This window comes from Sceloporus occidentalis, unplaced genomic scaffold (genome assembly GCF_023333645.1).
Source record: "Sceloporus occidentalis isolate IW3139 unplaced genomic scaffold, rSceOcc1.0.p SCAF_33, whole genome shotgun sequence".
NCBI lineage: Eukaryota > Metazoa > Chordata > Lepidosauria > Squamata > Phrynosomatidae > Sceloporus > Sceloporus occidentalis.
In genome coordinates this window covers 2214087-2358265 of record NW_028317013.1, presented here as the reverse complement: position 1 = coordinate 2358265, position 144179 = coordinate 2214087, and the positions used below count along the sequence as shown (strand labels likewise).

Here is a 144179-nt window from a genome sequence, read left to right as displayed (position 1 = left end):
TTCACTATTCATCTCCATATGAATATCAATACAACACGGAGGTTATATTGCGGCTTTCAGTATCTCTTGCAGTTGTTCACACTTTGACCTTCTTTATATATCTCTTTGGCTTCTGTTGACAGCAACGAACACTGAAAATGCCTGCTGCTTGTGTCTGAGTTTACCACAGATAATTGGATTTTCTGATCTTTGGCAAATAATCTTTATGCTAACATTAGCTCGCTGTAGTTTTCCTGTTGGAAAGGAAATTAAATCTTTTTTGCTCTTTATCTTTTAACTTTCTATCTGACAGACTAGTCGTCTCACATTTTTTCTTCCTTTATCCTTGTAACATTAATGTCTCTTGGATTAGATGACCCTTTTGGTAAAGGTAAAATAATGTGTAAAAAAAACCTAAAGAAATAAATTCAATCACTATTGTTATTTTTTTAAAATTAAAACATTGCAGAATGTTTTAAAAAAAACAAATAACAACATGTTTTGAGTTCAACAAGTGATCACGCACTAATTATGCCAAAAGCCTTTGTGGTATTATTTTTTGTGTAATTAAGTTACTACCCGGCTTTGACAAAAGCTGGTGGTAGAATAAGTGCATGGAAAGAGTTAAAAACCACCATTTGAAATACCCTGGGGTGTCTGTTTTTCAAAAAATATATGGTTTTATGTGGTAAATTAAAATGGCTAACTTCAAAGATGTCCCAAATAGGACATGGGTGTAGGATGACAGATGTCTAAATTCCAAATTAAAAAAGAAGCACTTCCCAAATGTGGCTTTTTTGCCCCCAAACAATCCAACAAACCTATGCATAGGTGGTATCACTGTACTATATTGTTGGACAGATATTAGGGTGTTATTTGGCAGTGACATATACCAGAAGCTGTAAACTCATACCTGAAACACAATGTGTGTGAAAAAAACACAAACAAATTATGGTGACATTTTTATACTAGACTGACCTTGCCTTTTGCTCCCACTAGCCTTAAATGCTTTGCCATGCCATGTTGGTGAATAGCTATCTCTGAGAGTTATGGGTGTTTAGGACATGCTACATTACAAATTTCAGCAATTGCTATTCGTATTCCTTCCTATGTACTAACTACCGTCTGTATACCTTCTTGAAAATAAATAAAAATGTAAAAAAAAATAAAAAAATCACCTATGTTTGTGGATAAAATAATGCATCTTAATGGCGATATAAAAGTCCCAGAAAAAAATATCAATATATCTTAAGCCAAAGGAAAAAACTGAAATTTGTGTTTAGAATAATCATACTGATGGTTCATGATGATTGTGTATGTTTTGGGGGCATGGGACCAACAACTTTATATATATATATATATATATATATTTGTACTTAAATATAACAAAATATTTACATTTTCTGCTATTGACTGCTATTTATTGACTTTAGGGATGTTAATTTGTTATATACTGTAGACAAATTGCTAGGTCTCTTATTCCAGGTCTCTTATCTTCTCTATATAAGCTCAAACACAACCCCAGAAAGCAAAATAAAAGATAGGATTTAAATTGATTTTAATATTGAATGGACCCTCCGTTAAATTGGAGACAAGGTGCCTTTTGGTAGCATGCATTTTATCATCGTGGACTATAGTAAATTATTCTTAATATGCTGTTTCTTTGACAATGCATAAGAGCTTTTTTTCTTATCATTCCCATGAGTATTGCTTTTCTAGATATTGTTCATGAATAAGAACAAAAGCATGTAACCATGTTCTTCACAATATATGCTGAAGTTTGAATTTTTTTTAAAACTACAATTTAAGATTTTTGTGCTTCTCTTCTGTATATTGTACAGTTATTCCTTAAAATGGCCATACAGTATTCACCTGAATTTGAGTTTACTAAATGCGGGCATGTCATGCAAAAAGCCTATGTTTAAGGGTTAACAAGGCATCTTGAACAAGAGAAAAATATAGTTTTTCATCAGGCCACATCCTGTCATAAAGATTATCTGAAATCCTGGCCAGACGCCACCATAAAATCAGTGGGGCAAGAAGAGCATCCAAGTTGGGCATCTTCAAAGGACGCCAGATGTCCTGTCATGGGTGCTGTAAAATTATACAGGGGACCAGGCACTGGGGTCACTGAGGGGATGCAGCACCTACCATTCTCAGAGTTGTGATTTGAGAAATATGGTTACGTTTCCATAACAGAATCGTAACATCAAGATGTTCTGTGTGCCTCTAGAATGCTATGTTACATGGCAGGAGAGGGTTAAACAGGGCCTGAGATGTAAAAGTAGGTCACCTAGCTATCAGGTAGATGGGGAGTGTTTGGTACCTATACTCCTGTAATGACATGGGGGACGTGATCACCCCAGCGGTATTAACGTACAAGGTACCATAACGTCAGAATGTGATGTATAGAAATATCAGGAAGGAGTTTGCTGCCAGGTTTTTATGACGCAGCTCATTAGGAGCTGTCTCTGGGAGACCTCCCAAATGGGAGGTCTCCCAGAGACAAATAAAGACTATTCCTATAAGAATGGGAATTTGAATTTTCTTTATTGACCATCTCTGACAAGGGGTTCTAGATTATGTTACTTTTGTTTTATGTAGATTTTCTACGTTTTTATCCTTGTTTGTTTTTATACTGTTTCATATTATGATTTTTGTATGTCTTCTTACCATTATTTTTATATCAAGCAGTGTCACAATTTTTGTGAGATTAAATATAAATGAATAAGTTTTGCCTTTGTGCTCTAATTTTGAGCTTTCAGACATAGCCGACACTATCATGTTACCGATTTTCTAATTTGGGAAGTTTGACTTTTTTCACTCAAATGTTTTTTTATATAGAGTTTCCTTAGGTAGTTTTACAGAACTTGGTGGCGGCAGCGAACAAAGTTTGGGGGCTGTGGGGTGAACAGGTTTGGGGAGAGTGGTGAGTGAGCCTATGGGCTTTTTTTTACCATTAACTCTTTTATGTCCACGAAACACCCCCCTCCAATGTCACAGTGAGAGCCAGCAATGCACTGGGTAGTGGTTTTGCTCCTGTTGCTGTTGTGTTTAAGGGGCTTCAGTGACCGGGCTATATAATCGGAAAGGGCTAGTCCCTGGGAGAGGGAGAGCTCTGGACTGCCAATGTTGGGAAATTCCTTGTAATTACTATACACTATATACGTAGTGTAAATATGTACAGTATATGTTCTTGCCCAGCCTGTATTTTTGTCTGTGTGCATATTTATTAATGTAATGAATAAAGCTTTTACATTTTCTTTAACCTTTCATCTGTCAATATATAGACAACACTGCATAATTTTTCTGCAGTATAGAATGTGCTTATTTAATTCATAGCTCTGCTTGTACTGTTTTGCAGGGCTTATTTCCAGGTGTCACGTTAAGTCCCAAGGAGAAAAACTCAATTTTACATTCTGCTCTAGTTACCGCAAAGGAAGAAAACGTTGCTTGAATGTGTAAAAAGCTAAACTCATTGATTTTGTTTTCCTGCAGAAGTGAAACAAGCAAAAACTAGGATTATGTATTAAAATACATAAAAGTACCCATTAACTGAGCAATGCAAACCCAGGCTCCTGGCTGCAGGCCAACCGCTGACTTAAAAATGTATTGCATGGCCATGACCCTGTTAAAATATGCATATTTTTATAAAGTAACATGTACATTATAACAGTTTGACTGCATCGTGAGGGGGCCATGTGAGGTCTGTGCTGCAACATCAGAGATCAAATGACTTTCCTATCCGACCCATGATCCCCACTGCTTGCAAATCAGGACTGTCCTGCTAAAAATGGGACACTTGGGAGGTATGTTCTTAGGTTTCACCTATTTCTCAGCTAGCTCCATTGCTCACCTAACTCCAACTCTCTGGATTTTCATAGGCTTACTGAGGATCATAAGAGTGGTAGCAAATTTGAATAGCTATGCATTCATGCATATACAAGATAATCTAAACTACTGTATCTGAAAAATCTAATATCAGGATAGGGCTGGCACCCCTGTGGCCACCTGCTCGTCTTGCTATCACCACCCAAACAAGACCACATCTGACCTCTATTTAGTTTACCCGGTACACTAATACATAACCTACATGTATTATAATCACATGTTTTATAAATGTAGTATTCATAAGAGTTGCATTAATGCAATCCTTTTGTATTTACTTGTGTTGTACTTGTATTTAGGTTGATTGAAAGGTAAAATTAAAGTGCTGTAAAGTGAGAAAGAGCTTCAAACCAATACTCAGGGCAATCTCACTTAAATCACCCAAGATATAGAACACCAAAAAAATAAATAAGAGTAGGTGAGCTGTAAATCCTTATTAAAAAAAATGTGTTTAAAAAGACACAGTGGTCAAATAATGAAATAATATACTTATATATGTATATATATATATATATATATATCTCCACGGTTGTTCATCCAAGTAGATTGATGATCGTTTACATGGAAAACAAACAAAATGATCCATACATAGCACAACTTGTAGCCAGGTAATATAGACAAAAACATAAATAAATCAAATAAATGCCGAAGGGACTAATATACTGAAAAGATACCAATACAAATTTAATAAATAGTTAAAGAGCAATAAAACAATAGGTTGTCCGAATCTTCAATATGGGTAATCACGGAGAAAATATATATGCTTACGAGAGCAGACGCAAATATGTGTGTTGGATGTGCACAATCAACGTTTTCCCTAAGTGAAACAACACTAGTGACTCTTTATGACCATTAGGATATCTGATCAGTTTATGGCAGAGTTCCTTCCTAGCTTCAGCTATACAAGACATAGTATTTCTGTGTGAATTTTAATGAAACCACTGTTAGCTGTGTATGTTAGCTTTGTTTACTTAGTGAGTAGTTACCATTACTTCTTTTTTTCTTATTTTGTAAAGTTATTCTCTAATGTGAAGAAAAAGAAGCTGTTAATGTCCAGGAAATAAATATTTTATCAGACTTTGTGATTAATATACAGCACCAGTATTCAAATATTTATTAGCTAAGGAGGAAGAATATGCAGAATGTAAAGCAAGGGCTCTTTACAAACTAACCCCAGTTTCCCCTGGGTGTAAAAGTGTGCAGTGTGGTCTTAATTGTGACAGGGAAGGCGCTAGAAGAGATATTGCTTGTTTAGTATACACTAGAGTGAGCTCCAAGTCTTTGATAAATAGTTGTACATTGGCAATAAATTCCTGCAGATCCTTTCAAAGTGGTAATTCACTACTTGAGTTGTACATGAACGAAGCCTGGATTGCTTTTTGTCACATTTAAATTACCCCTTGTGTGTCAGAGGTTGTGCAATGCACTTACTGAAGCAGAGAATGGTAAAGTGTTTCCACTGAATTCCACAGAACCTGGCATGGCGTGGATGTTAATCCTGAGTTTTTTCCCAATGTATTCCACAACTTGACAATTCTTATTTGTGGCTCTTTTTCGGGCATCTTGACCTTTTGTGAATCATTGTTGCTGTAGCAAATTTGAATGATAGTATGTGGATAGTGAGATAGCAAGAAAGAGCAGAATACACCATTAGCCCAAACATACTGGTCCATTACTCTTTCAAAGGAGCAGGCAATATGGGGTTATGGTATACGAGGGGTAACAATTATTCAGTGCAAATATATTAATACCGCCATTTGCGTCAATGTGTAAAAACACGGTTGATACAATCATATACCTTACTTTATTTGGTACCGTGGACAGGGGATCTCTGCACAGTTGTGTTTACAGCCAGGTAAAGCTCTTCTTATCGACAACTTAAGACTTACATCAGGGGTTCTCAAACTGCGGCCCTCCAGCTGCTGCAGGACTACATCTCCCATAATGCTCCTTCAGCTAAGGGGCTGGCTAAGGAGTATGGGAGATGTAGTCCTGCAGCAGCTGGAGGGCCGCAGTTTGAGAACCCCTGACTTACATGCTATGTTAAAGTATTTGTTAATCAGCATTTAAATGAAAAACCATAGCATAATACAAGAAATTTTACGTTCCAAGCTTTTAGTCCCGCGAAAACTTTTTCCATGTACTATAGCTACATATTTTAAGGATGAGTTCAAAAGATGATATATGCTGGGATCCACACAACATCACCCCGGCAGGTTCAGTATGAACTGGCACAACAGGGACCCAAAGTGGAATCACTGGGAGAGGTTGAGTGATACTTTGTCTGTAGTGAATATAATGAGCAGACTTTGCAGAATTGGCCAGTGAGTTACTGAGTTGGCCTTACAGCAAAAACCCTCCAGAGTCAATAAGGTATAGTTGCTTTACACATTTGTTTCCTCTGCAATAAATATTCTAATAGTGGCATCACACCAAAATAAAAGGAATGAAAAGAAAATCTCTTTCTTCCTACTCCCTCTGTTTTGTTCACAAGTACAGCAAGTATTGCTGTGTAGCAAATGAATCAAAATATAAAGTGCTTAAGAAGCTCTTAATGAGATGAATTGAAACATATGTTTCCACTTAATAGAATAATAAGCAGTGCATGTCCTAAAGGTTTTGCATTAAAGTAACTAAAATTATGATATTAAAACTAAAAAACATTGACAAACCAGGAAAAATGGATGATCCACATAATAATTGTAACATAACATAAAAATTGTAAAAGGGTACAAGCCGAAAACTTATATTCACAATTGTTCAAGAATTTATGTACTATTAAGTAGGATCTGATTCAACATCTTGTGTCCTCCTTCTGTTTATGAGGGTAGCTATCCCCAGCCACCCACTGATACCTACCGTGCCATAGTGTACCTCCTTCACCAATATGAGCCTTCTTCCTGAGATCACTGGGTTATAATGTCACATCCCAATGTTCATACAGAAACAACGCTACAAAGGTCTGCCGGGACCTCCATGGTACAACATGACTAGTTTCAAGCGAGGTCTGCTAGCTATTGAGATGGAAAATACTAAAAATGTAATTTTAGGGATTTTGGGAGTATGTTTAGGAAAAGGACCTCCAAGTTAGTATTGTCGAAGATGCTACCTGTGCCATGCGCTACACTGGAAAGACAGCTGGAGAATAGGGAGCTTAATGCATGGCTGAAGTCTTGGTATAAGAAGGATGGTTTGGGTTTTTAGAACACAGGGCTGATTTTGCTTTGGGGTATGATCTCTATAGTCATGATGGATTGCACCAGAATGCAAGAGGGTTTAATGTGCTTGGGGAGAGGATGGCTAGGTGGTTGGAGGAGATGGGGGGAATAATAAATACTAGGCTACACAGTGTAAAAAGGGAAGGTGTTTTAGTTAGTAACCAGATGGGTGGATCTGGGGCCATTAAAAGTTTTAAAAGTTATTTCATGAAATATTACTTTACTGAAAGGGTAGTAGATGCATAAAATAGCCTTCTAACAGATGTGGTAGAGACTGAAGTTGTTTAAGCATGGGATAGGCATAGGGCTAAGATAGATATAAATAACACCAGGGACTAAGAAACGTATTCAGAGGTTGGGCAGACTAAATTTCCCGAATGGTTCTTATCTGCTATCACTTTCAATATTTGTATGTTATTTTTTCTCAATGATCTTCAGTAACAATTAACTTAACTACACCTTTATTTGTATTCAAGAGTTTTCTGTACAGCTCTGGATGAACTTACTCTTTTCTCATTAAGGACTTTAGAATGATTGTGGTAGTATTGAGTAAGTCTTATAGCAAAGCTTATTAATAATGCATCATAGGGTTATCAGCCATAGCAGGTCTGGGGAGTTAAGATAATAGCATCAGTGTGTTGTGTAGAAAATGGAAAGTCAGATGTATCTTTTATGGTTAGATGGATAACCCCTATTTGTACATTGATCCAGAAATGACATATGCATTCATACAATCCATTATCTTGTTAGGTTATAGAGGTCCCAAGCAGACTAACTCAAGTGTATTGCATAACATGGTCGAAAACAGACATTGCAAAGATGATTTGTGATACTTAGTGATACGTTTTAATATTTGTTTAATAACATGTCTGCAGATGGCCAATTAGGGACAAAATCATTGGTAAAAACACATACCGTTTTATCAACATACAGAAAAGTACTCTGAATACATCTTAGTACAGACATGACACAGAAAGTCTCTTTATAATGAGAGCTTTCTTGGGTAATGATGTATCCAGCTTACAATCTAATTATTTATATAATCTTTACAGTGTAAGGACCTACAATAGGAAGGAGCAGCCCATTAGCTTTTTTCATAGACACATATTATTTTGGCAAAGTTGTCATTACCATCTAGAAGTTGAAGGCTCCCCCTTTACCAGGGCCAGCCCGACAATGGAGCCGAGTGGGGCAACCGTTCCAGGTGGCACTTTTGAAGGGGCGGCACTTTGCCGCCCCAAGCCCTTTTTTTTTTTAAAGCGAAAGAGAGAGAAAGGGGCACCGAGTGGTTTTCGCTTACCAAGCTGTCAGTACCCGCTCGGCGCCCCTCTCTCTCTCCTCTGGGGCGAGTCTCCCTGTTCGGTCTCGGTGCCGGCTTCTAATGCTGAGCATTACAAGCCGGCACCGAGACCGAACAGGGAGACTCGCCGCAGGACTGCTGAAAGGTAAGTACAAGAGGGGGGCGGCAGGGGGGGGGGAAGAAAGTGTAGATATGGGGGGGCGGCATTTTAAAATTCGCCCCAGGTGGCATTTTGCCTTGGGCCGGCCCTGCCCTTTACATATGCATAGTGGTTTATAGGTTGAAATGATAATAGATATCTTCCTCCAGTCACTGTGGGCCACTATGTGCTCAGATATGTACCCCCATTGAGATAGATGTAAGGAGACCTAGAAGATTATCATGCATGGTGTACCTTGCTCCGTTTGGTCCACTAGCAGCTATGACTGTTCTTGCAGTTTTAGGTCATTGATGTAGCAGCAATGGACTTGGTAGTAAGTATGAATATGTTTAAATGTGTTTTTTTTAAACAAATGTAAATGTACAAAATATAGATATTCCTTGAATATTCTGTCTTTAAATATATATGCCAAGGCGAGTAAAATTATGTAAAGTATGTAAATGTAAAAAGTTAAAGGTAGAGTATGTTGGTCCTTTATCGGAAACTTGCTTAGTGAGGACAGAGAGAAAGCCGACATCTTAAATACTTTTTTTCTTCTGTTTATACCAAGGAAGAACCAATGATGGAGCCCCTGCTGGCTAATTTTAAGGAACCATTACAGCAAACATGGGATTGGCTGACACAAGAAAAAGTGCTCAAGTAATTAAATACTGTTAAGGTAGACAAGGGCCCTGGACCGGATGGCATACACCCACTGATTCTGGCCCAACCATTAATACTGATCTTTAGGGTTTCTTTCAGCTCGGGCATAGTTCCATTAGATTGGCCCAGGGCAGATATTGTGATCAAAAAAAATATTTTTTTCAGATCAAAATCTCAACCGGGCAATTACAGGCCAGTAACCTTAACATCGGTAGTGGGGAAATTATTTGAAGGGTTGCTAAAGGTATACATTCAAGAACATATCTTGATCCAGAATCCAATTAGTAGAAGTCAACGTGGATTTGTGAGTCAAACCAACCTACTTGCATTCTACGAAGAAGTCAGTAAAAATATAGACCTGGGTGTGGCTGTAGATGTGATTTATCTGGACTTTCCTAAGGCGTTTGATACGGTTGCACATAAAAGGTTACTGGATTGAAAACTGTCTAAAAGGCAGAATGCATACGCGGGTGGAGTGCCTCAAGGGTCTGTCCTCGGTCCTCTTCTTTTTAATTTATTTATAAATGATCTCCCAAGCTGCATTGAGAGCCATGCCACAGTTTTTGCTGATGACACAACATTAGGCAGGGTAATTCAGACTAATCTTGATGTTTCTTCTTTTCAGGAAGATTTAGACAGAGTTAGGGACTGGGCATGCAAGTGGCAGATGAGGTTTAACATAGATAAATGCCAAGTTATGCATTATGATAAAAATAATAAAATGCAACCTATTCTTTAAATGGAATATCCTTGGGGAAAACTACCAATGAGAAGGATTTAGGAATAATGGTAGACAACAGACTTGACAACAGTGCACAATGCCAGTAAGCAGCTGCAAGGGCCAATAAGGTATTGGGATGCATAAAATGAGGTATTGATTCACGGGAGGAGGATGTCATCTTGCCTTTTTACAGGTCAATGGTAAGACCTTACCTTGAATATGCAGTACAATTCTGGGCACCGGTCCTTAAAAAGGACATTATGGAACTAGAAAAAATGCAAAGGACGGCTACAAATTTTATAAGGGGATTGGAAGATACTAGTTATGAAGAGAGACTAAAAAAGTTAAAATTATATACACTGGAAAATCTAAGCAGGGATATGATAACATTATGTAAATATATGCAGGGCCAATATAAAGAGCTCTTCAGTGACCTGTTCATTAACAGAAATGTACAAAGAACAAGAGGTCACCCACTGAGACTGGAAAAGCAGAGATTTCATAGAGAACAAAAGAAGGGATTCTTTACAGTAAGGACAATAAATGTATGGAATTCACTGCCAAGGGAGGTGGTGTTATCCAATAAATTAGATGCCTTCAAAAGGAGTCTGGGTATTTTTTTAGAAAGGCGTGACATACAGGGCTATACATAAAATTAATATTTTAGAGCTTCTTGATCCAAGGAAAATTCCGATTGCCTTTTGGAGTCAAGAAGGAAATTTTCCCCCTGATGGCAGAATTCAAAGTAGCTTAATTAGGTTTTTTTGCCTTCTTTTGGATCAAGAGTAGGAAGATTTGATGGACTTTTCAACCTTATGTACTATGTAACTATGTATATACCCGTGTATGTGTATATATATATATATATATATATATATATATATATACATACACTCCATTCAAACTTATAAACGCCATTACATGGGCTTGTTTATTCACTGAGTTGTAAAGTATAGCATTTTGAAAAAATTAACTTATGGCGACTCGCACAGTTTTAAATCATTTTTCTATTTGAGTTTCCAATTTTTATAATATTGTTGCTATCACGTAAACTTTGATTTCTTTCTTGTTATCGTAAAGAAAATGCATTGCTTGTACAGTATTTCTGTGCTGATATCCATTTTTAGACACAAGTAAAGGGTATTTTATTTGCCTGCGTTGGCTTTCTGCTTATATAATGTACTATTTTTGGTCTTTTTTAATGTACCATACAGGAGTCCATAATTGTGATTCTTCCATTGAAGTAATCCATTATACTGGAATCTGCCAGCAGCAGTTGATGCGGACACTGCAACCTCTCAATTCAGATTCTCTTTAGAGCACACTTCTTACTAACCTTCAATAGGTTATTTTTAGCCCTTTAGTCGCTTTTACGTATCCCTCTGTTGGAAACTGCTTTAAGGTAATATAACATCCAGCAGCTATCCGAATGCTAAATTCTACTCTATAATTCATGAGTGTGACATCATACTCATGAATAATGAATTAGAATTATTCATGGGCGACATCATGGACAGCAGGATTGTAAATTCTGTTTCTTCTGAAATCCGTGTTCTTGAGACAGTTGAGGACATAACAAAGAATGACTTAATTATTCTTACCTAAATCTCCTTACTATTTAAAAAGGTCTTTTGAAAGCTCCTGAGAAAGTTTGCTTTTCCGTCAAGAGAATAGCTGTAGTGTTTTAATACAGTTATCTTCCTTCTGCTTAATCTCTTTTCCAGTTTCAATATCATTTAGTTAAAAAAAAAATCTACAAAAGAAACATTGAGTGTTTATATGGCAAACAATACATATTGCGGATTTATCATTTTACAGTTGGAAGGGAAATAGATGTTTTTTGCACAAAAAAACTAAGAAAATTATAAGAAAAAGATAAAGGTAAAATTGGGCTTTCCCGTGAATACTGCATAATGAGCTGTTTTTACCTTAACCCCTTCGTGACAAAGGCTGATTTTATTTTTTTGTACCCTTTGTGACAATGGCTGTTTTAACATTTCTGCGCTGCTTGTGTTTAGCTGTAATTTTTCTTACCCGTTTACTGAACCCACACAAGTTATATATTGTTTTTTTCAGGACAAGAAGGGCTTTCTTTAGATGACTTTGTTTTGATTGTATCATATTATTTACTATTAAAAAAGTACAAAATATGGTGAAAAATTTAAAAACTTATACTTGAAAAATCTTACTCATCTATAAAAGCTAATGAAAAAACCTGCTAAATAGATTCTACTATGCGTCCTGAGTTTAGAAATACCCAATGTTTTTATGTTTTTTTTGCTTTTTTCTGCTTGTTATGGGGCCATATGTACTGTTTGTTTTCCTATTTCAAAACCATTTTTTCCAAATCTGGTAATTCTTCCCCCCATGTGCCATTTCGGGTATCTTTGAAGCCGAGCAATGCAGTTTACCCCATCAAACCATCTATTTTTGAAAACTAGACTAGGGCTGAAACAACGAATCGATAAAATCGATAATAATCGATAACGGAAATCGTCGACGATTTCCGTTATCGATTAATCGAGTGATCGATTCGTTGTTTACTTACCTCCGCGAGCGTTCCCCGCTTCTGCAGTCTCCGCCTTCTTTGTTACTTACCTCCGGAACGCGTCACGTATTCTTCATGTCTGTGCGAATCGCTCTGTGCGAGTGGCTCCATTCGCACAGAGCGGTTCGCTTCGGGGGTGGGGAGGGGGTTTCAGGGGATGCAGGGCAGGGTGTGAGTGTGGGTGCAGGGCAGAGTGGGGGTGGGGATGCAGGGCAGGGTGTGAGTGTGGGGGCAGGGCAGGAGACTGGGTGCAGGGCAGAGTGGGGGTGGGGATGCAGGGTGTGAGTGTGGGGGCAGGGTGTGAGTGTGGGTGCAGGGCAGGGTGTGAGTGTGGGTGCAGGGTGTGAGTGTGGGGGCAGGGTGTGAGTGTGGGGGCAGGGTGTGAGTGTGGGGGCAGGGCTGGGTGCAGGGCAGAGTTGGAGACTGGGTGCAGGGGTACAGTGCAAAGTGCTGGGTGCAAAGTGCCAGGGCTGGGTGCAAAGTGCTGGGTGCAAAGTGCCAGGGCTGGGTGCAAAGTGCTGGGTGCAAAGTGCCAGGGCTGGGGCAAAGTACTGAGTGCTGGGTGCAAAGTGCCAGGGGTGGGTGCAAAGTGCTGGGCGCAAAGTGCCAGGGCTGGGTGCAAAGTGCTGGGTGCAAAGTGCTGGGCGCAAAGTGCCAGGGCTGGGTGCAAAGTGCTGGGTGCAAAGTGCTGGGTGCAAAGTGCCAGGGCTGGGGCAAAGTGCTGGGTGCAAAGTGCCAGGGCTGGGTGCAAAGTGCCGGGTGCAAAGTGCCAGGGCTGGGGCACAGTTTCTTGAACAGTAATAGTCCACCTCTTTTCAGAATGTTTGGGGTTATTTTGTTTCATAAATATTGTGTTTGGGTTCTTGTACTTTGAAAATATTGTTTTTTATTACATCATAACAAAATAAGAATGTTAATGTAAATTTTAAGTTGTTTTTTAACATCCAGTTCATTAAATTATTTTAAATAAACGAAAAATGTGCATATTGGTTTTTTTTATCCGATTAATCGATTAATCGAAAAAATAATCTGCCAACTAATCGATTATTAAAATAATCGTTAGTTGCAGCCCTAAACTAGACACCCCAGAGTATTTCAAATGCTAGTATTTTAACTCTTTCCATGCATGGTAGTCATATCTTGCATTTATTTTTTTACACACATTTTACTTCAGATATAAATTACCAGGTGTTGGTAGATGTCCCTGTCATGAAACACCCCAATATGTGTTCAGCTCCTGAGTACAGTGATAACCCACATGCATTGGTTTGTTGGGTTTCTGGGAACTAAATGGCCACATTTGGGACGTGTGCATTTTTCTAATTGGAAAATAGACGTGTGGTCATCCTTCCCCCTGTGTTAATTGGGACACTGTATATCAAATCATATATTTTTTAAAAGTAGACACCCCATGGGCATGCGAGAATTGTTTTAAGCTAAAGCGCTAATTTTAGGACTTGCTCGCAATTTTAGGACTTGCTCGCAATTTTAGGACTTGCTCGCAATTTTAGGACTTGCTTTTGGGACTTGGTGACAACATTTTACTGTTTTTTGTAACTTTTTTTTCTTCTTTTTTTTTAATTTATTTTACTAATCACACTGTGATTAGAAAGCTGGGCTCCATTGACTTGCATGGTTGAATGCAGTACCTGTATTCAACCTGCAAGTGGAGTCAGATTCTCAGGAGGGTCTGGAGAGACACTCCTGAGAACTCTTTTCAACTCTATTGGTTTTTTTTAAAGGACGCTGCCATCTTTCTAGTGGCAAAATCACTTGGAGTGGTGGGAGTTCAGTGTCGCTGAATGCCTCGTGATCGAGGCATTTCAGCGACACCTTTGAACTTTAGTGTATGTTGCACCCTGGGGAGGGGCCAGACATAGCCACTGATGCCGATCGCAGTGTTGCTGAATGCCTCGACGTCTAGGCATTACAGCAACACCGTTTGGGTACAGAAAGCGGGGTCATGACGGTCCGGGCACGTCAATTGTCGTTAACCCTTTGTTTTCGGGGGTTAAAATTGAAACACTGTTTTTCTGTATTTTGCAATATTAAAGCATGAAAGCCATATCATTATACATATATTTTCGAGGAGTGTAATTGAGGTAACCATCGTGAATATTGTATAATTTTGATACACTGCATGAGTGTACCAGTATTAGGGTACGTTAAAGTTATAAAAATCATCAACATCATTAAATCTGACCACAAATGAATGCAAATGGCTGTGGCTTTTTAGAACTAAGCTAACATTTCTATTTTGTGATTTTTTTTTTAATTATGTTAACCTTCTGAAAGCAACACATATGTATTGATATATCATACTAGACACGCAATGAGCTGTTTTTACCTTAAAACTGGAATTTTTTTCTGTATTTTAAAATATTAATGCATGAAAGCCGTATCATTATACCTAGAATTTAGTTGGTGTAATTGATTTGAGGTGAATATAATTCCATGTGATCTTTTTGCTAAATTGTTCCGACTTGCTATAAAACCGATAATCTTTAATCCTCTATTTATCCTACATGCTTAGCAGTTGCTCCTGTAGTGCAGATCTCCAACATGAAATCTGCAAGGATAAAATCGAAATGACCTGTCCAGGTCTGCGGCATGCAAGTTTACCGGTCTCAATTCTGTTCTCTAAATCTGAATGAGAGAAATTGAGCTAAATAAATTGTTATGATATTTTATTATTACTATAAAGTAGCTCCAGAAATAATTCTGTGTTTTTTTGTAATTTTTGATGATGTACAATTTGTTGCTTGTGACACAAGTTTTATATGTTTTCATGGTTAAGTTACAGAGCGTTTTAATCTATAATACATACAAATATTTGCTAAATTTACTAAACGGGTAGTCTGGCCTTAGATATATGTGTATATATATATATATATATATATGTGTGTGTGTGTGTGTGCAGTGGATTAAAGTTTGGTTTAGAGAGGATATTAAAAGAAGAATGCCAGTATAATAGTGTTTAAGTGTATAAAATGATGAAAGGATGAAGGGTGATCTGGGATAACTAACATGGTGGTAAGAAATAATAAGGAGCAAAAGTTATATTACGAGAGATGTTCTTAAAAAATATTTACATGAGGCAAGTTCATAAAAAATATTTTTTCGTTCTAACATGTAGACCATAACTCCAAACCAGAAGGGAGCACACTTCTGAATTTGTGTACACAGTACCTTAAACTGTAACATGAGGGTTATTTTTAGAGATATGGGTTTTTAGAGGGTTTTTATGCCCCAGGTGCATTATCTTGCACTTATCCACATTAAACCTTAGATTGCTGAGGTTTAACTTAGCCTTTCCCAATAGTGTACCGCAAGTATTTTATTTCCTCTTAAGGGGAACCTTCCAATTATCCTTTAGTAAGGTCTAATGTTGTCTAACGTTTCCACTAATTCATCTACTCTTAACATGGGATAGGTATCAAATTTTGATATGCTATTAAGTTTCTGGTCATTACAAAATCGGATGGAACCAACAGAATTGGACTAATCCAGTTACTGTGTGACTCTTCAAGTTTCAACATATTTTTAACTTCAGAATTAATAGCTTCCCTTCTGGCCTCAGGGATAAGGTTTCAGGCGAATACATTTCCCTGGGTTAGTATAGATGTCATGCTTCACTACATCTATTCTCCCTGGTACTGTAGAAAAATAATTCACCTAACCAATTACCTCCATTAGTGCATAGGGGTTGTGCCATTTTGCAAGATATTTACTTTCTACCATAGGGATAACAACCAATACTCAATCCCCAGGCTTAAAAGTGTGAATTATAGCATTCCTGTTGTAGTTATGGCTCTCACTTGGACCAAGGGGTCAATCTTGATTTATCTGTGATCCGTTTAAAACCTTAATATTTTTCTCTTACTTCTACCAATCCAGGATCTTCCCAGTGTGCATCCCCAAACCTTCCACTGTTCAAATCTAGATCTTGAAACTGTATCTCTGATCCAGGTTCTTCTCCTACCATTGCCCTTGGTTTCAAATGTGTTCATTACTTCTAAAACAGAGTCAGAAAATAAAAATATGTCATGCAATTCTTCACATAAAGCGTGTGCATCATTATATGTGGAGGGAAACCTCTAACTAGGACAATATTGTGTGTAAGTTTTGGTACTACACCCACCTGATACAAAAAGAACTCCAAACCTAATTTCAGTAGTAGCATACTGATGTTCATCTCCATGAATACATAATATCTCAATTACATTAGAATTATTTAGTTTACCAAAGTAGCCATACTCCCATAGTCAGGCAAGGCCTTAATCTTTCTACCCTCTACTATCAGTCAACATAAACGTGATTTTTGAAGCAACTGTTGACATGGGAGACATTCCTGCCTTAGAATACACTGTATATACATGATCTTTTTCTCCTATATTGCATTGGATAGTTTCAGTAGAGAATGGGCAGTCCTGACCATATTCCTGGCATTTGAAACATTTATCCTGTGATTTTAATGGTCGTTGTGACCATTTGACATGCTGCGGACCTCTCAGGACGACTTCCCTCTATTTGGATAGTCATTAAGGTCAGAGTTTTTTCCAATCGCGGATGACTTCACCACAACTTTAAAAGCAGGAACAGTCTTAACACTTTTGTTGCTCTTTTGTTTTTTCATTCTGCCTCTGCTCTGGGGCATTTTATTTCCAACAGATAAAAAGCCACCAGATATCTTTCATCAAGAGCGGTTAACTCAAGATCAGTGCAGGGGTTTCCTTGTATGATCCATTTGGAAGGGATAAAGGAAAGCTCCTTATAAAGTAGTCCATAACCAGATGTTGCACTATGTGTGCTGCAGAATAAACCTCTGGTTGCAACCATTTGTGTGCTAGATGATTCAGACAATACATCTGTGATTGTGGTCCTTTCTCCTGATGGAATGTCCAAGAATTAAACCTCTGAGCACAAACTGCTGCTGTGAAACCTAAACGGGTCAATATTTCCACCTTCAGTTTGGCATAATCATTAGCTTTGTGTGGCTCCAGATCAAAATATGCTTTCTGGAGCTCCCACTCAATTATGGTGCCAATAGACCAGCCCATTTTTCAGGGAGGCAGTATTCTCTCTCTCTGCAGTGCTCTCAAATGTCATGAGACATCATCAGATTCTGTCAATTTCTGGAGAAAATTACTTGCTCTGATTCCACTATTGCCTTGGGAACCCTCAAATTGAGCATGTTTTGGGATTTGACCTTTCAGTTAGAACTTACATCTCCTGTTGGAGTATCTGAGTTATGTGCTGGTCTCCTGTTTTACTTCAGTGGCTTGCTGTTGTGCAGAGGTTGCCTGCAGCAAAGCCTTTAGTATGTCTTGTTATTTCCAAAACCCACAGACACTTTAGTGCTATACCAACATTCTCCACCAATTGTGATAAATTCTCACAGCTAAAGGATTCCTAGCACGGTTTTCTAGGGTTCTAAACAACAAAATCTTGAAGCAATTCAAAATAAAAATAACAGAAAAATAAATCCTAGCTGTTACTAGAGCACTAACTTTAACAGAGTTAAATGCCTGACTATCACTGGGTGGCAAAATGCTCTTACCAGCAAAATACAAAATAGAATGGCGTATTATTCAAATACACAACTTTTCAGTTCCAATAGATTCCTTTTAGTGCAGCTATTTTCACTCTGTGACCTCAGACGAATGAAGGTCCTGAACCTCTTTTTGCTCTGACTCTTTCAACCCATTTAACAATTAAAGTTAGTGGTCCTTTATTATCTCTCACCTGCAGTGCGCCCTGCTGGGAAATGTAGTTTCTTTCTGGATCCTGAAGTGGGTATAGACTGTGTAGGATTCTGCAGCATTTAATGAAATAAATAATATACTCAAGAATGTAAACTAAGTTTTCCCCATGTCAAGTCTAATCAAGTCGAGTTGATGTCAGGCACATGTAAGTGGAATTGTGAGGTGGACCTATGGGTTTATGTTGTGCAAGTACAAATTTGACTTGATTGCTGGACGTCATGCATTTTACTATTAGTGTCATCCTTTTTATTGCACAATTCTGGTAACTTATTCACTGTGTTACTGTGGGAAGGTCTGAGATTGGTCATTCATAATTGATAGTTGTGCAGATTTCATAGTCTACACTTAGCTTTAGTTAGTTAATAATCCCCATTTATCTTTGTCTGGTAACTCGTGCACATTTCCACAACAATAAAACATTATGGGATTATGTAAAAAAATATTCTGAATAGTCTGAAATTTCATTTTATCACCATAGCAAAATAGAAAACCAACTAGAATACCCAACCCCCCAAATTAAGACATGGACACCAAAATTGCAGTGGAAATTAATTAAGTCCACAGCTTTAAACATCATTTACAAAAGTAATTGTCATACAAAATACAATAATAATAGCCCGACACCACCCACACCATGAAAATGACCCCAAACAATAATTTAACAATAACCAAAAACATAACAATAAAATGCCAATAATTTACTTTGCCAACTCCTTAATAGGGGTATACCCAGTTACCCCTACACCCCCAGGTTCTGAGCCACAGACCAGCTCGAAACCTACCAAACATAACAACCAACAACCTTTCGTTAACTTTTACCATGAAAACCCCCATTCAGACTCTCCAAACTTGCCTCTCCACCCCGCCACTGTGACAAAACGGGAACCCCCCCAAAACCACAAATAGGGAGGGAGGGACAACAACAGGTCTGCAAAACTGATTAGAAATGTGATAGCTAAAATGACTACACCTATTTATATAACCCAGCCTCTAACCTAACCAACGAATCAGATTAAAACAAAACCCACCTAGGCCCACCTCCAAGCACTGTCAGGGCCCCCTCCACTAAGCTTGCTCCAGTGGCTTCATTAGACCACACTTCTATTTCTTATAGCAATGTGAAAACCTTTCTAACTTTTCACACATGTTGACTAAGAATCTCAGACAAATTTTATAACAAATGTGTGCCCTAAATGTTGCCACTACCATCTATATAATTAATTGTCTTTACTTTTCTGAAAAAAAAATAAGAATTTGGCTTTGTCTCCTTTTTAATGCATGAAAGTTATGGTCATTATGTTGCAAAGCAATGCAAATAATCCAGATAAACTCAGCAGTACAGTCCCAGTGACAATTATAGCAACATAAAGATTAGAGTTCAAGAACATCATAGTATATATGGCTGGAGTCTCTTCCTTAACAAGACATCAAGATTATAGCCTTGGAACTTTACACTGTAAACTTGGAACAGCTGTATCATTTTAAGGGTAATTGTTTTCTTTGTTATAAATCTTTCCCAGTAACTATTCCCCTGACAGGCTGGTTTTCAGCTCTGGTCTCTAATTAAAGTTGTTGCGCTTCTTTTATTCTCTGATGACTAGAAATGGTTTGATAGGATTGGCTGTAGGAGCTTGTAGTTTACCACAATGGCAGAACAATTCCATCCTTTTATTTGTAAGACACGTATGTCTTAGGTTTTATTAAACTAGGATTGCACTGTTTTTGTTGGTGCACAGGGGAATTCCAGATGTTGTCTACACTGCCTTTTAGAGTTCTGTTGGGTTTATCATTGATCTATATCATTGCAGTCTTCTCAACTGTTACCCCCTTGAACTAGTAATAGCAATTAGAAAATTGAAACAATATTATAAACATTTTAATGTTCTCCTACCTTTGTACTTTTGGATGAGCTGCAATCTAAAGTATGGGGTCTGGAATAAACTTCTGGTCCCACTATCCATCAGTTTTTATTTTTCAACTACCTTTTTGGGTCCCCTTTTAATTTCTCTCTTCCTTCTTTTTCACTTCACTTTTATATCCATTCTCTCGTCTTTTGTTTTTTTTCTGTCTCAACTCATCCCTCATTATCTCTTTTATATATATTTTTTTCTTCCATACTGTCTTTGTATATTTTCCTTTCCCCCATTGTCTCTAGGTATTGCAGTCTAGAGAGTGTGCTTTAGACTGCAGTGACGTTAAAGTTAAAAATTAAAAGGGGCACAAATACATTTCACATGTAAAGTATTGTCCTGCAATATACAGTACGTGTTGTATAACCATACATCCAGATAGGACCTCACACAAGGGATGATTAAATTCTAACCTGGTGTCAGCCAATCTGAATCTTTAAATCTTTTGATGAACACAGGAAAAGAGACTATGGCGGCAGATTAGAGCCATTAGGACCATCTAGTCTGCCCATTTTTCTGTTGTAATCAGTCATTGGTCTTGTCTAAGATTCAGCCATTTGCCTTTATCATACATCCTTAACATTAAAAGAGTATTCTGTTGTAATTTTGGTATTCCTCCCAAATATTAATCACACCCAAGATTTATTTATATGATCTTCAGCTGTTTCTTATATCAAAAGCCTGGAGTGTAAGAAATAAAGGTAAAACTCAGGCTAGTTAAATGCTACTTCTCTCTTTCGAATGACAGTAATTGGTTTTATAATTTCAATTGTGCTGGAAATACAAGGGTTTCATCTAAGGCCTTTAAAGTACAGGATTGCCTTAAATTACTACTCAAGGTTGAGTTTTTACTACTCAAAGCACTAAGGGCACAATGCATCATTTTCAAACTTCTTGTTTGACAAGTTATGACAAGACTTCTCTCGACACTATATGGGTATAAAAGTGTCATGCTGTTTTCTGCCAATGCTGATCTTATGGTACTGCTCCACATGACAACATTATAACTGATAAAAATAATCTTCCGCCAAAATGGAGATGCTTATGGTCATCCTCAAATTGGGGGAGAGGCTGTCACCGAAAGTGATGTCATTTTGCCATAACTTGAACTGAAGGCAATATGGGGTTGCGTCCAGTGATTGGAGGATTGATGAGAGATTGTCACTGGGCAAGCCACCATATTGCCCGCAGTTCAAGTTAGAGCAAAATTATGGCACTTTCGGTGACATCCTCTCTCCCCATTGGAAGATCTGGGATATCACTGCAAGCAATACCATTTTGAAGGAAGTTTTCCACATGGTTATGTCCACGGAGATGTGGGCAAATACAAATCGCCAAATTTATCAAAATTCTGTAAATTTGCACAAATCTGAATGCACAAGTCTAATACATATATAAATAGATGCCTTCCACAATGCATGAGAGGTCATTGGGAAGCCTTTTGTTTATGCCCTTTAAGAAATGAAAAAAAGCCATCAATTCCTACTAAGAATATACAGTACAATATGTTCTAGTTACCTACTATACTTGTGTAATAGTTGTAATTGTACAATTGTATTGTCAATTTAATTTAATAGGGAAAGTGTAAAACTGCATCAGAAAAGTTGGCAGTAGTAAGATGTGTTGAATATGGATAGAAGCACAATGGAATACTGTACAATTCATTTCAGTAAGAATGTAATATGTGGTATTTTTGTTAATAATGGTAATTATCTAAAGAATGTGAAAATAATACCTATTAAAATTATGAAAATATTATGGTGATTATAGAACATGATATTGTTGGAAACGTTGCATTATATTCCATACCCTATAACACATTATATGACCAAATATTAAGGTAGTTATATAACTATATTATGCTTGTTCAGTGGCTAAGCAGCTGTGCATGCTTTCAGAATACTATTATTACTGTGTATCCTAGTAGAGGACTGCACTGGGAGGCGGGTCCCGCGGGACCCGCCAAAAAACTTGCGGGCGTGGGCGGTCTTGCTGGGGCTGCGGGCGGGAGCGGGCGGTCAGGCACTGTACCTGCGGGTCCCGGTAATCCCGCGCAGTCCCGCGCGGCTGCCTTCTTGCTGCTCCCTTACAGTGTCTCCTAGCTTGCTCCGCCCAGGAACAAAACCGAGTCACGTGATGTGAAGTCACTTCCTGTGACTCCGCCTTGTTCCTGGGCGGAGCAAGAGAAGAGACGCCGTGAGGGAACAACTCGAGGGCAGCCGCGCGGGACTGCGCGGGAAATCAGGTAAGGAGGCGGGCATGATTGGCCACAAATGTGGCGGGAGCGGGCGGGATTGGCCACAAATGTGGCGGGAGCGGCACACCCACATTGCGGGAGCGGGATTAAAAACCGCGGGAGCGGGCGGGCGGGAGCGGGATTAAAAAAGTAGTCCCACGCAGGGCTCTATATCCTAGTATCATATAGACTATGTGGGAGCTGGTATTTGGTGTTATTAGTGCCAAAGTAAAGGATCATTTGTTGCAGTGTTTTTGAATGCTTAATGAGCTATATAAAAAATACGTTAAATTGTTGTGTAAAATCAAGAACCATTTATTTGAATCACAAATAAACAGCTTCTGCTGCTCTGTTGTGTGCTTATATGGAGAAAAAGGGTTACTAAGTTTTTGTATAGAGAGGGAGAGAGAACATTACTTTTAGTTTAGAGGGGCCAATCCTTTCTGTGAGATATCGTCATTTTAGCCCAGATATTTTTTTTCCCCTTAAGTGCCTATTCTGTGCATCCTTTGTATATTTGAAATGACAATAAACATGTTATGATGGCACTTTCACTGGGACTGCATGCCATGGGGATGCAGAATCCCCAGCCTCCAGTAGCTCGGACACCACTCATTGGTGGGTATTCTGGGTGTAGAGGAGAAGGAGCAGAATTGTCAGACTTTCTCTGAGGGAGGTGGGGCCCTGTCGCTAGTGGGAGCAGCCCTATATAAACCCTGCACTCGCTTAATTCTAACCTTGAATGTTGCCAAGCTGTGGTGTCTGTCTTTGCGCAGTCACCATACCCCTTGTTTTCCTTTCTACAGTTTGCTAACCTTACATGACCTCCTGTCTTTTGACCTCTTGCTTTCTCCCTTGATTATTCTGCTTCTCTTCTTTCCTATGGCTTAGTAGCCCATTATGAACTTGTGCTGCCTGGTTTGATCCTCTGGACTGATTATTGACTATGCCTTTTGGTGTTATGGACTACCTCCCTCTGGATGACTGCACCACCTCCCTTACCCTCCCAACCTACTCCTCACGTAAGAGCTCAGCATTTTAACCATCATTCACAATATAAAGAGACTAATCGACAGATAAAAAGAGCAAAGCTTAGATTTGCCCTTTGCCCTGTTTCCTGCTGCTTTATGAGTTTTGCACAAATTCTGCTAAAAAACGTTTAGTACCAGTAGACAAATTTACAAAGCAATATACCTTTGATTTATTTATGTAAGTAGGACAGGGGCATAGATCCTGCTTAGACCTTGGTTTGTATCACCAATTGCTTTTGGTTATAAAAAGCAATGTACATGCCAGTTCAAAATCAATAACCTATGTTCCAGCTTATAACATATACACTATGGGAAAAAAGTATTGGGACACCTGACCATAACACCAACAGGGACTTTTATGACATCTGCTTACCTTTTCCAGTTCTTTCTATTGACCTATAGAAAGACAATGGATTTATTAGGGCCATTTTGCCCAATTTAGGAAAATGTATTCTTGTACAGCTCAAATTTTACCTTCATAAATTTGTAACATCCCCCGTATTGCCTCTATACACATTGTGCTAAAATAAAATCTGCTCAATTTTCCCATTCTTCTGCTCTTCTGGACCACATTCACAGCCTTTTTATTTATCTTGGGTACACATTGATTGTTTATTGTTACTGTCAGAGAGCATTTCTAGAGGATGAACTGCCAGATGTTTTAGAATGTGTTGCCACATCCTTCAGAAATCAGTGCCATGGATAATACAGGTAGGCACAGATTGTAGACAACATCTGTGCTTGTCTCTGTAAATCATCTGTGCTAAATGAGGTTTTTGATAAATGATTCCACGTTGACCTGTTATCTCTCTGTAACGTTCTATGTTGATCCAACAAGGTCTGGGACTGATAAGAGAAAGTACTACTTTATTGAGAAAATAGTGACTAACTGTGTATTACAAAATCCTATTCTAGTTTTGCTGCTTTAGAATAGTTAGTACACATATAAACAATTTTAAACTTAACAAAAGGAAAAAACTGCAGACAGTAACGTAAAATAATCCATGTTAATAAAAAAAGTCGAAATGTCAGCCATACAAAACGTACATAATATTTGCAATATTGTGAAATAGAAAAATGCTTTAATGATAAACATTAGCAAGTGTAACCTCACAGAATTCAATGAAAAAAGGTTCTGTATAAAAATACCCCTCAAATATCCCTTAATTAATTTTTGTATTTATTTTTTTAAAATAATCATTTCAAACTACAAACACTAACTCGTGTTTCTGAATTTTCAATTCATTTGCTCTGTCAAGTGGAAGAGTGGCAAATGAAATATGCATTTTCTACCTCAGCTTCCAATTTGAAGGAAATCCTTAAAGACATTGCATTCCAGAAACACTGGGTCTTGTGAAATAGTTTCACGAGATGCACATGAATATGTATCAATTCCCTAAAGAATGAAATTATTTTCTTACATGAAGAAAACTAAGCATGCAAATGTAGCTTGCAGATTAAAAACCACCTGCTTTCTATATGAGGTTATATAATTAGACACAGTGAAAAAGGTTACCCCCCAAAAAAAATCTAGGTGAATTATTTATGTTGAAAATGAAAATTCTTAAAGAAGTAGAAAATGCCTTGTTGGCCAGTCCTATCACAATTTCACCAATAATTTCTTACGTATTGAGGTGATTTTTTAATTTTATTATTTTCACTGCAACTTGCAGTGCTCTAGTGTGCAGCCCCCGCTGGCCTCAAAGGTCCAGGGCTACCTAGTTATCCCTGTACGCCCTGCCAAGAGTGCCACTTGAGCACTTATAAGGATAAGATCTCAATTTTGAAAGCGAAAATGCATTATATACATTAACATGGTGATAGAACACTTTAGAACAGGTATCATTGTGACTGCATGAGTGCATACAATGTCCTTTATTTGGTGGGGTGGCCAAGAGGAAAATATTGTAATCCTGCTCTATAAACACCTACCAAAGTTCTTGGTATTGAGGGAGAGACTGTCCCATCAATGCAGAAGTAATCAGGTGCTATTCCTCAAGAATAAGTAACATATGACTAGGGCTGCTACAACTAATCGATAAAATCGATAATAATCGATAATGAAAATCGTTGCCAACGAATTTCATTATCGATTAGTTGAATCGATTTTTATCGATTATTAAATGAGCGTTTTTTCAGAGCAAACGCTCTGAAAAATACCCCTCATTATATAAACCGTTTCAGTGACTCACAGCAGCAGCTCCTGCTTACCAGCCCCTCCCTGTAATCACTGTGACAACTGGCCCCGCCCCCTTCCTTCTCCCAGAAGGCCAGAACCACATGGCTGTGACACTCATCTAACTGTAAGTATAAAATTAATATTTGGGCTACTGAAAGTTAGGGGAGGTGGGAGTTAATTTAGGGGCAGTTATGGTTAATGGGGTGTTTAGGGTTAATTTAGGGGCAGTTATGGTTAATGGGGTGTTTAGGGTTAATTTAGGGGAAGTTATGGTTAATGGGGTGTTTAGGGTTAATTTAGGGACAGTTATGGTTAATAGGGTGTTTAGGGTTAATTTAGGGGCAGCTATGGTTAATGGTGTGTTTAGGGTTAATTTAGGAGCAGCTGTGGTTAATGGGGTGTTTGGGGTTAATTTGAGGCAGTTTTGGTTAATGGTATGTTTAGGGTTAATTTAGGGGCTGTTGTGGTTCATGGGGTCTTTAGGGTTAATTTAGGGGATGCTGTGGTTGATGGGTCTTTAGGGTTAATTTAGGGGCAGTTATGGTTACTGGGGTGTTTAGGGTTAATTTAATGATGAGGACTGAGGGTTAATTTTATTAATTTATTAAAGTTAACTTAAGGTGCAGTTAGAGATAAAGGGGGGCAGACTAAGGGGAATCTAAATCCTGGGGGCAGTGAAGATTAACCCAGTACTTATTTATAAAAGTATGGTCTGTGACTCTGAGGGGACTATGAGATATCTGGGGGTATAAGGCATATCTGGAGAGGACGGAGTGACATATCTGGGGGTATAAGGCATATAGGGTATATAAGGCATATGTGGGGAGGGCAGTGTGGCATGTCTGGGAGGCAGTGTGGCATGTCTGGGGAGGATGGAGTGGTGTATCAGGGTATAAGGTGTATCAGGCACAGTGGCATATGTGGGGGTAGAGTGGAGTGGCATATGTGGGAGGCAGCGTGGAGTGGCATATGTGGGAGGCAGCGTGGAGTGGCATATGTGGGAGGCAGCGTGAAGTGGCATACGTGGGAGGCAGCGTGGAGTGGCATACGTGGGAAGCAGAGTGGAGTGGTATATGTGGGAGGCAGAGTGGAGTGGTATATGTGGGGTGCAGCGTGGAGTGGCATATGTGGGGGGCAGCGTGGAGTGGTATATGTGGGGGCAGCGTGGAGTGGTATATGTGGGGGGCAGCGTGGAGTGGTATATGTGGGGGCAGCGTGGAGTGGTATATGTGGGGGGCAGCGTGGAGTGGTATATGTGGGGGGCAGAGTGGAGTGGTATATGTGGGGGGCAGCGTGGAGTGGCATATGTGGGAGGCAGCGTGGCATGTCTGGGAGGCAGCGTGGCAAGCCTGGGCTCAAACGTGCATAAATTGGGGGGGGGCTGGTTGCGAAATAAAGGCAAGAAATGCATTTTATCAAAGTTTTTTATTATGCTGTTTGTATTTAATATAATTTGTTTATAACATTATTTTAAATAAATGAAAAATTTACATTCATTTTTTTTATCCGATTAATCGATTAATCGAAAAAATAATCGGCCAACTAATCGATTATGAAAATAATCGTTAGTTGCAGCCCTACATATGACCATACCTGGGAACTCTCCGGGTCTGACCCGGAGATTGCTGGGTGAGTGCTGCTCCTCCGGTTTTCCGGGTCAAGACTGAATTCTCCTGGTTGCGGGAGCCTAGTCTTGACACGCCCCGCTCCCCGCCCTTTTTTTCCATTAAACGGGGGTGTTCCCCGCTGCTGTCAGCGGGAACGCCCCAACGTCAGCGGAAACTCCCCCGACGTCAGTGGGAACACGATGGAACCGCCCACCAACATCAGCGGGACTGCCCACCAATATCAGCGGGACCGCCCACCAACATCAGGGGGGCCGCCCACTGACATCAGTGTGCAGTCCTGGCCGTGTCCCGCAAGGGAAAGCTCCGGGTAGCCAGAGCCGAGAAGTTCCCAGGTATGCATATGACAGTTTGATTGTTTATGGAGCACCTTTAAAAACTAAGAACATCTCATTGTATACAACTTATTTCTAGCTTCATCATACTTTATATTGATATCATACACACTCAATCATCCAACTAACAGATTTGTTTTAGTATTTTTTCTTCATCGTTCTCACATGCATTTAGGCTCATGGCCAAGATGAAGGATTTTCCTACCACAGATAAACTCTATTTTTAATCGATGCTCTTAAGGTGCAGCTTGTGGTTTTGGCCATTTTCAATGCCATGGTTTTCCTGGTCTGCAAAAAAAATCTATAACCTTTTCTTTTTACTAATGACAAAAATTATTTTTTTTTAAAAAAAACAATAAAAATTAAAAACTTCAAGTAGACTGTAGGTCTTGCTGTTTTAACACATAGTGAGAAAATGTCTACAGTTGAGTCATAAATGTTGTGCTGTTCACTGTTTGGCATAATTACTGAAAGCAGGGCATTTGTGTTCAAACATTTTGCTAAATTAGCTGTTTAATGCATATTAATGAACCTTAACACAATCTGACACAGCTTTGTATTATTCCAACAAGGCATATAAGAAAACCAGATCCCAATCTTATGCTACTCAGTCTGCAAAAATCCCTGATCTAGTTATGCACATCTGCTGTTCTTTAATAGGTTACTGATCCTCTAGGTTGGATTGTTCTAACTTGGTAATTCATGCTTGAAGGTCTGATGCCCTAACAATCTTGCCTTTTAGTAATTACTAGAACTGGCCTGTAGAAGTTTTAGTGGGTTTATTATATTCATAGAACAAGAAGTAGTCACATAAGCTTTCAAGATGTTGTTTCCATTATCATCACATCGGAAGAAGGGACTCTGATGACTTGAAAGCTTACGTGACTATACACCTAAAGCCACTCAAACGAAAGCCTTCAATTTTCAATATCTTGCAGATATCACTTGGTATGTTACATAACATTATATGAAAGTTGGGTGTACTTATTCGCCATCTTCATGCTCAACTGGAGCCTATAGGGGCTCCAAGAAGATACTAAATTCCAAGTCTAATACCGTATTATTCTTGGCATCAAAATGCAGAACTGCAGATCACTGCATTTTTTGAACACAGTAGGCCATTTATCAGGACTCTATTGATATGTATAGGGCATGAACATAAAAGATGCACTGTGCCGTTGTAATTATACAAATGTGTTGATGGCTGTACTGTAATTAGAATTAATGTTATAGTTATTTTGCTTTTGTGAAGACAAAGCAGCATATGGTAAATCTGAATTGCTAGGGATGGCTAAATAAAGAACTGAGGGTGGGATGGGCTGACTCATCAATATGAGTAATATTGGAAATGTAGAGATTGTCAAAAGATTGGAGACAATAGTTGAAAATATACACCACGTATTATTCCGAGAACATTTTACCTTCATTGTAAATGTTTCTAGTAGCATCTAAAATGATTAAATTGATTGCTGCCAAGATGACTCATTTGGCTTTATAATGAAGTAAAGTATGTAAGAACAAATGTGTGAATACATTTTAATATTGAGTACATTTTATTTCCAAAATTACTTTTTCAGGTAATTACATAATGGAAAATCTGACCCAGATCACTAACAACACCAGACAAAAGGAATCTGTTAAAAAAGGATTTGAAGTACTTTTTTAATACACAAAGGAAGACATAAGGATAATTGTATAATATATTAGAATTTATGAATGTATTCTGTGAAAAGGACTTGTATGATCCCACAATAACACTTAAATCTATGGTGTAATTGTATTTGGCAGAACATAATACTTTTATTTTTTGCTAATCTAACCATATATTTATTTAACCCTTTTTGTTCTCGATTTCTGATGAAATTATTTTTATTAGCTGCTCCTACAAAAACAGAAATACAAAAGAAACCAACAATATTTTTTTTACAAAAATGTACATGAAGCAAAGAATTACATTCTTTAGTTTTTCTTAAATATCATTGTGCAACCTGAAATCTTGATTTCAACGGCACTTGTATACGGCTTATTTGCCCTTTTTTAAAAATATGATATCAATTAAAATATGAAGATACAGCTCATGTCATGAATAAGAATAATACAATCGTCCGAAAAAACCATGCAACATTTTCAGAAAACATTTGGAGTTGTATTCAGTTTTGGACTTGAGAATAACGATTATAACTTTAAAAGTAATCCTAAAACAAGAAATGATTGGGTTCCTGAACTATTGAATGTCTCAGTAAGCCTCATTCTACAATAAAACTGTCAAGATTAACTAACAAGCCAACCAAGTGTGTATTGAACAGCAGTTACCATCCCACATGATATTACAACATTCATTTATCCCAAAAAGGGATATTTATATTTATATAAAACACTCTTTAGTCTCCCATTATTTCACCATCAGTTTAACGTGTTTCCAATATAAGTTCAAAGGGTAGGTCATTTTATTTTAGAAAAAAAACATGCAAAAAAATGTTTTATTCATCCATGGCACATCCCTTGATGTTATTCATCCAGTCCTCATCTCATCTGGATGAATTAGCTATACTGTGCCTCCCTTCTAATGTTTGATTTTATTGACTTTGATCTTAATCCTTTTAAATAAAAGGGAGGTGATCAATGTACTCCTTTGCAACATATGACTCGCACTTCTGGCAGACAAAGAGTTAAAAATACGCTTGTGTGCATGTTCCCTTACATAAACGCAATTTAAACACATGCGTATTTAGTTTCAGTAAAATTACTGCTACTTTAAAAAATACAGGGACGAAAAAGTATAAAAATAGCCTAAATGGGTACTGCTGATTATGATTATTATTATTATTATTATTACATAGCTATCAAAGATAAAAAGGGTCTTTTGTTATGAAATTTCTATTCTAAATTTCAATTTGGACTTATTTAAGTATACTTGTATAAATTAACCACTTAATGTACCATATATAATAGTTTAGCACTCATTTGAACTGTGTTCATACACTGTCATATTTATGTAGGCTGATTTTACCAATTGATTGCATTCTGTGTTAACAATGGAGCTGGGAGAAATATGCTTGACCGATTCTGCAGTAACTCGCATGGATGTGATAAGTGAAACCGTCAGTTTCTGCCCACTGGTCACAATGTGCAAAACACTTGAAACAACACCGCCTGCGAGTGTTTTCCAGGGCTGGTTAATCGCTACCTCCCACTCAGTTTTGGAAATGGTAGCTCCACTTTAGTCTTTCCATAGACTCTGATGTTAATAAATATACTATTTAAAAGTAATATGTTCTTTTAATAATAGTTTCATTTCAAGAAAAAAGTGATTGCAAGTGCAAATGTTACCATTAAGTGCAGCCTTTCCTTCTGGCAGAAAGGCTTTAGTTGTACATGGAGACTTGTCTTCTCTGTAAGGATTTCACTTGGCTCGCACACCTGTTTTAGAGAGTTACTCAGATGTGTAATAACTCAGGTAATTTCATGAACAACTATGTCAATTTGTATGAAGGTCCAGAAAACACCACATTTTCCTCTTGTCACCACAAACCAAGTACACACACTTACCCAGAACAGCTCTTTACCTGTTTAACTCTATACTAAGTTATTATCGGGGCAAAATCAGTAGGCATGAGCTGTTACACTTTCATTATGGCAACAGGTTGTTCTCATATGTCTGTAAACAGTTTGTATTTTGCCCCAGATTGACTAGGATTGCAGATCTGTGGAGCAGAAAGCTGTGCTGCAGCCCTGTCATGTGATTGGGGACTCCAGTGTGCCACTGCTCAATGGGAGATCTCTGACCTCCTCAACTGGCCTATTCACACAATGGAGGTCCGTGCCTAGCTGGCCCAGCCTCGATACTACCTGCGCCGCATGTACATCTCAGCAGAGCGCCAGAATTTGACATCATATCCCATGCATGGAAATAAGGACATTTAAAGTAATGAGGTGGAATTCTGGTACTTGATCTTAGTGATCTGTTTTTACTATCCTAACATAAATACTCAGAACATAGGGGATCCGACAGCCCAAAGTTTTTCTTTTTTCATACATATTTAGATCTGAATAATATTGTGAGCTGGGTGGGGGATTAAGGGGCAAGTGTGCCAAAGTGGATGAAGCTGTGTATCACCTACCTTCCATACGTTAAGAACGGTGCAGTGAGGGGAGTAAGACTATTAAAGCTGTGTAAAACCCACAGACATAATAGGTATTGAATGAAATAATACATGTATTATGGTCTGTTTACAAAGCTTACCTCACTCTTGGCATATTTACCATTAATACAACATTAATATAATCTCTTATCTTCACAGTGTGTGAATCCGCAACAGAGAGAGTTCACTTCTCTATTATGTCTATAACTGTTTCATGTATCCTATAAGAGTTAATGGACCCCTAGAAACCCTATTTATTTTTGCAAGAATAGCTATGTGATCGGCATGTCTATCATCTGTACCTAGCTATAAAAAAGGCTATATGCTATTATCCAAAAGGCAATTCTGTCTTTTGCAATCTGTATATTTAACATCTTGATGTATTTAAAAGATGTATTTTCTGCTCTGTAATTTGTAATTGCTCCTCTAACCCTTTCAGTGAAATCAGAATGAAAAAATTATATATATTACAATATATTACAATGAATGTCAATATATTTCGATAGCATAGGATCTGGTACAAGAATTATCGCTTGTGTCCTTTGGTCCTCAGTGTCTGGCTATGGTGCAGAAAATGCCAATGAAAAGTCCTTGTTATATGTGTCTGAGTGTAAAACCACGTACAGTGAGCTCATGTCTGAGAGACGGGAACAATGTGTTCTCGTAATTGTTTTTTGACTTGTGTGCTTTCAAACCAAGCAAACAATTAATGGGGCTTCAATCAGATATAAATAACCACTACGTTTTCTGATTTAAATTGTGAAATTGGCTTTCAGCCACGTGTCAGTTCAATTATAGCTTTTCGATCCTTCATCTCGACTTTTGAACTTAATTATTTTTTACATATGTCACAATAGAGTCAAATATAGACTTTAAGCAACAGACACAAGAAATACATGTTTTCTAGATGTAAGAATAACACTTCAGCCACATCTACTAGAGAAATAAAACTTCCAGTGTATATGTAAAAAGTAGCACAAGATCAACTGACACAACAAGGCACCCTATATCCAGTCAGAATCTGATTTAGCATCATTACCATTATAAAAAGTTATACATTGCAATAGTTACATTTTCTGGATAGTCAGAAGAAAATTAATATGATTATGCCACTTAATAACAAAGCATGTCAGTCACTTGGAACCCTTGATGGTGTCTGTCCCACTTTGTTTCTTTAGAAGATGAATTTAGAAGTTGAATTCTTCTTAAAAAACCGAGTTACTTTTTAACTTGTACGATTATGAAGTGTTGTTGAAAGTGCTTGTGGCTACATGTCACTGATAAGCAAGTAACATTTAGAAGGTAAGTCTTGTCACCAAAATTGTTTAGTGCTTTCAAATCAGTTTAGTGTTAAAGCTAAATGCATAATATTGGTCTCGTCCAAGTTTTTTCTTCTGTGTCCTTTACTAAGTCTTTCCAGTTATGTGTTCTTCGTGTCCTCAGGACTATTCTGAAGACTGCTTGACAAAGAAGGACGGAGGGAAAATAAAGTGATATTCTAATTTAGTTAGGGTATATTGGAGGCAACAAGAGAAAAAGGGAAACCAGAAGATGTGGATGACCTGTCATAAGCCCACAAGCAGATGTTTGCCTAGGGCCTGATTAACATTAAAGATGATGAAAAAGCTGGAGTCACTAGTAGTGCTCTGCAAGATATTGGTTAACCTAGATGTTTGACATTTTGGAAGACTGTCTTCAAAATGAATGACCTGTAATATAAAGTACGGCAGCATTTATAAGATGATTTGGTGAGTCTACATAGTATGGCTCAAAGTGAGCGAAGGTCTGACAGCATTTAGTCCACTGGGCAATTCCAGCCAGGTTGTCCTTTCACAAAGCACCCCAAAACACATTTGGAAGACAACTTTCCCAATATTTACTATCCAGTCGCACCGAGAACATGTGAATATTGATACTCCTGGGGGTGGATAAATATGATGTGTATGTGAGCACAATGTAATTATGGGTACATTTTCTGATAATAGTTTTTGGCAGTGACAAGCAATTTCTTCTGCAGGCTTAGATTTTCCCTCCCATGTTGATAATATGGGTGGGTTGATATAAAAGGCTCTACTTCCCTTCTCTCTGCTCGTTTTTCTTCCCCTCGAATAGTTCTCTTACTGCTTTTGCTTCTGATGGTTAGGTGTGTGTTTGCTAGAGTTCAAGAAAACGGTCTGTACTGATGAGTACCTATTTTACTGTCTACTGTCTGCAATTTGATGCTGGTCATAAATCCATTGTAGGCTGTATCCTTTTTTATATATATATTTGTCTATTGGACTCAGTATGCTCTTACATTTCATTGTATTCATGTCACTTCAGAATAAACATTAAAATGAAACTGAGGAAAAGATTCAGTCAATGAGTAAATTGTTTCTAATCCCTTTCATAATCAAAACACTGGTAGTTGCATGTGATTATGAGCAGTGAAGACCAGTCCTCGACTAAATGGCATCCCAGGCAAGAATACTCTTTGGCAATCCACCACTGATTTTTTTCCCATTTTGACAGCATTCCGTTTTTACATAATATCTGAGGAAGGAGAGACATTAGAGAAGGAATGATTGACACAGGAATGTCAGTCCTAGTAAAGCAGCCCAGAGGATGCCATCGCTTTAAACCTTTATCCCTAGGAAGAATATCCCACTGACAAATGCCCTCTCCCTGGGCAATATAGGCAGGTGCCTGGTGCTAAGATCTGCCCTAGATGGCCATAGTTTGCAAACTTTGCTACATATCCAAATGTTGTCCTCCTCAAGGTCCATGTCCTTTAGTCACTTGGTACAAAAATAAAGGTAGCTATATGATCAGGCTTTCTTAAAAGTCAAGAATTAAGCCAAAAGAAAACAGCAGTATTTTATAACGATTGTTTATGATCAGGCTTTACTGTCCCTTGCAGTGAGAAGCGAAGAGTTAGATTTTAAGATCCAATTTGGCAAGGTGATACGTGAACAGAAATTATATTCCACAGTGTATTGAACAAATATTCTTGAACCAAAAACTAAACCTCAGAAAAAGCCTAGACTCCAGTGCATTTAAAATGGATCAATTATTTTTCCCAAACACTACATTTTACAGTTGTGTACTCTAAATAAATCCTTTGAACTGTATTTATATATTACAATACGCAACACCTTAAGTATATAACATGGGGAAAGAACAATAATGATTATCCATCCCAACTATGTTATCCCTCACCTATTGTTCAATTGTTTATTACTATTTAGCGAGTCAAACATAATTTACAAGGTTGGGTCTTCCACTTACCACTGCCATTTTCAAGTTGCACAAGGTTAATAATTAAACCTAATTTCTCCCAACCAATTGGACCAACTGGACTGTACTTACGGCAAAATATGTGACCTAACAGTCCCCTTTAACAATGCTGCCTCTTCAATAGGACAATGGCAACCCATCAGGTCGTTCTCTAACAATGCAATGGGTTAATAAAAATGCACCTATTTTCAATGTCACGATTTCACAAAAAGTACGTAGGATAGGTTAGTCCTTATACAATCTCATTAATGTGAAGATGCGTGCCTTAAAATATCTCATCTGTGTGCATATTTTCTCTTTGTTGTCATGGGCATCCTTAATTTGAAAGTAATCCTCCAGAGAATCTTACTGCCAGTAGCTCAGGTAGATGAAATTATTATTCATAAGCTGATTTAGCTGGATATCCAATTTATACATGCAGGGCATGAAATATATTTTTTTCCATTTCTCAAGTCTTACATTTGTTCTGTTTTGTTCATAACGTTCACACACTCTTTGTCACGTTTTTTTTACTGAAGATTATACTTCAGCAGCATGAAAGTAGTCATGTAATGGTGAACTTTGGTCTTGACTGTATGTATTTTGTTAAAATTGCATGGGCATATTTAGTTGCACCTATAAGGTTTGTGGTAAGCAAGTGAAATATAACCAAATTTTATTAATTTAACCATATTACATGAAAATTATATTGTCAACATACAAGTAACTTTGAGTGGAAAGGAAACTGAAGGCATCAAAGGTCACATCCCAGCAGAAAGCAAGCAAAATAAATCAGTCCACGGATTGTATGTATCAAATCAATTCAAATTACTGAAGAAGATCATACACATGGCACTTTATAAGCAGTTTACATGTTTTATGTTAATTAATGGAATTTAAGTGTGTATTTAATTTAAGACGGCATAAATGTTAAGCCTTATTAATATGTCCCCATCGCACATGACATTATAGAGGAATATGATTTAAGTCATCCTTCGTAAAGACATCCAGCGTGAAGGTAACTGCCCAAGGCAAAGACACAATTAAAACACTCACTATCGCATTTTAAACATGCAGCTTTGAAAACAGTGCATTTAAAATAATTCTAAAATGAGCTTCTTGGTGTGTAAAGGAATGTGTGACATAAGGAGACTCAGTGGCTATGTCTTCAGTCTAAAAATATAAGCCAGGAGATTAAGTTGTTGCCCCATTTTCAGTAACAAATATCTCTATAGGTTTCATGAGTGTCAAAATCCAAAAGTGCTGCTGTCATAATGCTAGGAAGCCTGGAAGGACTGGCATGGGGGATGGGGAGCATCCCTTTAGTCTGCTATGATTTGAAGATTTTAGCCACTACTTGAAGATTTTATGTGTGTTTTACTTGGAATTCTAGGCTAGAGTAGCCGGGACTTCAAGCTGAATTTACATGGTGGTTGGATCATATTATGTGCTCCTTTTGTGGTTATTTTTATGCATGCCTTCTTGGTAAGTGTGAGTTGGACAGGACCAGATAGTGTACGTTGTGTTTGTATGTGTGCTGACAAATGTAGTTTGGTGTTTTTTTTACTTGCCCACTTAGATGGACTTGTCTCCAAAGTTGAATGCTGCCAGGCGTCTGCTGCAAGATGGTTGGATAGCATTAAAAAGGATCCCATATTGCAATTTTTATTTTCAGGCAGTCCACTGACCAATACAACTGGTAAAGATGAAAAACTTGTATTAAATTAAACCTTAATAATTTATTAATGACGTGGTACATTGAAGTACATTTCATAATACACATGCAGAAATACATATTTGTTATTTCTTGGTCTACTTTGGGACATGGCTATTCGCGTAAAATGAAGCAATGCACGATAAAATGGGTATTATGTTTGGATTATAGTTACTTGCAAATCCTACTTTAGATCCCATTTAATTTTTCATATGGATTGTCTAGCATCAGCACTTTTTTTCTGCTGTTTTGCTATATTTCTAAACTTAATAATATTAAGTCATATGGGAGAGCTAAGCTCAAAAGAAATGGACTCTGTGACACAAAATGGGCTATATTTACCAAAACCATGTAAACATGGGAAATTGAAATATTGCTTTCAACGTCAATTCCAACATTTTATAAACTATACTTTTATTTATTATTTGAGCATTATACCCTGGAAAAGGGTAACTGTACACTTTTCTATAAGATATTTTGTGAATATAAGTAATAGCAGTGAAATACTGCACATATTTTCCTTAGTAGCTCTCTTATTCTCATTTGACTAGACCAAAATTGTCAGGTGGTATGGGGCTCCCTAATATTGAGCTTTATTGGATGGCCTCCCATCTTCGGCGGCTTGTCGAGTGGTCCATCTTTGCGCCTAAATTCTGGATCAGTATGGAACATTCGATTTTTGACCAACTCCGTTATACCTTGGGTCCCTGAGCCACTACGCCTCCCGCTCATCCCACGTCACCCTACCATTTCACCTACCTTGAGGGTTCTAATAGAGTCCTCTCCAGGGGTCATCTCCTTACACATCCTGGCCCCCTCACGCCCATCTCACATAATCCGGCTTTTGTCCCAGGTCTGTCTCTTGCACACCTGAGGGCATTGTTGCCAACCGGGACCTGTGTGATCCGGCTGCATCATGTCCTCGCGGGTTCCTCTTTGCGCCCACTTCTTGATCTTTGCAAACTCCGTCCTGTTCCCAAACACTTTAATTTCTTTTATATCCAACTTAGACATTTTGTTTCAGGCTTGCTCAGAGATCCCCGGGTGCTGCGTCCTCTCATGGCCTTTGAATCCCTATGTGATGTTGGCAAGGAGACCCCTCACCTCCTGTCTCTCTTATATTCAGCCCTGCTGGACACCACTTGTAAGACCAAACCATATTATTATAGTTTCTGGGAGAATGAGCTGGGGGTCCAATTCTCGGACCAGGAGTGGAGTAACATTGCGTACCTTACTCACAAGGGGTCCATTTCTAGTAAAACGCAAGAACTGGCGTTTAAGATACTCACCAGATGGTACAGGGTCCCAGCGGAACTCCACAAGTTCTTGCCTCAGGTTTCTGCACAGTGTTGGCGCTGCGAGTCGCACACAGGTTCCTATGTTCACATTTGGTGGGATTGTCCCTTGGTACGTCCATTCTGGTCTATTTTGTTTGCGGTTATCAAAGAGGTTTGTGACCCTGACTACCAGTTGACGCCTCAGCTGGTTTATCTACAGGCCCCTGCTATTCCGATTGGTCAGTATAAGCGTTCCCTGACCCTACACTTTTTGAACGCAGACAGGGCCCTAATTCCTCAGCTCTGGAAATCCCATTCCACACCTCCGATTAGGCTCTGGCTACAGAAGATTAACTTTATTTGTCACATGGAGTCCCTGGTTATGGCTTCTAAGGGCTTGTCGCATAAACACGAACTGCGTTGGTTTCATTGGAAGACCTTCCTCCTGTCTCCGCAGTTCCCTACCATAGTGGGTGTAGATGCTCCACCGTCTCTCTAAGAGCTCAGCTCTCCCTACCTCGCACACACACTCCCCTATACTCTTGGTTACTTACTTACTTATTGCTTTCGACTTTTTCTTTAATTTTTGATATTGATGTCGATGCCGCTCACATTTGACGTTTGATGGTGTTATGTTTTCTTATTATTTTGTTTCTGGGTCATTTTCGTTTGTTTTATTTTTCACCTCACTTTTTGTGATTCCACACGCTGAGGCGGTATGCACACGATTACTGCCAGTGCTTATTCGATCCTCACAGACCTTTGCATACACTACTTTTGTTTTCTCCATCGGACCACATACTGTGCTACTTACCTGGTGACACTCTGTCGCTATGGATATGGGTAATTTGTCATGTATGCCTTTTTGCCTATTGTCTTTTGATTTTGTTTCAAGTCATGTATCGTTCACCTCTGTATGATTGTACCTATGTTCCTCGTACGCTCATTCACTTTGTGACTGTGTGCCGTTGTGGTTCTCGTTGCAATAAACGGAATTGATAAAAAAATATTTTCCTTAGTAAACAGCCAGATAATTACAAAGGTTCTGGAGAAGCTTCTCCCTGTGTTGTGAAGTCATCACTCCATGTGAACATGCTCATTAGACATATGAGCCTTTAAGCCAAAAAAAGCAATAATTCTGCTGACATGTAACAATGTAGCTGACTTTAACAAATTATAATGCTACTGGTTTGTTTCTTTTGGGCTAAAACGTCACAATAAAGATAACCAAATGTACTTATTCAACTGTGATGTACAACAAAACTGAGACAGGCAGAGCACTCTTTCAGTATCATGTCCTGGGGTAGTGTTGGCATCCTGATCCGACTTGACAGCTTGATAATTAAAGCAGAAGAATTCATGTTCATGATTGGTGACCACAGTTTCACTTCCAAGACTCATGGGAAATGCTACTGTACATTAATGGTCTAGTGCCATGCTTACTAAACAGTGTTTTGTGTTTAGTCGGTAACACCAAAGTATGCCTTATTGCTATTTTATAGCTGGATAATACAAAATAGTGATGAGTCTGTGCAATAGCCATGTTTCATTATAACTTTAGCTTACTGAGAGGGTGGTATTTAAGTAGAACTGCCTGCCAGCAGAAGTGGTCTAGGTTATTACAGTGATGGAATTTTAACATGCATGGAATAGGCATATGGCTATACCCAAACTAGGATGAGGCCAAGGACCAAATAAGGATTTATATCTGGAAAAATTAGTAGTTCTTATCTGCTCTCAAATTCTATGTTTCGAGTGATTAGCAAACATTACAAAACTTTCATTTTGATTTTTTTTTAGAATTATCTAATTTGATCTAATCTTTATCTATCTAAGATGGCATTTTTTAAGTTATTTTATTTTATTGGATTTGGCTCAAAAATGTAATGGAACCTTCTTTATATGGAAGCTGGGAGACGGTGCTGCTAGGGATTTGGTTAGCTTTTGATGGATCCCATATCCAGTAATGCTTTACTTTATTGTGAGGGTGGAACTTTGGTGAACAATGGCTCGTCAAAAGTGATCATACACTAAGGGAATTTAGACATGCTTGGGATTGGCATGAAGCTATCCTAAATCTAAGACAAGCCCAAAGACTGATTAAGGTCAGAGTCTTCACAGCAGGAAAAAAGGACAGACTAGATGTGCTGAATGGTTCTTATCTGCCATTAAATTTCTGTCTATAACCCTTGGCACTCTAAATGCTCCTGGTGGCTAAGTGTGGAATTACAAATTAAACATGTGAAAAATCTTTAAGATGCAGCAATTCCCTGTCCTCTGACTTACTACTTTCCTGCAACATCAGTACAAGTATTTTTTCTCGTTCCTCTATTTTCAGGGTTCAGGTTACCAAAAATTGGTATTTACAATTTTTATTTACATTAAAAACAGATTTCATTCAAAATTCTTTCATAAGGGGTTTTTAGGGACTATTAGCAAAAATATTTAGGGAAGCCCATCTTAAGTACTAGAGATGACAATGGAATATACATAATACATAAAGATCACAAGATGCTCTACAGTGATATACAGTAAATGAAAGAGAAATCAGTGTCATCTCCCACACTTGGTCCACTTAGATGGTAGCAGCCGCTTAATATGCATATATAGTATGGCCACTCCTGGCTTTCACAGAACTAGTATTGAAGATTGCTTAGCATAGAATTGGTTTTCATAATTTAAGTATGATGTGATATTTGGGTATCTTTTTCAATCAGGAGTATCTGAAAAGGAAATGCTTTGAAATTAGGATGTTTGTTTTGCAAGTCTGCATGCTAAGCACTAACTTACCAGCAGGTTATTACAAAGACAAAAGGTACACACAGTCCGCTGCCAAAACATCTGGAAGATTTCCAAATGGAGAAACGCGGAGAAGAAATTAAACTTTCCGGTACCTGCTAATTAGCAACAGATTTTGAAGTTTTATATTGGAAAAACTGCAGCCAAGTCTTTTATTGCCAGCTATTACCTTTATAACGTTGCTTTCTATCCCGATATTTGATTAGCTTAGTTGTTTTCCAGAAGAAACTTTGAGTGTTGTTAAGATTAAAAGCACCGAGGAAGACATTGACTATTTGAACAAATATATATTGCTTCTAAAAATGTAAGAATGAGGCCTGTTTGTGTTGTTTTTGTTTACATTACATAGAAAAATGTAGAATTTGACAGATAAGAACCATTCTTCCCATCTCGCCCATTTTTCCTGATGTAAGACTGGTGGAAAGGTGGTATCCTATCGTGGTGTCATGCGCGAATTCACGGAGCTCTTCAGAACGAAGAGCTAAATTTTGTAAATGCAGACTGCCCGGCTCGGTGATTGATTTTATTCACCTGTGGCAATGGGTCTGATCAAAACACCAGAATTCAGTAAATAAGAGTCTCCCAATACTTTTGTCCATATAGTGTATCTATCTATATGTGGATACAATTTTATTTTTACCATACCGTATGAAGAAAATTCCATATCTAAAAGAAACATAATTTACATGTTTACTTACCCTTAATATAACAACTTTTTATTTATTTTTTTGTTTTGGCCTCCAGCTAGGAATTTGAATATGTGTTGACAGTTTAGTGTTTGAATGTTAGTAACCAGCACCATGCCAGACAAAACAATGCCTCCGGCTTAATGCTTATATGTAGTGGACCCCCTTGAGCTGTCTAAGCAAACATCCCATTTAGTGCATGCATTATGCATAACCTAGGAGAGCTGCATTATTTTGCTAACAAAGATCCTGACACTGCCCATTTATCTAACATTACAAGGCACTCTAGAGTCTTAATTAGTTACACACTTGTAAAATGCAGGCCCCAGGGGCCATCATTACATCTTAACTTTGATAACAGTTCTGAAATTGTAATCACACTCCTTTTTGCAGAGAGAACACGCTCAAGGTAAGCAGTGATGCCTTAAAATGAGCTACAAAGTTGCCATTCTTGCCCCAGAATCATGTTTTCAAGGATTTAAAGGGTTGCATATGTTTCTATGTAGTGATGGAACAACCGGTATGTTACATCCAATTCATTTTGTACCTGTTCAGTTGTATTGCCATGTTTAGACCTTCTTACTAATTGCAATTATATATGCTCTGTTTGAGCTAGGATTTGTAGACATATATTTTGATATGATATAATATACAGTATGAATAATGTTTATTTCAATATTGATAGAAACAGATAGCACTCTCTTACAAGGGAGAAATATGATTCCGTAGCACAGACTGATGATAGATGCATTAAAGTTGAAAATGTGAGTAATATATATTTTTTGTGTATAGTAAAAAAAAAATATTTGTGGGATGACCAGGCCATATTTCCAGAATGAAGTCGGGAAACTCTATACACAAGAAAACAAGGATGTGAAGACAGGTTATGATGATTTTTTTATGCTGGACTTTTACTTGTGGTGTGTCCTAATAATTGGCATATTTATAGAACCAATTATAAAGTATACAAGACTACTTAGGTCTCTTCTTCATGAATAGTATACAAGGTTTTTTGGAACAAAACCTCACTTGATTTTTTGCATTTTATTATCTGCCATGTATGATCAGTCTCTCTAGATTGTATAGTTCCAAGGTCACTTGTTCCATATTCTTAATCAAGATACTGTTCCAAGCACAAACTACGTGTCTTTAACCTTTTGAACATAACATGACTGGATCGGGTGGTCATCAACTGATTCAGATACATCCAGTTAGCACGCAAATCCTGGCGGTTTTTTGAGACATGTAATGGGAGGTCAATCTCTGGTCATATGATTTTCATACAGTTATGTGGATATGACCATAGTATCTGTTTTGTGCAAATACCTTAGAGAAAGCATTCAATTCCACAATCCTTATCAGTTATCATATAGCTTATAAATTAAATCAGAAAATATAATTTAAAATAAAAATGGCTCTAATTTTCAAGAAATCCAGAATAGAATTCTCCGCTAGTATCTGTTTCCTTTACCTTCCGCACCTAAGCTTGTTTATGCTTTGCTAGACCATTATACATAACAAATATAACACATAATATTCAATCAAATCCATCCCTTCAAGTGAATAAAAATATATGGTGTTTTAACTGTCGGAGAGAAATGAGGGACAAATTAATTTTTACACTCTATTCCTGTCCCAGACTATTATGGAGATCACCTAGTAAGAAACATAACTTCTAGAAGATATTTAGAAGATGGAAAAAAGCAGATTTATTAAATAGACAGATCCCAAGTTGCGAGCATATCATTCTTGAATGTAAACTGTGATTGTGTGCTGTGGGATATATAATGTCTGTAATTGGTATGCGTTTGTATCTAGAGTTGTTCCAGTTTTGATGACCCTGCTACATGGTTACTTTTGCATTAGCCTGCCAATGGTAATAAACATTGCATTAAGCACAAAAAGGTTTAATTAATCTGTAGCCTAGTCAAGAAATAAAGGAAAAGGGATCACACTTTCCCAAATCTAAATAATTAAACATTGTGTATGTAGGAAAATGAACAGTTCAGCAGTTTCCAACATAGACAGAGTTTAATCAATCTCTAGAGGATTGAAAATCTCTAAAATATTGATTTCCTTTAATTAACTAGATTCTGTTTATTTACACTGATGGAGAGATGACCTACCAAGTCTCTTATGGGCACCAGACATCTCACTCTATCTTAAACTATGTTCAAAATGGATGAGGTTGAGTTTTCAAAGAACAAATAAATAAATCTAGTATTATAACAATACACAAAACGTGTCTTAAAACTCTACAAGTAATTTTGGCTTGTTTTTAAGTTGCTCTTAAGAAAACAGTTTGTACTTTTCATTTACTGTGTACATGTGCTACTCAACTAGTTGCATGCAGTGCTTCCATTCCGCCTTCTGATCATCACTTAAGTGGCAAAAGGTATATAGTTTTAAGTAAAATGCTTGAAATATAACTTTGGCTTCTTCCAGAAAGGCCAGATAATTAAAATAAAAAATATGTCACTATAGGCTTCTAGCACACAAGAAATTAAGAGTAATATTGGCTTTTGTATTTACCAATGAAGTACCAAAGTTGTGTTAATTAGTTAAGTTAATTATGAAGGGACAATTAGTCTGTCTTTCTTAACTTTTTATGTAGGTAGCATATCTGTCAATGTGTCTGTCTTTTTTTCTATTTACTATGTCATATATTCGTATACCTTGGGGATTCTGAAAGGAAGGCTTCTATTGTTGTGGCTTCTATTGGTTAGATCACTTTTTTATATTTTGTGGCCAAACAAATCGAAGTACTTTTTTCTTCGCTTTTGTTAAACTTAGTACTTAGTTTTATTTCTAATTCACAAATGGCACACAAAACCTTATATATATATATATATATATATATATACATACACACCTAGTGCAATATATATATATATATATATATATATTGCACTAGGTGTGAAAACAGTACAGCTTTTCAGTAAATAACTCCTCTATCCTGGGACTCTTATTTCAACATCTGTGATTTACATCTGTGTTTCAACTCAAATCCCAAGAGTTCTATCCTTGCTTGTCTTTCTTGTTTCTTTATACTCAGTGTTCCCCATGGACTTATTCTGAATCATTCTAGAATTCTAGATAGAGCTCCGGTTGGAGACATTTTGATCTATCCTTAGATATGATGTTCTATACAGTGGGTCAAGATAATAGTTTGTCAGTCAATGTAATTGCCGAAATTGTCGAAAAGAACAGCCTCTAATCAATTTTATGTCCTGATGTTCTCCCTTGTTTAATGAATGGCTGCTTGAACAAATCAACGGCAAACAGCAGGTTATCAGTAGGTGAGAGATGAGTTAATGGGGAGAAAAGAACATGCATCGTTTCCTTGTGGTAAACAAATATGCCTTCCTTTATTCTTTAATTTTTTACAGCTGTAGCCAAAGAGACAAAATAGGAGCTTACATGCTACAACAGGAAAATAGAAAGTATTGTAGTGAAGTTATTTGCATTTTCATGTCTCCCATTCTTTAATTTTTTTTAATTTATGCTACAGTATTAGTTATTTGTGTGCATGCCAAATCAATCATCTTATTACAGATGTACTATAATAATGAGATTCTAATAAAAATAGGCAAATTAAATATTTTAATTTTTTGTATTTGATGTTGACTCTATTCTGCTAACAGAATTTTAAGTAAATTATAAATTATGATGTTAGCGAACAATAAAATCAGGTCTTAATAGTTTGGGATTTTCTTATGCCCTCCAATGAATGGGTTGTGACAGGGCCGGACTGGCGAACACAAGGCCGTCCCTGCACTTTAAGGCCAGTGGCCGCTTGATGACATATCAGACGGCTGGATATGTGTTCTCGTAGCATTTGGGGGATTAGGGATGAGTGTGTGGCACTGTAGTCCAGCAGCCCATTGGGCATTTGCCCGGTGTACCAGGCGGCCAGTGCGAGCCTGGATTGTGATATGGATATGTCATGGCTTCTTGACATACCAACTGGGGAATTAAACAGCCCCTGAGCAGACGTGGTAAAGGCTAAAACAGTGAGAGAATGTAAACATGCAAGGGATAAGCATTAAGCTATACTGACTATAACAGAAGGCAAAGGTTTCTTCCAGCAAGACAAAATGGGCAAACTAGCTGTACTGAATGGTTATCCATTGTTGAATTCTATGTAGAATGTGAAAAAAAGATGAACACACACAAAAAACATTGTGAGACCTAACTAAATAGCTGGTTAACTTAAATATGTGCCATGGGTATTCTATCACACATCTGAAGGGATATTCTAACTCATGAAATGTGATTTGTCTAGTCAAGATTTCACATCTACAGAAAGACAGAGCTCTCCACAAGTTAGAAAGATTAGTAAAGCTAACAACTATTGTGTTTCTGACACAAAGCTGCAATTTTGCAGTAACAATAATCAGCAGATAAAGTGAGCATTGGGGATTAAGGGACTCAGCATTTATTGGCATAGTGTAGTGTAGATCAATAATTCTTGCCACCGGGCATAAAAACCTGCATCTTTTCTTTCAATTGTGTTTTACATTACTTTTTCTCCCCTTTTACAACAACCATACACTAAACAATAAATGTGTATATATATATATATATATATATATATATATAGTTATATATATATATATATATATATATATACTATATAAATATATATGCCCCAATTCTAAACAAAACACAAAACATAAGGTATCCTTATTACAGTACATTATAGCCAAATATATTCTTTGACATTCTCATGACTGGATTAAAATGTTTGAGAGACAGGAGGGTTAAAAAAAATAATGACTAACCCAGAATAACTTCTTATACAAGTTTGATTTTTTATAAATAATTAAATCATATTTGCATTATGATTATGATGGTTTGAGACCATGTATGTATCTGCGGAGCAGTGACTTCCTTCTTAATTAGAAAAAAAAAACTTTGCAAAGAAGTCTGAACTGGAGATCTCTGTAAAATTATCCTGTGAATCTTTAACCACTTTGTGACTAGTAACGTACAAGTTATGTCACATAAACTTATTATAGGGGACCAGGACGTACCTTGTATGTCATAGGTTAAAACAATTGACTGCCCAGTCTCCCTTTTGTCAGCCAGCATTGAGTTCACAGAAACACTGTAACGGCACTCAGTACTAGTGTTGTTACACTGACAGCGTTTAAATCCCTGAACAGATAATGAAGCATTTCCTTCTGCGGTCTTGCGCTTCAACAGGAGTTCCACTTGTATACATGTGAGTTAAGCTGACATATACTAATGTTTAGGTACAAGCATGTGGGGAAGAGAAAAATTAGTCACTCTTGTTTTCTAATTGCTATAAAAAACAAAAGCATTCACCAGTTTGCATTCAGCATTTGTGTACATTACATGGGAAGAGGGCTGGCGTGTTCCTTATAAATACATCAAAACAATTAGTTTTGTCATTTAAAACATAACAAAATATTAAAACGTAAACTTTGATAATTGAAACATACACCTGGGGCTTGCCAATCCAAAAAGTCAGCCATAGCTCCCAAAATTACTGTTATAGATTATATTATCTAAAGAAATGTCAACCCAGCTCCTAAATATATCTGTATAAGTGTGTGTGTGTATATATATATATATATATATATATATATCTATCAATTAAAGGCAGGAGCACTTCTTACATCCCTAAGCCTCATTCATTCCTGCGTACTTTAGACAGCAAAGGGTTAAACCGATGGATCATCATTTGCTAAATGATATTGCAGAGCAGATGTGCAGGATCGTAACTTCCCTGCTAATCATTTCAGCTGCATGGAATATAGGTCTTTGCAAATGGATATGTTGTGTTTTATTCGCTTTAAACTCATTTCATTATCTTCATTTTCATGCCATCTGCCTGTGAAGCTAAAATCTGGGTAACATGATGCCTTGTCTGCCCTATTTAAACTTTATCTCTGTATTCATTTAGATCGCTGTCACTAAAAATAGAGTCTGTTTCTTCCAAAAATGTACATCAGTTTTCTATGAGATGTTCAGATATGAATTGAATAATGTTGCACCTATTAACATGTTTCGTTCAACAATATGTGACATGAACCACGCAAACACCAGCAACATACAATAAGCCATCAAACTGTGTTGGCTGGTCTGCGTCGATTTCCTGTTAGGAACACTGGATAAGCCTATAATCCCATGATTTAGGGCCTATAGAGACATAATGGAGGAGGGGCATAAAAAGGGCCCCACCTATTGCCTCACTGGGTTTGCTTCTTTGTACATACTTAATATATATAATAGCAAAAGGGGGACCTACACAATATTAGGCAGGTGGTCATAATGTTGCGGGTGGTTTCTAGAACACACTCAGTAACATCCCTCTCAAGTGTCACTCACCGGACGCTCTTTCAGAAGTGGTCTTTGAGGTCCAGAGATCAATTTTAACTCCTCTGAACCGTTGGACTTTTAAGAAATATATCTGTTGTTGTTTAAAATGTGTAAACAGGTGTGTCAGATAACTAGAACTATAGTCCATTTCATAGGTATACCTACTGAGCATTCTGAGTTTATAAGCAGCCTTAAGTGCCGAAAGGTGTTTGTGTTGCAGTTTTTGGTAGAAAGCCAAGTCTTGTGTAATATAAGTTTCCTATGGGATCTGGCTGATATAAACCAGTTGTTTTGGCGTACCAAAACACAACGTACCTGTACAAAGTACTATTCAGACACTTCACATATTCCCATTGTAGATGACAGTTAACAGTTTGACCAATGGAGCACTGGACTGCACAGGGTTATCAAAGAGTTAAGTCTGTATCTTGTAAGTGTATTAAATCATATATATTTAGCCTAAATATAAGCCACATTTTCTCAGACAAATGTATTAAAATTTATTGAAAGTGGGAAATACCATTGAAACTTGTATTTCTAAATTCATCATTTTAAGAGTTTTTTTTAGTAAATCATAAATATATAAACAATGTTGCAAATATATTAATTTACAATATTAAAACCCAGGGCGTAACTAGAAACCACCGGGCCGGTGCGAAAAATGGCCTGGGGCCCCCAACATATCCAAACAGCTTGCGAGTACCTAATTTGGCACAAATACGTAAACAAATTTACACACATTTAAACATGCCAGCACACACGCTCATTCATACTAACACACATGCATGCACTCATTCTAACACACACTCCTTCTCACACCACTCATGCCAACACACAAGCCATCTCACACCACTTACACACACATGCTAACACACAAGCCATCTCACACCACTTACACATCCATGCTCATATAGACTTAGACATCCACATCTATGCTCACAAACACTTATACATAGAGATCCATACTTGCATACACTTTAACAAAGAGATTCCAGGCTCACATACGCTTAACCATAGACATCCATGCTAACATACACTTAGACATCCATGCTACATACAAACATAAACAGCCCCTCCCATCCACCATACCTCCTCATATTTCCTGCAGCTTTAGGTCCGACTGTTCACACACAGTTTCACCGCAGGGGTCACGTGATGTAACGGTAAGTGAGCTGATCAGTGTGGTCCAGGTTGGAAGGGCCCTTTCTGAACAGTTGTGAAGTGACACAGGGAGACATGGGTCCTGTCTGCTGTGACCCCTGTAGTTACCCCACTGTTAAAACCCCAATCCTATACTACTAGTAGACCATAGATCAGGTTTATAAAGAGAAATAGAGGTGAAGTGAGCTGTATTAATGAGTGGAAACGGGCCCAGGCCGGCCATGTGGCACACTGGGAAAATCTCCAGTGGGCTACTCATGGCAGATCAGGTGCTGCAACGTGTAGCCAGTGACTGGCTATGCCTGACCTGGCTATGCCTGACTGTACCCTTTGTGAGGAAAATTATAGACTGTGGCCAATCTTATTAAGGTGCCAGGCACATGTACATTATCAGGCAGCCGCTGGCCTTAAAGTGCATCTTTGAGTTGGAATATTCTATTGGTTTCCATGGTGACAGCTTCACATGTGCTGATTTGCCCCTGAACTACTTATAATTTGTAAATCTGGTGCATTGAAATTATCTCCACCTTCATAGCAGTTCAGTAGATGCACAGCAGATGTCTCTTTTACCGTTTCACTTGAGCAAATAAATGTCACCAGATCTGTCTTATTTATTCTGCTGAAGTTTGTTCACATGATTAAAGAATGTTATCTGGAAAAAAAGTTTAGGTATTCAAAAGTACTAGAAAATATGTTTCTAATGCTGCATATCGTCACAAAAAAAATCTGCAGAAGTGGAACAGCATCTTTAAATTCCCAGCAATTGCAACGTTGTACATATAAGCAAATGTTAAAAGCCAACAGCCGAAATACCTGCCTAGGATCTATAAATCCATGGCATGTAATGATCAGCCAGCACTCAGGCTGCCCTTTCCCTAATTGCAATTATACTGCCTTATTAGCATGGGGTCCCATCCTTTCTGCGGCTGGTATTTGAATAATGAAGACAATGAGACATTAATCTATATTATCGGATTGCAACTTATTTCTGTATACAATGTATATCTTGATTCATTATCTCTTTCAAAGGGAACATTACATTGCTGCGCAGAGTACTGATGTATTCAAAGCGTGTTAGTTTCCAATGTGACCCCTTGGTAATAACCACAGAGCGGAAAAATAATTAAGGGGAAACTGGTACATATAATTAAATATAGTGTCCATATGGTACATTTGCATATGGATTATGCCAGCCAAGGTTTGAAAAAACACTATTATCTCAGGTTATATAATAAACCATTTATCCTTCGTCTATAATAATTTTGTTGCTGAAGTATCATAGAAACAGAGGTTGTAGTAATCACAATAATCATACAAAGGAACCTTGAGGGCTTGACCTTGAGTCTCAATAAATCTCAAGGTCTCAGGGGAACCGACACGTTATCAGAATCACACATCTTTTCTATGTCGGCCCAATAAATGGTCTACCCTTTGTCTAAAGACTCCACAGTTTGATTCTATTATTTTCTTCTCTGTTTGAATGAAATCCGGTAAGCCAAATTGCCACTATTCTCGCTGTTGTAATACAGCTGAAACCCTCCTTGTTGTTTTTTTTAACTTTCTGACAATATTTTTTTTCATCATTAAAACGATTTGGTCACCACCATTAGAAAGTCTCTTCCACAGAATATTTCTGTTTCTTATATACCCCTCTACAATATTATTTTAGAATAACCTTGACTCCTTAGACAAGGGCGGAACAAAGAGCTGGGTTAACACGGTTTCTAAAATGTTACTTGTGGCACCTAACGTTTGTGCTCTCTTGTATTGCTGTGTATGGGAGCATCCCATGGACAAATGGTAGCTGGCAATCCTTTGAGTTATACCTCCAAGTGACTTCCATTGATCTATAGTGAGGATTTACACTGGTAAAAGACTATGGTATATGGGACTATGGCAAAATTGGTGCTTTTTAATCCACTGCAGGAAACATGAAACGTTTTCTGTGTTTTTTTATGGGATCAAACCTTCAGAAGAAAGACTAAAATGTCCGATATCCTAAGCTTAAAACAACTCGGCACCTAAAAAGCAGAAGATACATACAAGACACTGCCAGTGAGAAAAAGTCCATCCACTTAGCACTGGTTAAAAAGTATGAATCCTTTTAGTAGCAGAATAGCATCTTGTTTTTGAGAATTTATGGGAACCGCCACTTAGGAACAGTAACCTGTGTAGAGAATGACTAGCACAGACGTAACAAAATTGAGCTTACCGCACATAGGAAAATAGAAAGAGGTCACAGTAGATAAAATGTATTCCAAATTAAATGCTAAGTGAGCCAGGTTAGGATGGGATTAATAAAGTGATCTGTAGCCGCCTCTCAAAGGCACTGAGCTAGCCTTTTCTTTTGATTGCATTTCTGCTTAACCTAGCTAGATTTCTGGTTTAATAATACAGATGTTTTCCGCTATTTCCAAGGATTATGTGATTGGTGGGCAAGATATAGCATGTGACCGAAAAAAAGGCAGAATTTGCTTCCTTTGCTCTCCCTGTGCAGTCCTGCACCGATAACATCAGTATTTCATAAGATTCCAGAAATTGCATTTTTATAATAGGTTATTGCTTTTTCTCATTCATCGTGTTCAACTAATACAAAAAGCGTTAGTGAGATGTTTGTCTTTGTGGAGGCAAAGAAATATACCCTCATTGTTTGCCCACCAGGCATACCAAATTTCTAGAATGTTACACTCCAATTATAAATTAATTAATCTAGATTTTATTCCTTCTTCTTTCTTATTCCATGCATTTTGGGAGATGTCAAAATTATTTTATTGTAAGCATTCAGGCAAGCATACAGGAATTCAAAAGAAAAAGTACTATAGTGATAGATATAGTTATCCAACGCCTACACCTTATACCAGCAGCACTTATATATCTGGGTGCTTTCCTCATCCACATAAAAACAATGGTGAAAAAATATAAATAGTGATGAAATTTGCATAGTGTAATCTAATAAAAAAGTGTTTTTTTGACAACTGGATAATTTCTTGATATTTAATGGTTTTCCAAAATTGAGGTGTTAATAACATAAAAAGACAAAAACAGAATTTATATAGTGTGACACTGTAAATAAACATTTCAATCAGTAGATAATCACATATATAAAATTTAACTAAAAATGTAACAAAAAAAAAAGCTTCCTTACATTACATCAACATCTAAGAACCTCCAGTTTTAGATTATGACATCTTGTTCCAACATTTCTCCTCTGAAATAAACTCCTTTACTATGTTTAAGTATTTAAATGTTTTTTTCACATCTGCCCTCCCTCTTCTTTCCCCCAAGCTATACATATTGATGATTGGTGATATCAGTTAGTGGATAACCATCCTAATTCATACCCAAGTCAAGTGTCCAAATCGGAATCCCTGTATTGAGGATGTGGCTAGAAGCAGGTCATACCACAGGAGGGAAGTACTGGGACCCTGGGGGGGGGCATGGTCAGGGGTAGAATCATCTGCTCAACAATCTGACAATCAGAGAATCTCCCCAACCAACTCATGATCCCCACTGTCATGTAGCTACGTGGGACAGTGCCTGCAGATCAGGATTGTCCCCTGGAAATCGGGAGACTTGCCACTTTCATATAAAACCAAGTTATTCAGATTATGTGGCCAAAAAGGAGAAAGATACCAAATTTTGATTCCGCACCAAAGCCATTTGGCCAATCAAGTCAGCCCATTTTTTTTCACCTTATCTCATCCCTGACCTTAAAGATTTTCACAACAGCGGTATTATCTTGTCTTGTAGGATTTTGATGGGTCCTCCTTTTCAAAACAGATTCTCCATTGCATACAATTGTCACAACAATTGGTAACTCAGGGAATAATTGAGTATTGCTTCAGACCTGATGAAGAGAGGATAACTCTCTAAAGCTTGTCTTTTAAATATTATGTTAGTCCAATAAAAAAGGTATCACCGCATACTCTGCAATACTCTGATTTTTTGACATTGTGTCTACTGGACTAATACGGCTTCACCCTTTTACATTATATATATATATATATATATATATATATTTATAAAAATTTCCTCCATTTGGTCTCATTCATACATTCATATTGGTATAAAAAAAACCCGCAAACGAATTGGTCAGTTTGATAATTGTTTTGTACAAACTGTCAACTGTACTTTAACCCCTTCGCGACCTTTGCCGGTTCAGGACCGTCATGACATGAAGGTCACTAAATGACCTTTGACGGTCCTGAACCGTCAAAAAGTAAAATAAGCTTAGAAAGTGATCAACGATCACTTTCTTCGCTTAAACGGCGTTACTGTAATGCCTCGATGTCGAGGCATTCAGCAAGGCCGAGATCTGCATCGGGGGCCATGTCTGGCCCCTCCCGGAGGCGTCAACAGCCGCCATACATTGTATGGCGGCGGACGCCCGTTTTAAAAGCGTTTAGGAGGCGATCAACGATCGCCTCCTAAACTTAAATGGTGTCGCTGGAATGCCTCGATCAGGAGGCATCCAACGACACCAAACACTTACCTCTGGGTGGGCTGTGACCGCTCCGGAGAGCGGTCACAGCCGCCGCTGCCGGTGATCTTCGCCATCAAGCAAGATGGCGGCGGCCCGGGAAATAAAACAATAAAGACGAAAAAGTTCGCTAGAGGGTCTCCAGACCCTCTAGAGAACTGGCTCCACTTGCTGGTTGAATACAGGTACTGCATTCAACCATGCAAGTCAATGGAGCCCAGCTTTCTAATCACTATGTGATTAGTAAAATATTCAAAAAAAATAAAAATAAATAAAAAATGGAAAAAAAAATTAAAAAAAAATGTGCTAACATTTAAAAATTATTATGCAGTGATGTCACTAGATGAACCATCCAGTACCAGAAAAATGTGTAAAAAAAAATATAAAAAAAGTATTAAAAAAATAAAATAAAATTAAAAAATAAAGTTTATTATTTTGAGCAAGTGCTAAAATTTCTCAAAAATCTCAACAAAGAGTTAAAAAAAAAGCACTTCAAATACCCAAGGGGTGTCTAATATATAAAAAAAAATGGCTGATGGGGTAAATTGGAGTGGCCTAGCTCAAAGATAGGGCATAGGTACAGACTGACCAAAATGGAGAAAAAAAGCGCACTTCCCAAATGTGGCATTTTAAATCTGAAACAACCCGACAAACCCATGCATGTCGGGTATCACTGCACTCAGGAGATGTTCCTGAACACACATTGGGGTGTTGTTTGACAGTGGCATATACCAGGACCTGTATATCTATAACTAAAGTACAATTTGTGTGAAAAAAAAATAAAAAAAATTACTATTACAAAGTTTGACAAAGTGTAGTTCTATAATTGGTGCATGGAAAGGGTTAAAATAACAGCATTTGGAATACCCTGGGGTGTCTAGTTTTCAAAAATATATGGTTTGAATGGGTTAAATTGAGTTAACCGGCTTCAAAGATATTCCAAAGAGGAGAGGGAGGCACAATGACCAAATGACCACCTGAATTACGCATGCCCCAAAAGTAGCCTTTTACCAGCCAAACAATCTGACAAACCCATGCATGTGGGGTATCGCTGTACTCAGGAGATGTTGCTGAACACACATTGGGGTGTTGTTTGACAGTGACATATACCAGCACCTGTATATCTATAACTAAAGTACAATTTGTGTGGAAAAAAAAATAAAAAAAATTACTATTACAAAGTTTGACAAAGTGTAGTTGTATAATTGGTGCATGGAAAGGGTTAAAATAACAGCATTTGGAATACCCTGGGGTGTCTAGTTTTCAAAAATATATGGTTTGAATGGGTTAAATTGAGTTAACCGGCTTCAAAGATGTTCCAAAGAGGAGATGGAGGCAGACTGACCAGATTTGTTAAAAAAGATTTGGAAATCATAAAACGCTGCTTGTACTTATTGCCCTATAACTTACAAAAAACAGCAAAAAAACATAAAAACATTGGGTATTTCTAAACTCAGGACAAGTAGAAGAATCTATTTAGCTAGTTTTTTTACTTGCTTTTTTAGGTGAGTAAAAGATTTTTCAAATAAAAGTCATAAAATGTGGTTTTTTTTCAATTTTTCACCATGTTTTTTTAATTTTTTTATAGTAAATAAGATGGTACGATCAAAATAATGGTATCTGAAGAAAGCCCATCTTGTCCTGAAAAAAACAATATATAACTTATGTGGGTACACTAAATGGGTGAGGAGAAAATTACAGCTGAACACAAGCACCACAAAAGTGTCAAAACAGCCTCGGTCCCACAGGGTACAAAACGAAAAATGAGCCCGGTCCTTAAGGGGTTAAAAAAAAAATATTTGATAGCACAGGTTTGCGTAGTGTGTATAGAAAATGCCTTCCCGTCAATGACCTAATTCATAAAAACGAACAGCAACAGATGTGTTACACCAGCCAAACCACCGGGATTAGCAGGAATATACTAGAAAAAAAGCCAAGTCTGTTTAAATATGAGTTACACATTGGTAATTTTTAGCACTGTCATCTGACAGGAAGAATTACATTTTTTAAATCAATAATATTTTTAGAACAAGAAGACAGAAACTGACTTGTTTGGTTCCCCCACCATGTTAAAGGCGGGTCAATATGAATGAAAATGTGATTGCCCAATCAATTATATTATTAAATATGTTTATGAATGAAGGTATGTAGGAGTTTTGCTTCACCACAGGTATACATGAGCTTTTGCTAGACTCTTTATAAGGAACCAGATGGCAATTTAGCGAAATTAAGCTTCTTTCAGGATGGTGCGTCTTTAAAAAGAGTTACATGGAAAGTCAGAGAAAATGATAGGAAAATGGAAACAAAGTAATGAAGACAATGAATCCACGAACAAAGCAAATGTTTGATCCAGCCATTTCCTACATCCCGAAATTGTATAGTTTTATATGCAATTTCACAGTCTTTATAGGTTAATAGGCTCAATGAACTGTTTCACTCATCAAACCCCATATAGTGGCAATCACATTTCCAAAAATCGTATTAACATAATAATAGAACGGATCAAAAAGACAAGAAACCAAAGCCATATCCCTTTTGCGTTTCAGAGAATGGGTATATTAAGATTATTGTTCGCTATGAGTGGAGGAGTCTCATATGAGCAGTGTATAAAGCTATAAAGAAATTACATTGTTAAGTGGGAACTTAACGACGTATTCTTTTTATTTCACATGCTAATGATGCCGTTTTTAGACCGAAAGGTTCTGTGAATTTCTGTGTTTCCTTGAAAGACCTGAAACCATTAACCCTGGATGTGTTTTAAATTACACCTAGTTAGGAGAATATAGCCGAAGAATACCTCCAGAGTATATGGATTTCAACACTCACACAGTGAATTGCGCAGAATTTATAGTCATACAATTATCTGGTTAAAGATCCAATAAATTAAGTTTCAAGACCGTTTAGCTCTCAAGTAGAAACATGAAAAGAGATAATCAGGGAACGGTTGTTGGCCAACTAGGAAGTCTCATGTATAAACAACAGACAGACTTATCAGTAGTGGTGGTTTGAAAACCTAAACTATATATGATATATGGAAACATGGTAAGAGGAGTTGATATGATGTCTTGGTACTAAAATATGTCTGTGCTCTTCACCGGTGTATTATTATTTTTTTCTTCAAGTGGAATATATGGAGCATTTATTTGCAGCATAATGTAAAATGTAGACAAAGTCATTCCAGACAGAGGGAATAGGATTATCAGTAAAATAGGATTATGGTGCATATGTCCAAATCTTGGCCATTTAATAGATCAATACAAGTTTATGTAAGCAGGCCCTTTCTTTTTTTCCTTAAAATGGCCATCCATGATGCTGCTGTTGTGTATCATCCTTTGTGACATTAGTCAAGCAGGCTACCAGAGTGGTTCCTGTACCACGCTGTCAGTCAATGTTAACCAATATAAATAATAGTATTTGCCCACAATCCACCACTGATAACACTTTCATGATGATGTGTTAACTCATATTTGGCTGCCAAAAATATTCACAAAAATATCCCCAAAACGCATAGAAAACACAGACTGAGGCTTATGTCCCAAAGGATGTGGTCCTCATATCATAGTCATGATGAGTGATCTGTTTTGCTTTTTTCCACTTTATATATGGTTTGGGCATGTAGAAAGACATACAATAAAAGAGCTTAGTTTGATTTTGTCATCTTTTATTTTATTCAATCTTTTCTCACAGTCATTCTTTTCTCTCCCCTACCCTTCTGTCTCTCTCTTTCTGCTTTTCTTGGTGTTGTCGCTCATTGTTACCCCTACCTCTTTTTTCTGTCAATGTCATTTCCTGCTTTTTTACCCCTGTAGACCTGTCCGTCAGCCTCCTTGCAGTGATAGTTATTGTGTGTGGCCTGGCCCTGGTGGCAGTATTTCTCTTTCTCTTTTGGAAGCTGTGGTGGGTGCCCTGGAGGAACAAGACAGTGACTTCTAACCCAACCGCACCGCAGAACGTATCTACTCTTACCAGTGTCAACAACGACAAAGAAGTCATGGCAGACAAACTGAAGGATGCGAGCAACTTAGGCTTCTTGGAGGCAGCTGTTAAGATCAGTCACACTTCTCCTGATATCCCGGCTGAGGTCCAGATGTCAATGAAAGAACATGTTATGCGTCGTACAAGGATGCAGAGGCAAACAACTGAGCCTGCCTCTTCGACCAGGTTAGCCTTTTGCATTTATGTATTTGTAATAATGCATGCCACATCTGTGTCATAGAAATCTGTCTGAGCTACAGTGTCCATTAAAAGTGCACATTTGACTGTGATGTACTAAGTCCAGGCAGATGGACAGAGTCAGCTTGGCTCAACTGTGAGTCTGGCTTGTAAACCTCACTGTAGAGTGTGCTATTGCAGATGACATTTTTTACATCAACATGAAATAATTTTAAAAAAAGGCCTTTAGCTTAGTAGAGAATGGTCAACATTAGTACCTAGTAGCACGCCTTAGACTAAAGCTTCACTTTGTCACAAAAAATGTGCTATTTCTGATGGGAATAAATTAATATATATTATATTACAGTATATTAGTAAAGTATATTATCCATAAAAACAACCCATAGCTCTTCCTGCCATGTTCCTTTATAGCCTGTCATGTCTCTGAACAACAATTTGTTTGCTAAATGATATAACCTGTAGATCTGCAACATATAAAAATATACACAGTATTACATTTAGATACGCTGCGTGATATGTTGGATTCTCGAGAGCCATTTTGTTGTAAGCTGTCTGTTCAGGGGGTCAGCAATGAACCCTTAAGAGGATTCACAACTCTATAGTATGTATTTTCAGTAAATTTGACCTGTCAACATGAGGATAGTCACATTAATTTAGTTGTGTTGCAGGGAGAAGGTCATAATATTACACGTGGGGAAAGCTGTCAGATAAGATTAGGGGCCGTCAGGTTGTTGCTCAGGTGATGTCATGCAGTGTGGTAATAACATATGCAAGTGAAAGTGACAGTCAATGCTTGATGGTTTCTAAACACGATTTTTCTTCGACATAGTAATTCGGTGTCTCCAGCAATCTGCTTTTACAGCCCAACAATGTAGTCATTTATTAGATTTGACTTAAAGACACATATTTTGCAGTTTAACCTTTACATCATGTTCTTTGCAAGCCCTCTTGATAATACAGTGAAACAATGGAAAGTATTTTGGAACCAGTGCAATTATGTACAGTGTATATATACCTTCCATTCCAAGGGCATCCACTTACACTAAAAGTGCTTTTAGAGGCATAAGTTGCTTTTTAGCAATGCTGGCTGTACTAAAGTTGCAATATAAATAATGTCATAACAAAATGACTTAGATTGGGATGTAGTAAGTACCGTAATTGAAATCAATGTACAGTTTAGTTGACATCCTGCGTTCTAGCCCACAATTAATAGCTCTGTGCATTGGCTAATCTCACCGCAACTGCACAGTTCAGCCTTTACGTGAATTAAGAGCATTAAAACAAATTAATTTTTTAAGGAATTTTAATAAAACAAATCTTGCTTTCATTACCTGTTTAATGCGAGTAGAATAGCTTTACCATCATAAATCTGACACTCCCTTCCTGTAAGGTAATACATTTAGTATCAGTCTTGTTTATAACTAAACCAACTCTTTCGCAAACGAAAATCTAGTTTTCAAAATAAATTTAAATGTATCAAAGCATTAAAAACTAATTTTTAAACCGAAATTCCTCTTCACTAGAAATCGAACAACCACAGATTTACTGGGCCTCAACCGTTAGGTGTGATGCTAAAAGTCTTCATAAAATGTCCAACATATCTGAAAGTAAATTTGCAAAAAAAAAAATGTGCTATTATCAACGAAAAAGAAAAATTATCCATAAAAACTACCCATGCCTCTTTCAGACATGTTTCTTCCTAGCCTACATTTTTGGCTGTCATGTCTAAGGACATATAAAAAGGACATTAAAATAAATACTTATATCAAAATAATTAGTATTTATATAAGTGTTAGAATTTTGGATTCATGTAATGTAAATAAAGTAACCAGTAGCTCCACATCATATTAAAAAAATATTGGTTATTTTATTGTGCTTAAAGAATATTTCTGCAATTACATTTACATATTCTATGTAGTATGTTGGTTTACTATAAAGAATTTGTAGATGACAGCTCCTTGTTCATCAGATGGGCTCTTTAGCTGTATTTTTTCCTTTCAGGAATAAAAATATTTGGTATCTTCCAATTAGTAGTTGCATGTACACATGGGAGCTCTAAAGGTTTTAGGAAGCGTAGTTAGCTTACTCGGATCAACCAGTCTACAAAAACTGCCTATATGTTCTTACAGATTTGATGACGCCACAGTTTCCTAACCTTTTTTTCCTCTCATGGGAAATCCCTGGGCAAACCCTACAAGAATAAGTGCTTGTAGAGACACTACAGCCATTATATGCCTTCATCTGAATCCCGCAATGTTTTTGACTTTTTTTTACAGAGGTAGAAGTACAGTAGAACTGTGTTAAGAATAAGTGGAGCACATTTAAATGTTGTTGTCGCCAGAGATTTCTGATTTAAGACTCACGGATGACCATGATCCATATCTATTCTGGCACCTTCATTCCCTTTATGCCTGCATCTGGGCCAACTTGCGAAAACTGTCACATTGCTGCCCAGACAAAGCATCAGCTATTTCATTATTTACCCCTGGAATGTGTACTCCCCAAACCCAAATGTTCCGATGCAAGCACTGCTGCGCTAAATGTGGAAACAAATGAATGACTGGCATGTGAGATTGATGTCCTGAGCCACGCTAAAATTAACACAACAAAATGTGCTCCATTCATTCCTAACACAGTTCTACTGTACCACTACCACTATTAGGAACAGCTCTAGGAGCGTTACATTTTTGGTCCATCATAAGTCACTCCAACCCTCAGGCCACAAACCTTCAAACCACAAACATCTGAAATACTGTAAGCCCCATAGCCCACTGATCCTGATGCATCCACTCAGAGGGACAATTAATCATGTCCAGGAGCCATAATGAAGCTGCCACTTCCTTATCTGGATACTTATTAAACCACAGAAGTATCACTTCCCAACAGAAACGTTCCCTTGACTTGCAGTGCAGGGTTTAGACAAGTTTGAGTACGGGTGCGTTTCCTCTTATCCCGTGCATTCATGACGGCGTTTACATGCTGTACACCACAAACACTGGCCATGCATCCCCGACGACTGAGCCTCCATACATATGGCTAATAAGAGTTTGTGCACATCCAAAATGTTTACTATACAAGCCGACCAGTGCCGGCCCAAGACAAAATGCCGCCTGGGGCGAATTTTAAAATGCCGCTCCCCCCCTTATCTACCCTTCCTCTCCCTCCGTCCCAGCCCCCCCATTATCTACCCTTCCTCTCCCTCCCTATTATCTACCCTCACCCCCCCTTGTACTTACCTTTCAGCAGTCCTGCGGCGAGTCTCCGTTCGGTCTCGGTGCTGGCTTGTAATGCTGAGCGCCGGAAATGAGCCTGGAGCGGTTGCCCCACTCGGCTCCATTGTCGGGCCGGCCCTGAAGCTGACTCTGGGAAATTCACTGCTGCTAAAGTCTCTCTGCTGATACATGTGTAAAAGCAACACATGCTTTTGTCATATGACAAACTTTTGTAGATGTACTTATGAATGAGGCAAAATATTTCTGGGAAATGTCTGGGTATACCAAAGTACCAGGAATGGGGTTTGCTCTTCTGCATTTAGTTACAGAAAGTGTTAATTGGAATCACACCTTTAAAATGTATCCCGCAAAAATGCAACTATACTGAACTGCTGGACCTTTTAATTTCTAGAACTCCATTTCACAATGTAATAACAGAATATTAGAAATATCTATTCAATCATCACTATTAGTATTTTTGGTCTTTACTTGTGCTATGTATTATAGTGCCATCTGGTGGGTTGCTATGTAGCCACAATTTTCCACAATGCAATTAAAGATAAATTACACTGTACTAACTATAGTTATAATTTTCTAATGTCTGTTTTTCAATGAGAAAAGCTAGGGAAGAAGTTACCTATACAAGCGATTTAAAATGTGGCCTATTACCATAGCAACCAATAGACTATCCCTGCTGATTGGGCCATTCTAGTTGTTGCTATGGTGACACCACCCCATTTTGAAACAATGCCACCATAGGATTTCATAAAAATAGATTTTAAACTGTACATGTGTGTTTCGTGGCATATGACATCTACTAATGAACATGAAATGAAAATAACATCCTGTCATATGGTACATATTTAGTAAAGACTTTTATGGAATGGAAATGAAGTACACCCAGGGGTCATGTCCCCTGGTTCCATGATGATGTTTAAGTCTGTAAAATTGAAAACAACAATCTAAAGCTACTAAATTTCAATTTACTGCGCAAGTAGAAAGATTTAAGTAAATTAATTTCAAACAAGGGTGATTGAAGATTACAAATCATTCAGGAAATCCTTTCCTCATTTTGCTTCAACTTGCACTAACCAGAGAACAGGTTTAAGTAAGGACAATACTGAAGAGCTTGCATACAATAAAAGCATATGGCCATTTCTTCCTTTTTTACCCCGAGTTTTTCTAAGACATCAAGGAGAGCATCATTCCTTATTTCCGATACGACGTTAGATGAGATCTGTGGCAGCACAGATCTAATTTGCATTCCTTAAAGCAGATTTGCTGCTTTCCAAAATCCAACATTTCTTTGGTTCTGTACACTGAATAAACATATGTAGTGATGTTTACTGATTAAAATATTGTAGTCTATATATTGAAAAAACACCACTAAGTTGATCAAAATTTTGGTGGAAGGGAGCTGATGCTGACCAATTCTTGCTCCAGATGAGAGTTTGCAAGTTGAGAGAAATACCTAAACATTTTAGCTGCTTAATTTCCGTCTAAGTCACAATAAATCAGTTGCCCAACAGAAGAAGCGATTGCTGGAAAATCTTTTAAAGAAAAATTCTCTGAACTGCACAGATTAATATAGAAGTCAGGAAAGGCTTGGAACTTGGGCTCAGGGAATCTATAAAAAAACCAAAAACCTAGTCTTATTACTAATTACATCTACTAATTAATTTATGTTTCTTGTAGACACACTTCCTTCAAAAGACATTTGCCCCGTCAGATGCACGTGTCAAGTGTTGATTTCGGAACAGACACACTCCAAGTCACCGAGCAACCAACTAGCATCGGAAGGATAAAACCTGAATTATATAAGCAAAAATCTGTAGACTCTGAAGATACCAAGAAGGATGATGCAAAAACCTGTGGAAAGATCAACTTCACACTGAAGTACGACTATGAGAATGAGAATCTCATAGTCCGGATTCTCAAAGCATTTGACCTTCCTATTAAAGATTTTTGTGGAAGCTCTGATCCATATGTCAAGATTTACCTTCTACCTGACAGGAAAAGAAAATTCCAAACTCGGGTTCACAGAAAGACACTCAATCCAACATTTGATGAGTCATTTCAGTTTCCTGTTCCATACGATGAACTGCCCAGTCGGAAACTGCATCTCAGTGTTTTTGACTTTGATAGGTTTTCCAGGCATGATATGATCGGAGAAGTCATTTTGGAAAACCTGTTTGAGGTGTCAGACCTGTCAAGGGAAACATCTATCTGGAAGGATATCCAATATGCGACTACGGTAAGGAGAAAAAGCATCATGAAGCAGTCTGTAAACTTAGTAGTTAGTGCTTTATTCAATAATGCTTTCTAAACTACTTCCCCTCTTAAACAGGGTCATCTTAAAGGACATAGAAGGTACACCCTACCAATATACAGAATGCATCTCATTCAATGCTATATTAACTTTAAATACATTTAGTCTCTGAGTGATCCTTAAAGGAGTAGGGACAGGGTTTAAAGTTAAGCAGTAATGAAACAAGCAAATGTGGGTGTTCCCAAAAAGATATTCATGAATATTTCAGTGTAACAATTTTAAAACCGTCAATGAGTTGTTTTGGAACTATTTGAAGGGAGCATTACAGTATGAAGGTTGCAGTTCCATCTAGAATGAATATTTCCTAACTTGAAAATAGGTCTCATGCATTTTTGCCTTTTCGTTGCATAAATGGAAATGGTAGTGGTCCTATTAGTGGTCCTCTGTTATGGTGTTCCCGCCAGAAAATTAGTCCATGCATAATGAAGGCAGGGATATGGTCAAAGCAACAGGTTTGCTCTGCCTTAGGACTAATTTGAAACTATATGCGGACCTCTTGGAAGGTATGTGAAAGTTATCTTGTGCTATCATTTGAGACTAGTGTAAGTCTTAATGGCTGCTGAAAAGTGCAAGCTAATGTCCACAGAAGGCTGGGCTAAATATTACATTGTCTACATAGATCATGAAGGAATTGATGTTCAGGCAAACAATGTTTCTTACATTCATATGATAAATAGCAGGTGCTCAAGTCTTCAATATTCCATATAGAAAACCATAAGTGATCAATACATTGTCCATAGCATCTCTTTGGAGAGGCATGGATCCCATCCTATGCCCACCCCCCTCTCCAACCATGGCTTGTGGGAGTAGAGTAAAATGTAAAATGTAATTTAAAAATATATTGAAAAAAAATAATAATAAAAAAATAAAAAATCAAATATATATATATATGAAACCTCACCTAACCCTTACATTGAGTGCAGCTAGTGGAGGTGGCCCATTGGTTAATAGGAAGGGCCTTGGCACCCAATTTTTAAATACATTTATTTTTATTTATGAGTGTTTTATTTATTGAATATGTTGATGGAAGGGAGAGGTGTATGTGATGTATGTGAAGGGGTCCACATGAAAATTTAAAGGGACCTTGCACCTATTATACGCATTAAAGTGCATATGATGGCTGGAGTGTCCCTTTAATAAAAGCATTGGTTTTTATTTTTTATGAAACTGGTGCATAGTATTTCACACGTTCATTTTTGCCATGCCAGAGACAAGATATATGGACATTAAATAATGTCTACTATTTGCATCCAATTCAAATTAGGCCTAATAATATATCATTTTCTGTTTACATTGCAGACACATACAACAAATCAGACACACAGTGATTAAATGGGCTATTTTTCATGTCTTTCATGTTTATTGTTCCATGGCAGGAACTTATACCATATTTATTTATATATATATATGAAATTTGTTTGCAGTAATACGTTATGATGTTTGCCAGGTATATTTGGCATTAAAAGAGAAAGTTATGTATTTTATATTGTATAAAAACAGTATTTTTTTGTTTAACTATAAAGGATATATTTTTATACAACATAGAACTATACCATAACCAAGACTTAAAGCGTTGTACAAAAAGGTATATTTCAAAATCTTTTTTAAAGCTAATGCTTTTATGAAATTAAACCATTACATGTTTTGACTTCATGGACATCCTGGATGTCTGCAGAGATTAGTATTTTTTACTCGTTTGTTAGTAAATGTAATATGTCTTTGTCATCTTGATCAGATGCACATTTTATGACTTTTTGTATCATTGTTGCTAGTTTTAGAACTTCTAAGGTGGCCTGGAAATAGGAGGAAGGTCTAAAATATCTTTCATGGTTAGGGACCACTTTAGAAATGTGTTGGCCCACTTTTGGTACCCAATACTATTATAATATTGGCATGAAACATGTTTGTTATTTTTTCAAAATACACCTGCTTGTCAAATATCTCAATCCTAAATCATGGGGATTAATATTGGATTGGTCTGCACTTTGCTGCATTATCAATCCACACACTAGATATTGGAATATTGTTTTGGGAATTTGCATGATTGAAGTCATGGGGTTCCAGTTCATCTCAAGGGTGTTTGAAAGGGTTGAGGTCTGGACTCTCAAAAGGGTAGTTAAGTTGTTGACAAGCCAGTTCTATATGTCATACTGCCACACATTTAAAAGCAGGGTTGAGCCACAGGCTCCTAGGTGCAGTATTTTTTTAAACCCTCCCTAGTTACCTGCCTCATACCTAGCACACAGACTGACACGTAGTCTCTAATACCACACACTAACAACCACAAGGTCCCTCTAACACAGTACATTAATACACACACTCACACACCATACACTCAAACACACACTGACACTATCACTATAGTTATGTGCTCACACAAGCTTAATAACACCATAACAACATGTACTAATACACACACCAAATACACACAAACGCTTTCTCTCCACATCTCCATCTATAGTGCAGCTTGCTCCCGCTATTTTCCTCCTGTCTCTTGTAGTGCCCCTGTCTCCGGTGCAGTTTGCACTCTCTGGGTGAGCTGTTGCTCCACTACCATAGAGTCATGAAATGTGTGTTATTTGACCCTGCTGGGGCTGCAGTTACAGCCCCAGACCGCTATATCCATACCTGTGACCTTTGTGTTCGACCTACAGTTTCCGATTAAAGTACCTTGGGGATGTTATGATTATGTGTATGATCAGTACTAAATGTGTGCATACATTTATGTACTGAAATATGTTGTCCTTCTATAAAATTATGGCATATTTTTTGCTTGTGTTTTAACAGTTTATTTTCCTTTTTTCTGTATGCAAAGCTGGTGGTTTTTGTGGTTTTGTAATGCTAAAAAGAAACTTGATGCACACTGATTATCCAAAGAACAGAGGCCAAGTTTAGAAGATACAGTGCTCAGCTGCAGATCAATCATTTATTAATATTTATGAGTGTATGAACTTAATAAGACCCCTATTTGCTTTCCTTTACACAAACAAGTCAATACATTTTAAAGTGTGTGTACAGCATGACAGTACTCCACAGAGCTGTGATTGAAGCCAAAAACAAATTAGTGTTCGCTTTATGATAGATTCTTCAAAATTAGGACACTGACAATATTATCTCAAAGGAACATTACCAAAAAAAAAACCATAAAAAAAAAGTTACATTACACAACTTTTTAATTACAAAAAGATATGGATGTCTGCACTTTTGTTGATGATGGAAACGTGCAGAGAGGGTCTAGCTGAGAGTAATGGTTTTAAAAAAACACTCATTCCTAATTTGGTAAAGAAAGAATTAGGAATATACATGTGACAGGACCGACCTGTACCCCGACTGGGTACTCCCGCCAAACGTTGCTTCCTCTTGCTGGGACACCAACAATTAACCCCTTCAGCACCAAGCAGAACCAGCGTTGTAGATAGAAGGGGGGACGTCGCTGCACCGAAGCTGCATTGGCACTGCGGCTATCCGAAGCTTAGCTACACAGTGAGGCTATTGTCCTGAAAAGGACAATAAAGGATCATAGCGACCCACCCCAAGCATCAGGCAACACTCATGTTGAGGTGAAAACAGGAGTCTCTTTATTTGGGAACACAGGGGTATTTAAACAGTACAAGGGATTGAGTTACATCCAATAGACACACAAGGGAATTGCATCCAACAGACACACAAGGGAATTACATCCTGCCCTCCTTTGCATACAACTGAGTATTAGCACTCAGCCCAGTAGGGGGTCTCCACTGTAGTCTGTGTAAGGGGAGGGGGGAAGGACATGTGGCACCTGGACAGGGTAGCACACAAGAGGAACAAAAGCACACACCATAATTACAACATATACTGGGAAATGCAGGTGTCACAAACAATAACTATCACAGACAGCACCGATTAACCCGGGGCCTTCACAATACACTATGTCCAGGAGTATTTAAATTATTGAGTTGGGTGGCTTAGAGTAGGACAACCACATGTTTTGTCATTAAGGGTCACTTTTTCACATGTTAGGGCATAGGGTCATAACTCTGATGGAGCAAGAATGGCAGCTACCCCAGGAGCTACAAGGTGAGGGATGTGCTTGATCCTCTTGATGGCAATGCCTCTGTACCAGCTCATTTGGAACAAAACTTAGTTCATGTCGTGTTGTGATCTCCAATGTCTAAATGAATAATTCAAGATGGGATTACACAGGGAGGGTACAGTTATCTGGGATATGTTCACTAAGGACCAAATAGGTTGGCCTGGGCCAATCCCAATTCAGACCTTTATTGGAAGGTTATACTTGTTGAAGTCCCTTAGTACCATGCTGTGGCTCACAGAATAGTATGAATTATTTGAGTCTAGACAGATAAAATAGAGCACCTTGTTAATGGGGATAGACATGTACCTAGATAAATTAGATAAAAAAAAAGACTTGGTGCACTGTAGCAAAACTACAGCATATCATACAAGTGTAAATAATTAAGAAGATAACCAGGATATAGTAAATATAAAATTTCTAAGGTCTCTTTTAATACTTTTCTTGATATATTTCCCTCTATATTTCGGAGCAATAAGGAGAATGCTTGCGCTGAATATGTTAAAAATTAATTACCTCAATGGTAAAGTGTCATCGCTCTACAAACAACTAGATAAACGAGTTAAATGAGGTTCAGATTTGAGGAGTTAAATTGAGAATTCAGCAACTGAGCCGTGCATATCAGTAAGGTTTCCATATAGTTTAATAAATGAAAGTACTGGTATATGTTTATTCTATGTGTTTTCTGAGCATGTAAGAGCCAAATCCCCATAAAGAGTAGGGAAGGGGAATCATGCCTGATGAGCTGTGTCTCATAGACATGTTCATACTGTAAGCATTGGTAAGGTAGTCATAATATTTTGGCTAAAATATTTATAAATATGGCCCTCCCACAAGCTTGTTTTACTTTCCTGCGCCTGCCAAGCTGGTGACCCAGAATCAAATCGCTTACTCTCCTTCCTCGGTTGTTTTCTTCCTGTTATGATTTGACAGCAATGCTTTGTCACAGCTGGAGTGTATCCTGGCCATCATATTTAAACAGAAAATAGGAAGCTTGCATATCTTGCCAATATGTATCTCTGCAGACATAGAATTGGAAATCAGTGTGTTATAATTAAATGAGGCCAGGTTCAGGGCCATTTTTCATGTCACTATATACGTTAGTCAGGACAGAATGTAGATACGCGGATGCGGTATAGTTTGGCGTCACGCTTTGCTTGCATTACTTTATTAAGATGGTATTAAGATATTAATACTTTATAAGCTATTTGTAAATATTTAATTTTGCTCAAATTCTTTTTTAAATCAAATACTAATATCATATTTAACAGTTACAGTCAATATATTGTTACAACGTGGCCATTTAGAGGTAACCCTTACAAAAAATTACTGCAGTTTTTCTGAAGTAATACTGCAGTTTTTTGGACATGAAAAAAACTGCAATACTGCACTTTTACTGCAGTATTACTGCACATTTACTGCACTTTTTTTTTTTATATTGCAAACCTACAGTTGTACTTCAATGTACTGCAGCTTTATTGCATTTGTACTTCCGTACAAAAATAACTGCAGTAAAACTGCAGTACAGTGAAGTACAAATGCAGTAAAACTGCAGTAAATGTGCAGTAATACTGCAGTAAAAGTGCAGTATTGCAGTTTTTTCATGTCCAAAAAACTGCAGTATTACTTCAGAAAAACTGCAGTAATTTTCTCGTAAGGGAAATACCAGGTTATTTTTAAAATATAACTTACATTTAAGGTGGAGCCACGAATGAGACAGCTCCACTTCTTCTCTGGCATCTTCTTCTTTTGTCTTTTTACTCTGTCCGCTTTTTTCCCCGGTATCGGCTACATTGACCAGCCCTTCTGGAGTGCTTCTGCATAAGAGAGGAGCCTCTGTGACCTCCCCCGGGTTAGCCCCCCCATATTAAATTTTTTTACAAAAGATCATGGCATTTGTTAGATCATTGTTAGATCAGGTTTGATCAACTGTTTTTTTCGTTAGATCTACTCTAAAATAGGCAATATTAACAATCTTTTTCAGGGGGGGCTAACCCGTAGCCAGCCCCCCCTCAACAAAAATTTCAACAAAATGTTACTGATTATGATAGCTCTACGTTAGATCAGGTTTGATCAGACAAAATTTTTGTTAGATCTAGTCTAATTACTGAGATATTGCATATTTAATGAGGGGGGGCTGGCCCCCCCTCAACTGAAATTTTGATTTTTTTTAATGGATCTTGGTAGATATTCGTTAGATCAGGTTAGATCAACTGTTTTTTTCGTTAGATCTACCACGCAGGAGGCGGTATTCACAATCCTATTTTGTGTGCGGGGGATGGGTACACATACGGTCTGGCCCCCCCTCAACTGAAATTTTGATTTTTTTTTAATGGATCTTGGTAGATATTCGTTAGATCAGGTTAGATCAACAGTTTTTTTCGTTAGATCTATCACACAGGAGGCGATATTCACAATCCTATTTTGTGTGCGGGGGATGGGTATACATACGGTCTGGCCCCCCCTCAACTGAAATTTGGATTTTTTTTAATGGATCTTGGTAGATATTCGTTAGATCAGGTTAGATCAACAGTTTTTTTCGTTAGATCTACCACGCAGGAGGCGGTATTCACAATCCTATTTTGTGTGCGGGGGATGGGTACACATACGGTCTGGCCCCCCCTCAACTGAAATTTGGATTTTTTTTAATGGATCTTGGTAGATATTCGTTAGATCAGGTTGGATCAACTGTTTTTTTCGTTAGATCTATCACACAGGAGGCGATATTCACAATCCTATTTTGTGTGCGGGGGATGGGTATACATAGGGGCTGGCCCCCCTCAACTGAAATTTGGATTTTTTTTAATGGATCTTGGTAGATATTCGTTAGATCAGGTTAGATCAACAGTTTTTTTCGTTAGATCTATCACACAGGAGGCGATATTCACAATCCTATTTTGTGTGTGGGGGATGGGTATACATAGGGGCTGGCCCCCCCTCAACTGAAATTTGGATTTTTTTTAATGGATCTTGGTAGATATTCGTTAGATCAGGTTAGATCAACAGTTTTTTTCGTTAGATCTACCACGCAGGAGGCGGTATTCACAATCCTATTTTGTGTGCGGGGGATGGGTACACATACGGTCTGGCCCCCCCTCAACTGAAATTTGGATTTTTTTTAATGGATCTTGGTAGATATTCGTTAGATCAGGTTAGATCAACAGTTTTTTTCGTTAGATCTACCACGCAGGAGGCGGTATTCACAATCCTATTTTGTGTGCGGGGGATGGGTACACATACGGTCTGGCCCCCCCTCAACTGAAATTTGGATTTTTTTTAATGGATCTTGGTAGATATTCGTTAGATCAGGTTAGATCAACTGTTTTTTTCGTTAGATCTATCACACAGGAGGCGATATTCACAATCCTATTTTGTGTGCGGGGGATGGGTATACATAGGGGCTGGCCCCCCTCAACTGAAATTTGGATTTTTTTTAATGGATCTTGGTAGATATTCGTTAGATCAGGTTAGATCAACTGTTTTTTTCGTTAGATCTATCACACAGGAGGCGATATTCACAATCCTATTTTGTGTGCGGGGGATGGGTATACATAGGGGCTGGCCCCCCCTCAACTGAAATTTGGATTTTTTTTAATGGATCTTGGTAGATATTCGTTAGATCAGGTTAGATCAACAGTTTTTTTCGTTAGATCTATCACACAGGAGGCGATATTCACAATCCTATTTTGTGTGCGGGGGATGGGTATACATAGGGGCTGGCCCCCCCTCAACTGAAATTTGGATTTTTTTTAATGGATCTTGGTAGATATTCGTTAGATCAGGTTAGATCAACAGTTTTTTTCGTTAGATCTATCACACAGGAGGCGATATTCACAATCCTATTTTGTGTGCGGGGGATGGGTATACATAGGGGCTGGCCCCCCCTCAACTGAAATTTGGATTTTTTTTAATGGATCTTGGTAGATATTCGTTAGATCAGGTTAGATCAACAGTTTTTTTCGTTAGATCTACCACGCAGGAGGCGGTATTCACAATCCTATTTTGTGTGCGGGGGATGGGTACACATACGGTCTGGCCCCCCCTCAACTGAAATTTGGATTTTTTTTAATGGATCTTGGTAGATATTCGTTAGATCAGGTTAGATCAACAGTTTTTTTCGTTAGATCTATCACACAGGAGGCGATATTCACAATCCTATTTTGTGTGCGGGGGATGGGTATACATAGGGGCTGGCCCCCCCTCAACTGAAATTTGGATTTTTTTTAATGGATTTTGGTAGATATTCGTTAGATCCGGTTAGATCAACTGTTTTTTTCGTTAGATCTACCACGCAGGAGGCGGTATTCACAATCCTATTTTATGTGCGGGGGGATGGGTATACATACGGGCTGGCCCCCCCTCAACTGAAATTTGGAAAAACAATTATGGATTTTGGTAGATATTCGTTAGATCTGGTTAGATCAACAGTTTGTTTCGGTTGGAGGGACAACCCATATGTATTCCCATCCCCCCGCACACTATATAGGATTGTCAATACCCCCTCTTGTGTGATAGATCTAACAAAAAAAACAGTTGATCTAACCGGATCTAATGAATATCTACCAAAATACATGAAAAAAATTCCAAATTTCAGTTGAGGGGGGGCCAGACCGTATGTGTACCCATCCCCCGCACACAAAATAGGATTGTGAATACCGCCTCCTGCGTGGTAGATCTAACGAAAAAAACTGTTGATCTAACCTGATCTAACGAATATCTACCAAGATCCATTAAAAAAAATCCAAATTTCAGTTGAGGGGGGGCCAGCCCCTATGTATACCCATCCCCCGCACACAAAATAGGATTGTGAATATCGCCTCCTGCGTGATAGATCTAACGAAAAAAACTGTTGATCTAACCTGATCTAACGAATATCTACCAAGATCCATTAAAAAAAATCCAAATTTCAGTTGAGGGGGGGCCAGACCGTATGTGTACCCATCCCCCGCACACAAAATAGGATTGTGAATACCGCCTCCTGCGTGGTAGATCTAACGAAAAAAACTGTTGATCTAACCTGATCTAACGAATATCTACCAAGATCCATTAAAAAAAATCCAAATTTCAGTTGAGGGGGGGCCAGCCCCTATGTATACCCATTACCCGCACACAAAATAGGATTGTGAATATCGCCTCCTGTGTGATAGATCTAACGAAAAAAACAGTTGATCTAACCTGATCTAACGAATATCTACCAAGATCCATTAAAAAAAATCCAAATTTCAGTTGAGGGGGGGCCAGACCGTATGTGTACCCATCCCCCGCACACAAAATAGGATTGTGAATACCGCCTCCTGCGTGGTAGATCTAACGAAAAAAACTGTTGATCTAACCTGATCTAACGAATATCTACCAAGATCCATTAAAAAAAATCCAAATTTCAGTTGAGGGGGGGCCAGCCCCTATGTATACCCATCCCCCGCACACAAAATAGGATTGTGAATATCGCCTCCTGTGTGATAGATCTAACGAAAAAAACTGTTGATCTAACCTGATCTAACGAATATCTACCAAGATCCATTAAAAAAAATCCAAATTTCAGTTGAGGGGGGGCCAGACCGTATGTGTACCCATCCCCCGCACACAAAATAGGATTGTGAATACCGCCTCCTGCGTGGTAGATCTAACGAAAAAAACTGTTGATCTAACCTGATCTAACGAATATCTACCAAGATCCATTAAAAAAAATCCAAATTTCAGTTGAGGGGGGGCCAGCCCCTATGTATACCCATTACCCGCACACAAAATAGGATTGTGAATATCGTCTCCTGTGTGATAGATCTAACGAAAAAAACTGTTGATCTAACCTGATCTAACGAATATCTACCAAGATCCATTAAAAAAAATCCAAATTTCAGTTGAGGGGGGGCCAGCCCCTATGTATACCCATCCCCCGCACACAAAATAGGATTGTGAATATCGCCTCCTGTGTGATAGATCTAACGAAAAAAACAGTTGATCTAACCTGATCTAACGAATATCTACCAAGATCCATTAAAAAAAATCCAAATTTCAGTTGAGGGGGGGCCAGACCGTATGTGTACCCATCCCCCGCACACAAAATAAGATTGTGAATACCGCCTCCTGCGTGGTAGATCTAACGAAAAAAACTGTTGATCTAACCTGATCTAACGAATATCTACCAAGATCCATTAAAAAAAATCAAAATTTCAGTTGAGGGGGGGCCAGCCCCCCCTCATTAAATATGCAATATCTCAGTAATTAGACTAGATCTAACAAAAATTTTGTCTGATCAAACCTGATCTAACGTAGAGCTATCATAATCAGTAACATTTTGTTGAAATTTTTGTTGAGGGGGGGGCTGGCTACGGGTTAGCCCCCCCTGAAAAAGATTGTTAATATTGCCTATTTTAGAGTAGATCTAACGAAAAAAACAGTTGATCAAACCTGATCTAACAATGATCTAACAAATGCCATGATCTTTTGTAAAAAAATTTAATATGGGGGGGCTAACCCGGGGGAGGTGCCTCTGTGCACCATATGGACAGCCTTTCCTTTGTTATTTCAATTGGGAGAGAGAGTGTGCATCCTTTAGGGGAAGCGCTCCACGAGGCGGTATCAGCAAAGCTGATACCAGGGACAAAAGGACGAAGAAAGCAGAACAAGAAAAAGTGGAGATGTAGGAATGGAGACAGGGACACGTAAGAAGTCAGTGAAGAAGGTAGGAAAGGTAGGACTTTACCATTACACTCCCCGTTAAATGTGCCCCGATTATTCAGGCTTTAATAATGACTCATAAATACACAAAACACCTATCTAAGGCATAAATTTGGGGGATTCCATCACGCTTTATGCCATATTATGCTTAGCCTGCCACTGCATCAAAGTACCCCAAGTTTGGCGAGTCCTACCTAATCTTATATGGCTATATTGCTTACTAAGTAACTGAATCAGTATGACTGCATTGCATTTTAACCCACTGAAACTCTTGCAATTTAAACGCTTCTCTGGACATCATTAATGAGTTTATACAGAGTCTATGCAGCCAAATGTGTTAACCAAGTGGTTTATTAAGATTAATTGAGTCACCCGTATTCAAGCAGGGATAACATAGTATGTTGGTAGGAATAGCACCAGTTGTAAGTCACAGCGGTGTAGAATATAAAAGAGTTCCTGTCTGTGTGACACTGGCAGTCTGCTCCTTTACCCTAAGAGATTGGGACAAAACCCTGAGACCCAGGGACAAACCCTAAGAGTTCCCAGGTATGCTGCTACTGGTGATGATGATATAAAATAAATGTAAAAAAAAGTGCTTTGTGCTCTACCCCAGTGCAGTACGCTAGTGTTTTCTATGTACTATGACCCTCTCCACTCTCCGTTGTGCAGGCTAAATTAAAGCAATGCCTTTTGATTTTTTTCTTAAAAAACATGTAAGTTCTAAAAGATTTCCCCTATTATGTACCGGAATCTAAACATTTTTATTGACTAATAGCAATGTTTTCTACCAAACACCATTGACTAAAAAATAGATGCCATAAGTACACTGGCATCTGAGAAACACTTATCTAGAACATATTGGAAATCTATTCATAGTTGCCCATGGTTAATACACAGAACATATCTTAAAGTTCACAGGACAAGAACATCTGCAATCTACCTGTAATGGGAAGCCAGTCTCCATGAAAATCTTCTATTTCACTTACACAAAACATTACTTGGTCCCTGTAGGAGGATATCCAAAATCTGTTTGCAGATCTATTATTTGAACCTCAGGAAAACAAGAGAAACACCTAAAAAGCATCTAGCTTATGGGACATTATGCTATCAGTGCCTGCTTTTCCTTTAAAAATTATTTTTCTAGAATTAAAGACCTGTAACTAAACTGAAATTCTAACAAGGTAAACAAAAAGATTAACAGTTGAGCAAAGGTGGTCAGGAATTTGTAATTTGCAATATAATACCAACAACCACAAAAATGCACATTATAACAGAAAAAGTGCAGCCTACATGATTAATGGTATAGTAGCAACTTAAAATGAAAAGATAAAGAAAAGAGAATCTATGCTAGTGTAGCAAAGTAAAGTAATTAAAATGTAACACATCTTACTTATATTCCAGTGACTAGTATAAAGTGATCAGTAAATGGGAAATTAATTTCAATAAAAAAGGATTAATAGATATACGTGGCAGTTTCGTGTTTTTGCTGTCTCTGCATAATACCAAGTTTGCTGGAATTCGACATTATACATTTTTCTCCTCTACTGTGTCCACACCATATATTCTGACAGTAAGCCAACAGGAGAAAGAGATTTGGGAGTAATTATTTTTTACTTAAAGGTAAGCAGGCAAAACATCAAAAAAAGAAGCCAAACAAGAGATCATAATCTAGAGCCAGAGAGTCAGAGGCTTTGAGGTAATGTCAGGTTATGTAAGTTTTACTTCACTGAAAATGTAGTAGGTAGGTAGACCAGCCTCCCAGCAGAAGTCATATCACTTTCTGTGTGGACAGAACTTCTCACGAACCCTTGCTGAGTCATCGATGAAGTTGAATGGCGATGTGTACACCACATGGGGACAGGCAACATATTCAGCCAAAAACATCTCCTGAAAGCTTAGTATGTATGGAGGGGATGTGGGAAAAGAGGCATATATATATATGGGAGTATATGTCACCACTAAGCTCTTATATGCATTAATTTGCTTATAATGGTTGGCGTTTCCCTGTAACCATTATTAATATATAAAATAAAACTAGCACCGTAAAATATTATAGGTAACAATAGTATAATAGTTAGCAAGCAAAAGCCTCAATCAAAAGCCAAAGTGACAGATTGGAAGCATAAAAATAATAGAATCCTGCCATCTGCTCGTTAGTAAGCATTAAAACTACCCTTCTTGATCATACACCTCTTCAACTGAAGAATGAGATAAATTATTGCAATACATTTAGTGAATTACCTATGAAGTGAATAGTCTACACATAACTGTAGAAAGAAAGAAAGCATCTGACAAGCATTTCATTCCGTAAACCTCTGCTTTAAATAGTAGGTCATGCCCTGTGACATCATCACCAGCCAAAGTTTGGAGTGAAGTCTCTTTTTGTTATTTGACAAACACAACATCTTCATTTAATTCACAAATCAAAAGAATGCACCTTGTTACAATTTAGACAGCTACAAGATATCTATTTATCGCATACTATTATTTACACAAGGTGTAAACTTAACAGAAAATCTATTGTGATCAGGGTGTGTAAATTATTAGATCAGTTAGCAAACTGATAGCAAAAATGAAAAAAAAAATATTGTGCTGAAGATAGGTGTGAAGGTTAATTGTTAATGAAATTAAGGGTAAAAAGAAGGGCATTTTTTCTAAACTAGTTTTGTGTTAATGGAAACTTTGTCTCAAAGTGATAAAATGGAATAACATACCCTTTCACATTTTTGTATTTGGTTTCTAGATTAAAGGTAATAAGCACACTTTGAAAGCAAGCACAGTTTTTTTTAGATAAGAGTTAATCAAGCCCATATTTTCATTTGGTTAATAAACTATACGCATTATTTCATCCATTGAGTGAAAATGTCATCTCTGTATCCTCGAACCTGCCCATGCAGGCGTGTGCAGTCTTGGGTTAAAGCACCATGTAATCTATATGGAAGATAGGCATTGAAATGCTGATTGCATAACATATGGTGTAACAAAGAGCAGTGAGAACAGCGATTTCATTACGATTACCCCATAGTACATACAGTAACGCCTAAAATTAATTTACCAGTGGCTGACATTATGACCCTATAAAAGCAGTGTAATTGAGTCCAGTTGGACATTCTGATTGTCCTACCAATTCTTCCATTGGCTTGAGTTTAGCTTTACTGCTGTTGAATTGATCTTCCGGTCTGGCAGTCTGTTGGTTGATATTAAGCACTGTGTGTATGTGATCTCTATAGAACTATAGAACAAGTGATAAAATTACTATATAAAATCAAAAATTTCCCTCGCCAAATAAAAATTCCCTGAAAGGGGGGTCTAAATAAAAGGAAAACTTATGTAATGCTCAATGTCAGTTGATCCCTAGACTTATAGGACTACATATACCTTGAGGACATTGCATACAAGGAAAGGGAGGTCTAAATAAGAATAATTCTAGTATATTAGAATTTTAGAACATTAGTGACATTGGGCAGGGTACTTAGGAGTTTAGGACTTGATTTGGGACCTTGGGACTGCTTCCTCTCCTGACTTATTTCAGAAAGTAAATTGAGTTGCTGCAAGTGATCACAAAAAGAATGCTTAGTCAACTGGTGCTCTTCTTTTGTTAGTAGTCCTGGAGCCACAACATAGAAAGATCAGCTATTGCCACTTCAGACAACTATTTATTAATATTATTTATTTATTGTTTTGCACATTTTATTATTTTTATTTAGCAGAAAGGCAGAAAATAAACTCCTAAAGTTTCAGATAGCATCCCAAAACACCTATGCTATATCTTCTTTGCATCTTCTCTTGATGTTCTAGACCTTACTAAGTTACTTTCTTCAAGTTACTTTCTTCTAATACTGTAAAAGGATCTTCAGAAAGGTCAGAAAAAAGGCATTATAGTTCTCCGGCACAAGACGTGTGCAGCTTGGGATTTGTGAATAATAGAATATTGCAAGAGTCTTTGTTTACTAAAGCAGAGAATATGCACCAAGAGAAACTACTCTGGAAGACAAGGCGTCTGGAAAAGATACGTACGATTTTATTTGTGGTGATGTTCCAAGAGTTTTAGAGTGACATTATAGTTAATGTCAAAGAGCTGTGAATGAGTCTCAGTCACATCCATTAGATGGAAATGTACTTTCTGTTCTCCCTTTTACAAATCTTTACTTTACAAAACATTAATGTCAAGCACTTCCATAGTATACTTTGAGAAGAATGTGAGCTCATACAGATCTGTCATACTATATGTCATCTTTAAATAAACTGAAGAAGCAAGGCTTTTTTCACTTTCAGTTTTTTAAAACTGCCAATAGAAGTGAAGCTTAACATTTTTTAGACAGTATCATAGCTATGAGCTATTACTCTCATCTCAAGGATTTGAGTAAAGAGGAAATTCTCTGTCTCTCAGGGAACTGACTTTTAAGGTTTACACTGGAATGTCGTATTTGTATAAAATATGTTACATAACACAACCCCCGTAAAATGCTTCAGACCTCAGTTAAAAAATTCTGACGAAAGGGTAATCAATAACTGTGTCAAAGGCACAAGAAATTGGGTCAACACATGAAACATTTTGAAGCAATACAAAATAAGTAAATTTTGTCAAACAACAGGTGCACAAAGCCGATTAAAAGTGGCACATGTATGTAGCTTGGGATAGCCATGTTAGTCCAGTATTGTAAATTTAAAAAATAACTATAAAAAAATAGACATGCGCAAATGGGCCAAAACAATTCAGACAAAGCTTTTTGGTTCATTTTGGCCCATTTGTTTTCAGGCAACAAATTATATTCCCTGCCCATTGAGTTGCCCGGTGCCCACATTGACTCCTATTAACTCTCACATTCTTGTTCGCTCTTTCTCACAGAAAGGGCCTACAAATAGTTTTAGATTTTTGACAAAACGTTAATTTCCATGTTATTGCTTCTGCAATAAAGACTGCTAATGCTATAAAACACAAGTTATTTTGGCTACTTATCTAGTGTTGCATCGGCATATGTTCCTTTCTTGCTAAACGATGTCCCAAATACATACAATGAAACTTCCCAAGGCTGGTTACACTGAGCTTTTCCATCTTCTGCTTCTTATAGCAGGCATACATGTGTGCTGTTCTAAAAGGCATAGATAGAGATACACATACATGGAAACTCTTAGGGTTTGCCCCTGATTCTCTCATGGTATCAGGGTAAAGGGGCACATTCTCAGGGTCACACAATCTAGAACTGACCCCTTTTTATTCTACACTGCTATGCTCATATCTAATTTGTTGCTTTTGTTGCCAGTATATTATGGTATCCCTGTTTAAATTCAGATCAATCATTAAGTGTATTTTTAAATAATGATGAGTCAAGGTTTCCACAAGAATCACTATTAGAGACATTTGGTTAACACATTTGGTGGGTCACTACTGTAAGTTCACAGCTCTGCCCATCAATACCAAGGTCTGATGGATGCTGAGAAGGACACATAAATCTCCAATTAAGAACTAGGGAAATAAACTGTCCTTTAAATGAACTGATTCCATGAGGTTTCAACTTCCTAACCAGTATAGATCAGTATAGCTACGACCTGGTACTTGGTGGCTAGTTGCAAAATAACTGACCCAAGAATTCAGTATAAGAGTTTGTAGCTAGCATATAATTGGTTTTCTATGCCCTCTTCTCTTTCATTAACATTACATTAATTAAAACCTTTTAACATAGTGCTGGTATTTGTTTGCATACCTCTAACTCCCTGCTGTCCTAATGCTAATTTGTGTCCTTGAGCACATATAATACAGTGTTCAGAGATTACACCCATACGTCTGTTAAATGCACTCATTAAATGCAAATCACCTCATACATAAGCAATCAGAACATCCTGAAAGCCCTTCACTGGGATATGCCTCAACGACTCCCTGATTAAGCCTTGAAGCTGCTCATGAGAAACCACAAGTCCCTTTGAGATGGTTTCATCGAACTTTGCTTCCCTGCAGGTTCCTATTGATTGATCTGGATGTAGCTTATGAGTCTGTAAATCATGGTTGCTGTGAACTTATTGATTCACAATACCAATGTCTTTTTCAATTTCTCCAGTGGGGTTCCTGCTTCTACCAACCACTCCTAAGTGTAGAAACTAAAGCTCTATATACAACAACCACATAAATACTAATTGGAATAACCATGTATTCCCATTTAGCTTACGCATCCATAAACCATGTTTGCAAATGATTCCATTGATTTCATCTTGCCTGTTCCAAGATGTCCGATGTTTCCGCTACCCATGTATCAGTTTGCCTTCTAAAGGAACAAACCACATGTGCTTGTAATATAAAGATCTAGTGCCAACTAAGCAATTCTCACAAATGTGTTAGCTTCCTAAGATCTCTTGTAGCTGCTTTGGGATACCCTAGACGACACAACTTGTGCGGATACTATTCACATCTGTAGGAATGCTAACAAAATTATTTGATTCCAACAAAACAGTTCAGAAATGAAAATGGTCCTATGCACGCTAGTCGGTATAAGCTAAGGTAAACTACTGCTTCCTAGAATCACAAAAAACATATAGCTGGTCCAAAACCAGCAGAGGAATCCTGCCCAAAACACCTGGCAGTAAATTATCCCAAATGTGTAATATGAACCTGTCCAGTTAAATAAATTCTGCAGGCAGCCAAGTGTGTTGCCCTGCCTCCACGCCTCTATGATTGACTGTACAAAGACTAGAGTAGTATTAAAAGTGTAATTACTATTAATGATTACCAATAAATTACATGATATAAATGTTAATTATTGAAAATACTTTTGATGTATAGGCAGGGGCGGGCTGGGCCGGGATGCAATTGCCCCCCAGGCCGCCCTGAATCCGGGCCGGTGGGCTGGCCAGGCGGCCGGCAGACGAACATTCATGGCACCGTGCCGGTAGCGTACCTGGCGGGGTTGGTCCGCCTGGAGTGCCACTCACTGAGGGGTGCCGGCACGACTCCAAAAACAATGCGCGCGGCAACTGTGGCTGTGTTTCGGGACTTGATGTCAAATCCCGGCGCACAACACTGAAGCCACGCCCACCGCCTTCCGCACTCTCTGCACCGGAGGGACAGGACACAGAAGAGGAAGAAGATGAAGAATGAAGAGGAAGAATGAAGAGGAGGAGGAAAAGTGACAGTGCCAGAGGAAAGGCAGGAAAATATTAGTAAGTGTGTGAGAGTGATGGGTGTTATGCTGTAGTTTATGATGAATGTTTGTGAATGAGAGTTTCAGATTGCATGGAAGTGTGGGGGGGATAGCATGGCTTAGGGAGGCTGTCTAGGCATGATAGGAGTGTGATTGCTGTTATCAATTTTTTTTTGTCCAACTGTGGTGTGTTAACAACACTTTTATTAAAAGTAAATTACATACCAAAATTGGACAGAAAATTTCAATAACAGTAATAACGTATACCGTATTGGCTCGGATATAGGCCGCCCCCGTATATAGGCCGCACCCTAAAAGTTTGGTGCTTTTTTAAAGAAAAAGTTTTTTTCTTTAAAAAAGCACCAAAAAAACATGCTGCCACTCTGTCTCCCCCCCCGAGATATGCTGCCACTCTGTCTCTCCCCCCCCGAGATATGCTGCCACTGTCCCCCCCGAGATATGCTGCCACTGTCCTCCTCCCCCCCGAGATATGCTACCACTGTCCTCCTCCCCCCTCGAGATATGCTGCCACTGTCCTCCTCCCCCCCCCCGAGATATGCTGCCACTCTAACCCCCCCCCCCGATTTACCAGAGGAGACTCCCGGGTGTCTTGCGGGGCTCATCTACGCAATACGTGTACACTACTTCTGGTGCCGGCATTCAGCTGATGTGCCGGCACCGGAAGTTGTGTACGCGTATTGCGTAGATGTCCCCCGCCGGCCCCGCAAGACACCCGGGAGTCTCCTCTGGTAAGTCTTGGGGGCAGAGGTAAAACGCATCGTGCGGATGGTCACCGGCTGCGGCGATGCGCGTAAACAACCTCCGCAGCCGGTGACCATCCGCACAATGCGCTTAGACAACCTCCCGTGCCGCCCCCCCCCCCGTGGAAAGTGCTGGCAGGGGAGGCTGTCTGAGCGTATCGGGGAGTAGGATGCAGGACCCCTGCACTGCTGCGGGGGATCTGTATCCTAACCCTGCCCGGCGCCCGGGACTGCATGTCCTGGGCTTCGGGCGCTAGACCCCGAATATAGGCCGCACCCCCACTGTAAAGACTTAAAGTGGAGGAAAAAAGTGCGGCCTATATTCGAGCCAATACGGTATATATGATTGCAAACAGCAATCCCATGCCTATCATGCTAAGTCAGCCAGCACATGCTAGAACCTGGGCATGATAGGATTGTGATTGCTGTTAATTATATATTTGTATATACATATAGGTATATATATATATTAATATTGTTATTGATTTTTTTTTTTCTAATTTTGGTGTGTTACTTTTAATAAAGTATTTTGAAAGGTTTTTTTTTTTCGGTTTTGGCCAAATGAATGCTGAATTTTCAGTTTCGGTCCAGAATTTTCATTTCGGTGCATCCCTACTATGTACTAAGCCAGTCACTGACGTCTTAGGCCTACACCACGTCAATGTTTGGCTTAGTATATAGTGATAGGGGTTGTACTGCAGTATTGTCAGTGTCTGGCTCAATGTATAGGCACACATTGACGGTGGTACAGCATAAACCCTAAGTATATAATGTTAGCAGTTATGCTGTACCACTGTCAATGTGTGCCTCAGTATATAATGATAAGAGGTTATGCTGTACCCCTGTCAATGTTTGCCTAACCATAGAAACTATGCAGTTTTAAAGTGTGTGTTTGTGTGTGGGGTGCCACATACAGGATCTGCCACAGGTGCCAAATACTCTAGGTACGCCCTTGCGTCGTGCGGCAGTCAGGCCCAATGGCCATTCCTCAGCTCTTCGTCCCACGTCTTAAAAGGGGTGGGATGAAAAGCTGAGGCACGGCCATTGGGCGGCGCGGTGCGTGCACGCCGGCCGCTTTAATTTCATTAGGCGCCGGTGGAGTGACTGCTGCACGGCGGCCGCTTTCAATGTCGCTCGCAGCCGCTTTGGTGGCGCAATGGGCCACTTGACTAGACTTGCCCCCCAGGCCTTAGGCTGCCAGCCCTCCCCTGAGTATAGGAATATACAGTAGTTGTCACGGAGCTGGCTAGTCCGACCGACTACCTCCGCTGTCTTGTGCTCCCTTAGCCTGGGACAACACACTTTCCCCGGTTCCCCAGTCACTCGCCGAGACTCAGTGTAGGGTAAAACCAAACGAAGACTGATTTATTTTAGACACACAGAGCTGGATATATCCAGCAAAACACACATTAACATAAAACAAGATATTGGGACACAAACCGCCCCCTTAATCTGCCTCTCAGAGACAACAGGGGCAGTAACGGGATTAACAATACAATAGGGGGGGGACTGATTTATACAACATTAAACATCAAAGAATGGTGGTCACTCCCTGGTTGCAGATCCTGGCTGTCTGCCGGAGATAATCCCCTCAGCCAGTGATGAGATGATACTGCTGGGGGTAGCCACAGAAGTCTCTACAAACCCAGGGCCCATAGTCAATAGGGAGGAGGCTGGCAGTCAGGCTTCTCCAGTGGCCCCAGTGATGGAGGCTTCCGTCACAATTCTCCCCCCTTCGAATTGGACTGACATAGGATGAGACCCCAAACTCCGTAGTCAGTCAGTTTATTTGGCCCATTAATTCCCTCCCAAAATTGGTGCTCCTGCTGCTGCTGGGGAGATGGGCCGGCTGCGCCATCTCCCGGGTACCGCTGGGGAGTGATGCCGCCTGCATCCCCTCCCTGGTGCTCCTGTTGCCGTTGAGGAGAGAGTTCCGGTTGATCCGGTCCTGGAATTAGGTTCTGCTGCTGGGGGGGCGGGTCGGCCGCTGTATCTCCCTGAACTCCTGCAGCTTTGGTAGGTGCTGGGCAGAGGCCAGCGATGCTCTGCCTGGTTGCCAGCACTTCAGCTGGGGTTAGGGAATCTTGTGGGTCGGCCGGTTCCTCTGCTCCCGGACATGTGAGCTGCCGCTGGGAAGATGGACCTGCTGTCACATCTCTCGGTTCCTCCCACTGCCACTGGGGAGGAAAAACAAGTTCCTCCGCTCCCGGACATGTGAGCTGCCGCTGGGGAGAAGGGCCGGCTGCCACATCTCCCTGGATCCCTGTAGTCATTGCAGATGTGGGGCAGAAGCCAGCAGCGCTCTGCCCTGTTGCCAGCTCTTCAGCTGGGACTAAGAGATCTGGGCAGACTGCCCAGCATTCTGAGGCCCCCGGTGTGGAGACCGCAGTGTTATCCACCCCTCTTGGGTTAACATCCTCAGATGTAAAATCAGTTAGATCCACAATCTCTGGATCTGGTTGTGGAGCACAATCGCACAGCTCCAGTATCGGATCTGGATTAGCTGCCCAGTATCCCTCTGACTCAGGGGTGGAGACCGCAGTCCCATCCACCCCGCCTGGGTCAACACCCTCAGCTGACCACTCAATCACATCCACAAAATCCATACAATCCCTGGACACTGGGGCATTCTGTTGAACGCGGTCAAACAGTTTTTTATACGCCTTCTCCAGTTCCCACTCCTGCGTAATTAAAAAGTCTAAATCACTTTTAAGTCCTAGTGCATCTGGGAGGTCCCACTCCCTGAAATCCCGGATGTCCTCAATCCGCCACTCCGCTGTGCTGCCGAAGTCCGGATCCTCCTGAAGACTATCCCATAATAATCCCAGGCCACCGAAGTCATAGCCCTCTGGAGAACAATCTTTCGCAGTTCCCCAATATGCTTGCTCTGTATACCACTGCAGAGCCCTATAGTGATCTTCCAGCTCCACCTCCTGTTGGACCAGCTTGTCCAATTCGGATACCAATTGCTCCTGGGGTTGCTGTCCCAGGAAAGACATCCGTAGTTCCCGCTGGTCTCTAATCTTTTGTTCGGAGCTTGGAAGACACCGACCCCGGCGTATAACAGCCCTCTGCCATACTGACCGTCGAACCACTTGCCTCAGGTTCTGGTATTGTTCTGTAGGCAAAGCAGTGGTGTAGCAGGAGAGGATGACCCGCAGCAGTCCCTGGAATTCGGATACCACATCCATGTCCTTGTCAAGGCGACCGAAGTCTGCCGTCCTGTCGGTTAATCCCGGTAGAAAGTAAGTGTCCCTCAGACTAAGAAGAAATCCCACCGCTTGCCACCAATGTCACGGAGCTGGCTAGTCCGACCGACTACCTCCGCTGTCTTGTGCTCCCTTAGCCTGGGACAACACACTTTCCCCGGTTCCCCAGTCACTCGCCGAGACTCAGTGTAGGGTAAAACCAAACGAAGACTGATTTATTTTAGACACACAGAGCTGGATATATCCAGCAAAACACACATTAACATAAAACAAGATATTGGGACACAAACCGCCCCCTTAATCTGCCTCTCAGAGACAACAGGGGCAGTAACGGGATTAACAATACAATAGGGGGGGGACTGATTTATACAACATTAAACATCAAAGAATGGTGGTCACTCCCTGGTTGCAGATCCTGGCTGTCTGCCGGAGATAATCCCCTCAGCCAGTGATGAGATGATACTGCTGGGGGTAGCCACAGAAGTCTCTACAAACCCAGGGCCCATAGTCAATAGGGAGGAGGCTGGCAGTCAGGCTTCTCCAGTGGCCCCAGTGATGGAGGCTTCCGTCACAGTAGTTATATAGTGCTCTATACTACAAATACTAATAACAAATACTTTTTAGGCAACTTTGAGGAATATTTGAGTAAGCAGGATAGCATAGAGTTATCATGGAAAAACGAGTAGTTTGTGCATATAAATTTCTGGAATACACAAGTCAGTACTGACCAAACATAGACAACGCATGACTCGTCAATAGCATTCTGTCATCATGCCAAACCGGATGCTGCTGTTAAAGCTAGCACACTTAACTTGTCATTCACAAGAATAGAATATACTTTAACATATAGCAACCTAAAGACAGTTAGATTTGTCTAATGTACCACATATAGAAGTGGATGGTTGAACTGTTTTGCTGCCTACTGGAATTAAACAATTAATTATTCCATACTAGTGCTAAATCTAGGGAATAGTTGGTGTTTGAATCTATCACCTTTGTTAATTTGGTCACATTCAGTTTACGTTCATAAACTGATGGTACTTTAACACATGTAATCTTTGTGCTTTGTTGATGCATTTTTTTCACTCATCTGCCTACATGGGAATTCTATGGGTTTGACCCGGCGCCTTTGGATGAAGCCCTGCTTCCCAGGGTCTCCAGGATCTTTGGTCTCTTTTTTTCTCCGTGTAGGAGAGCAGTATGTGCCTGTGCGACTTCCTGCCCATATTCTGCCCACACCCTGCTCCCTGCCTCCATTACCTCCAGCAAAGTGCACTCTTGGGCTAGCCCCACCACACACTGCTAAACCCTTCCCCGCAAGAAGCCACTCCACCAGTAGAAGATGAGGTCTCGTTAGCCCCCTCTGTGAGGTTCCCAGGTATGCTCACCCGACAAGAGTGAAATATATTAATCGGGAGGCATAATATTCTAAATTGGTTCAAGGTGGATGCCCCCAGCAGAGTGAGTATTTGGTCAGGTGACTATTTTAACACTAGCAACCATATTTTAGGGTAGCAGAGCTCTCTTTAAAAAAAATACACCTACCTTTGTAGTAATTTCTTTATTAGACTGGAATTAAAGACCTAAGTAACAACAAACTTTCATAGGTTGTCACTGTAAATATGTAAAAAAATCTATGCTGCCTAAATATATAGTTGATTCTAATAGCTTGTGATTGTCTGAAACACTGAAATATAAATGCTAATGGAGCAGGCTCTCGGTTTATATATTCCAGCTGGTGCATGATGCATTACCTAAGGCAGACGTATATTAATAATGGGGGTGCAATTTTACACAGGCATTAACCATGAGAACTATATCACTCTCCATGTTTCTCAGCTCATAGTGGCATTGTGTTTGATTTTTTTGCCGTCTTGTCTTGAATACATAAGTGTTTTCTCCAATCCCAAAGGTATGTGTATAATACTTAACTAGGCAACAAGCACTACAGGGCAGGGACCTCCTTACCTAATGTATGCATACCTATTGCACCCCTATGCTAATGTATAGTTGCAAATGCAATCAAAATTATTCAACCCCCATGGCAAATTGTTTATTGTCAAAATTTACAGACTTTCCGCTGTTTGCAATGAACAAATCCAACAAAAGCAATTGAAATGGCTCAACACAAGGAATGCTTCAAGTGGTTTACCTAAAATCGACTGTTAATGCAATGACTTCTCTAGTCTTAAAATTATTCAACCCCTTCATGGCAAACATCTATAGTACTTAGTAGAGCACCCTTTTGCTTTGATGACCTGCTGCTAACGAGATGCATTGCAAGACTCCAGCTTCTGGTAGCGTTCCTGAGGAATCTTAGCCCATTCCTCCCATGCTGCAGGTTTCCAGTGCCAGAAGATACAAAGCAGCCCCAGAGGATCACCGAGCCACTACCATCCTTAACTGTAGGCAGACTGTTATTTTCAGTGTATGCTTCGTTCTTCTTCCACCAGACATACCACTGATCCACCAGGCCTAAAAGTTCATTTCATCACTCCACAGAACAGAATCCCAAAACTTCTATGGCATCTTTATATGAGTTTGAGCATATTTGAGCTGACTTTTCTTGTGCTTTTGGGTCAGCAGTTGTGTACGTCTTGGAGTTCTTACAAGGAAACCTTCTGTGTTTAGTAGGCACTTTACTGTGCTCATTGAAACCTCAGTGCCTGTTGCCATCAAGTCTTGCTGCAGGTCTTTTGCAGTCACTCAGGGATTTTTCTCAACCTGCCTTTTCAGAAATCTTGTTGCAGCCATTGATAGCTTCCTGACCTGTCCATGTAGTGTAACCAATGTTCCTTTAACTTTGAACTTGGAAACTATGCTTTCAACGGTGTCTCTAGGGACATTCAGTGCCTTTGCTATCATTTTATATCCTGTTCCTTGTTTGTGAAAGGCGATGATCTCTTCTCTTAACTTTTTTGGACCATTCTTTTGACCGTATTTCCAGCATGCAGTATAATGTGACACTCAACAAACCCCTAGGCATTTCAGGTATTTCATGTGTTCCAGCTCAAGGACACCTGGTGCAACTAATGAAGCCCTTGATTAGTTGCATCAGATGTGCTTGAGACAACATCTGTTTTGCATATTTGTGCGGTTGTGGGGGATTCTGTTTAGAGGGTTGAATAATTATGACACTGGAAAAGTCATCATAAGTTGCATTATCAGTTGAATCTTGGGAAACCACTTGAAGCATTCATGGTGTTGAGCTGGTTCAATTGCTTTTGTTTGATTTGTTCATTGCAAACAGCTGATTTGCAATGGGGGGTTAAATAATTTTGATTGCAACTGTATATAGGACTACTGTACTTCTCATTTCAACAAACTAATTATACCTTCCTTTTTATTCTGTAAATAGTAAAGTGCTAAGTACATCTGATAGCACTACATAAATCAATAAAATCAAGCACATAGCACTGCAGTGCGTATCGACAAACACTGGCACTACAGAAGATCTCTTTTAACATACTATCCTTATAAGATGCCACCTTTCCAAGTTAATTTCTGCCCTGCTAAAGCTGCCATTGCCCAGTGTAAGTGCTGTTTTATATGAAGTAGGAGCAACAAGAGCTCAGCTCATATGGCTAAATGGAAGCAAATCCCCACAACAATATCCCGCTGAAGGTTATTTTAGCAGCAAAGTAGGAACCGACTTCATATTGGCCATGAATTTAAAATTACATGTTTTGATGGGCAGGTGTTCATCTACTTTTGTCCATGGAGAGTACTATAGCATTATATAGGGGGTGCACCATTAAGTTGTTCACATGCCAAGAACTGCTTGGTGTAGTCCCTAAATTGAAGGACAAAGTTAATTTTACCAGAAAGAGTTTTACTGTGCAGTGTTGTTAAGGTAAAAGAGAACAGAACCAATATGGTTACATATGTGTGAAAAAGAACGTACCGTATTGGCTCGAATATAGGCCGTACTTTTTCCCCCCACTTTAAGTCTTTAAAGTGGGGGTGCGGCCTATATTCGGAGTCTAGCGCCCGATGCCCGGGACATGCAGTTCCGTGCCCCGGGCAGGCAGCAGGGTTAGGATACAGATCCCCCGCAGCGGTGCAGGGGACCTGCATCCTACTCTCCGATACGCTCAGACAGCCTCCCCTGCCGGCACTTTCAATGGGGGGAGTGCCGGCACGGGAGGTTGTCTAAGCGCATCGTGAAGACGTTCACCGGCAGCGGCGATGTGCGTAAACAGCCCCCGCTGCCGGCACATCTGTACGATGTGCTTTAACAATGTCCCTTGCCGGGAATTTCCACGGGGGGGAGATTGTTAAAGCACATCGTGCAGACGTGCCAGCAGCGAGAGGTTGTTAACGCTTGCATCGCCGCAGCCGGTGAACGTCTGCGCGATGTACGCTAACAATCTTCCTGGCCGGCACTTCCCACGGCTGAAGTGCCAGCATCGGAATTTGAATACGCGTACTGCGTAGCTGTCCCCCGCCGGCCCTGCAAGACCCCGGGGAGCCTGCACCGATAAGTCTAGGGGGGGGAGACTGCTTGGGGGCAGAGTGGCAGCATATCTCAGGGGGGGATAGAGTGGCAACATATCTCGGGGGCCAGAGTGACAGCATATCTGGGGAGGGCAGAGTGGCAGCATATCTCGCGGGGGCAGTGTTTGTTTTTTTTTACTAAGAATTTTTTTTCTTTAAAAAAGCACCAAACTTTTAGTGTGCGGCCTATATTCGGGTGCGGCCTATATCCGAGCCAATACGGTATATTGATGTATGTGTAGGGGAGTGTGACCTCCCAAAGTAGAGAGTACGAGTACACATGCACAATTAATCTGTTTGGTTATAACACACGTGAGACACCTCCACTTATGTCCCTGAATCAGTTATAAAATGTGGTCACCCTACTGCTCTTACAACCCATTGTTTCAAAGGTAGATTGAAATGACCATGTCATTGTTAATTTGTATAGTGTTGATGCTATTGTTAATGTTATACACTCTGCTCTTTGTAACAGAGCTACAGAATCTGCTGGCGTTGTATAAATAAAATGTAATATTTTTTTTATCTCAAAATCAATATTATCTCTTTCACTGTCTTGTTAGTATAGGTCCCAATACACCCTGGTGGAGCCAAATTAAGATCATCAGATGTATTTTCCTTTACCTTGGTATGTTTGTTGATATATAAGACCAATGGTGTTTGGATCTTCTTTGCTGTTCTGAACTTTATTAAATCAAAAAGTTTTCCCCTTGGCTTCAATATCTGTTTTACAGAAATTCTGCAAAGTTCTCTATTTTTCTAAGTTCGGCCCTTAAAGATCGTCATGTCGTCAAAGTAAATTAATTGTAATTTGACTTGATTTTTGTGTCAGGTCACCTTAGTAAATAATACCTTAGTTTTAAACAACTTACCCAAGAGTAATTATGGAACCAAATCTTTAAAAACCATTTACATATCTGTCATGAAAAAAATATTGCCTTGATTAATTGCAACAATTAAATATGTGGACAATATATTCACACCATCTGAAACCTTTAGATAGAACAGTTGCTTGGGAATTAATATTGCCTTTATTCCCTCTCACCACACTTGCGGAAAACAAATTTGTTAGCAGATTGTCCTAGCGGCATCTAGGCAGCCATATCAATATAGCTGTGTGAATTGAAAATGATAGTTATAGTTCAACTCCATTGACACAATTATATTAAGAAATGACAGATATTATGGGAGTATAAATCACTGTATTAAGAGTAAGGAGGCTGAGAAATATCTTATGCATAATTATAGGGCAAAAGCAGCCCGCTTTTGCAACCTGCAGAAATAGATATTAGAGCGTGAAAGCTTTCAAAGTCATAAAATCTAATGAAGTGTTAGACAATTACAATTCATCTGAGCAAAGAGGCAAAACAAATAATTTGCGTGTTATCACATGTAGATGATGTATTCATATTGTAGCTGTCTATAGGCCAGGATTTCTTTATGGGGCAGTAGTAGGGTAGGATTAACCAAACCTTTATTGGAAAAGTGTAGTTACAAGTGGACCTAATGCATGCACCTAATTTTACGGCATTCAAATTGGCACAGGCATTCTTTAGTTACTGGAGTTAGAAATTGAGACTTGTGTTCCTCCTTTCTTGGCTCTGAAACAAGAAGGAATTTGTTTAAACAATTCCTGCACATGCTCCAAATCAACTGGAGATGACTTCCCATTGAAATCCGTGGGAATAAGAGCAGCCAATTGCATGTATGCTAGGAAATCATCAGTGTCCAAACAGCATATATGTTACTTAGTAGCAGATGATTTGTGGTACTCATTTGAAAATCAACTAGGTTATATCCTGCCCTATGTTTTACCATGCCCAACTTGAGCTTTCTTACTAGCTACAGTACAGAACAGTTGTAGTCGCGCGTTTGCATTGGCAACCCTTGCAACCTGGAATTGGCCCTCATCAACTCTACACAAATCTTAGCAAATCTTTACTGCAGGTATCTAACTTTTTTGGCTATGTAATCCAGATCTCTGTGTATGTACCCACTTTTGGCTCCATAGATTCTGTCAGGTTTACCTGGGAGTTGACCTCTGGTCTACTCACACCCTGGTCTTGAATGACTACATTGCCTCAGTACTGTCTGCCTCATTTAGCCCACCTGTGGTCCTTAGCATATTATTCCTCAATGGAATTCACCCGCCATTTGTCATCAGGCGGCTTGTTTTCTCGTTTGTCTGGGCTTATCTAGTGGTCCTCAATCATACTTAGCTGCTAACATCGCCCTGTAATGTTCCTGTGCTCTTGGTTTCTGGTATCCTGAGTTCTAGTTGTTTATGACTTTCCATTTTAACTGACTGGTTACTGACTTCCGCCTGTCTGAACACTGGTTCCTCACCCTCTACCAATATTCTGACCTTGGGTTGTTTGTACAGGATAGACTGGCTGGTCTATCGGAATAGGATTTGCAGGGACAAATGGAACCTAGAGAGGTTATAAATACTTTTAGCAGACAAGCCCTTGTGAGAATGTGTGAAATGGAAGAGCCTGTACTTGTTAAGGTCTTCAGCACATAGCATAGTGGGCACTTTGCTCTGGGGAATGGTAGCAAACATAATCAAAATTTAAGCTTATACCTTGTGTAGAATTGTATATCTGATTTAGAGTACTTACAACAGGTAATGCTAATGCTAATAATAATGATAATAATAAGGATTTTTAAACAATATACATTATTAGAATATAAGTTGCTAATCAAAGCTAATGTACGTCATAATAAGACTCTTAATTGTATAGTGACTCCAAGTTTGTATTGAAACTGCCAAGGAAATGTTATTTTCTTTATTGTTTACCAAAAAGTCAAACAGAGTAAACCTGGGGGCTGCTTTTCCTGTGCACCAGGCAAAGCATGACAAAAGTCAAATTCACAAATTTGCTAAAGCCAACTCGCCTTTGAGGGCACATATTTGTATTAATTCATTGATTTTTATTTACCCTCTCCGCCCCACAGGCCAGGGATGGTAGAAGTGGGAGAGCCACTGATGAGGTCTGTGCCCATGCAGTGGGCTATTTATTTTAAACCCCTATCTCATTCCCCCGGTAATAGGAGTTCAGATGCATGACTTCAGGACTATACTGTCTCCAGATTGATATAATTACTCTCTGTCCTTTTTAAAAATATTTATTTATTTAATTTTTTCTACATTGTTTATGTGGGTGGGTAATGTTTTGAGTATCATATACGGAAGTCTTGTTTTTGACCTCTTTAAAGTTACTCGTTTAATATTGTTTTACAAGTACTATGATGTTGAAGGGGTTAGCATTTTTTCTTGAATACTCTTCTGAGAAAATGTTCTGCTGTTTATTTGAGTCACTAATATTAGTAGAACTACATCACTTACACGTTTCAGTGAGCGCTATATTATAGAAATAACTTTCATTTGTTTCAACATGAGATGTGCAATGCCAGGCTGTCACAACTCATTTGCCTCCTGTTGTGCTTGTAAGTGTATTTATTTATCTGTTTATATTTGTTCACTAAGAAGAAAGCAAATTAAGACGATAGGATTGTCAATCCGTTGAGACGTCAAACATAACAAACAACAATTACGGCATAATTGCAACTGAACAATTAGATCGACACAGCATTTGAAAACGATTTATCTGATGTTCACTCTGTTAAGAATTAAAATGATTTTTTGTCATTATAATTTATTCCAGGAAAATTAAGTAATTTTGTTTCAGATTTTTCATTTGATTTTTGATTTTTTTTTTATTCCACTTTGGGGGAAAATCAGGTCAGATAATAGTTAAAATAAATAAAAAAATGTATAATGCAATCAAAGCAGTGAGCAGTGGAATTGTGAAAGCCTCTGGAAAAAATGTGCGGGATAGTAGAGGCCATGTAAACTGTGACAGTTGGCTGTATAAAACAGGCCATAAAAACTTTCAAAACAGTTTTTGAAAGTTTTAGCTGTATAAAATGTGGCTATAAAACTTTCAAAACAAGATTTAATGAAAGGTATACATCACCTTAGGATTGTTCACGCTGCGGGAAATGAGTCACTACTGAAACTCAGTTGTGCTTATAATAAAGTCCAAGATGTGCATCAGGTACGAAATGTGTCAGGTGGTTTTAGAGTGGGATCTGGCGGAAGTTTAACATTATCTCAAATCAAGAGATGTTTTCATCCACCTGCTAGCTGCTCATGATTTATTGCAGGGAGTATAGAGGATACTATATTGATGCACTGCTTCAGAATGATCCCCTTGGCTTTTATCTTTATTAAAAAAAAATTACTTGGTCATGATACTTTACAGTGTGTCTGTTATTGATGATGAGTTGTTGGTATACACGTACCAACACATGAACAGCAAGGAGGGGTCATCAGAAACACTACTCGCAAGTGTTGCATGTTTTTTTTTAATTAACATCAACTTCACTCTCCGGCAGTTGAGTATGTGCAAGTAGTTTGGGAAATAATCAAAAACAAGCAATAGGCACTGCTTTTTAGGTATCATGCATTAACCGCTGACCAAAGGGGGAACCCCTCTTCAGCAACAGCCATCCCTTGTAATTACAATTAATCTGTGGGGCGGAAACCCACTTCTCTCCCATCTCCAAACCCCTGTTGCAGGCACCAATGGCTTAACTACTAACATGCCCATTCCTCTGGCCTGGGCCAGCTGTCATATCTCCCCTTCCCTAGCAGTCCATGGGCACCCTTTTAAAAAGTTATATACAAATATGTCCTGTATTAAAGATCATGTAAGATACAATAAAGGTAAAGAGAGATGCAAGATAAAACTCGGTGACCATCCACTGCCTTTTTGTTGCAATACAAATCAAGTCATTCAAAATCGGTATTTAGTATGACTATAGTTTCGCAGTTAACTAGTGGAATGCACATTGCCATATTTTTATCAATGACATCTGGAGCTCAGTTCTCTGTAATTACAAATACATTTTCTCATTTTATTAAAAAAACATGATTGTAACCAGATTTAACTCTGTGTGCACATTGATGCTAGATAGCTTATTTGAGCCCAAAGATGTATTGCAAGGAACATTGTGTATTTGCTTTTGGTTGATTGATTCAACCCCTCTTACCTCCCTTCAAGTGTACAACCTGCGGATCAATGAATCTATAATTTCATTTCATTCTGGAGTGTAGTGCATCTTACTTGAAAAATCTCTGAGACCTATTGCCATTATACTAGCATTTTCAGAGAATGCCACTGGATCAATAAAGAACATAACATAATATGTTTATTTGACTTTAAGTGACTGTCCTTAAAATCGGGATAAATATGATTTAATAGTACTGAGTTAAAACTACCAACAGTGAAAAGTGAATATTTTGTTTGTAACATGTCCTGTGAGTGTGATACTCTTTTGGATCACAAGGTTCAAACCACTTGTAGACCAGATTAGACTTTTCCAGAAACAATATAAAAATGCCTGCTCAGTTCTCAAACAATATTTTTGGAGCTAGAAGACCATGCTTAAGTGGCCTTTATGGCCCTCATGCTACATGGTTTGTCACATTGTATATACAGGCCATGTAGTGGATTAAGCCACTGTTTTAACTCCATTGCAACATGATGGATACTTTTAGAGGCTGTAGACTTACGAGCTATATACTTTCTAAGAGTTAAAATAATATTCTCTCCTTCAAGCTAATACTAATTCATCTCTCTGCTTTAATTATAAAGAATTATACTCAAGCAGTCAATCAGCCTTTTTTTAGCCTGATGTATACTTCTGAACAGAAACAGGCAGTTTTGTTTGCAGGCAAAGTATCCTGCTGGCTCAGCAATCCCTGATTCAGCATATCCTCATTTGTACAGTAAACAATGATAGCTATCCCAGTGAATACATGACAGCAGTATAGCTGACTCTGGGAGACTGGACACAGCTATTAGCACTTAGGCTTGGCTGAGTTTTAGCAGGAAAACAGTGTGAAACAATCTTAAGAAGTTAGTAGAGTGCTGACAGTGTGTTCTTGTGATGAGTTATGAGCATTTTAAATCTCCATTAGAATAAATATACAATAAACAAAAATTATAGTAATATTCCAGTTGCTTTGGCCTCCAAATTCTAAATGTTCATCTACTCCCAACATTCTTCAATCCTCTCGTATTTCGTTGCAATACTGGGATAAATTCTTAATGTCTGTCCACAATATCCTATCTCTTTAGCTATTCCTTATTTCCACCATAGCAATCCAGATTACAAATCTCAGTACTCAGCAGTTGGATCACAAGGGAAATTACAAGTGCATATCAACTCTTTGTTGGCAGAGACTTGCGCCCATTTTCAGAACTAAGAGACACACACAATCTGAATCCACGTGACTACCATATACACCTGATGCTCACATGCTTCCTGAGTCAAATCCTTAAAACAGTCAGTCAGCCAGTCTTAGAGAGCATCAAAATATTAATTCATACAAACATTGTACAAAATGTGTCTCTACATGTTGCAACATACTTTGGATATATGTATATGCTGGAATGGGAAAATGATCTTCTGAAAACATTCACTCTTGAATCCTAGATGAGGGGGTTGAGTCCGTTCTCTGGAACCTCTCACTGCACAAACCCTCTAGAGATCGCATGAAAAGGCATCTTTAGATGTTACCTAGTTTCACCCAAAATATACCAAAGATCCAACAGTGCTTGTTGAAGGGAGTGTGGAGCTCTAGGATCAATTTTCCATATTTGGTGTAGTTGTCCAAAAATACTCTTTTGGCACGCTACTTAGCAAATGTCTTGGGATGAGCGTTCCGTCTCTTCAAGAAATGTGTAGCTGCAATTTTTTTTTACAGATCTACATTGTAATGTGTAAGTTGTATGATGTTTGTAGCCACTCATATACAAATTATTTAATAACCAACTAGAATATAAAACTTACATTAACACAAGCAAATTTCAAACCAAAACATGTATCTTAGTGAGATGGTATCTGAGATGAAAGATTAAATACTGCACAACATAGGATGAAGACTACTAGAATCTATCCAGAAGAAGTTAAACTATGGGGTGAAGACATACTATGGTCCGTTTTTAGAAAGAAAGCTTTCACAATTTTCCAGGAATCTTAAACTCTTTAGACCTTGGCATGCTATATGTACAAAGAATGGTGCATGTGCTGAAGGCATAAAAGTTACTATTTAGTTTTATTTAGGTATAAGCAAGAACAGATTAAATGGCACTCTAAATAGGAAAAATAAGACTTTTATGGGATGCTAGGTAAATCACAGCTCTATATCCAGAGCAAGTAGACCATAAACTACTAACCCAAGTAGATCCCTATCATCTTCTGCCTGTTGATAACTGAAAGTGAATTGCTTATGTGAATGAACTAACTGTTGCTTAAAAGATTTTCATTCATTTGCCAGCCAGAACATTTGACGAGGATCTTCAAGACAAAGGGCACAACGTTACAAGTTGCTACTTTTGGAATGTAATCGATTCCTATTGTAGACATCCGCATTTTAGAAATGGTTGACCAGGAGTATTACTTTCACATCATCTATTTTATAATTGTTCTGTTATAGAGACATGATTCAATTTTAGAAGTCTGAACTCAAGTGTCATCTTGGTATAGCTGTTCACACCACGTTTGCGGTTCACACCACATTTTCTGTTAAACTCATATACAGAGCCAAAGGAGGATTATGCTGATAAAAATGTGCTTCCCAAGCTGTAATCCCTTTTTCCCTGAGGCCTTAAAACCTCATAAGTGGAACAAGAAGAATTGAAATAGTTTAACCGATATAACACATTGTTTTTACACTAACATAATTTAGATGCCTTTACAGTACGAAACAATTCCTTATTTGCCCTATTAGCAACTGTGATGCAATTCTTTAGCTGTGCATGACATGTGGACATAAAGAAATATCCACTCGATATTGTTTTTTATTTTTTTTTACCTAGTAGACAATATGGGATGTAGTAATTTTAGAATCCTAGTTGGGGATCAAGAGCTTTCTTACAGTTTGGTTTACTTTACTAAGCAATGTTATATTTTGCATAATATTCTTAGCACTATTTTAGGTATTTAGTTGATTAGGTTTTTTTAAAAACATTTTTCAAATATCTGAATCTACAGTTTAATATTTTTTGGAATGCAGTTTGATTTCAGTGGTTGCAAATTAACAAGGATTAGAATAAATTGAAGCCAGTTCTGAAGTACATAATTGATACTCCAAGCTTCCTGGCAACAGGGAGATTCATGTTTCACAAAAAATGATCGTATTTACCAGATGGAAATTTTAAAAAGCCTCATAAACTCACTGCAGGCTCTTCATTCCCTGGACATCTGCTTTTTTTTCAAAATCTGTGGCCAAAAATTTGCTTCTATGCTTAACATTCTGTTGATCGTCTTAGAGAAGCTGAGAGAACACAGATTAATGGAACTCTAAAAACATGACTTTTGGCTTCATACAGATGGGAAAAAAGGTGTAAAATATGACTTTTAAGGGGAATCCATCATGAATAAAGAATATGTAAAGCAGCTACTATTTACTGTCCAAAGAGTTCTAAAGACGGGACCCAATATGGATTCTTCTTGGTTTATCCTTTATTGGCTAACAGTCATCATATTATCGGTCCCAAATCCTACATATTCACTCAACTTACAGTCAATGTGAGTACATGTGTGCACACTCCGGCTTACTTTACATGCATGAGTTATGCCTTAATCCTTTTGTCATTTCATAAAACTGGAGAATTGTTGGACTGCCATTGGTTGAGTGTTCACTTGTATCTGTATTGATATTTGCGAGTGGAGAAATTTGCTGACAGCAGCAGTAGCACATTCTGGAACTCAATATGTTAGTGATCTTAATTAAACTCATAAGACTCATGGTGATCTGGCAGTTTCTGAAAAGTAGGATGTAAGTTAAGCAGCATCATTATACATTTTTTCTTTGTCAGTTTCCAAATATGGGTATATGTCTCAAAATGAGTCTAACTTTCATTATTTATTTTTTTAGGAAAGTGTGGACCTTGGTGAAATTATGTTTTCACTCTGTTATCTACCTACTGCAGGACGTCTCACCTTAACAGTAATTAAATGTAGGAACCTTAAAGCTATGGACATCACTGGCTACTCAGGTATGTTTGATGTACCCGCTGAATACATCTTTCATTGATGTAGTCTTCATGCAGAGTGAGACAACTTCTACTGTAGAAATTCTTGGGGATGAACCAAACAATTTATGGTTTTGGGAAATTCTTTAACTAAGGAAAGGGCTGGAGTGCATGTACCAGGAAAGGTAAACCTCTTATTTAGTACTGAACTTGGTAGTGTGTAAAAATATGCCTGAATGCACATTTGTATCTTAAAAAAGTTTTAGGACTGTTCTTCACAAAGTACAGATAACATGGAATATTTTGAAACAGAACCCGTATGTAATGATAGCCTTTTATATACATACGGTTGACACCAGAAATCTTAGTTTCTTTTTTTATTTTATTCTGGCTGCAATATGTTCTTTTTAAACCTTTAAAAAAAACAAAAACAGAAGATAAAAATATGAAAAAGTCATATTTATAATTTTAGGGAGTATCCTAAATAAAACATTTTTTATTTTCTTTTAACTTTAAATGGGAAATTTGCTGGTCTTTGGAAATTTGCCTTCTAGAGCCACAGCAAAGTTATCGTTTTTATGTTATTGAAAGCTGCTTTCGCCTACCAGCCAAATAAACATTTGTTTAAAAAAAATATCTAATTAGTATCCATCAACACATTTCTAAATGATAACAGCAAACATTTGGTTGTTTTCACGGAACATGTCATGCAAATTGGATTTTCTTTCATTTACTGAATGTAGATGTATTTGCCAGTTAAGTGATGTATTTAATTTTATTTGTACCTGCTGTTATCCGAGAGAGAAAATAAAAATAAAAACTCACAGCCTGTTCGTGTTTGCATTAAACATTTAATGGAAAACACATATCACCCTGTGCTGTCAAGCCTTCTGTCGTGATATAAAAATCCAATGTGTGGTGGATACCACTAGAAGCTCTCTTACTATAGATTATGAAATGCTAACATTGTTGAATTTCTCCTGTAGACTCTCTCTTCAGATGGGCCAAGTTAGCTTTTTATAGTGCATTTATAGTACACCAGTTTATCAATGTATTTATTAATGATTACAGAAAATGCTGGCCCTTCATAATGAATAGTGTTGCTTGTGCAATTAGAAACACACTGTTGCTGACCTGCTTACTCATGGTTTAGTAAAATAGCTCTTAAGGCAGTTTTTATCCATGTGTTGATTCATCTCCATGCCCTTATTACATGATCGCTTATATACATAAGATAGGAGTAGTGAGTGTGTACTGAGCTAGGCGGAATTAGTTTCCGGAAGGCACCTTTAGCCCATCTTGTTCTTGTATGTCAGATTCCCTCAATGTATGCGTTGCATGACCTGGTGTGCCATTTTAGGAAGTGTTGGGAACAGACACTGCATCATATACAAACCAACATACATTCTATGCTTACATGCAATGTGCTTGGTGATTGCTCAGTACTGCTTGTGGTTGAAGTCATCACCAAAGAAGTAACATAGAGAGTACACCAGGTTACTAGCATGGTGCAACTGTTCTTCTCTATTGACTATTCTAATTGAGATTGCCAACCGGAGTGCATTATTTCTTAACACAAATCTCAAGTGTGTTTTGGGGGGGTGAGGACACATGACCTATGAGATTAGGAGATGGGTACAACTGTTGTCTACACTGAATGCAATACACTTTCCAAAACCTTTTATTTCTTTGCATCATCAAATAAGTACATGCATTGTCTCAGGTAACAACTAATTACAGTTCTGGAGTGTCACTGCTGTTAGCTAACAAAGATTGGGTTTAGGCACTGGTTGTAATTCTATAACCAGTAATGTGTATCTATCTATCTATCTATCTATCTATCTATCTATCTATCTATCTATCTATCTATCTATCTGTCTATATACTATAGGTCCTGGTCCTAACCTCAGGAAAAAATGGTCAGGCTAAACAGGCCAAATATATAGTCATTCCGCTAAAACCTCCCGTGTGATGACTCCATCAGTCAACTCAAGACTATTAAAAACTAAACAGACTAAGGTAATATCCACTAATTACTAACATCCAGCTAACAACACCCAAGACTGCCACAGACTATGGATATAGAATAGGTTAACGCAGACATTTACTGGTTATCTTATCCTTATGTTCAAACATAAGTAGGCTTCAATTTTTTTTTTAAATAATCTTTTTTACAGCCAATTTACAAGCCAAGAACACAATGTGTTCTACTGCTTCTTACAAGTGGCTAAACAGTCTTTTATGTCCTAAGGCAGAACAATGTATAGATTTATTTAAAAAACAGTACTTGATTTTGTAGCAATACTCTCCACAATTATAAACACAGATAAATACAATACATTTAATCTTTCTCTCAAAAAAACAGACCAGAGGTAAATTTTCATTCAAGCCCTTCAGGGCTACAGTATCAAGAATCATAGTCTCTTTAAAGCAATATTTTTGATCTGTTACCTCCTCTCAGCAATGGTGGGACATGATCATAGCTATTAATCCCAATGAAGACAACTGATGTTTTAGCATTGAAAAATGTTGTCCCACTGGTTTATCAGTGGATCCATTACTATATGCAGTACATGTTGCTGATTGCTGGCCATGGATTCTTTCCTTAAGGTAGGTACATTTTTCACACTATGCCAATCCACATGGGCATGTGGATAACAAAAAAACATGCTCCATCTGACAAGTGATTCTATGTTGAATATCATATTTTTTCTGTCTATATGGATGGTGAAATCTAGTGCCTGCAAGTTACACATCCAAGACAGGGAAAGGAGCCACCTCCAGTGGAAAAACTGTTTAGTGTGTATTTTTTCCACGGGTCTGTTTTTTACTATCATGTGCTGTTTGAGTATATCTGGTAATGAAACATCATTGCAATTATCCTGGACCACTTTTACAGTTTGTTCAGTGCCAGTATGGTAGTTCATCAGGAACACCATTCTTTTTTTTTTGTGGTTACGCACTTTTGTTTTTTTTGTGGTTGAGTCCTGTAGGGTTTTTTCATAGCTGCTTTCAGAACACCCTTACGATATCATCTTAGGTAAAATCGGTCAAACCTCATATTGTAATCAGTGTCCTTCCTGAACAGAGTATAGTCAACCTGTTTATCCTCTTTTACAAAGATACTCGAATCAAGGACTTGTATATTTACATGACTATAGTTAAGTGTTAATCAAATGTTCCCCGGTAGGTTGTTCAGACTGTTAACCATCTCTATCAATTCCTCCTCAGATCCATACCAAAAAAATTTCATCAACGAAGCGTTTGTACAGTAATAATTTATCTGCGTATGTTGGCAGGATTTCCGTGGTTTATATACATACATACTGTTCAAAAGTTTGGGGTCACTTAGCTGTTTTCATGGAAAGCAAGGAAATGTCAAGCTTTGCTTATATAATTGCAAAAGGTTTTTCTAATAATTAAATAGCCTTTTAAACACAACATGCCACTGGGAAACAGGAGTGATGGTTGCTGATAAAGGGCCTCTGTACGCCTATGAAGATATTCTATTAAAAATCAGCCATTTCCAGCTACAATAGTCTATTATTATTCTATTATATTTATTAAGCACCAACAAATTACAGAGTGCTGTACAATTTAAATGGAGCAGTTATCACACATAACAAATATACAATAATACATACTAGGGCTGAAACAACGAATCGATAAAATCGATAATAATCGATAACGGAAATCGTTGTCGACGATTTCCGTTATCGATTAATCGAGTGATCGATTCGTTGTTGGCTCCTTTTACTTACCTCCGCGAGCCTTCCCTGCTTCCGCTACACGCTCTGCACTGCGTGACGGATGTGACGCGTTCCGGAGGTAAGTATTCTTCATGTCTGTGCGAATCGCTCTGTGCGAGTGGCTCCGTTCGCACAGAGCGGTTCGCTCTGTGCGAGTGGCTCCGTTCGCACAGAGCGGTTCGCTCTGTGCGAGTGGCTCCGTTCGCACAGAGCGATTCGCTCTGTGCGAGTGGCTCCGTTCGCACAGAGCGGATCGCTCTGTGCGAGTGGCTCCGTTCGCACAGAGCGGTTCGCGGGGGTGGGGGTGGGGTTTCAGGGGATGCAGGGCAGAGTGGGGGTGGGGGGGCAGGCCAGGGTAGGAGACTGAGTGCAGGGCAGAGTGGGGGTGGGGGTGCAGGGCAGGGTAGGAGACTGAGTGCAGGGCAGAGTGGGGGTGGGGGTGCAGGGCAGAGTGGGGGTGGGGGTGCAGGGCAGGGTGTGAGTGTGGGGGCAGGGCAGGAGACTGGGTGCAGGGCAGAGTGGGGGTGGGGGTGCAGGGCAGAGTGGGGGTGTGGATGCAGGGCAGGGTGTGAGTGTGGGTGCAGGGCAGAGTGGGTGCAGGGTGTGAGTGTGGGGGCAGGGTGTGAGTGTGGGGGCAGGGCAGAATGTGGGGGCAGGGCTGGGTGCAGGGCAGAGTTGGAGACTGGGTGCAGGGGCACAGTGCAAAGTGCTGGGTGCAAAGTGCCAGGGCTGGGTGCAAAGTGCCAGGGCTGGGTGCCAATTGCCAGGGCTGGGTGCAAAGTGCCAGGGCTGGGTGCAAAGTGCCAGGGCTGGGTGCAAAGTTCTGGGTGCAAAGTGCTGGGTGCAAAGTGCCAGGGCTGGGGCAAAGTGCTGAGTGCTGGGTGCAAAGTGCCAGGGCTGGGTGCAAAGTGCCGGGTGCAAAGTGCCGGGTGCAAAGTGCCAGGGGTGGGGCAAAGTGCTGGGTGCAAAGTGCCAGGGCTGGGTGCAAAGTGCTGGGTGCTGGTTGCAAAGTGCTGGGTGCAAAGTGCTGGGTGCAAAGTACCAGGGCTGGGGCAAAGTTTCTTGAACAGTAATAGTCCACCTCTTTTCAGAATGTTTGGGGTTATTTTGTTTCATAAATATTGTGTTTGGGTTTTTGTACTTTGAAAATATTGTTTTTTTATTACATCATAACAAAATAAGAATGTTAATGTAAATTTTAAGTTGTTTTTTAACATCCAGTTCATTAAATTATTTTAAATAAACTAAAAATTTGCATATTGTTTTTTTTTATCCGATTAATCGATTAATCGAAAAAATAATCGGCCAACTAATCGATTATTAAAATAATCGTTAGTTGCAGCCCTAATACATACAGATACATCAGGAGTTAAGAACTCTGCCTGTAAGCTTGCCATCTAGCTTTATGGTACTTTTACACAAAGTTCTTCGCGGGAATAGTAGGCTTTTGATGGCTCTACTCGTGAGCTTACAATCTAAAGGAATAGTATGGGTAATCAAAACAAAATGAGGGGTGAAATGAGAAATGAGTAGTATCTTTCGTGTAGCAGAAATTAGGGCTAAGTGGTTTCAGGATGCAGAAGATGATATAGTACAGTGCCCTGCAAAAGTATTCACCCCCATCGCATTTTTCCTATTTTCGTTAATTGATTGCTAGAGTCATCATAGGGAATGGTTCAGAGTTTAGGGGAAAGACTGTACCTTTGACATGTTGTCTTAAAAAAAAGTCTCCAGGAGATACTGAAACGTCAATGATAAATAAAGCACAACAATAATCGCTCTAAAAAAAATCCTGCAATTGGTTCATTTGTGGATGTTTATTTTATCTCCAATAACATCAAGTTAGAGTTAACTATAGTTAACTATATAGCAAAGAACCATAGTAACTAAACAACATGTTAATATGAATAACATGTAAACATCAATTTTTTTGGATACACTGAACTACAAAATGTTATTTTTGGGAAAACGTGACAGACCCACTTTAAATGTCCGACTGCCAAGTGCATTAGCAGGCAATTACATGGGGTGAGTTATCTCTAAGCCATAGAAACATCAGATGAAATACAACCAAATAACCTTGTTATGCAATGTTCAATGCCTTAGGAGCTGTTTCTCAGAAGGATTACATTTAGGGATTACTGCACACAAACTGTGTGTTCTAGAAATCCCAGGGATTATAGGGCAGTTGAACGACTACACCTACAGGTATGTTTTTTTGAAACAAAATCATGTATTCATGCTGAATCTTTGATTTCAATAAATCAGAACTTCCTTTAAATAGATTAGAACATTTTCACTCAATTTGTTTCAGCTTTTGCGATACTTTATCTGGAACACAAAATCTAGTGATGCATTTTTTTAATCATACATTTATTACATCAGCACTGGCAAGTATATGAATATATTGAGTCACACATTTTAGCATATCCAGGGTGGTTGGAAAGTAAGTATTCAGGCTTATATATATATATATATATATATATATATATATATATATAGTATACAGTATATTGGGGGATACCTTGATGAATTATGAAAATGATGGCAGACCCAGCCACATGGAACATTTATATAAATGAGACTTCACTGTAATGTCTTCTAGAGAAAGACCAATTTCTCTAGAAGACATCAGTTGAGTTTGAGTGCGGTCATTTCTCAAAAGGCAAAACTGTAACTGTAACTAATAAAATTCAAGCAATGCAATATTTAGCTGCTTGCTTAGCATATCATAGCACACTAAGCTTGCAGTAGAAAAAAAGTTGTTCAATAGAGCAGGTAGAAATAGAGCTGAACAAATGGATGAGGGCTTTGGTGTCAACCTAACGCATTGTAACTGGCACCGAAGCCCGAAAATCAATCTGCCATGGAGTCTTTACTAAGGTCCTTACGTAAAAAGGAGTTTTTGTTTCATGTTAATTTCACATTCACATCACATTTCTCCATATTTAGAGTAGTTCATTCCAAGAGAGTATGTGTCACAGAAACTAACTTCTTATGAAATGCACCATTACATTTGATTGATAGAACCAACAGAAGCCCAGCAGGCACCATGTTACTTATGCTAAAGTCTCACTCCCCATAATTATTGTATGTAGCCTTAGGCAACACGAAACCAGTGAGAACATAGGCACATCACGTGTGTCTAATGCCCACCTCAGGATTTGTTCCCATTAGGCAACAAGGAAATGTATTAAGTGTTAATGGTGTTAAATGAGAAAAAATTATCATATGGTAACCATCAGCAACTAAATACTTCATGTTGCCTTTCTTTTTTCCCCATTATTGTTATTAGATCATTGCAATAGATTATTTTGACATTTTTCGCAAACCTCCTATTGAGTGTCACAAGCTCAGAGACATCTTTACAACACATGAGAACAATTTACACTGTAACAACCAAGATACACTATAATGTATGAGCATAGACAGAGATTAAATTTTTTTTTATAAAGTTGGAGTTATCCAAAATCTCCCTCAAATGTGTGGGAATGCCTAGGCCTCTCCAATGGAACCTAGACAAAGCCATTCTGTAATTTCAAACACTAGAGAGATCTGTCTCTGTTGCATTGTCATTAATGTATGACTAAATGTTTCCAAAGGTAAAAGTGTGGAAATATAAAATGACAAATTTGTAGATAGAAAGTCCCTAATCGCCTTCCAAAAACCATGGATCATCAGGCAGACCAGCAGGCAGTGTACAAAATATGCAGTGATAAGATTGCATTTGCTGTAGACATTTGCATCCCTCCCCAAACCAATGCCACCACTTAGATGGGGCAATAGGCATGCACCAGAGTGCATAGTGAGAATGCATTAGTAAACTTATTCTGCTTGATCCATACTCTTCTGTGTGTTTCTGGAGGTGGAATCAAGGCAGGCAAATATGCTAGCCAATGTGTGATACTGTTTCCCATTTCTTTTAAACCAACATTGACTACCTAAAGTGGGATTCAAACTCAGACACCTGACCAAAAACCTGAATCATTTGAAAAAAAAACCCCTTGGTATTAACTGGCTAAATCACTTTAAGCAAGAAAGTGATTTTTAATGTATTGAAATAAAAAGGCCTTAATGTAATATGTTGCAGGTCTTCTGTGTGACACAGGATGATTATTATTAATAGATTATTTATATTTAGGATGTTTAATCATGACTTCTGGATGGTTTGATGTCCCCTCCTCTTTGCCCAATGCAACAAAAATTACTTTTAATAATCCTTTCAATCTGATTATGCTGTCATTATCTTTAATTATATACCTTTATAATACGTTGAGGACAGAGCCATAATATACACGGTGATTTAAAAACAACCTTTCAAGAAATGAATGTCATTGAAACTAAGTAGATATCACTAATAGGATAATGACATCTAATTGGGCACAGAGTGGTTGGTAAACACACTTTTTTGCCTTCTGGCAGGCTGCATACCTATTAATTATACGTACCGCTTGTCATACATTAACAGTCATTACTATACAAGGGAATTGACACATGGTTCCCCCTCAGTGAATTAAGCTGCTGACCTTATTTTTTAATTTAGTTATTTATAACATTACAAATTTAAAGATCTCTCTACTTTTTGAAAATTAAATTCCTTTTACTCTATGTTCCCGGGAACAATAAAATAAGTAAAAAACATATATTCAGCAGGATCGAATCAGCCTCAGAGAGCAGGACAGCATGTCTTATCATAGTCTTAGTAACACTAATACAAGACCTACAATTTGCCTTTAAAAGATAGCATTTTCAAGAATCAGTAACAATATACACCGATCAGACATAACATTATGACCATTAACAGGTGAATAGCACTGATAATCACGGCACCTGTCAGTGGGTGGGGTGTATTAGGCACCAAGTGAACATTTCATCCTCACAATTGATGTGTTAGAAGCAGGAAAAATGGGCAAGTGTAAGGATCTGAGCGACTTTGACAAGGGCCAAATTGTGATGACTGGGTCAGAGCATCTCCAAAACTGCAGCTCTTGTGGGGTGCTCTCAGTCAAAAGTGGTCCAAGGAAGGAAAAGCGGTGAACCGAGGCTCATTTATGCACTTGAGGGCAATGGAAGAAGGTGGTTGGTCTGATGAATCAAATTTTCTTTTACATCATCTGGGTGGCTGGGTGTGTGCGTCGCTTACCTGGAGAACACATCGCACCAGGATCCATCCTGTTTTGGCAGCAAAAGGGGGACCTGCACAATATTAGGCAGAAGGTCATAATGTTATGGCTGATTACCCATGTAATTACACCAATAGAACTTTTATTTAAAAAACTTGGCTCTAAAATATCATGTTTTTATACTAGTTATGTAATAGCATAAATTACTTTTAATCCTGCAATGAAGACTTCAGACACCGCATTTGTTAATATGTCAATTTTTCTGCAGATCCATACGTCAAGGTTTCGCTTCTTTGTGATGGACGCAGGTTGAAAAAGAAAAAAACTACCATTAAGAAGAATACATTGAACCCGACATACAATGAAGCCATCATTTTTGATATACCCCCAGAGAGCATGGACCAAGTCAGCCTTTTAATTTCAATCATGGATTATGATAGGTAGGTGCATACTAGAGGCAATTGGTTTGATATACTGACAAAGTTGAATATCATTAAGAATCTGTGGTAGTCAATTCTAGTCAATTTCACTAGAGGATCCAACAAAAGTAATAAGAAAATAGAGGTTTTGTCCTTTGTATATAGAGTCAATGTGTAGAAATTACCCTCTTCCACCATACTTCGTGGTGAACTTCTCAAGGAGACACTTCTATGCCATGCAGCAAATACTGTTAGCTTGTAAATGAGGTTCAAGAGAAGATCAAGCTTTCAGGAGACTTAATTAGATCCCTTATTCCTTTATAGTGTATTCAGAACAGTGGGTATTCATAGTCCTATACTGCTTTGTGTGATCCAGTGTAGGTGCTCTGCTCAAGGTAACAATGGAAATTCCCACCCTAAGGTTTCTCTCATTCCTCAATATGATCTTATGAATGTCATACATGTTAGATTTTTCTTGAAATACTAAAAATTGCTTTTTAAAGATTCACTTGAAAGGCATCACACATTTCAGTTTTGCAAAAGAAAAGTATTGGACATGAAAACGGTGGGTTTTCTTTGTTTTTCTTCTGGTTCGGAGAGAGAGATGGTATATAATTGTCAATATGCATCAATATCCACAATTTATTGATTATACATATTTCATAAATAAAAATGCACATATCAGATAATATCAATACATACTATACTAATACAACTAAAATAGTCTTAAATAATAAAGTAAGAGACCATACCTATAGGCCTCCCACTTAACAAAGGTATGTGTTGAATAAATATATTTTTCATTTATGTTGTATTTGTTGACAAATAATATCAAGAAACAAAATTCACATTACCGTATTACAATAATAGTTATATTATTGACAACATGCAGAGCTGGATATGGAAATTCTATTAAGCCTAAAGTTTTATTTTTATGCGTTCTTACATTTATTGTAGTTTTAATCTTCTCTGGGTTTTCTTTGATCAAAATGGTTATATGGATAATTTTCATATTCTCTTTGTGTTGTGTTCATACTATTATTTTGGGTATAGCTATGTAATCTTTTGTATTAATATTTGGTAACATTTTCTTTGTATAGAGTGTATAGCATTGTACTCTAACGCTAATTTAATTTATTTTTCTATTCAAAGATTCTCTTTGTCCATAGCTTTAGATAAAATACCTCTTTATAGGACAAATTATTTGCTTCATCTCTTCATCATCTTTTATTTAGTTTGCCCAGTAAGCTAGCCTTCAGGGATCATTTCACTAAACTGTAATGGCATGCATGGTGGCTAAACATATTATGCCTTTGTGCATATTGGTGCCATGTACCTTTGCATGTCCCTATTTATCACCTGTCATTGATCAAAATATAGGATCTGATGATTAAACTAACTAAGATTCAAAAAGATAATTGTATACTGGATTATAAAGCAAATTCAGATCATCAATGTATTAGCATCATTTATTTAATGTCAACCTTGTAATATCTTCACCTTTTACTTAGAGTTGGACACAATGAAATTATTGGTGTGTGCCGAGTTGGTAATAATACAGAAGGACTTGGAAGAGACCATTGGAATGAGATGTTGGCATATCCACGGAAACCTATAACCCATTGGCATCCACTGGTGGAAATGAAGAAGTCATTTAAGGAGGTTTGTTTCCAAAGTTGTCACATAACAAAATAACATATACACTGGATTTTCCTTAAACAGCCCTGAAAGTTTCTGTACTTGGTCTCAATTGCTTTTACACTATCATACTTAAATATTAAGCCTATTTTACCGATGATGTAATGAAGGAAGAAACCGTGGTGAATCTTGCCATCTTGGCATTGATGTTCAAGCTGCTTCTGCAGGATTTGCTGTGTAGTGTTTAAAGAGAACAATCATTTAATCAATGGATTCAAACCGTTTATAAATATATGCACAATACAAATTTTGGAATGCAATTTCTTATTATTACTTAAGTGAAAATAAACATGATTGGTATTTTGATATAAGGAGTAAAGTTAGGTTATTGAATTCACAGCAATTAACTCCAGAGCCCTCTTGATGTTGTACCTAAAGACAATGCTGCAATCAGGGGATGCACCCAGTACTCCTGTACCGGGTCTGGGAGGCCGGGCCCAGTAACCAATGTGCTCAGCAGGATCACTTAATGTGTATTGCGTGACCCCACAGTAGAATGGAGGCAACGGCGCTGCAGCTTGCACAGACATTGCAAGCTGCAGTGGAATCAAGTAAGAGGGAAGTGGAGTTGTGTGTGTGCATAGTGTTAGTCTGTGTTTGTTTCTATGTGTATAGTGTTTTAGTGTGTTTATAGTTTTAGTTTGTGTGTGATTCTGTGTGCATTGTGTTAGTCTGTGTGTGTATGTGTCTGTATAGTTAGTATGTGATTATTTGTGCAAGCTGCAGTGGAATCAGATAGGAGGGGAATTGAATTGTGTGTACATAGTGTTAGTCTGTGTTTTTTTTCTGTGTCTATAGTGTTTGTGTATGTATAGTATTAGTCTGCATGTGATTCTGTGTGCATAGCCTGTGTGTTTTTTTTGTTAATCTGTGTGTGTGTTTCTGTTTGTATGTGTTTAAGGCTCATCATGTGTGGTGTTTGTGTGTATGAGTGTATGATGTGTGTTACTGTGTGAGTGTGTATGTCAGTATGTAACGGTGGAGGTGCTAGTTTGAATGTGCATTAGAGTACAGTGTTAGTGTTTGTGTGTTAATAAAATATGTTACTGTCTGTAAACATATGATGTTGGCACATGTGTGTCTCTTACTGTATGGCGTTACAGTGTAGAAGTGGCCAATGTACGGTGTTAGATTGTGTAAAGTGTATGTTGTATAGTGTTAGCAAGAGTATGTTAGTATTTGGTGTTAGTATGTGTGCGTGAATGTGGATCAACATATAGTGTAATCGTTAGTATGTGTGGGGTCGTATTGTGTGAGAGTGTCAGGGGTGAGCATGAGGTTAGTGGTGCTTGGCATGTGGAAAGGTGAAGCAGGAGAAAGAAAGCATATATGTAAGTGTAAAGTGTTAGAGTGAGTGTGTGCTAATATGTATATATGTTATTTGGGAGGTGCGATACCACTCCCAATCTCCACTAACCGTAGGCTTACCTTTGCTCTCGTAAGGTGTGCTTATGGGAGGATCATAAAGCGGGGCAATCGAATGGGAACCAGTGATGGGAGTGGCATTGGTGGCCCAGGCTTTAAGCCTGTACTGGGCCCCAAGATTTTTGATGGTGCCTTTGTCTACATAGGGAGTCAATTTATCATTGTGACATTTAATATATAGTTGTAATACCATTCTATATGAAAAGGTTCTGCCAAGAATTACTTACCATGGTTCAGTTTTTAAAAGAACATTGTGCTACAAAAGCTTTATAAATGCATTTTTACCTACAAGTGATATGTTGGCAAATCTGGTTTAGGAAGTTCAAAAGAGGTGCAATCAACAAGGTGTGCAAAGTGGTTTACACAGAAACACTTCTTGAGTACACCGGTAGGACTCAAATTTACATATAGGATTGGTTTTGTAAAAAAAACAAAAAAACACACAAATGACATGAGTTCTTTTTTTTAAGATTCATTGATATAAAACATTTTCTGTGAAATTCTCATTTCCTACAAAAGCAATATCTGTAATCAGATAGTCAAAAGTTATATCTTATTGTGGAATTCTTATTGGTAGCCAGAGGCAGATTGAACAGTTTTAATGACACAACATCTGCTTGTGGATTACAACAAGCATGGCTATATAAACTTTACCCTTAATGCTGTTTTTTGTATTCAAGATTTGGATAGAGTTTATTAACTTTCTTAAATACTGAAAGCCTCATGAAAAGTGAAGGAGAGAATGGGGGGCTTATTTGATGCACATGTCTGTGTGTCCAAGCACTGCTGTGGCAGAGGATACCTGCGTCATCAAAACGATTTTATGTCTCATTTGTGTTGAGAGCGCCGGTCTCTTCAGTCTGGTTAGCTTTCCTTTTTGAGGGGTACACTGTGAGAGTACAAGATCTACAGTGACACACCGTGATTGTGCAGTGAAATAATATTATTATAGCAAATGTATTGGCAACTTATTTCAGTGACTTTCAGTTCCATCACTTTATGTTAAACTCACATTTGCTAATACACGCATTGTTTTGGCTCATCTTTCCTTTTATTTTTAATAAACCAAGTGAAGTGCTCATATCAACTTACCAAACTGACTCTTCCATGGTTTACTGTTCTGTGCGATTTTTAAAACATTGACCAAATAATGTTGTGAATTAAGCCTGAAGCTAATTATTGGTATCTCCTCCTTTTGTTTCAGTGGCAAGGCCGAGCTGCAAGTTTTGATAGCCAGGGATCATGCCCTTCCCCAAAACCACCACCAACTCCTTGAAGGGCACAATTGTTCTTGCCTAAATTGCTTATCGGCAGATACAGGAATTGTTTAAAACTCCTGCAGATGAACTCCTGCGTCCAAAAACAGCAAGTCATAAAAATAACTAAGTCAAACAGATTTCTGATCAGGACTGAAACAGGAGCAGATTAAATATATATAAGTGGTTTTGTCTTTGTTGGTTGTTTCCTGAAGTTCCATTATTTAGCATTGTCCTGGTACCAATCTCAGAACTGGAGATGCAAGAACTGACCACGTATTTTTTTTTTATCAAACGAATTTATGTGTGAAATATTTTATTGTTATATGGACAATGAATGTATATTGAAGTGTTCTTTTCTGTAGGAAACAAGTCACACAGATTACAGGCAATGGGCATCTGGAAAACCTCCGCAAACATAAGGATCTATAAGAAAGCCTCACAATATTAATGGATTGCTATGCTATACCTGAGTTTAAAGTCATTGTAGGTTCTTTATATGTGGTAAGATTGCTATCACCATCATTGATTTGTTTTTGTCGCCGGTAAAATTTTGTCGCGTAAAACTGAAAGCTTTGATTATCGCTTACAACGGCTGTACCCGTCTTTATATATGATTATCTGAAATATGTCTCTAAGGGAGCTGCGGGTTTTGCACATGCCCATTCACAGACGATGTTGGCGATGCATGCAAACACAGCTCTTACAATGCTAGGGTGATCTGCTACGTATACCAGATCCCTGTACAGTACTCAGGAAGCTAATGCATACAACACATTTTTTCATAGTGTTGTGTAAACACTGCATGTTACGATCACTGCCATTTGAATGTGGAATTGTGCTGTATCAACTTAGCTGTTGTATCTGATCATTTCATGGTGTGTACAGTACATAGGTGGGATAAAAAGAAGTCGCTCCATTGAAATAAAACAAGTCTCTGTAATGACCCGGTTATACGCACGAGGCTATATTTTATATCAAAGCTAACCACTGCCTGTTGTTCAAGCTGGTTCACCGCTCAATCGGACAGCGTTTGTATACATTCTCCTAACAGGGCTGAAAAACTACATTTTACATTGCTATCCTGATTTTATATAAAGTTTTTCTCTATTATAATACCAATAAAAGAAATAGGTACCATTAACTTTAAATAAGACAAAATTGTGAAAACAAATTCAGCTGCCACTAGAACCTTTCTAATTATAATCTAACAACTAAAAATAGGGAGAATCCGGTCCTGGTTGTCTAAATAAAAGAGCAACTGTTTTTTTTTTTTTCTTATTATGCGTATTTATGGAACGCCAGCAGATTCTGTAGCTTTGTTATTGACGAGATACAGTTTGACACATGATTAACACGTTATAACATACTAAGAAGGCTCTGCTCTTGTGAGCTTACATTCTATTACATTGTAATGTTCAGAAGCATACAATAAACCAGTGAATGATTTCATGTTGATATTATAAATTTGCCTGAAGAAGACACATTTAGAAACAGCAATGTTTATTTAATTGAGATATGTTTGGTTGTGTTTATGATTAATAGATATTGCATTTAAAGTTGTGGACAAAATTTTGACATGATCTTGTGAAACACACTACTTTATAATTATATATATACATATATATATATACACCGTATTGGCTCGGATATAGGCTGCACCCGAATATAGGCCGCACCCTAAAAGTTAGGTGCTTTTTTAAAGAAAAAAATTTCTTAGTTAAAAAAAAAATCACTTAGTGGAACAGATATGCTGCCACTCTGGCCCCGCGAGATATGCTGCCACTCTGCCTTCCCCAGACATGCTGCCACTTTATCCCCCCCTGAGACATGCTGCCACTCTGCCCCCCCCGAGATATGTTGCTACTCTATCCCTCCCTGAGATATGCACTCTGCCCCCGAGATGTGCCCCCCCCCGATATGCTGCCACTTTATCCCCCCCTGAGATATGCTGCCATAGCACCCCCCCTAGACTTACCGGTGCAGACTCCCCGGGGTCTTGCAGGGCCGGCGGGGCACAGCTACGCAGTACGCGTATTCAACTTCTGGTGCTGGCACTTCCGCCGTGGGAAGTGCCGGCAAGGAAGATTGTTAGTGTACATCGCGCAGACGTTCACTGGCTGCTGCGATGCAAGCGTTAACAACCTCTCGCTGCTGGCACGTCTGCACGATGTGCTTTAACAATCTCCCTTGCCGGGAATTCCCACGGGCGATGCGCTTAGACAACCTCCCGTGCCGGCATTCCCCTCATTGAAAGTGCTGGCAGGGGAGGCTGTCTGAGCGTATCAGAGAGTAGGATGCAGGTCCCCTGCACCGCTGCGGGGGATCTGTATCCTAACCCGGCTGCCTGCCCGGCACCCAGAACTGCATGTCCCGGGCGTCGGGCGCTAGACCCCGAATATAGGCCGCACCCCCCACTTTAAAGACTTAAAGTGGGGGGAAAAAGTGCGGCCTATATTCGAGCCAATACGGTATATATTGAGAACCACTATGAAATATTGACTTGAACATAAGATAATTTATATTTTTGTAATGACAGTAAACGCAAGGTAGAACTGGGAGCCTGATTTTGCAAACACACTAAAATTAGCTCTGGCATACTATTTTGGACCACTGAGCTGACTTAATTATTGAACTACATCCATCCTTCTGGAACTCGATTTAAGGTATGCTAAAATAAATCATAAATAAGTAAGAATTGAAAAAATGTGACCTCCTCTGAGAGTAAAATAACTTTCATGGCTAACAATTTTACAAGTTCAACCAGAGACAGCCTTGTCCTCTTGGCCATATTTGTATTCTACGACGTGTTACACCAGCACCAATATTACTATCTCAGGAAAGACGTAGACTCTGGAAAACAAAGGGCCAGTTCATATCTCGGGGCAATTATTTGATTCAGGTCACAAAGAATGTGAAAACATGAAATTATGCTTTCACATACAGTATAACACAGTGGTACATTACTATTATGGAGGCAAACCAAAGATTATATATATATATATATATATATATATATATATATATATATATATATATATATATATATATATATATATATATATATTAAAGTCGAAATCAGTGCTCAAGTGGCAAGACCTCAAACCTGAGTACCATGTGAGACAAGTAACTAATATAGTTGGAAATTACCCTAAATATACACACAAATAGTTAAATAGTTTATGTGGCTTTTACGGCAAAATAAAATCTCTTTACATACATAGTTTATATATTTCAATTGACCTGATTTAGGTATCACTTTGCAAAGACTCTTTAGTATTTATGCTGTTAATACATAGTTTGGTGTTATGGATTATTGAGTACATTTTTGTTATGTTGAAAGTTTTACTTATCTGGATTCTTCATGTGCACTGGCATAACATTTTTCTCTGACTCCTTATGAAAGTACAGTAGTGAAGCACTACTTTATGGTAAAAGAGTTTTACAACAAATGGGCTTGTTAAGAGTGACATCTGGTGCCTATCTAAATGTTTATGATAAGATTTTAGAATTTGTTCTTTCAACTCTCCACTTAAGGGAAACTATGTTCCCTATTCAGTTGTATTTGAAAGTAAATACGATTACTGCGCTTTAGGTCATAGTCTCCATTTTGAATGATGTGTATGTCGTGTGCAGGGTCACATCACAGGGACCATCAATGAAAGTAAATCTGCTAAAAATGATCTTAAATTATTTATTAAGTTCTTGTAATGTGAAGACATTAAATGGAGTAAACTTACTGTGATCTAGAACTTTTCAAAGCTGGAGAGCCACCTATTCCTGCTTGATGCACCCATGAGGTTGTGTATGAAGACATGTATGTAACAGAACCAATTGGCTTTTCAGAAAAAACACTAGAGGACCACCGGTTTTACAACAATGTTGGATACAGATATTTCCAGTGTGTTTCGTCCACATTGAAGACATTCCCAGCCAAGACCATGAAACGAACTTTAAAACCTACCCTTAAATGCAGGAACATAGGAGTTGAATTATCTTGCAAAGAAGTTGAGTGGCTTGCAAAACTAGAGGATATTGAAAAAAATACTTGTTGCTAGACTGTTGCCTTTATCCCCTCCCCCAAACAAAACTAACATCTTCCAAACGCCATGGTCCATCTGTTATCATGAATGAAATTGTTTAGCATAAAAAAAAACACAATTGTAAGAAAACTGTTTCAATATGATGTGATAATGGTTTTATCTGTATCCATTTCAAAAAATGTTTTCCAGAAAATATATCTAAGGCTGTTCTAGAAGCATTGATACCTTTTCATTATTTTAGAGATTCTTTAGAAGGGTCTTTGCCATTTGACCTTTTAATTTCTATGTCTAGTACAAGAATCCATTATGTGACATTGTAAGGCGTTTCATTTATCTTACTCCACACTGTGTTTACCAGAATGAAATAGGTTTGCATGGTTCAATTCCCTTGGTCCCTTTTGTTATATGAGAGATTACCACTGTTAATGGCTATGTTAACATGTCATTTGTCAGTGGAAAAATGTTTCTAACACATGCACATTTCTATTTTTAAGTTATAGTTCATCTTCTTTTTTTTTTAAAGAAGGCATTTTCTACATCAGAACAAATGTTTAACAGAAAAACAATTTACAGAATATCTCTGAAGCTCTACCTTTACAATCTAGTCGAGTTGAGGGGAGTGTGACAATAGGAGAGGACTGGGATTGGGATGAGTTTATCTGGTTGCGATGATGTGTTGAAGCTGTTTGTTCAGATGGCTTTGATTAGGATGATGGTTGGGAGCACTGTAAAGGAATGTTGTAGGTTTCCCTGAACAGGTGGGTTTTCAGAGAGGTTTTGAAAGTCGCGTACGAGGCAGAAAGTCTGACGGAACGGGGAAGGGAATTCCACAGGAGGGGAGCGGCGCAGGTGAAATCGTGAATACGGGAGTGGGAAGAGGTAACAACGGTAGAAGAAAGCAGCAGGTCATGAGAGGAGCGAAGAGGGTGGGTAGGGGTGTATTTGGATAGGAGGATAGAGATGTAAGGTGGTGCCAAGTTGTTGAGGGCTCTATAGGTCAGAGTCTGAAGTTTAAATTTGATTTTGAAGGGTATGGGGAGACAATGAAATGATTGGAATAGTGGAGCAGCGGATGAGGAACGGAGGCAGAGAAAAAATAATCTAGCTGCAGTGTTGAGGATGGATTAAAGTGGTGAAAGGTGGGAGGGGGGAGACCGGTTAGTAGGGAGTTGCAATAATCCAGGCGGGATATCACAAGGGAGTGGATTAGTAACTTGGTGGTGTTTTGCGTGAGGAAAGGGCAGAATCTGGAGATGTTTTTCAGATGGAGGCGGCAGGATTTGGTGAGGGACTGGATGTGAGGGATGAAGGAGAGAGCGATGGTGACACCAAGGCAGCGAGCCTGGTCTGTTGGTTGGATAGTGGAGTTGTCAACAGTAATAGAGATGTCAGGAAAAGCAATAGAGATGATTACCTGGACAGGTTATATTTTACTGCTTCTAGTGATTGTTTCTGGTACAAAGAGCTGTAAATTATATCTCACTGATTAGGATGGGATTAAAATATGTTCTCTTTGGTTACTGTAGATCGTGCAGACTTCCGTTCCGTGCACCAAACATTTTTACCTTGGACTTTCATTGTATAAGGATTGCAAATTACTCTTCAAATTAATTGTCTGTTTTTTTTGACAGATCCAAAAAAGGTCCAAAAGTGTTTATTTTGGGGCGTTCAAATGAAAACCCTGTTGAAAATCCAGGTTTTTGGAAGTCAAAAGCAGGCCAGACCTTGGTCATTCCTGGATGGGTACAGGTGTATTTCAAATTGCGGAAGAAACAAGATCTAAATCAGTAAATTATGGTTAGAAATAACAGAAACCTCATAGAGCTTACAGCTGGATGGAGGGAGATTTATAGTTAGCCTAGCAAGTGGCAGGTAATATATAGTCATCCTGACTTTGAGAAAACAAGAGATCAGTAGAGCTGTCATTGCCTAATGGTGAATATGTGTATCACACATTACAAAGGGTGAAGAGTGCAAAGCAGGTTTCAATAAAAGTTTACCCTTAGTATCATCTCCTGACTCTGTTTCTGCTTACAGACTTCAGACCAATATAAAAAAATACCACTGAAACCTGGGAAGTTTTCAAGTTTAGCCTGTATACCAATCTCTGGGCTGTACGAGTGGTGTTTGACTCTGTCTACTCACTATCCAGGTTCTTTTCATTCTCTGTTGCTTTTAAGTGTATTTGGTCTAGCCCAACCCATGTGTGCAGTTACCCTTGCCAACCTGATACATCCCCACAAAATGCCACCTCGCACAAGGAGAAACGATGAAGAACCCTGGGGACAAGCCGTGGAAAGGCCCCAGGTATGTCAATGATACGGTCATAAATCTCATAAATCAGATTTATAAGTCATAAATCACTGAAACCACAAATTATATGAGAAACAGAAGCAGCTTCTATTTCTATTCTCCTTCTTTTTAAATAATTGACACACAAATTAAATGCAGCTAATTTAATCTAATTCAATTTGCATATGAGTAAAACTAAAATCTTGTGTATTTTTTCTGTAGTTGAGAATATTTTTTGTGATTGATTTGCTTCTGGCTTTATCAATTTAGTCATCTTGAAAGCTTTGCAGTTCATCATCGCTACATCATGGCAGTAGGACTCAAATCTCTCCCAATACCGGTTTGCTAAGGCACATCCCATGAACATAAAATTTAAATGAGCATCCCTGGTATTTTTAATCACTGTTTCTATTCTTATTTCTGTACTAATGTACTTATTAGTGTATTACCAATGAAGGTAAGACAAGCACAATATACGTGGTTCATTGTAGTTATGTCAAATGTGTTAGACTGGTATTTTGCAAAGTATAAAGTTCTAAAACATCGAAATAAAGTTTTATAATGAAAACCCTGTTTGTGTGTATGACAGAGTGTATTATTTAAGAACAATCCAGAACAAATAAGTAATTATATTTGTACTGAGCCCTTCATGTATTGTTCTTCATTTAGTCTTTTCTTGTGCAACTGCTATAGTAAAACCCTTGACCCCCAACATTTCAGGTGTCTAAATCAGGGTACCTATGTTGGTAGGTATGGCATGAGGCTGGCAGAGGTGGGGCCCGCCCCTTAGGTGGGCACAGTGGAGGAGTGCTCACTCGCCCACCTATCTAGAGACAAAAAGTGGGACATCCTTTGCTTTTTCCCCCTCTCTTGTCCAGTCAAGGAAGATTAGAAGCTTTCTCCAACCAGCCTATCCTCACCACTGCCTGCAAAAGTGGGATAGTGGGGCAGCTACCTGGGGCAGCACAACAGTGGCTAGAAATCTGGACAGCCCCACGAGAATCCTGACCGTAGGTATGTCTTAGACACCAGTGCCTTTCACAAACATTGTCATGTGTTCTAGTGTACAGGTACAGACATCTTTGGATGTGACTGTTTGGGAATTCACACTAAAGCCAATATCATTATTCATTAATAGTAATAGTAATTAATCAGTAATATCAGACTGTTTAAGGTATATTTGAACCTAATATTTATATAGATTCAAGTCAGGATGCATGTCTGTAAACTCATCTTAAAAATAGCTGCATGTTATTTATCATTGTAATCTTTGGATTATTTAAGAGTTACGGACCTTTAATAAAACAGAGGGGGGCGGCACATAAAATACCACAGTCAAAACTGGGGGGCATTAATAATTTCCACCATTAAATCATACCACTGAAAAAAACTATATTTATACACACATATATATACATACATATAGATACAGTATATATACATATGCCAAAAGTAATGTGCTATGGAATGATACTTTTGTTATTGGACTAACATAATCCTTGGTCATTCAACATGGGAAGCCTGAAGCCACAATTTAGTCAAACTAATGCTTGAAATAAATATTATGGAGTAAATAACACAGCACTTTAACTTTTCCACTAAATGATTTCAGGGCCTTAAAAGTGTTGTCCCCTGAAGTGACTACAAATTCAGGAGGGCTTTTACCTCTGGATAAGTAAAAATGAAATAGTTCCTACTGTAAGTTAAGTGCCAGGAAACAGATGACCAAACACACACTCCAGGACAGGCTCTGCCACACCGACACCCAAACACACACGTCAGGACAGGTTCTGCCACACCAACACACACACCAGGACAGGCTCTGCCACACTGACACACACACACCAGGACAGGCTCTGCCACACTGACACCCAAACACATATACCAGGACAGGCTCTGCCACACCGACACCCAAACACACACACACACCAGGACTGGTTCTGCCACACCAACACACACACCAGGACTGGTTCTGCCACACCGACACACACACCAGGACAGGCACTGCCACACCGAAACCCAAACACACACACCAGGACAGGCTCTGCCACACCAAAACCCAAACACACACACCAGCACAGACTCTGCCACACCAACATCCAAAACACACACACCAGGACAGGTTCTGCCATAATGACACCCAGACACACACCAGGACAAGCTCTGTCACACTGACACCCAAACCCACACACCAGGACAGGCTCTGCCACAACGACACCCACACACACACCAGGGCAGGCTCTGCCACACCAACACCCAAACACACACACCAGGACAGGCTCTGCTACACCAACCCCCAAACACACACACAGGACAGGCTCTGCCACACCAACACCCAAAAACACACACAAGGACAGCCTCTGCCACACCAACCCCCGAACACACACAGACACCCTTTGTGTATTTATGCCCCTCAGCCAGCACCCCTTTAGTATGTCAACAAGACTGACACCCCCAGGGAGCCAGCCCCCCTCATTTGATATAGGTTCTCATTCATTAGAATCCCACCCCACAACAATTTTTTAGTACCATATTCACTCCTTCTTTCCTGGCTGTCTGCCTTGTTGAGTCTGCCTGCTCTGTGCTCTCCTCCAGGGGATTGACTCTGACTGAACAGTGTACAAGTGGAGCTCCGGTGACTGGAGTGGGACAAAGAGCCTCAAATTTGGCAGCGATTGCCCCCCCTGTAGCGCAAAAGATAGAAAAGAAAAAGCCAAAAACAAGAACACATTGCAGATCACTAAATAACACCATGCTATTAATGAGAACACCAGCAAAATGCATAGTATCTGAACTAAGGTTTACCATATACCATCTACGTGGTGTGAAGTTACACTGGGGATATGCAGCACCAATAAAAATCCAATAAAATTTCAAGAGGGTAGTGCAACGATTACAAAGCAACATTGAAAGAGGAATCCCTGTAGCCAGTAACATAAAATAAATTCATGCTAGAGTCAGAAATAAAATGTGGATTACTTTTATTGCCCCTTGGAAATTATGTTTTACCGCCTCTTTGGCACTACAAGGGTTATAGAGGAAAGTGTTATAGCTCTCTGTGGTATTGAGAAAACTATATTCATAGATGCACAAGAAAGAGGAAATCTGCTGGCGAAGAGCTAAATCTTCAATCTACTACATATTTAATTCAGCAGATGCTTGAGAAATGGGGAACAACAACTGACTGAAGAAAAATAACCCCTGCATGTGTAAAAGTGGAGTGCAGCAGAGACCATAAATGTGAATGTACCTCTTATTTCTCTAGTGCACTATTAACCTTCAAATACCCATCAACAATTATTCCTCCGTGTGCTTTCTTCCCACTGAAATGCGGCATCGTTTGTTATGGCTATGTAAAGTGTGTCTGCCATGACATAGTTCCACTTTAAAGAGAAAGTCTGGGTATAAATTATGCTAATTAAAGCGTTAACAAAAAAAAAGGTGGCCGAAAGGCTGCTTTTTTATGAATTCAAACACTTTTTTTCCATGCTAAAACTCACGAAGGAAAAAAAAAATCTTTACATGTAACAAAAACTCCTGGAAAATACGTAGCGGTGTAGAATTTGGAAACATCGCACATTTCAAAGCATTACAGAAAATGATGGGGCTATATAAATCACAGTAATAATTTGTTGGCGGATAAGAACTATTTGGTCAATCTAAGTATGCACATTTTCCTGCCCCTTCATGGCCGCTGTCCCCATTGTGGAGCACGGAAGTATGATGTAATACCCTGGTGTGTCATGTCTTAAAGGCACAAAGCACTTTTTAATGTATTCTATGGAGGCTGTGGTTGCTGTCACAGACCTCCATAGAGTAAATGTGCTTTGTAATTGACATTTAACACAACAGTGGGCCTTATCGACCCATTTGAAGTGTGGTCTCTGGCGAGGTACTTGTTCCTTTCAGTGACTATTAGCTTTAGATGTAGTTGGAATTCTCCTGCAGTTCTAACCCCTTGCTATACTCAATGTTGCGTCTAAAACCGCAGACAGTGGAGTATTCCTAGACCTACTAGGCCACATTGCAACAGGTCTAGGGGGGAGGTAGCAGAACCTATTAAACAATCAGACTCCCTGGCACACTAGTCAACTTACACACAGCATCTCCACCATGCATCCGCAGGAGGAGGAGCATTGGTATGACATCATACTCTGGTGCTTAGCATGGAGGAGGGTGACATTTAGGTAATCTATGGGTGAACGGGCACTACCCTGGGACTGGCTTATATAAATGAGGGAGACCATGTAACCATGAGTAAGGAATAATACAATGAAATATCGTGTGTCCTTACATACATGTCCATATTGACAAGTGTATTTAATATTCCTAATAGTTTAGCAAGCACCTTCCATTCATTTAGACTTTAAAACTGCAAATAGACCAATGCAGTTACAAAATTTGTATTTGCACAAGTAATGTTAATATGCAATCTAGTCTTCAGTGGTGGACTCATATTAGAATAAATGGATATTCCACCTTCAGCCACAACCCTTCTTACAAAAGCTCATAATAGCTTGCTAACTACATCAAACTGTTCTGCAGGCTCATTTGGACATATTTTAAGGGGCTGAATGCTTATTTTCCCTGGCCTGCAGACACCTATGTGGGAAACCCTCTAAATATGTAGCACATAGCTAATATAAAATATTTACAGTAAGCAGAACCAATAAAGTAGGAGGAACTGCTCCCCTGAGCTAATGTAATTTAGGCACTTACCAAAAGCCTAATTTACCTTCAATTTAAAATGTAGGCACTAAGGTACCCCAATGAGTCCCAATAGTCCAAACAATCTTATATTAAAACACTGCTAACATTGTTTGTTCCACTATTAGTTTCTTAGTGTAATGGACTTTACTCTTGGCTCTGATGTAGATGTGTCATTCCCAAATGCAACATACCAGTCAGCTGCCAATAATTGGTTTATATATCTACTCTTGGTGCGTGTAGATGATTCATTTTGATAGAATCATAATGGTTACAGACAGCATTTATACAGACAGCATTTATACTGCATCCCTTTTGTTCTCCTTTCAGAAAGTCCAAAGGACCATTCACAAACACCTAATTAGTTTTACAATAGAGGCAGACGAATAGTTGGATGGATCCATGGGACAGGAGTAGGTGCCAAGCAGGTATCAAGAAAGTCAGGCACAGCACGGGAGCCATTACAACCAAGCACCTAATGATGGGAATAACAGGTTTAAGAAGTATGCTTGTACCAATCCACTTTCGAAAAGGTAGACAGATTCATGCACATGTCTATCTGGGATCCAGGTGCCACTACACACTGTTAACCTGACAGCTCCTTTTTTGTAAATCAATGCTTTTCTGTTTCAGTGGACGCTTGAATATATTATTTTGTGTTGTATGACAAATCTATTTTGAGTTGCTATATTAAACAACCCCAAGTCTGAATGTTGCCAGCATTTTCACGGAAACTAGTCGAATGGGTCAGCAGCAGTGATGTTACTATTTCATATTGGACCATGACATGCCTTCCTCTTCTATCCCCTTAGTACATTCAGTATATTTCCCATTTATAACCTGCCACTGCCAACCGGAGCTCCATTGCATGCTTGCAGCGTAGGCAGCACCTGTGAGAGCCTCATGAGAAGCTGACTGACCAATTGCAGAAGGTTCACTTGCCCATTCACCTGTGTAACTTCCTGTTCAGGAACTGCTGATCAGGACTCATTTAGCATAGTCACGTCTCCCCACGATCAGGATCACTGCATCTCAGAGGTGCACAACGAACAGGCCTTGGTCACGTATGGTCCCAGGAGAGATATATAGCAGAGTGTCATTTCTTCAATGTTGTCACATGAAAATATGTAATAAAATATTTACAAAAATATGAGGGGTATACTCACTTTTGTGAGATACTGTAGTATATATACATTATATATATATATATATATATATATATATATATACACAACCTTCTCCAGAGGGAATAGGCCTGGTATGACCTTTGAGATAATCAGTACTCAGGAGGTGCTTTTCATAAACACAAATTCCCACTAGAATTCCCACTAGACCGTGTAAAAGAGCATGAGAGAGCCAATTAGGGTGAGTGATAACAAATTTATTTTCCAAATGTAAAAAGCCTTCCAATTTTAGTCCAAATCAAAAGAGCAGAAATTTGTTGTCCAAAAGCAAATGTACCGAAAATAAAACAAAAATTTTGTCCAAATATTTTTTGGTACATTTGCACATGTCTACTATGTACCATGTTGCTTATAAGTAACTCAAGCAGTACTAAAGGCAAATCCTTCATTTGAATTCATAAACCAAAATACAGGCAACAAACATATCCCTCTATTCTTAGAAAATATCTTATGGACTTAAGAATTCTCAGAAGTGTGTAAGAAATTGCCAAGAATAGTATTATATTCAGTTTAAATCTCTTTTTTAACTCTCCACTTCAGGCTTACCAGAACAAGTATAATCACTCCTCTGAATACTTTTTTGGGGATTCAAAGCATCAAGTATTGTAATTGTCAATTTACTTAAGGGATTAGGATATGTGCATATATAAGCAGGTATATAAGCAGGTAACAGGGCCGGCCTTATGGGTGTGCGACCTGTTTTGTTTTGTTTTTTTTTAACTTTATTTAACATCCTCCATATTAAATAAAGTTGTCTTAACTTTATTTAACAAAAATAAGTCTCCGGCAGGCTGGGCGCCGAGTGGTCGCTCGTGAAGTTTTCAGCAAATGCTCCGCGCCCCTCACTCTCCATGACTCCGTCGCGGTGCCGGCGTTTCATGCTGAACGCCGGAATTATTCTGGCGCTCAGCTGTGAAGCGCGCACCGCGGCAGATCGGGAAGACGGACGCCTCTCGCTCCCACCGCAGGACTCCGGCAACAAGGTAAGTAAGGATAGGGAGAAGGGGCAGAGGGAGGGGCAGTGAGAAGGGGCAGAGGGGGGCAGTGAGAAAGGGCACAGGGGGGGCAGTGAGAAGGGGCAGAGGGGGGGCAGTGAGAAGGGGATGGGATGGGGGGCACCAGAGGAGTAGTCCGCCAGGGCGCCAGAACACTTAAGGCCGGCTCTGGCAGGTAAACACATCTTTGTGTGTAATGTTTTATATCATAATGTTTTATGTTTCGTTAACCCCTTAATGACAAAGCCCGTACATGCACGGGCTCAAAATGCATTGTTTTTAATGGGTTTAGGGACCGCCCATTGTCCTTAAGGGGTTAAGGGATAAGAAAAGCACTAAATATTCATTAGAAAATTTGAAGGTGCAGACTTAACAGGGCCGGCCTTAGGGGTGTGCGACCTGTTTTGTTTTGTTTTTTTTTAACTTTATTTAACATCCTCCATATTAAATAAAGTTGTCTTAACTTTATTTAACAAAAATAAGTCTCCGGCAGGCTGGGCGCCGAGTGGTCGCTCGTGAAGTTTTCAGCAAATGCTCCGCGCCCCTCACTCTCCATGACTCCGTCGCGGTGCCGGCGTTTCATGCTGAACGCCGGAATTATTCTGGCGCTCAGCTGTGAAGCGCGCACCGCGGCAGATCGGGAAGACGGACGCCTCTCGCTCCCACCGCAGGACTCCGGCAACAAGGTAAGTAAGGATAGGGAGAAGGGGCAGAGGGAGGGGCAGTGAGAAGGGGCAGAGGGGGGCAGTGAGAAAGGGCACAGGGGGGGCAGTGAGAAGGGGCAGAGGGGGGGCAGTGAGAAGGGGATGGGATGGGGGGCACCAGAGGAGTAGTCCGCCAGGGCGCCAGAACACTTAAGGCCGGCTCTGGCAGGTAAACACATCTTTGTGTGTAATGTTTTATATCATAATGTTTTATGTTTCGTTAACCCCTTAATGACAAAGCCCGTACATGCACGGGCTCAAAATGCATTGTTTTTAATGGGTTTAGGGACCGCCCATTGTCCTTAAGGGGTTAAGGGATAAGAAAAGCACTAAATATTCATTAGAAAATTTGAAGGTGCAGACTTAACATATAAACAAAAAAACATTATGTATGGGTGCCTCCATTACACTTGTGCGACGATATTTTACACCTGTGTAAAAGCATACCCTGTGGGTCCATCATATTTTCTAACATAGGATACCAAATAAAAGTACACAGAGTACACAGAGCCGTTTAAGCCTCTTAGGTTAAGTTTATATAGGTATACTGTATAGCTGGGAAAATACTAAATTAGTAGCTTTTACCACACATACAACAAGTGGTGACTCTAGAAACAATATATAGGTGGGGCACATAAGATACCACAATCAAAACTAGGGGGGCATTAATAATTTCCACCATTAAATCATACCACTGAAAACACACACACACATATATATATATATAGCGAGAGAGAGATCTATCTATCTATCTAGATCTCTCTCTCTCTCTCTCTCTCTCTCTCTCTCTCTCTCTCTCTATATATATATATATATATATATTGCCAAAAGTAATGTGCTATGGAATGATACTTTTGTTACTAACATAATACTTTATCATTTAACATGGGAAGCCTGAAGCCACAATTTAGTGCGACTAATCCTTGAAATAAATATTATAGAGTAAATAACACAATACCTTAATGATTTCAGGTCACTTTTTTGTCCCCTGAAGTCACTACAAATTCAGGGGGTGCTTTATCTCTGGATAAGTAAAAATGAAATAGTTCCTACTGTAAGTTAAGTGCCAGGAACAAACACCAGGACAGTCTCTGCCACACCAACACCCAAACACACACACACCAAGACAGGCTCTGCCACACCAACATCCAGACACACACACACTAGGACAGGCTATGCCACACTGACACCCACACAAACACACCAGGACAGGCTCTGCCACAACGACACCCAAACACCAGGAGAGGCTCTGCCACACCCACACCCAAACACATATGCCAGGACAGGCTCTGCCACACCAAAACCCAAACACACACAGGACAGACTCCGCCCCACTGACACCCAAACACACACACTAGGGCAGGCTCTGTCACAGGGACACACAGACACACACCAGGACAGGCTCTGCCACACCAATATCCAAACACACACCAGGACAGGCTCTGCCACACCAACACCCATACACACACACCAGGACAGGCTCTACCACACTCAAACACATACACCAGGACAGGCTCTGCTACACTAATAACCAAAAACACACAAACAGCAGGACACTATCTACGACACAGACATCTACATCAGGATGGATTTTCCACACTGCATTGTCGTTTATACCCACTTAGTGTTTTTGCCCCTTGTGTATTGATGTCTCAGCCAGCACCCTTTTAGTATTCATTAATGTGGTGCCCCCACACCCTTGTATGATCGCCTCCAGCCACCACTATTTGTATTAATGCCCCCAGCAGGATCTTTAATATTAGATCCTGCTGCCGACATATATATATATATATATTAGACCCTGCTGGCGATATATATAAATATTAGACCCTCCTGGCGATATATATTAATATTAGCCCCTGCTGCAGCAGATACACATTAGCACACAAACCCAGCATTGCATGTATAGATCAATTAAAGTTCACTTGTGAACTCAGCACTGAAGGTATAGATCAAATAATCAAAATCAGACATACAAATCCTGTATTTGCAGGTATACAATAGTAATGTATGGAAACATAACAGGTATAGATCAACTGGAAAGCACATGTAAACTCAGCACTGAGGGTATAGATCAAATACATGGAACAACATTGCAGGAATTGATCAAATGAATAAGACATAAAAACCCTGTATTTGCAGGTATATATAAATAATGTATGGAAACACAGCATAGCAGATATGGATCTACAGAAGAACACAAAACCCAGCTTTGCAGGTATAGATCAATTGGAATTCACATAAAGACATGGCAATAAAGGTAAAACACACTTAAATTACAGGCATAGATCACAGGTTGCAGCCCCCAAAGTCAGCCCTGGCATCCACACTGTTCAAATAGAACCTGACCAGCACCCAGATAACACACATATGATTTGACATCTTTGTCCCCAAATGGCCCAGCACGAGTCAACTTTGTCCCCAAACAGCCCGGGCTGTGCCATCCTTGTCCCATAAATACCGTGCCTGTGCCATCCTGGTCCCGAAGGCTCAAACACCCTGCTAGTGCCATCTTTGCCTTTCCACATTTATACATACAAAATGATACACACAAACACTTTTACAGTCACTCACTAATTCACACTTTCATTCAGACAATTCATCCACACATTAATTCATACTCTCACTCATTCACACAATTCATCCACACATTAATTCATACTCACTCATTCATACTCTTTACTTATTTCAATATTCTTTCTCACTATGTTGCCCCTCTCCCTCCCTTATAACTTTCTAGCCCATCTCCCTACCCTTTCCCTATTCACTATTTACCTTCTCCCCCCCCTTTGTAGTTCACTCACCTTTAAGTCCAGTGGTGGGAGCACAAGGCTTCTGTCTTCCTGCTCTGCCACGCCACGCGCTGCTTCACTGCTGAGCGCCGGTATATGACATCATATTCCAGTGCTCAGCATGAAATCCCGGCACAACAACGGAGGTAGAGGCCTCACGGAGAAGAATGAGGGATTGCTAGGCGCCCCTCTCTCTCCTTGGCGTCCAAAACAAATATATATATAAAAAAAACAACTGTTTCAATGAGGCTGCCCTGGATTTAAAGCCCCATTCCTGGACTGTCCCGGGCAATCCAGACATACAGTGTCCGTTGGGTGGTTCCACATTCGGCCTTGCCCCCCTGTAGTGACACCACTGCGTACAACTTTGATTGCATTGGGGGTTTTTTTGTTTTAATATTTTAGCTCTATTGTGTTATTACTTGATTTTAATTAGTTAATGAGGCCATAGAACTTGGTTTGAATAGTGACTTCAAATGCCCATGTATTTCTTTTGCAAATACAAATCCCCTCTCTATTTTATGAGGTTGTTTCACCCATCAATAACATATATTAACATAATTTCTCCATGTACTGTACTCTTCAGTGATTCAAAATATATGGTTAAATAGTTATGACTGATTGTTTAGACATAACATAATACGGCATCATGGTTGGGAAGACTGGCACCTTTTAGTTTACGAGGCACATTAAATAATGTGACCCACTAATATAATCTCTTACTCTCTCTCTTTTTATTAATGCTTATCTAAATTTTTGTGGATGTATTACATTTCATAATTAATCATCACGTTACAGGTCCTGGCTCAAACCTTTAATAATCCATCAATGCTTATGCAGGCTATCTTTAACATCAGGTAGGCAATGACCTTCTGAAAGTCAAGCTATACAATTAAGGATCGTATCTTATCAAATATAATCAGGTTTTAATTAAACATTTATTTGAGGCTGCAACCAGGGTTTGACAGGAACAAGATCGTAAATAAACTCATCCAAGCTGACCATTCTTACTTTAATGAAGAATTCTATTAAAAAATCTTAATGTGGGTGCTGCTCATATTCCTACAAAATTCTACTTTATTAGATTCTTACATTAAAGGAAATATCTAGTCACGTTGCAGCTGAACTTTTTAATAGATTGTGATTAAATGTTGAATTTAAACTTTGGAATGATGATCAGAAAAAAAGATACATTATATCAAAGGTATGTTAAGAATTCGTGCCATTTTGCAACTTCTTCCATTAGATTGAATTTCTTTTTATGCAAATTTCACATGTTTATCTACTGCAATTAATGAAACTTCTGTTGGTTACAGGTGTTACATATAACACTCATTATTAGCAGTTAAACCTATATCTGTCCTATATTAATTAAAGAACTAGATTTGATTTAGCGGTTGAAAATAAGTGCTCCAAATGAGACAAGCCTTGACTTAACAATCTTAAAGTCCTTGAAACAAAATTATGCAAGAAACAAAATTAATGTTTAAAACCTGATCTATGGGCCGTGTGGGTGGGTTTTTTAGTATTAAAAATGTAGACGACAACAAACACATGGAATAAGAAAACAAGCAGAACCACAATAACGTAAAATGGTATTATACCTGGTACGTACTTAAAATAAACACTTATGTGGGAACAATGGGAAGAAGATACCCAGAACTGGTGCAAAACTGGGAAGAACACAAAAAGAGTAGGCATAAAATACAGAGAAAAAAAATCAATATCACCACAAACAACATTGAAGAATCATAAGTTGAAACATATAATTCTCCCGTAAACACTTAAGCTAGTGGGTACACCTAACTAAGTGTAAATGAAGTGTATTTTAACCTCACTAGACTTTTGCTAGATGGAAACTGTTGCCCCAAGAAGGTATATGTTGTATATTTTAATATTATATAGAAAAAAGCCACTACTTCAATAAATTGAATGTAACTAGAAATACACATACAAACCTGAATAACCAATTTAATTTGTAGAGCTGGAAATTTCAGCTGAACTGTAAGAAAACAAATAAAAAAAACCAGACATACAATATTGAAAAATTCAATGTAACACAAACTCATCATATTGCATTCTTCCACCATAACTTAATTTGTTTGCTATATATTATTAGGTTTTACATCTATTTAGGCATATTGCACAAAATTGGTTTACATTGTTTTCAATAAAAATAAATACATATTGATCATGACCCTTGGGTATTGTATAACTTTTTGTTATATTTTGTAGTTCTGCATATTCTCACTCTGATACAGAACTATACTAGCAATAAAATATAAACACTCAGACAGTGTGTGTGCGTGTGTATCCCCATAATATTCCTCAGAATACTGTAAAGGAGAATCCTACAGGAAACCCTACTGGGGAACCAAATGGTTGTTGTACAGGGGAACCATATTGCTCATGTCATCAGTGACATCACATGTGTTCCCCTGTGTTAAATGAGATCCCTGTGATCATAAAAGGCCTCCAAGGGAATCTCTGTCCTGTCATAGAAATCAGAGTAAAAAAGAAAATGAATAGAAAGGGAGAGGGGAAAAGAAGGAAAGATAAAGAAGGAAGAAAGAGGAGGAGAGAGTGATGGAGAAATGATGGAAGAAAACATGAGAGAGAGAAGAAAAAGGGGATAGAAAGAAGAGTGAAAACATAGGGGGATATGAAATATAGAAAGGAATAGCAGGATTGGGAAGAAAGAGGGATGTACTGTACTCTTCAGTGATTTAGAATATAAGGTTAAATAGTTATGACTGATTGTTTAGACATAACAGAATACGGCATCATGGTTGGGAAGACTGGCACCTTTTAGTTTACTAGGCACATTAAATAATGTGACCCACTAATATAATCTCTTATGCTCTCTCTTTTTATTAAAAGAGGAAAAAAGAAAGAGGGAGTGGAAGAGGGAAAAAGATAATTAAGAGAGAATAGAGAGCTAAAAGAAAAGAGAAAGAAACAAAAATGAGACAAGGAAAAAAGCACATGCAAGAGAAAGAAAGAGTGAGATTGATAAACAGATAGGAGAGAGAAGGAGGAATGGAGACAGAGAAGAAAGTGAGAGAAAGAGACGAAAACGAGAAGAAGATACATTGTAAAGAGAGAGAGAGAGAGAGAGAGAGAAAAAAGACAAAAAGAGGAGATAGAGAGTCATTTGAGTAACAGACAAATATGCCAGTGTATATTACTTTGTGATATATTTCCTATTTCAATTATTTGGTTCAGTACATAAATCCCATTAGATAGATACGTTGATGTTGTCTGGCTGCAGTTCATAACAATGCAGTACAAATTAAAAACATTCATTAAATGATGCCTTCCTGCAGGGTACAAATTCAAACCTTTTATGTTTTTTGTCTTTAATACTGACTATTAAAGACTTTGGTATTTTACTGGATGGCTTGTTTTAGATGAAAAGTCCAAAGGCTGAAAAATAATTTGATATATAAGCAGTTCATGAAAATGAAAGTGTTGTAGGATTAAACATGTCTAAATCTTACTTACCCCTTCTGATGGCTTTGTTACATATTGTACAATGGATGTTCAAAAAGTTTCCGCACTTTTATATTTTCGGTGGAAGCGGTGAAGGCGGAAGGAGTAGTAATTGGTTGTGTCTTAGCATGTCATGTGATCCTGGGGTGAAGATAGCTGCGAAGGTGCCCATGTAGAAAAGTGATGTAATTTGTTTTTGATGTAATTTGAAATAAATAGAGTTAAAAAAGTACGGAAACTTTTGGAACATCCCTCATATCTACAATGTGGTTGAAAGCTCAAGATATATATTAGGCCGTAGGAATTTATGCTTGAACTCTCCTATTCAATCTCTAATATTACATATTTAGCATTCAATTGATCAACAAACAACTTTTTGGTGAATATATATTGGGTCCACAGCTTCAGGAGAAAAAATCGACATCCAGACAAAGTAATGTTTAAGACTTAATTTATTTACTTTGTTTTGGCCTCTCTCAGTGAGGGATCAGTCATAGATGAACGCCTTATGCGTTTCATGCCCAAAGATGACGCATTATATCATGTGTTGAAAACTGAGCTGTAATGTTTTATAATTGAAAAATATTTTACTTATCTACAAAAGCTAATATAAAAACCTAAGCAGATTCTAATACTTGTCCTGAGTTTAGAAATACCCAATGTTTTTATGTTTTTTGCAAGTAGGGCAATAAGGGCAATAAGTACAAGTGAGATATTGATATTTCAAAACAATTTTTTTCAAAACTGGTCATTCTGCCCAATGTCTTATTTGGGACATCTTGGAAGCCGATCAGTTCCTTTTACCCCATCAAATCATATATCTTTGAAAACGAGACAACCCAGGGGATCACTGTCAAACAAAAGCCCACTATGTGTTCAGCCACATCTCCTAGGTACAGTGATACCACCCATGCATCGGTTTACTGGGTTGTTTGGGGGGGTAAAAGGCCACATTCGTCACATGCACAATTCAGTTTTTCCTATTTGGGATAACTGTGAAGCCTTTTACCCCCCCCCCCAAACAACCCGGTAAACCGGTCCATCTTTAAACCCTGCCAATTCATTTTACCCTATCAAACCATAGACTAGACACCCCAGGGTATTTCAAATGCTGAAACAGTCACAGTACGCCCTGGGATGGGTTTTCGGTGTTGCTGAATCTAGGTGTTTAAGCTTCCTAACTTCTTTTAAAGCAGGCAGCCCGTTCCATATTTAATATAGCGCACATTGACGCTCCCGTAAGCAATCAGATGGCGCCCCTGCTGCAGTTTTCAGTGTTGCTGAATGCCACAAAATCGAGGCATTGCAGCAACACCTTCGGGATCCCCTTTAACTTCATGACATGCCAGGCATGTCAATTGTCTTTTCTATTTTCCTTGCAGCATGTAGTTAAATCATACTTCCGTATACTGCCAGCCCTATGTGAATGTTGGTTTTAATTCTGGGGTATGATTACTCTGATGCAGGATCCTTTGGCAGCACACTCATTTATATTAATATAGGAGTATTAGTACTGACCCTTCTACCACTATTTAGGTGCAAGATAACCTGCAGTAAATATCATGGGCCTTTGCTAGCTATCTGGGTATCAGGATAGTTACCATACCTGGGAACTTCTGGGCTCCAACTACCGGGTGCCTGCCCATCCAGGACGTAGGCAGGACTGCCCACTGATGTTAGCGGGCGGTCCTGCTGATGTCTGTGGGCGGTCATGCTGTTGTTGGGGGCGGTCCTGCTGACGTCTGTTTTTTGCATGTATGATCAGCCAGAGGTTTATGCCCTAAGGGGTGGAATTGTGAGAATCTACTGGATGTGCTTTCACTCCCTGTTCTTTTCTATACCGCCAAGAGATTACACCCCAGCTTGTGGGAGCTATGGTGTCTGTTTTCGGCTGCCAATTACAGCTGATGTATGCTCAGCAGTCTATTGTTCACCAGTTCTCTTGAAAACATTATTCTATTGTTTGCTGGTACTTTCGTATGCCTTTTATTCCTGGGCTCTTGTTTATATGATACGTATGTACTTGGTTATTGATGGGGGCCTGTGTCTATACTTTAACATGAAATTATCTCATTAGATAAACGAGTAATAACTATGGGTACTAGACTTGTGCATTTGGATTTGCACAAATTGCAAATTTACATAATTTGGGTAAATTTGGCAATTCCTACAAAACCACTAAAACAAAGCAACACTCCCCATGAATCGGACGAAAGTGAAGCAAAAAAGGTCAGAATTTTCATCTGGAATACGTGGGCCTAAATTCACTTACACTCTCATTCTCATTCACTTTCTCGCACTCTTTCTAAATGTTTCCCTGCCTTCTCTGCCGACCACTTCCACATCTTCTTCATCTTATATATTTTATCTTCAACCTTCTCTCTTCTATTATCTCTTCTATCTCTAAAGTACTATCATCAATCTTCTATCTTCGTCCACATATCCACAGAGATAACCTGACGGGAACTTCTGCCAAAATGATGGTGCTAACGCTTATGTTATCTACTCAATCCTCCAATTGTGGGAGAGAACGCCACCGAAAGTGCCATCATTTTGCCCTTACTTGAACTCAAAATAATATGGTGGTGCTTTCAGTGCTCTCTCCCGATTGGAGGATCCCTGTCTGCACAAAGTTAACGAGACTGTTGAGGTAGTGGGGTAGTATTTGTTGCGGGTTCCTTTTCTCACTCCTCTCATAATTAAGGTCAAATCCTAATAACTGTAACAGTTACAAAGTAAATTTTGTAGTACATAGCACCATTTATGACATCTAGTGAACTGTATCCAGGTCTGCACAGGCTAATTTCATTCAATGCTGCTGGCTGTTTTACTTACAGATATGAAGCCCTTTATTGTGATTTAGCCAATGCTTTATTGGAAAGGAGTTAAATAATTAAATCTTCTTTATACTGGAAATCCCTTTATACTGTACTCTGGAAATCCCTTTCCAAAATAATATTCAATCTTTAAAAATATATACAAAATCAGGTCTCCACAAAAAGGAAGTTAGTGTATCTATTTAAAATTTCATGAAAATTATCAAAAACAAACATAGCAATAGCACACTAATAATCCCAACAGGTTTCAGTGTTTCCTACATCATTACCATGGTAAATGGTACCATGGTACCATGGTAAATGATCTGGTCAAACGTAGTCCCTAGGAATTTTTTGGCATCATGTGCATAGTCAAAGGGCTCTAGAGTGGTACACGATTAAACTAAACAAGTGGGTGTACAAGTTTGTAGCGGTAGTAAACGGCATCCTGGCCACTGTTTTTTTTTTTTAGAGGAATGCTGCAAACATGTTCCTCAACGACAGGTTGTTTTCTTTATTTTATGCTCTTAGAGATTTTAAAGAATAAAGAACAGTCTTCATACCTCAGACGAGCCTGTTGTGCTGGCACTGTTTGTGAGTGCATTTCACACCTTTTACATAGCTTATTGTTCTTGACAATATTACACTATAAGATTATTTCTTTTTTCTATGTACACATGCGCCCCGAATTTTGCTGGTTACGACAGGGCCCACCTGAATGAGGATGGTTTGTACCTTTTTAACTTGGTGATCCAGGAGGCAGTGGATCAGGCCACAGTGCTTGTGGATGGGGGGCCCCTCACTGATTTAAAGGGTTAAACAGTGTGGTCCTGACTAGTCTTGTGTCCTTGCCTGTCAGGTATTGTAAGTTACTTGTTAGTGTTGCAGTTGGCAAGTCGGGTCTCAATCTTCTCCTTACCTCTTATGTGGTAAGGTTTATTACTGTGGCTGTGCCCACACAGTTTAAGGCTGGCTGGTGGTTAGCACTAGTTGGACAGTGTATTGAACTGTCAGAGTTAATGGATGAGGGGTAGGTGAGTACCAATAATGGTAAAATAGAAGGGGGACTGGCAAGGACAGTTTAGGTTCCCGTACGCTTTTAAGTTATGTTAAGTTGGAGGTACAGACAAAGAAAGAAGAGAGAATATAAATGAAAGAAGGTGAACGATTGAAGAGAGAAGAATTAGAAGTAGGGCTGTAACAACTAATCGATAAAATCGATAATAATCCATAATGAAAATCATTGCCAAGGAATTTCATTATCGATTAGTTGAATCGATTTTATCGATTATAAGATGACGTATTTTTCAGAGCAAATGCTCTGAAAAATACCCCTCGTTTTATAAAACCTACAGTCTCTCCCTGCAGTCACTCTGACGATTGGCCCTCCCCCTTTCTGCTTCACAGTCCCTCCCTGCAGTCACACTGATGATTGGCTATTAGCTTCCACACTGCTGAGCAACTTATCTAACATCTAAGTATAGAATGAATATCTGGGTTGCTGAAAGTTAGGGGAGGTGGGGGTTAATTAGGGGTAGTTATGGTTAATGGGGTGTTTAGGGTTAATTTAGGGGCAGTTATGGTTGATGGGGTCTTAAGGGTTAAGACCCCATATCAGGGGGTATAAAACATATAGGGTATATAAGGCATATGTGGGGAGGCAAGAGTGGCATATCAGGGGGTTTAAAACATATCGGGTATATAAGGCATATGTGGGGAGGCCAGATAGTGGCATATCTGGGGGTATGTGGCATATCTGGGAGGCATGTGGCATATCTGGGGGTATGTGGCATATCTGGGAGGCAGTGTGGCAAGCATGGGCTCAAATGTGTATAACTGGGGGGCAAGTTGGGAATTAAAAACAAGAAATTTGTTTTTATCAAAGTTTTTTTATTCTGCTGTTTGTTTTTAACATCCTGTTTGTTTATTAAATTATTTTAACTAAATGAAAAATTTACATTTATTTTTTATCTGATTAATCGAATAATGGGAAAAAATAATCGGCCAACTAATCGATTCTGAAAATAATCGTTAGTTGCAGCCCTAATTAGAACAAGATGAATCAGAAGTGGAAGCAACAATGGAAGTGGTTGGCAGAGAAAGTAAGGAAAAATTTAGACAGCATAAGAGAGAGTAAACAGGAGTGTGAGCGTGAGAGGGTGAATGAGAGTGAATGTGGCCATCGACAACAAATGTCCCTGATTTTTGTCTAAACGGACTGGGCAGCAAACGTAATTAATTGCCTGAAAACTAATGGGCCAAAACAAACCAAAACAATTGTTCACATCATGTTTTTGGGCAATTTGCATATGTCTGATAATTAGAATTGTGCTAGTGCATCCCTGTTGTTCAGGGTTATGTAACACGTGGATAAGTGGTTTTGACCTGACTGGGGATTTCTAGTGATAGATTTAATCATACATCAAATAAGTGCTAGAATATGAATTTTAATATTTATTTTCATATTTGCATTACTTTAATTAATTCATTTCACAATAAATGTTTCATCACTTCATATCAGTTGTTGGTTGAGGCTTATTTGGGGCATTAAGCATTTGCTTAAACATCATATTTTATAGCATCATCTGTAGTTATGAGATATAAAATTCTGTTGAATTTTAATGTGAAAGTTTAACATATCATAAAAGTTCAGGGATAGCATCTTGTATTTCTTGAAAAGGCAGCAAAAACATATTTTCCATCTGTTGCTTAACCAGAAAAACACACTTACTTAGATCCATAGCACTTACAAAAAGTGTGTTTTTCTGGTAATTACTGCATCTGATAAGCCTTTACAGCATTTTTTGTTTTGCCTTTGAGGAATGAAATTTATATTAATACCGGATGCAAATTAATTGAATCCCATTTGGATACAGAAAACAATGGTTTGTAAGCAATGTCTTGCATATCTGAACATCATTTTAGCAGCTTATCTGCAATGCAACAAGGTGCATAGTGAATAATTTTCATATAAGCTATCAAACTCCCAGAAACCTTTTAGTACTATATACTGTATTTGCTCGATTATAAGACGACCCCCCAAAATCTGAATATTAATTTAGGAAAAAAAGAAAAAGCCTGAATATAAGATGACCCTATAGGAAAAAAGTTTTACCTGAAATGTTAATTCATGTAAACTATGTAAACAATTTTTTTTTTAATAGAAAAATATTTTTGTTTTTATTTCCTTTTATTTTCCAACCCGCCTCCCCAGTTATGCACATCTGCCCCAGGCTTGCCAGTCTGCCCCAGAAATGCCTTATACCCCCTATATGCCACTGTGCCCCATGATATGCCTTTTAACCCTCTAAATGCCACTGTGCCCCATGGTATGCCTTTTAACCCTCTATATGCCACTGTGCCCCATGATATGCCTTTTGACCCCCTATGTACCACTCTGCCTCCAGAAATACCTTATACCCCTATATGCCACTCTGGCATTTAGGGGGTTAAAAGGCATAATATGGGGCAGAGTGGCATATAGGAAGGTATAAGGCATTTCAGGAGGCAGAGTGGCGTATAGAGGCTTAAAAGGCATTTCTGGAGGCAGAGTGGCATTAAGGGGGTTAAAAGGCATTTCATAGAGCACTCTGCCTACAGAAATGCATTATGCCCCCCATTTAACACCCCCCCCCAAAAAAAAACGGTGCTTCTGACTCCCTGTGTGTTGTCCGGGCAGCAGGTAGACATCTACGCGATTCGCATAGGCAACTTCCGCTGCAGCCGGAAGGAGGTGCAGTTAGCAGCGGGGGTTGTCTGTGTCCATCACACAGACCTTCCCCGACTGTCAGAGAGTATGTGTATATGTGTGTGTAAAGGCAGTGCATTTATATATGTGTGTTTATTGGCAGGTGTGTGTAAGGGCATTATATGTATATGTGTGTGTAAGGGAAGTGCATGTTTATATGTGTGTATGGGCAGTGCATGTGTATATGTTTGTTTATTGTCAGGTGTGTGTGAGGGCAGAGTATGTGTATATGTGTGTGTGTAAGGACAGTGTTTGTGTTTATATATGTGTGTGTGTGTAAAGGCAGTGTATGTGTATATGTGTGTTTATGGGCAGGTGTGTGTAAAGGCAATGTGTATGGGCACTCATGTGTAAAGGTAGTGCATGTGTATATGTGTGTTTATGGGCAGGTGTATGTAAGGGCAGTGCACATGTATATGTGTGTAAAGGCAGTGTATGTGTATATGTGTGTTTATAGGCAGGTGTGTGCAAAGGCAGTGCATGTGTATATGTGTATTCATGGGCAGGTGTGTGTAAAGGTAGCGTGTAGGGGTCCTGGGAGGGAGGCTAACATTAGCCTTTTTTTTTATTACAAAAAAAATCTCTACTGCTGTGTACTACTCTACCAATGATACTCAGCCAGCACTATGGTGGACACCTGGCTGGGTGAGAGTTATGGTAATTGTAGTTCACAGCTAGCACCTGCAGCTTTACTGTTGCTCAGTCAGCGTCATGGAAGCAGTGTGTCTGGCTGAGCCTCATCTGAACTGTAGTTAACAGCAAATTATGTGACAGGTATTGATTTATGAGAAACCCTCAGCCAACCCTCCTCCCCTTTGTATTGGGCTCTGCCACACCGACACCCAAACACACAAGGACAGGCTCTACCACACCGACACCCAAACACACACACACACCAGGACAGGCTAAGCCACAAAGAAGCATAAATAAATAAATTCTACACTGCTTTCTCATTAACCCCCCTTTTATATTTTTGCCCCTTGTGTATTAATGCCTCAGCCAGGTCCCCCTTTTAGTATTGATTAATGTGTTAGGCTGCCAGAGGCTTTGATCCTTGCGGCCACAACACAGCCACTTTGCATGTTGAGCCAGTCCAGCCCTGAGTGGAAGCAGGTAAGTATAGATACTGAGTGTAGAGTGCAAGGTTTGGACTTAAACATAGGAAAGGCACCAAAACAGGTAATACAGGAAACCAAAGTTTAAAGTGTTCTGGTAGGTCAGGATGGCCATGTCGGTACTCTGTACATGTAGCGGGAAATCGTACAAGCGAAGGGTCAGCACACTGGTAGGGTAGTCAGACAAGCCCAACTCGTACAATAAAAGCCTTTAATTTCTCACAATATCAGAGGATGCAAATAAATAAAATGTAATCACAGTTAATAAATACAATTTAAAAAATTAAAAAAATGTCCCTACATGCATTACTATAGAAATCTAAGAGCAATTTCTTCTTCAAATGTATAATATGCCTGAAGAAGAGACATAGATAGTCTCAAAAGCTTGAAATCCATTATATTTCAGCCAATAAAGGTGTCATCTTTACAAAAAAAAATTCTGACTTTTTATGGCTAACACGGTACAACTCTATGCCTAGGTACAGGAAACTCTCATGAAAGACGCTTAGTGAAATGTACCCAGGATGACCAGGACCCACACCCCCCAGTTCCACAATAAAGACACAAACACATTTATTAAATGTAAAATATATCTGTCCATAGCTTTAATGACAATTTACAACTACCAAAGTCATTTTCAAAGAGACCATCACAATTGAACAATAATAACTTTCCCCAACAGTTAAACAATGACCCCCAATATTATAAATTGCCAAAAACGTATGCAATGATTCATTGTAGGGGCATACCAAGACACCCCTATACCTCCCAGGTCCTGAGCCACAGGCCAGCTCAAAACCTACCACTCCAACTTAAACCAAGACAACTTAGTTATCCCTAACCAAAAACCCACTCTACCAATGTAATTTTACAAATCTAGCCCCGCCACGGGGAAAAAACAAACCAAAATTAACGGGAGGGAGTGTGGGACAAAAACAGGTCTGAAAACAGGTTAGATAATCCACATACAAAATGGCTCCCCTTTAAATATATGACCCAATTAACCCGACCCATAACACCTTATAACAATGAAATCAAACTAACCCCTTAAGCCCACCTCCTAGCTCTGTCAAGGCCCACTCCACTAAGCTATGCTGCTCCATGGGCCAAATGACACATTAAGCTAATGTGCAGTGTAGACTAATCTATCGTATAGTTAATCTATTTTCATAGTAATTCAATTTCCTTAATATTAACTTTGTGGCTATGAATGAAGTGAGATGTGATATGATAAACCTGTTTGCAACAGAACAGCATAGCTCACTGTCATTTTGTACAGCTTTAAACCTTTTATAGTAAGTATTTACATGCACTTAAAAGATCATTTATTTTCTGAAACTAATGAAAAACTTCAGTTTCATATGTTTATGGTAACCCAATGTTCAGTTTTAGATACTGTCTGTGTTGGAAGTGTCAAAAGTGTCCCCAGATACTGCCCTCACCCCAGTTCCACCACTACAGACATTTACCCCATGGAACTGATTTCGGCCAGTAATAGATATTGGAGGCTGGGACCCCATTGTATGGTTAATCCCATTACTGACCCTTTTGTCTCTTGGAGGCTCTAATATCGGTCCTCATAGAAACCTTGACTTGTCCCCTCGTCTTATAATCGGGGTCGTCTTATAATCAGACCTATTAGACTATGAGACTAAGATCCAGATCCCTCGCAACGCTGCAGGAGACCTGGATCCTCCTGTCCCCCCCCCCAAAAAAAAACTTACCCCTCACCGGGGAATTCTCTCTGACAGCCAGGGAAGGTCTGAGCGATAGACGCAGATAACCCCCACTGCTAACCGCACCTCCTTAATGTGGGTAAGGGCATTTGCCATAGCTTTATTAACTCATACCAGCTTAACAATATATTTAGCCATAACCTTATAACAACCCATCAGCTGCTAGCCATTAAGCCTAGCAGGCGGTTCAACACACACATAACCAAGAGTTCTAGCCCAGCGGGTGCCGCCCGCTGGACTTGCCTCCCCAAACGCTAAAAAGAGGTGGGCCCTGATGGGTTGCCTTTACGTTATTATTCTGTGTTCCGGGATCTTTTGGCCCCCCGCTTTGTAGATGCCTTTAATTCTATCTTGGAGGGACGGACGAATCCATTCCCATACTTTGTCGGCCTCTATCACCCTGATTCCTAAGGAGGGCAAGGACCCTGAGCACTGCGATAGCTACCGTCCCATATCTTTGTTGAACACCGACCTGAAGTTGTTCGCCAAGATCCTTGCCAATAGGGTCAAACCCTTTCTGCCCTTCCTTGTGCACCCTGACCAGACGGGCTTTGTTCCGGGCCGGGAGGCCAGGGACAGCACTATTAGAGCTCTTTCACTCATGCATTTCGCGAAACACACGTCCGTCCCGACATTGCTCCTCTCTACTGACGCCGAAAAGGCTTTTGACAGGGTGGACTGGGCTTTTATGCTCTCCACTCTGACTCACATGGGTTTTGGCCCGGGTTTCCTCGCCTGGATCAGGTCTTTATACTCCACGCCCACAGCCCGTGTCCGGATCAACGGCTCCTATTCCGACCCTTTCCCTATACGGAATGGGACTCGTCAGGGTTGTCCCTTGTCCCCGCTGCTCTTTGTGCTCACTTTGGAGCCTCTCCTTCAGTCCATCAGGATGAACCCTGACGTCCGCGGTCTCCAAGTGGGTTCTACGCACCATAAACTCCTGGGCTACGCCGACGACCTCTTGTTCGCTGTTACTCGCCCTGAGATTTCTCTTCCGAATATCCTCAAGGAGCTTTCCCGGTTCGGTGCCCTCACCAATTTTAAAATCAATTCCTCTAAGTCGGAGATTATGAACGTGAATTTGTCCCAAGCTGCTGCCCTCCCGCTACAGGCCTCTTTTCCCTTTGCGTGGCGTAGCCCCAAAATCCGGTACCTGGGGATTTGGCTGTCAGCTGACTTCTCCCAACTTTATCATTATAATTTTACGCCCCTGCTGGCCGCTCTCCAGGATGATCTGGTTTCTTGGAGGAAGCTGACGCTCTCTTGGGTCGGTCGCATCAATACCCTCAAGATGAATGTTATGCCTCATGTCCTTTATTTGTTCCAGACTCTCCCCATCTCCATCCCCCCCTCCTTTGACTCGCTTCGGTCCACTTTCTTGTGATTTGTGTGGGGTGCTCGTGCTCCCCGCATTCGATTTACTACGCTGATACTCCCCAAGTCGAAGGGTGGTCTTGCTTTACCCTGTCCCCGCTCTTACTATAGGGCGTGTCATTTACTGCGTGTTTTGGAGTGGGCGCATAGTCCGCCCCATAAGCAATGGGTGGGCATCGAGGCGGTCTTGCTCGACCTCCCTGTGAAGGTCTTACCCTGGCTGTCGATTGCGACGGCTCGCACGCTCACTCTGCCCCACCCTTTTATTCGTGCCACTTACTTGACTTGGCTTCAGGTACTACGGAAGACGCAGATTTCTTCTATACCCTCCCCATTGACCCCGGTCAGGGACAATCCTGATTTTCCTCCTGGGGTGGGCCGCGATCTCTTTCCGACTTCCCCTGCTGCCGCGGGACCGGGGATTGGTTCCTTTCTGTCCTCTGGGGGTCTTAAGCCCGTGGCCGTGCTGTCCTCCCGCTCCCCTCCCTCCTTCTTGGATTCTTTCCGTTACGCGCAATTGTGTAGTTTCTTCCGGTCCTTGCCTCGGCCACACGCTATGTTGAGGGATCGCACGCGATTTGAAGAGCTCTGTGTGTCCTCTATGCTTCCGCCCCATGGCATTTCTGGATTGTATGGCCTTTTGCTCGAGGCCTTTCATCAGGTGCCGCCGCCGTTCATGGGGGGTTGGGAATCTGAGCTGCAGGTCACCTTCTCCGCGGCGCAATGGGAGAAGATCTGTGTCGTTACTCACTGCTGCTCTAGGAGTAATAGGGATCGGGAAATGGCGTATAAATTGTTGGCCCGTTGGTACCGGCCCCCGGCCTTGACTTCTGCTTACCGCCCAGATGTACCCAACAGATGCTGGCGCTGCGACGCCACCCCTGGCTCTCTTCTTCACCTTTGGTGGCACTGCCCTCGGCTCGGTCCTTTTGGGACCTCGATCCATCAGCACATGCAGCGCCTCACGGATCGGGCCATTCCTTTTACGCCAGAGTTCT

At 39.0% G+C, this 144179-nt stretch overlaps 1 protein-coding gene across 1 annotated transcript; it reads left to right on the top strand.

Annotated features, from left to right (window-relative positions):
* Window positions 1-57390: 57390 nt before the first annotated feature.
* On the top strand, window positions 57391-112200 carry LOC149298328 (synaptotagmin-6-like). The gene is made up of 6 exons (XM_089487461.1): window positions 57391-57560; window positions 62480-63038; window positions 98414-98534; window positions 107651-107822; window positions 109313-109463; window positions 112129-112200. The coding sequence occupies exons 1-6, from the start codon at window positions 57391-57393 to the stop codon at window positions 112198-112200; spliced, it is 1245 nt and encodes a 414-aa protein (XP_089343587.1).
* The last annotated feature ends 31979 nt before the right edge of the window (window positions 112201-144179 follow it).

What these genes read in the sequence shown, in the direction of transcription:
- LOC149298328 (XM_089487461.1), top strand. Translation starts at nt 57,391, where the DNA reads ATGGCAGACAAACTGAAGGATGCGAGCAACTTAGGCTTCTTGGAGGCA. An exon ending in ATATCCAATATGCGACTACG is followed by an intron (nt 63,039 to 98,413) that starts GTAAGGAGAAAA and finishes TTATTTTTTTAG; the next exon opens with GAAAGTGTGGACCTTGGTGA. An exon ending in TCAATCATGGATTATGATAG is followed by an intron (nt 107,823 to 109,312) that starts GTAGGTGCATAC and finishes CCTTTTACTTAG; the next exon opens with AGTTGGACACAATGAAATTA.